Genomic DNA, 139,591 nt, shown 5'->3' with positions numbered 1-139,591 from the left:
ATAGTATTTACATAATATTACATATTATAAGTAATCTAGAGATGATTTAAAATATATAGGAGAATACCCCTAGGTCATTTGCAAATACTACACCATTTTATGTAAGGGACTTAAGCATCCTTTGATTTTTGTATCCTTGTGGGTCCTGGAACCAATTCCCCATGAATAGGAAGAGATGATTTTTTTGGCCCCGACGTTGCTGAGTCAAGTTGGATCAGGACAGAGACATCCCTACTGACTCTGGCCACTTGTCATTGGAGACTTTGATAAAACCAGATTTTATTTGTTTATTTAAAACAAAGATGGGGTCTCACTCCATTGCCCAGGCTGTTCTCAAACTCCTGGGCTCAAGCAGTCCTCCCATCTTGGCCTTCCAAAATGCTGGGATTACAGGCGTGAGCCACCCCGCCCAACCTGGCAAAACCAGATTCTGAAGGATTGAGAAAAATGTACAAAGGAAGGAATGGAGACAGGAGGTGTTTAAAACTTTTTGGCTGGGCGCAGTGGCTCACACCTGTAATTCCAGCACTTTGGGGAGGACGAGGTGGGTGGATCACCTGAGGTCAGGAATTCAAGACCAGCCTGGCCAACATGGTGAAACCTGGTCTCTACTAAAAATACAAAAACGAGCTGTGCGCAGTGGCACGTGCCTGTAATCCCAGCTACTCAGGAGGCTGAGGCAGAAGAATCACTTGAGCCTGGGAGGCGGAGGTTGCAGTGAGCCAATTGTGCCATTGCACTCCAGCCTGTGCAATAGAGTGAGACTGTCTCAAAAACAAAACAAAAACACAAACAACAACAACAAAAAGCTTTTCTAAGATTTTGGCTATGCTGTGAAGGAAAAATTAGGCAGATAGATGGGTGGTACAGTGAGAGTTATTTTAGAAAACACTCGCTACTTTAAAAAATTATTCATTTAAGATTAGTTTGTATAAAAAGTAATATGTCCATATGTTTTAATAATCAAATAATACAGAGGCAATTATTTGCTGCATTTCTTACCCCCAGCAATGAGCCATTTTAACTTTTTGGCTGATTCTTCTATATGACTAAATATGCTTATACTGCCATTCCTTTTTTTTTTTTTTTTTTTGAGATAGAGTCTCACTCTGCTGTTCAGGCTGGAGTGCAGTGGCATGATCTCGGCTCACTGCAACCTTGCTTTTCAGGCTCAAGCAATCCTCCCACCTCGGCCTCCCGAGTAGCTAGGACTATAGGCGCATGCCACCATGTTCAGCTAATTTTTAAATTTTTAAATTTTTTTGTAGAGATGAAGTCTTATTGTATTACCCAGGCTGGTCTTTAACTCCTGGGCTCAAGTGATTCTCCCGCCTTGGCCTCCCAAAGTGTTGGGATTACAGATGTGAGCCACCGCACCCGACCTGAGGACCTCATTTTTATGGGCACTAATTACACATCCTTTTTGAAACCAACTGCCACAGACGTGAAATACAGTGGTTCCTCCCAACAGGTCAGGTAACTGCTCAGCCAATCTCTTACTAGGGAACAGGTCAGGTTCAGATGCTGAAGCATCTCCCAAAGCTTTTAGTTATTGAGGATTTCTTTTTTTAAGACAGTATCACTCTATTATCCAGGCTGGAGTGCAGTGGCATGATCTTGGCTCACTGCAACCTCAGCCTCCTGAGCTCAAGTGATCCTGCACCTCAGCCTCCCAAGTTACCAGACTACAGGTGCGTGCCACCACTCCCAGCTAATTTGTGTGTGTGTGTGTGTGTGTGTGTTGCAGATTCGGGGTTTTGCCATGTTGCCCAGGCTGGTCTCAAACTGCTGAGCTCAAGTGATCCACCTGCCTCAGCCTCCCAGTGTTGGGATGACAGGCGTGAGCCACTGCACCTGGGTATTTCTTAATTAGCCATGTTGGACAAAGCTCCTGTGTATCCTTCTGGTCACTGAGGTTATTTTCTGTTATCAAGGAGTTATCTGGGAAAGGTGCCACTTGGCTTTGTAAGCCAGTCTCACTGTAGTCAGAGTCCATGTATTAGTTTTGTAGTGTTGCTCTAAGAAATCACCAAAAAACTTAGTGGTTTAAAATACTGATTTATTCTCTTACAGCTCTGGAGATCAGAAATCTAAAATCAAGGTGTTGGCAGGGCTGTTCCTTCTGGAGGCTTCAGGGGAGAATACATTTCCTTGCTTTTGCTAACTTCTAGAAGCCACCTGCATTCCTTGACTTGTGGCCCTTCTTCACATCACTCCAACCTCTTGCTTTTGTCATTACATCTCCTACTGTGGTCAGCTCTCCCTCTGCCTCCCTATTATAAGAACACTGATGATTGCACTTAGGGTCTATTCTGATCATCCAGGTTAATCTACCGATCTCAAGATCCTCAATCTCATTTGCAAAGCCCCTTTTGCTATCTAAGGTAACATTCACTGATTTCAGGGATTAGGTGGACATCTTGGGGAACCATTATTCATCCTACCATAGCGCCACGTATGTTTCTGTGCACTGCCTTGGTGGAGTGAGAGGAGAGAGCACCTAGCAGGGTTACAAGGTTTCAAAGTGTTCCTAAATTAAGATCTTGTGGGTAAACTCAGCTCTGTAACTACTGTGATAACTGAGACCATCATAAACTGGCCTCATTTCTATTAGCTCCATATCCCTCCCTGCCAACACTGCTTCCTTTAAAATGTTCTGTAGCACTGAGGCTGGACTCCTTATTACTTCATTATCCTGAAAAACAAGTTATTCGAGATAGTAAGATGCATGTTTTCTACAAGGTGAGATGTTTTTCTCATAAGCCTCTGGTCTAACAAGTGCAGTTGTGGTCTGCAGCATGCTCACACAGTGTAATAGCACCTTATTTTTCTTTATCACTCTATATTCTGCAAAATACCTTCACATCCTTAGGAAATTTGGGCATAGGAAAAGGAAAGTGGTGTTATTTCAGTTGTACAGATGAGTAAACTGTGGCTGTAAGGCAGAGAATGGATTGTAAGGTAGATGACTTTAATATAGGAACCCCCCACCAGGCACTGGACACATGGATGGAATGAAACGTACATGTAATTGATAGAATTTGCTGCTGGACTTTGTGAGCATTTAAATGTGGGGAATGTTAAGTGAGAAAATCAACTGAGGTTTCTAGCTTAAGCAATGAATACTGTAATGAGCTTGCTTTTGAGATATGTTGAATCTGATGTACCTAAGAACTAAGGGATATAATGACAAAACAGGAAAAATGCTAGTCTGGGACTGTGGATGTAGGGCTACCAATATATTTGGGGACCATAAGCATGCAGGTAGTTGTTAAAGTCACAGGGAAGAACTCATACCAGGAAAAATACATAGAGGAGGGCTGAATGGAACCATAAGCACTCAAAGTATGGTCTACCTCTGCTTGCCTCAGAATCATCTGGGGGAGCTGTTAAAAACAGATGCCTCATTGTTAATGTACTTAATGTCACAAAAATTGTATACTTTTTAAAAAATTATTTATCTTTTAATTTTTAATCCAGTTTTTGATGGGATTTCCACATGTTCTGAAAAACTATACTTAAAAACAGTTAAAATGGTAAATTTTATGTATATATTACTATAATAGAAAAATGCACAAACAAAAAACAGAAAATAGATTCTTTTTTTTTTTTTTTTTTTGAGACGGAGTCTCGCTCTGTCACCCAGGCTGGGGTGCGGTGGCCGGATCTCTGCTCACTACAAGCTCCGCCTCCCGGGTTTACGCCATTCTCCTGGCTCAGCCTCCCGAGTAGCTGGGACTACGGGCGCTCGCCACCTGCCCGGCTAGTTTTTTGTACATTTTAGTAGAGACGGGGTTTCACCGTGTTAGCCAGGATGGTCTCGATCTCCTGACCTCGTGATCCGCCCGTCTCGGCCTCCCAAAGTGCTGGGATTACAGGCTTGAGCCACCGCGCCCGGCAGAAAATAGATTCCTAAGCCACATTCCAAACCTGAATTACTAAGGTTTTGCCCAAAGTCAGGCCTAGCAAGTCCAGAAGCCTGAAGAAACCAGGTAAGATTCAGAGAGCCCAGGAACTGATATATTTTAAGACTAGCCTAGTTTTATCTTTATAAATAATCCCCCAAAGCAGCCCCCTCCATAACCCATAACTAGGACCACTTTTCCTAGGCCATCCCAATCCAGATACCCTAGCTCACCACTCCACAGATTCATTCTCCACAAGATTTGTTCCAAACAATGGGGAACAGATACCGATTCTTTGAATTATATGCCTTGGACATTTTACCAAAAGCTCCTGCCAGGTTTTGAGGCTGCCTGATTGTTAAGGAGTTAAGGAGAATGAACATAATTCTCAATATAAAACTCTTTCAGTATCTCTTTCTTGGTCTTCTTGCCCTCCCATCTCACTGCTTCTGGAATCATAATCTGTTCTTTTCTTTCCCTCTTTCTATCAGTGATTCAGGGATTGGATGAGTCTCTATGGTTTGTTTTGCCCTGAAGAACAGAAGGCTTCTGTCCCAACTGGTGTTGCCAAAGCAACATATTAATTCCATGCCATGATCCTGGGTCAAGATCTGCACAATCTGATTGGTCATATCACCTCGGATGGCAAGGGAGTGGAAGTGGTCAAAATCATGGAGTCCCAGCTTTCGGAGACGCCTTGCAGCTGCCCGGTAACACTTCCAGGGTTGGGGCTCCACAAGGAGGTAGTGGCAGAGGGAGGAAAGATGGGCCAGGAACTCCCACAGGCCATGGTCTCCGTGGTTCAGATGAATCCACATGGTTATTGACATACAGAAGCCAATGTCAAAAAGTGAACGTCCAAATTGGCTTAAGAAAGAGCTCAAGAGAACCTTCCTTTTCCTTTGATTCATGAAGTCCAGGGTAATAAAGGTCAAGGCATCAGGAAAAGGACATTCTTTTTCGGCTCGCTTCACCAGGACTGGATCTATGTCACAGCAGAGGAGCCGGAGTTCTCTTGAGGCATCTGAGCAGGTCTCCCCGTCAGGTAGGGAGAGGAAGTGTTTGTATAGAGCCACACTTAGATCCTAAAGGAATCCAAAAGAGCTTTGTCACTACAGTTCTCAACCAATGAACAGAAGAGAAATCTATATCATTCTCCCACTGAGAATGACACTTACCTCTGGCTGTACAGGATGTGAGGTTCCTAAACCATAACCTAAAGAGGTTGTGCAAAAAGTTTTCCACAGAATAGGCTCTCAGTGCCCTCCAGGGGTCACATGCTGTAATGCATCATCCCCATATTTTCCTGACACTGATGATAGATTGGGTTGTAGTTCAAAGTTATAGCCAAATGGATGCAGCAAAGGAGCCTACAGCAGTATTTCCCAGCTTAAGTAATATGCTGATAAACTCACTCTTTTTCTGGGTATCTCAAGACCCCAGGGAGGAGGAAAGGGGTCCAGAGGCATAACCAGTGTCTCTTATGAAGGAAGTGAGGAATACAGCAAACACCATCTTATAAAAACCTGCTTCTCAGACCTGTGGTGGGGGAAGTCTGGATTCCAAAGTCCTCATTTAGCCTTCACTACAGCTTCAATTTTACTGTCTTAGGATTCATCACCTCCTTCTGAGACATTCTGCTTCTATAACCATCATTGCTAAAAGTCACTGCTAACAACCTTCTAGACAAGTCTAATGATTTGTGATTTTTACCACATTAGCACCTTTTTACTCTTAAGTCACCATCTCCTTTCTCTAACTTTGAATTCCTTTTTTTTTTTTTGGAGACAAAGTCTGGTTCTGTCACCCAGGCTCGAGTGCAATGGCGTGATCTCGGTACACTGCAACCTCTGCCTCCCAGGTTCAAGCAATTCTCCTGCCTCAGCCTCCTAAGTAGCTGGGATTACAGGCACACATCACCACACCTGGCTAATTTTTGTTTTTAGTAGAGACCGGGTTTCGTCATGTTGGCCAGGCTGATCTTTAACTGACCTCAAGTGATCCACCTGCCTTGGCCTCCCAAAGTGCTGGGACTATAGGAATGAACCACTGCACCTGGCCTCTTTGATTTCTATAACCATTATAACTAACTCAAATTTGTGTTTTTCCACATAGTATTTTCCAGGCATTTTTCTGTTTACTACTTTATTTGCTTGGTGTAACAAGCATGTGAGGAAAATATTTATTTATGCCTTTTGTGCAGGTGAAGAAAATGCACAATGGAAGCCACCCAGATGTCCAATGATAGTGGCATAGTCAAATCAATGTGGTATAATCATGAAGATAGAATACTAAGTAGCAGTTAAAAATGAAGACACAGGCTGGGCGCGGTGGCTCACGCCTGTAATCCCAGCACTTTGGGAGGCCGAGGGGGATGGATCACGAGGTCAGGAGATCGAGACCATCCTGGCTAACACGGTGAAACTCTGTCTCTACTAAAAATACAAAAAATTAGCCGGGCGTGGTGGCGGGCGCCTGTAGTCCTAGCTACTCGGGAGGCTGAGGCAGGAGAATGGCGGGAACCCGGGAGGCGGAGCTTGCAGTGAGCCGAGATCGCGCCACTGCACTCCAGCCTGGGTGACAGAGCGAGACTCCATCTCAAAAAAAAAAAAAAAAAAAAATGAAGACACACAGCTTGGTGCACAGCATGGACGATTTTCACAAATACATAATGTTGAGAAGAAAAAGCAAGCCGTAATAGAAAATATATGACAAGCATCCACTTACATGAAGCTCAAAAATGGGTGAAATTAAACTACATCATTCAGGGAAGAAAAACAGTACACTATAAAGAAAAGCAAGGAAACAACAGAAGGTTAGTTGTTACCTCTGGGTAGAGAATAGAGGTTTATGAACAGGAAGAGGAACTTTTGGGGAACTTGTGGGGTGCTGACGTTTATTCTTTTTTTTTTTTTTTTTGAGACAGGGTCTTACTCTGTTTCCCAGGCTGGAGAGTGCAGTGGCGTGATCACTGCAGCCTTGACTTCCCAGGCTCTAGAGATCCTCCTACTTCAGCCTCATGAGTAGCTGGAACCACAGGTGCACACCACGATGCCCAGTTAATTTTTGTATTTTTGGTAGGGATGAGAGTTTGCCATGTTGCCCAGGCTGATCTCGAACTCCTGAGCTCAAGCAATCCACCAGCATCAGCCTCTGAAAATGTTGGGATTACAGGCGTCAGCCACTGCGCCCAGCAGTTTTTTGGGTTTTTTGTTGTTGTTCTATTTGAGACAGGGTCTCACTTTGTCACCCAGGCTGGGGTATGTAGCACAATCAAGGCCCACTGCAGCCTTGACCTCCTGGGTTCAAGCGATCCTCCTCCCTCAGCCTCCCTAAGTATCTGGGACTACAGACGCCCACCACCACACCTGGCTAACTTTTTTTAGAGATGGGGTTTTGCCATGTTGCCCAGGCTGGGGAAAGAGTTTTTTAAATTGAAAAAAAAAAAGCACCCATAAATTATGGTACATCTATCCAATGAAACATTAGGACGCTGCTAAAAAAAGAATGCGGTTATATAATCTCAGAATTAAAAGCTACTAATAGTGTGTTACCATTTATAAAACTAAAAGGGGGGTATTTATACATAAATGCTGGTATACACACAGGACTGTGTGGGGGAAAAGGAGGATTTAGGGTTGGGAGTAGAGACTTTTTACTATTTACCCCTTTGTAGTTTGAATTTTTTTGTTTTATCAAGCGCAAGCATTTTTTTTCCCTTTTCTGACTACAAAGATCCAGAAGAGAAAGCATTTTTTAAAAAGTGCAAAACAGAAAGCTCCATAAACGTACAGCCAGGTTTGGGAACCACTACCCTAGTTAGCTGCCAACTATGTCTTTACCTCTCATGTGTATACTACTTTTAATTTCAAAATCTCTGGTGGTTTCCTAATGCCTTTCGTGAAATCCCAAGCCTTAACCTCAGTCTCTCTTTTCCACCGTTTTCACCCTCTGACTTCCTGTATCATCACAGAGAAGAAATTTTGCAGGGGACACCGGACATCAACCCATCTCCTCATTCCAGTCTTTAAGACTGTATCCAAATGTCCTCCTCCTACTTATCAACTGAGTCCCACAAGGTCTGCAATCGTCCCCCAAAGTCTCTTCTGTGAAAGGACAGCAACACAACAAAACTGTCCCCTGCACTCCAGATGCTGGACTGGAGTGATGGAGGGAGCAGAGAGAGGGTACTAACTTTTGAAGCATTTGCCATGGTAAGTTCAGACTGCCTGCTAGTGTAGGATATCCCAGTGGCTACAAACAGGTGTGGGAGAGACATTTCCTTATTTTGCATGTGGTTTGATTATAATCATTATATGCCTAAGAATAGTTTGCAGCAAGAAGAGTGGCAGTGCCACCCTTCTCCATTCCCTCGGGCAAAATGCTCTATTTGCTTCTCGATCCTCTCCACTGTACTTTGTCAACTCACTGTTTTTGTTTTGCTTTGTTTTTGTGATGGAGTGTCGCTCTGTCGCCCAGGCTGGAGTGCAGTGGGACCATCTCGGCTCACTCCAGGCTCCGCCTCCTGGGTTCACACCTGCCTCAGCCTCCCGAGTAGCTGGGACTACAGGCGCCCGCCACCACGTCACCTAATTTTTTGTATTTTTAGTAGAGACGGGGTTTCACTGTGTTAGCCAGGATGGTCTCCATCTCCTGACCTTGTGATCCGCCCGCCTCGGCCTCCCAAAGTGCTGGGATTATAGACGTGAGCCACCGCCCCGGCCTACTCACATTTTTTGAAATAAACATGCAGGTCCTATGGTCTGTCCTGTACTGTATAGCACACGAGTCTCAATATCAGGCATGATTCTGTCACCCTTGGCTTTTCTCTCCCAGTAAACCAAACCTAACCCCATGTTCCCAAACGTGTGTCTCTGGAAGCCCCCTCTCCCCAGCCAAAGCGCCAGGCACGCTGGACGAGGCCACCCTAGATACAGGGACCGTCCCCACCTGGGGTCTGGCCCTTAAATAGAAGTGGGAACGTAGTCGACAAAGACTCCTCTCCAAGAGAGATTCCTAAGACAGATGGTGGAACCCTGGCGGGCAGGCATCAGCAGCACTGGCAAGGTCAACGCCACGCTTTATACTCGATTTGGGGAAGTTTTGATGGGTGTGAGCCCAGGCCAGAACCACAGTGGATGTGTAGGCAACCAACCGCTTGGTTCCGGATGCTCCAATCCCTCCCCTGTCACTCACCCCGGAGTTACACCCCACGTCGAGCCCCAGAATCGGCCCGTTCTCGGGACTCTGAGGAAAGAGCTGTCGAAGCAGCTCCGGGGGCAGGAGGCGGAGCCGTTGCTCCGGAGGGTGGAAGCGAGAATAATGAGGAAAATTTCCGAACGGGGCGGCGCCGGGTTCCAGAACTCGCGGTTCCTCTTCCGCTGCGGTCTCCTTAAGACTCCCTCCATCCAGTTCCGAGGGCACCGCCATTAGCCTCATCACCGCCTCTGGGCCCTGGCGGAACCGGAAGTCGGGAACCTGCGATCGGCGGGGGCGGGGCGGTGCCAGCGCGCGTGCGCTGAACGGCGAGGGCGGGTGGATCGAATTCTGCGGTGAATCAAAAAGGCTGTCCCGACTTCCTCGCGCTGTGTGCCTGTAGCCGGCGAGCGCGTGGGGCTTGCCTTGTATTATTAAACCCTCATCACAACACTGGGAGGGGATTAGCAATATCATCCACGTTTTACAGGGATGAAACAAGCTCTGAGGGCTAAGTGTCTTGGCCAAACTGACATAGTTTGAAACTTGGGCTGCTTGACCCAGAGCAAGGATAATAGTTTGTTGGGATCTTGGAAATCAATTTTAGTCCGATTTCCTTTCTTTATAAATGCAAAAAGTGAGACCCGGAGAGAACTTACTTGTCTGGGGCCATACAGTGAATCTGTGACTAAAGAACTTCCACCCGGTTCAGGAAAGGGTAGCCAGGAGCTGCAGGTCACTTGCGAAGCCGGCCGACTCAGTCCTGTCCCCCAGGGGGAACAGGACCGCGCCTTAAGAGCCAGCACTTAAAGAGTGCTTACGGAGCACCAGACACCCTTCTAAGCTTAGTCAATCCTCTCACTAACCCCATGATTAAATGACCGTATTATTATTCTTTTTATATAGATGAGGACACTGGAGTACAACAAAGTAACTTGTCCAAGATCCTACAGTTAGAAATGATGGTACTAGGATTCGAACCCAGGTAGTTTGGATCCAGAGGATGTACTTGCAATGCTGTGTTATTCTCAACCTTGAGTCTCCTGTACTTACCATGGGCCTGGCACAAAGAAGCTCAACAAATGTTGTTGAATGAAAACTCAATAGAGGATACAAGTAGGTGACTAAGGCCAGATCTGTTTGGGGAAAATTTAAATGGAAGGGAGAAAGGATGCAAACTGAAACAGACAGTGGAATGGAGTTGGGCAAGATGTGAGCTAGAGATTGGAAATAACAGAGCTGATAAGGAGAGGAACTGAAGGGTCAACCTAGGTAGCAGGTTCCAGTCAAAAGCCAGCATGGCCCAGAATATCCGTCAGGATCAACCAAGCATCAACAGAGTTGTGCAGGAACTCCCACCCCCACCCCTGCACCTGGCCCACCCATCTTAAAGAGGTCTCCTGCTCCATGAGGCTGGCAGTTTGGTAAACTTCTTACAAGGCACTGAAGCATGACTCCTGCAAACAGTGCCGTCAGGAGTTAAAATAAGCACTGTTTTCCTCTCAGTTTTTACTTTCTATTTTCTTTTTCTTTTTTCCTTTTTTTGAGACAGAGTCTCACACCGTTGCCCGGGCTGGAGTGCAATGGCACGATCTCGGCTCACTGCAACCTTTGCCTCCCAGGTTCAAGTCAGGTGATAGTTATATGGGTGTTTGCCATAAAATTATTTCAACTTGTCTATGTGTTTGGAAACTTTCATAACAAAATATTGGAAAAAAGGAACATTTAATGCACAAAAAACCCTCTTGAAAATTAACAATATAATAGCAGAAATGAAACACTCCATAGAACAGTTGGAAAATAAGCTAGAGGCAATCTTCCACAAAGTAGAGCAAAAAAAGATGGAAAATGGAAAATAGTAGACAAAAGACAAGGTCCAGCCTAGGAGGTCTCACATAAGAGTTCCAGAAAGGGAAAGCAGAGAGAACTATCTAATTATCCATCAAGGAACTACTATCAAGGAAGCAATTCAGTAAAATTTCCTAGAACTGAAGGGCCCATCAAGTGTCAAGTATAATGGATGAAAATAGTTTCACAAATGACAAAACATGGTGAGTTTTCACAACACTGAGGACAGAGAGGAAATCCTCCTACATGTTTTCAGAAAGATGAAAAACAAAAAGACAGATTTCATACAAAGGATCAGGAATCACGACAGCAGTGGCTCTCTCACCAGTCACAGTGACAGCTGGAAGGCAATGGAACAATGCCTTGAATGTTCTGAAGGAAAATGATTTCTAATTTTCCCTTCTATACACAGCCAAATGATTAATTTAGTGTGAAGACAGAATGAAGGCATTTCCAGACATGCAAGAAACCAAACGCATTGTCTTCTATGAGCTCTTTCTCAGGAAGCTACTGGAGAAAATCTTCCACCAAAATGAGGTAGAAAAACCAGAATTGAAAGTGTATGAGTGTATGGAACCTAGAAAGCAGGTTTTTAACAGAGGAGAGTTGAAGGAAATCCCCAGGATGGAGATGGAAGGTTATTGAACAGCAGCTGGGCAGCAGATCTTCAGAGTGACCAATGCAGGCTACAGCAGTCAGAAGATTCCAAGAGAGAAGATGGCATCAACAAGATGAAATTGATAAAACATTTAATGGGCTGGGTGCAGTGGCTCACACCTGTAATCCTAGCACTTTGGTAGGCTGAGACAGGAGGATCACTTGAGGCCAGGAATTTGAGACCAGCCTGGTCAACATGGCGAAACCCCATCTCCACTAAAAGCATAAAAATTACCTGGGCCATCGTGGCACGCACCTGTAATCCCAGCTACTCGGGAGGTTGAGGCACGAGAATTGCTTGAACCTTGGAGGCGGAGGTTGCAGTGAGCTGGGATTGCGCCACTGCACTCCAGCCTGGGGGACAGAGTAAGACCCTGTCTCAAAGAAAAAAACGAACAACAACAACAAACCATTTAATGTATCTGAATATATTCAGAGAATATTTACCCACTTAGGGAAGAGTTAAGAAGTTACTAATAGGCTGGGGGCAGTAGCTCAAGTCTGTAATCCCAGCACTTTGGGAGGCTGAGGCGGGCGGATCATCTGAGGTCAGGACCAGCCTGACCAACATGGAGAAACCCTGTCTCTACTAAAAATACAAAATCAGCCAGGCATGGTGGCACATGCCTGTAATCCCAGCTACTCGGGAGGTTGAGGCAGGAGAATCGCTTGAACCCGGGAGGCGGAGGTTGTGGTAAGCCAAGATCGTGCCATTTGCACTCCAGCCTGGGCAACAAGAGTGAAACTTCGTCTCAAAAAAAAAAAAAAAAAAAAAAAAAAGAAAGAAAGAAAGAAAGAAAGAAATTACTAATAAGGACATGAAAAAACTAATCAATTGAACATATAACAACAATGATCAGCTCCCAGAAAAGCAAAATGTTGTGCAAGGAAGGAGAAGTAATCATTGTATACTACATAGTTCAGTGGTCAACAGGTTTATAGTCTTGATAATGTAAACATTGAATATTGATCAATCTGCAATCTTAGTTATAACCAAATCAGAAGGACAGGGTAGGAGTGGCAGGAGGTGGGAAGAATGTGTGTGTGTGTGTGTGTGTGTGTGTGTGTGTATGTGTGTGTGTGCGTGCATGCCCTTGATTTCCTTCTCTTTGTTTTTAATCCCTTCTGATTTTTTCTCTGACTGACCTTTTGTTTTCTTGTTCAAACTAATGTATTTCCAGCTTTCTAATGCACATATATTAGTTTTATAGTCAGAAACCAATACAGGTTATTACCAAGAAAAGGTTAGGAACCACATCTCTGCATCCTGTTTCCCTTCTTAACTCACCATGGACTTACATCTGTGAATCTTTCTCTATGTTTTTTGAGCCTACTTATGTTTTCAGCATGTGCCACTGCTTGGGCATAATGAATTCCACAAGGTCACCCTGCTGTGCAAAGCATTTCATAGAATCATGGAATCTTACATTTTCATTTATCATTGTTCAAACCCAAGGGATTCCTTGCACTCAAGAATTATACCAGGTGTGTTCAGGGCAGTGAGGCTGAGTAAGTCTGTGAAGACAGGTAGTGGATGGAGGACTGGAGTGTTTGGGGTTAGTGGTGGCAGAGGGGCTGATGAAGAAACAGGGAAGGAGAGGACTGGGAAGAGGATATGAAGAACCAAACCCTGCTGCAGACACCAAGGAAGGTGGACCGAACAACTGTGTCCTGCCCCTGCTGAAAGCCCCCAAAGGCTCCCCAGTGCCCACACAATAAAGTTTGAAGGTGTTAAATCAGAGCAGAGCTTCTTGAACTTGAATGCACAAAAGAATCACCTGAACCTCTTATTAAAATGTAGATTCTGGTTTGTTGTTTTTGTTGTTTGAGACAGAGTTTCGCTCTTGTTGCCTAGGCTGGAGTGCAATGGCATGATCTTGGCTCACCACAACCTCTGCCTCCCGAGTTCAAGCAATTCTCTTGCCTCAGCCTCCCGAGTAGCTGGGATTACAGGCATGCACCACCACACCCGACTAATTTTAGTAGAGACAGGGTTTCTCCTTGTTGGTCAGGCTGATCTCAAACTCCTGACCGCAGGTGATTCACTTGCCTTGGCATTCCAAAGTGCTGGGATTACAGGCATGAGCCACTGCACCCGGCCTAAAATGTAGATTCTGGCTGGGCATGGAGGCTCATGCCTGTAATCCCAGCACTTTAGGAAGCTGAGGCAGGAGGACCCCTTGAATCCAAGAATTCAAGACCAGCCTGGGCAACATAGTGAGACCCTGTCTCCACAAAAAATTTTAAAAATTAGCCAAGCATGGAGGTGCATGCCTGTATTCCTAGCTACTCAGGAGGCTGAGGTGGGAGGATCACCTGGGCCATGATTACACCACTGCACTTCAGCCTGGGCAATAGAGTGAGACCCTGTCTCTAAATAACTAAATATGTGTAGATTCTGATTCAGAAGGCCTGTGGTGGGCCTGAGGGTCTGCATTTCTGACAAGCACACAGGTAATGCACTCTCTTTGAGCAGTGAGGCCTCAGAGGACTCAAAAACTCCTCTGAGACTGACTTCCTGTCTATTCCTTCATCTTCCCCTGCACTCCCCACCCCATCCCAACATCTCTGTTCCAGCCATACTGAACCACTCACAGTGCCCTGAGTGTGCTGGGTGGGAACTCCGTGTCCTCACATGTACTGTTCCCTGTGCCTGGAATCTACCCTCCATGCACAACTCCCACTTTCCTCAAGACCCAGCTTATGTGTGTCCTCTTTTGTGAAGACTTCACCAGCTACTCTCCTTCAAAGAGAGTGAATATTTTCCTTCCTCTATCTACATGAATGTCTGTTACTGCATTTGTCACACAATACTGCAATGTTTGATTTACTGTGAACTCATGGAAAAGAGTGACCACATCTAGCCTTTGTATCCCCAGCATCTGGCACGATGCCGGGCAGCTAAAGGAATGCTACCTTAATGGGTGGAGGCTCTTTACACATAAAGAAGGAACAGGTTCTCAGTAATGCACAGTTTTACTAAGGGAAGAAAAATAATTCTCAGGAAAGGACATCTGATGTCTCAAGTAGTTGATACATGGTGAGTATCACTAATTACCTGTATTCCTGCCATCATCCTTCCCTCCTTCTTTCTTCCTTCCCTCCTTTCCTTTATATCTGTTTATTTTTTGAGTTTCTCTTTACAGTATATTTTAATACCCAAGTTATAGAATTCTTTCAGTATAGAAAAATTAGTAAACCTAGATAAGCTACAAGAAAAGACCCATTCTTACCCAACCTCTGGAGATAATAATTAACCTTAAAATTTCAAAAAATTTGTAGGTACATAGTAGGTGAATGTATTTCTGGGGTACATGAGATATTTTGATACAGGCTATAATGATCACATCAGAGTAAATGGAGTATCCATCAATTTAAGCATTCATCCTTTGTATTTCAAACAATCCAATTTTAGTTATTTTTAAATGTACAATAAATTATTGTTTAAATTATTTGTAAGTGTACAATAAATTGTTGTCGACTACAGTCACCCTGTGGTGCTATCAAATACTAGACCTTGGTCATTCTAACTATATTTTTGTACTAATGAGTACCATCCCCATTTCCACATTCCCCACTACCCTTCCCAGCCTCTCATAATCATCCTTCTACTCTATATCTCTATGAGTTCAATTGTTTTAATTTTCAGCTCCCAGAAATAAGTGAGAACATGCAAAGTTTGTCTTTCTGTGCTTGGCTTATTTCCCTTAACATAATAACCTCCAGTTCCATCCATGTTGCTGCAAATGACAGGATCTCATTCTTTTTTACGGCTGAATGGTACTCCATTGTGTATATGTACCACATTTTCTTTATCCATTCATCTGTTGATGAACATTTACTTGGCTTCCAAATCTTTTTTTTTTTTTTAGACAGAGTCTTGCTTTGCTTTGTCGCCAGGTGGGAGTGCAGTGGTCCGATCTTGGCTCATTGCCTCCACCTCCTGAGTTCAAGCGATTCTCCTGGTTCAACCTCTCGAGTAGCTGGGACTACAGGCACGCATCACCATGCCTGGCTAATTTTTTGTATTTTAGTAGAGATGGGGTTTCACCATGTTGGTCAGGCTGGTCTGGAACTCCCGACCTCAGGTGATTAGCCTGCTTTGGCCTCCCAAAGTGCTGGGATTACAGGCGTGAGCCACTGCACCCGGCCCCAAATCTTGGCTATTGTGAAAAGTGCTGCAATAAACATGGGAGTGCAGATACCTCTTTGATATAATGATATCCTTTCTTTTGGGTATATACCTAGTAGTGGGATTGGTGAATCATATGGTACCTCTATTTTTAGTTTTTTGAGGACCCTCCAGACTGTTCTCCATAGTGGTTGTAGTAATTTACATTCCCATCCACAGAGTATGAGGGTTCCCTTTTCTCCACATCCTCGCCAGCATGTGTTATTGCCTATCTTTCGGATGAAAGCCATTTTAACTAGGATGAGATGATATCTCATTGTAGTTTTTGATTTGTGTGTCTCTGGTGATCAATGATGTTGAGCGCCTTTTCATATACCTGTTTGCCATTGTATGTTTTCTTTTGAGAAATGTCTATTCAGATCTTTTGTCCATTTTTAATTGGATTACTAGATTTTTTTCCTATTGAGTTATTTGAGCTCCTTATATATTCTGGTTATTAATCCCTTGTCAGATGGATAGTCTGCAACTATTTTTTTCTCCCATTCTGTGGGTTGTCTCTTCACTTTGGTCATTGTTCATTTGCTGTGCAGAAGCTTTTTAACTTGATGTGATCCCATTTTTCCCATTTTTGCTTTGGTTGCCTGTGCTTGTGGGGTATTACTCAAGAAATCTTTGCCCAGCCCAATGTGCTGGGGGGTTTCCCCAATGTTTTCTTTTAGTAGTTTCATAGTTTGAGTCTTAGATTTAAGACTTCAATCAATTTTGATTTGATTTTTGTATATGGTGAGAGATGGAGGCCATTTCATTGTTCTGCATATAGATATCCAGTTTCCCAGCACCATTTATTGAAGAGAATGTCCATTCCCTAATGTATGTTCTAGGCAACTTTGTTGAAAATGAGTTCACTGTAGATGTATGGATTTATTTCTGGGTTTTCTTTTCTGTTCCATTGGTCTATGTATCTGTTTTTATGCCAGTACCATGCTGTTTTGGTTACTATAGTGGCTCTGTAGTATAATTTGAAGTCAGATAATGTGATTCCTCCAGTTTTGTTTTTTGCTCAGGATAGCTTTGCCTAACTAACACTTTAATATATATCCATCTAGAGGTTTTCTCTATTCATAAATAAACATAAAATATGTGTGCATATATATATTTAGTCAACATTAAACTAATTAAGTAGTTTTAATATTACTCACTCAAATATTACAACTGTGAGGATAGCCTCCTTTGGAGGTGCCATCAGAAACCTACATTTCAGAACATTTTTGAGGAATACAGGCCATTTAGTTTGCCGAATATCCTTCAGTTTGGTTTTTTTTCTTGTTATTGGTTGTTTTTTTTTTGAGACAGAGTCTTGCTTTGTTGCCCAGTGGTGTGATCTCAGCTCACTGCAACCTCCGCCTCCCGGGTTCAAGCAATTCTCATGTTTCAACCTCCCAAGGAGCTGGGACTGCAGGTGCGCGCCACCATGCCCAGCTAATTTTTGTATTTTTAGTAGAGATGGGGTTTCACCATGTTGACCAGGCTGGTCTCGAGCTCCTGACCTCGAGCTCCTGACCTCAAGTGATCCACCGGTCTCAGCCTCCCAAAATGCTGGTATTACAGGTGTGAGCCACTGCACCCACCCTCAATTTGGTTTTGTCTAATATTTCTTCATGATAAGACTCAGGCTTTGCTGCTGCTTTTCTTTTCTTTCTTTCTTTCTTTTTTTTTTTTTCCTTTTTAGTCTCACTCTGTCACCCAGGCTGGAGTGCAGTGGCATAGACTTGGCTCACTGCAGCCTTCACTGCCTGGGCTCAAGCAATCCTCCTGCTTTGGCCTCCCAAAGTGCTAGGATTACAGATGTGAGACATCCTGCCAGCTGGCTTTGCATTTTTTTGGCAGAAGTGTTATAAAGTATATTTTTGTCCTTCTCAGCACATCATATGAGAAAACACATAGTGTCAATTTGTGTCATTATTTGTGATTTATGATTAAGTTGGAACCTAACAGTTTTCTCTACTGTAGTGTTACCATTTTTTCCTTTGTAACTTTTTTTTTAGACAGGGTCTCATTCTACCCAGGCTGGAGTGAAGTGGCACAATCTCGGCTCACTGCAACTTCTGCCTCCCAGGCTCCAATAATCCTCCCATCTCAGCCTCCCAAGTAGCTGGGACTACAGGCACGTGCTACTCAGCTAATTTTTGTATTTTTAATAGAGACAGGGTTTCGCCATGTTGCCTAGGCTGGTCTTGAATTCCTGGATTTCAGTCTTCCAAAGTGCTGGGATTACAGGTGTGAGCCACTGTGCCAGACCTCTCCTTTGTAATTTAAAAGTAACCTGTGAACAAAAAGCAATCTGTGCACATGAAAAGATACTAAACATCACTACTCATTAGGGAATGCAAACCCAAACCATAATGAGGTACCAATTCACATCCACAAATAGGGCTACAATTTAAAAGACAGACATCAACAAATTGGCAAGGATGTGGGGAAATTGGAACTCTCATCCATTGCTGATGGGATATAAAATGGTGCAGCACCTTCGAAAAACAACCTGGCAGTTCCTCAAAAAGTTAAACATAGGTACCTATGACACAGCAATGCTTCTCCTAGTATACACCCGAAAGAACTGAAAACACATCCCCACAAAAATCAGGAATGTTTATAGCAGTATTACTCATATAGACAAGTGAAAACAAATGTCCATCGATTGACGAATGGATACATAAAATGTCGTATATCCATACAATAGAATATTATTTGGCAATAAAAAGGAATAAAGTGGCCAGGCACAGTGGCTCACATCTGTAATCCCAGCACTTTGAGAGACGGAGGTGGGTGGATTGCTTGAGTCCAGGAGTTCGAGAACAGCCTGGGTAACATGGTGAAACCCCGACTCTACAAAAAAATAAAAATACAAAATACAAAAATTAGGCTGGTTGCAGTGGCAGATGCCTATAATCCCAGCACTCTGAGAGGCTGAGGCGGGCAGATCGCTTGAGTCCCGGAGTTCAAGACCAGCCCGAACAACATGGCAAAACTCTGTCTCTACAAAAAACACAAAAATTAGCTGGGCATGGTGGTGCATGCCTGTAGTCCCAGCTACCCAAGAGGCTGAAGCGGAAGAATGGCTTGAGCTCAGGAGGTGGAGGTTGCAGTGAGTGAAGATTGTGCCACTGCACTCCAGCCTGAGTGACAGAGCCAGACCCTGTCTCAAAACAAAAACAAAAACAAAAATTAGCTGGGCACGGTGGTGTGCACTTGTAGTCCCAGGTGCTCAGGAGGCTGAGGCAGGAGGATTGCTTGAGCCCAGGAGGTGGAGGTTGCAGTGAGCTGAGACTGCGCCACTGCACTCCAACCTGGGCGACAGAGTGAAACCTTATCTCCAAAAAGAAAACGGAATGAACTACTAATAAATGCTACAACTTAGAGAACACTGGAAAACATTATGCTAAGTGAAAGAAGCCAGTTACGGAAGACTTTATTGTATGATTCCATTTATGTGAAGTGTTCAAAATAGGTACATTTCTAGAAACAGAAAGTAGATTTGTGGTTGCCAGGGCATAGGGGAAGGAAGGGAATAGGGACTAATACTAATGGGAGAGAGAGACAAAAGCATTCTAAAATTAGATTGTGCTGATAGCTGCACAGCCCTTTGAATATACTAAGAAAACATTGAATTGCACATTTTAAATGGTAAGTTTGGATTATATCTCAATAAAGCTGTTTAAACACAAAGAAAGGCCGGGCATGGTGGCTCACACCTGTAATCCCAGCACTTTGGGAGGCCGAGGCAAGTGGATCACCTGAGGTCAGGAGTTTGATACCAGCCTAACCATCATCGTGAAATCTCATCTCTACTAAAAACACAAAAATTAACTGGGCTTGGTGGCGGATGCCTGTAGTCCCAGCTATTCGGGAGGTTGAGATGGGAGAATTGCTTGAACCCGGGAGGTGGAGGTTGCAGTGAGCCGAGGTCGTGCCAGGGCACTCCAGCCTGGGCAACAGAGCGAGACTGAGTCTCAAAAAAACAAAAATAATAACAAAAAACATTCACACAAAGAAAAAATTCTGTGTGGAGGTAAGTTTAAACTATATCAATATTCCGTTTCCTATCAAACTTGCACCTAAAAGTTTTAACATTCACTGATGATTCTTGACTGAATCATTACTGTATTGCAAAATGGTGATTTTTCTATCATTGCTTCTTCATTTACTAGTTGGCATTTTACTATAAGGAAGAGCCATCAAATATATTTTTAAAAATAAAAAATAGGATTATACTCAACATTAATGCTTCATAATTTGCTAATTTAATATTACTCAGTCCTGTGATTCTGTATGTAAATATTTACCAATGTCATCATTTTTAGTGGCTGCTAAGTTTTTTGTTTTTTGAGATAGGGTCTTGCTCTGTCACCCAGGCTGGAGTGCAATGGCGTGATCTCAGCTCACTGCAACCTCTGCCTCCTGGGTTCAAGCGATTCTCCTGCCTCAGCCTCCTGAGTAGCTGGGATTATGGGCATGTGCCACCAAGCCTGCATAATTTTTGTATTTTTTAGTAGAGACAGGGTCTCGCCATGTTGGCCAGGCTGGTCTCAAACTCCTGACCTCAGGTGATCCTCCTGTCTCAGCTTCTGAAAGTGCTGGGATTACAGGCGTGAGCCACTGCGCTCGGTCTCTATGAATCTTACTGGAGGATTATTCCTTTAGACAAAAATCACACTGATAAGTCTCTTTAAGATAAGGCCTTCTCTATCTTGGGTACCCCGTGAGGCTGTGGAGGAATAATATCCTTAAGATCCTTAGAAGATCTTTCTCTTCCTGCCATCTTGGATCCTGTGGAGGCCTGCTGGGAATAGGACTTCTAAAAGGAAATATGTCTGGAAGGCTGTGGTCCAAGGCCATTTTTGCTGGCTATAAGCAGAGTCTCTGGAACCAAAGGGAGCACACAGCAGTTCTTCTTAAAATTGAAGGTGGTTTATGCCTGAGATGAAACAGAATTCTATTTGGGCAAGAGATGTGCTTCTGTATACAAAGCAAAGGACACCACAGTGACTCCTGGTGGCAAACCAAACAAAACCAGAATAATCTGGGGAAAGGTAACTCCGGCCTACAGAAACAGTGGCAAGGTTCATGCCCAATTCCAAAGCAATCTTCCTCCCAAGCCCACTGGACACAGAATCTGAGTGATGCTGTACCCCTCAAGGGTTTAAACTGATGAAAAGTCAATAAATAAAAGTGGATTTGTGGGGGGAAAATATCCTTAGAAGTCCTACTGTTAACAGAGTAGGTCTGCAACAAATGCCTGTAGGATCCTTAGGACTACTTCTGCCTGTCTGAAGGATTCTGAGGCACCCGCTTAGGTCTTTCTGATGCTTAATGACTCTGCTTTTACAGTCACAGCTTTGGCTTCATGTTTACCCAGAGACGGTGTGTTCCTGACAGTGCTCTGGAGTTGATCTTTGCCCCGAGGCTTTTTTATTACTTTGACAATTCTTGCTTGGCTGGAAAGATTATCCTGGGCTTTTTATATCTCCTCCAAATTCTGCCTAAAAAACAGAATAATTCTTTCTTTAGCTTTTCTCTCACTATCTGTATCTTAGGATGCAAGGCTCGAAAAAGTCAAACATAACTTCCAACACTCTGCCTGAAAATCCTAGCCAGAGTCATCAGTTAATTAGACCTTTTTTATTTTTCACATTAGTACAGATGAAAGTTTCAGTCCACTGTCCACCACTACATCAGAGTCTCTGTTCCTCCAGATTCCAATAGTGTTTCCCTGAACTTTCCCTTGAGCCTTCGCCCGCAGTCTCCTCAAGGCCCTGCCGGCTTTCCCGCGCAGTCTCACTGAGGCTGTCAGGCGCCTCCCACACACGTTAGGTTCTGCTATGGCAGTGCCTCGCTTCCAGGTACCAAATCCTGTCCCAGGTGTCTGTTGCTGCACAGCAAATGACTTCAAGCTTAGTGGCATAAAACCACAACTATTGCCGGGCGCGGTGGCTCAAGCCTGTAATCCCAGCACTTTGGGAGGCCGAGGCGGGTGGATCACAAGGTCAGGAGATCGAGACCACAGTGAAACCCCGTCTCTACTAAAAAAAATACAAAAAAAAATTAGCCGGGCGCGGTGGCGGGCGCCTGTAGTCCCAGCTACTCAGGAGGCTGAGGCAGGAGAATGGCGGGAACCCGGGAGGCGGAGCTTGCAGTGAGCCGAGATCGCGCCACTGCACTCCAGCCTGGGCAACAGCGTGAGACTCCGTCTCAAAAAAAAAAAAATAAATAAATAAATAAATAAATAAATAAATAAAAACCACAACTATTTTATTATTCTCATGGATTCTGTGGATTAGGAATTCGGACAGGGCATGGAGGAGATGGATTTTCAATGCTCCATGAGGTCTTGGACCTCAACCAGGAAGACTCGGTGCACAGGAGCTGGAACAACTGAAGTTGGAGAATTCACTTCCAAGATGGTTCTTCCTGCCTATAGCTGCCAGCCTGGCGGGCGTGGCTGGGAGGCTGGCTCAGCTGGGTCTCTTGGCTGGAGCACTACACATGGCCTCTCTGGCATGGCGGCCTCGGGAAATTGGACTTCTTACATGGTGGCTCAGGAGAAAAAGAAGCCAACAGAGGGGTACAGCAGTGATGCAGGACAGGCAAGGCTGACTCCTTTTGGCAGGGTTTTCCCAGATAAAGCAAGCAGAGAGTGTGGAGAGGAGTGGAGGATGAGAAGCTGGGAAGAAAGCATCTTAGCCATCTATGCATGCGCACACACACACACATACACACACACACACACACACACACACACAAAATCTGTAAGGGCAAACAGGTTTGCTGGGAGTAGCCAGACTCGAGTAAAGACAGATGGTGTAAGTGAGCTGGATGAGGTTGCTCAGCTCTGGAACTTCTCCAGTCTCACTGGAGGCTGGGTATTGTATGTGAAGACTGTCCCATGAGTGGGGGATACATACAGAGGCCACCATGGGGCAGTAGCAGCCAGAAGAGAATGAATGGTGTAAAGGGTTGAATAGTGGCCCCCTCAAGAGAGATATGCCCAAGTTCTGAACCTGTGAATGTGACCTTTTTGGAAATAGGATCTTTTCCCAAATAAAGATCTTAAGAAGAGATCATCCTAGATTAATGGTGAGCCTTAAATCCAGAGACAGGTATCCTTCTAGGAGGAAGGAGAGGGAATTTCAAGACACAGAGACACAGAGGAGAGGGCCATGTGAAGATGGAGGCAAAGACTGGAGGTGCCACTGCCAAGCAACACTGCAGATCGCCTGCAGCTGCCAGAGACTTGGAGAGAGCTTGCCACAGGCCCTCCCTCAGAGCCTCCAGCAGGAACCCACCCTGCTGACACCTTGATTTCAGGCTTCCAGCCTCCACAACTGTGGTGGAATGAATCACTGTTGTTTTGAGCCACCCAGTTTGTTGCAATTTGTACGGCAGTCCTAGGAAAGCTAACAGGCAGTCCAGGTAGGAATGGGTGGTGAGGCAGAAGGGATCTGGAGGCAGGGGGTGTCAAGGGGGCCCAGCGTGTACCCCAACCTAGACCACCCAGCTCTTCCGTCACACCGGCCCCTGCCCCTCTATGTTTTGCACACTTTGAGGCCTGATCCAGGGATTTTCCCTTTCCCTGGTGCCACGGCTCAGCACTGCTTCCCCCTCGGGGCTGCATCTTCTCAGGACCCACGACTGCACGGTCTTGAGCCGCAGTGCCTGGTTTCTCTCTTGCACCACCGTTGGTATCTTCTCCCTCCCCTCTCTCTCACCGTCTGCGGAAGTGCTTTGTATACAGTGAGTGCTTAATAAAAGTCACTTTTCTCTCCTCAGAGTCCCCTAACTCTTGCCCCAGCCACTTTCCCTGCTCCAACTGAATCTGTGCCCTAACCTTGTCAGAGACAAGGATAACGTCCCCCATGGCTCCAGTGTGATGGCGTTCCCTCCCCTCCCACACAGCACCCCGGCCCCACGTTCCCCACAGGAGCTTGTGGGGTGATCATTAGCCCATGTGCCTCCTGACCCCACTCCCAGTCACTAATTTGTGTGTAAACTTGGACAAGTCGCTGCACCCTCTGCTCTTTAGTTTCCTCTCAGGTAAAATAAGAGGGTTGGAGGAGACACATTCACCCATGCATTCCTCCACTCGCTGTTGTTTACTAAGACTGTGAGCCATAACTCTGCCTTCAAGGAGCTCTGGTTCTATAGGGTTTTTGTTTTGTTTTGTTTCTTTGAGACGGAGTCTCACTCTGTCACCCAGGCTGGAGTGAAGTGGTGCGATCTCCGCTCACTGCAACCTCCGCCTCCCGGGTTCAAGCGATTCTCCTGCCTCAGCCTCCTGAGTAGCTGGGATTACAGGTGTGCGCCACCACGCCCGGCTAATTTTTGTGTTTTTAGTAGAGACGGGGTTTCACCATGTTGGCCAGGCTGGTCTCGAACTCCTGACCTCAGGTGATCCACCCACCTCAGCCTCCTAAAGTGCTGGGATTACAGGCGTGAGCCACTGTGCCCAGCCAAGGTTCTGAGGTTTTAAAGCTGCCACTTTGCAGAGTCTGTCCAGGTGCAACGCAGGCATTCCTTCCTTCTGTGTACCCTTTAGGAAGCAGATTTTGGCTCAGAATAAGAAAGACCCTTCTACCAGAAAGGCCCACAAATGGACAGGCTTCCACAGAAAGGGGTGAGCCCCCGGTCCGGAGGAGTCTCTGGGATTGCTTCCAACTCTGGGATCCTGAGATCCTCCGTAAAGGGTTTATTGAGCAGAAGAACCAATTTAACTCTGTTCCCATGAAAATAAACGTGGAGATTTACTTCAAACTCAGCAGCTCTGGTGAGAAGGCTCTCACACAGGTCCAGGTTAGACCCACACAGACTCCACGACCCTCTAAGGCAACTAGCATACAGCAGATGAAGGAAACGATTCAGGTGTCAGAATTGCTTTTATTTTTATCTCCAGTCAGTCACAGACCCCAGGAAGGTGAGGCCAGGGAAGGGAACAGGCACGGACACTGGTGAACTTACAGGAGCTGAGGCCAGTGGACAACAGGAGTGTCTGGGGTATGGCAGCCGGGCTGTGTCCCTGGAGCTGTCTGCCATCAGGGACTCAGGAGAACGGCTCAGGGAGGGCTCGGGAGGGGGTACACTGTGTCCAAGAGATGCAACCATCGTTCGGCAAAAGTGAACAGTGGCAGCTGATGAGCAGATAGGTCTGGGGAGGTCTGAGGAGAGCTGGGGGCCAGATCCTGCCCCCAACCTCCAGCCACATGGGCCCTCGGTGACTCTCCCAAACCAGGCTCTGTGTTTCCTCAAGCAGCCACCGGAGGGCAGCAAAGTGCTTGTGCAAAATTCCAACCCGCCCAGGAGAGCAGCCAGGACACCTGGGACTTGGCCTCAGGCGGGCCAGGGAGGGAGGCACGGAGCCTGTTGGAAAATGGGTGTCTGTCCCATCCTGACTCCCTCGGAAGGAGGAGTAGGGAATGGAAGAACTAAAATTCCGGAGCTTCCCCAGGTGATAACAGAAGGAGCCATGCGTGTGCCCAGGAATGAGTCCCAGACTCGCACCAGGGCCCCCATCTGCAGCTTCCAGGAGAGGACTTCAAGGGGAGACCCCTCACCTCGTATTCCAGACGATCAGATTCCTGGCTGCCTCCAGCTTTACAAAATCCAGCCCACCCTTTCCTGGGCCCAGCCCCACCCAGTCCAAAAATGTGAGTGGCCTTCAGGCTCCCTTCCTCCTTTACAGCTTGCAACACCTGCTCAGCTGCGGTTTCCTTAATCCTGCATTCCTGTTCCCCCACCCTTCCTCCTTCTGACGCCTCTCCTGGTGTTTCAGGGATCCTCACTGCCTGTATTGGAGATGGAACACATAGTCTTTGGCCCTGACCCTGCTGCCAACACTGTGGTACCCGGGACGCCCCGCTCAGGACCCAGAGTAGGAGGCTGCAGCATCTTCTGCCTGGCCTCCCCAGCTCTGCAAAGAAGCCATTTCTCAAATGGCTGTGATGCGTGTGTGATGTTGTTTATAGCTGAGGACCTGTCCCTCCTCCCCCAAGCTTTTGGCACTCAGCCCTGAATAAGCTTTTAAATCCCCAGTTTTTCTGCAATAACTTATCCCAGGGAGAGGAGAACTTGGACAAGTAGATTCTAGGAAGCATGACCAAGGCTGTCTGACAGTGGCAGGAGAGTGGGGTGCTGGGACTAACCCCTCTGGAACTGAGGCCAGAGATGAGGAGAGGAAACTGAGTGGCTTGGAGGAGAGGAGGTGGAGGAGGGTGGGAACCAGGTGAGGAAGTCAGTGGAGAGAAGTGTTCTGGTGCCTCTCCCACCCTATCCTGGCTATGAACTTCCACGTGGCAGATAGACAAACTGAATCCCAGACAGCAAGAAACCCTCCCCTAACACCAGGAGCCCGCTGGCGGTGAGGTTAGAACCAGAAACCAGAAATCTTGCCTCCCAGTTCATGTCCGGAGGATAGAAACCTCAGAGCACAAAACCTGGCGAGGGGTTTCAGGAGAGACGGGAGGCCGGGTGGCACTGAGGACAAGAAATCCCCAGGACATCAGGGCCTGACCACCCACCTCTCTGTGTTCTCATGTGGTCTCATTCCAGCCCCCATCCAGGCCCATGGGCAAGAGTGATACCCTGTTTGCGTGAGGCAGCCGTGGGTCTGAACCCCAGGCCCACCACTCGCTAGCCATATGACCTGGGACTCATTACTGAGCCTTTCTGAGCACCTCAGCTTTTCCCTCTGTGACGGACATGAGCGGAGTGCTGTCTCTGGAGGATCACTGCGATGGATTAATTTAGACCAGCACACAGTGGGCATCTCACCCGTGCCCCCAATGCCTTTGCTGCACACACACCACCCGCCAGTTCTTGGCTCCTTTTCTCTTCAAATATCCAAGATGGAACAAAACTTCAAATGCTTCTGCAATATTTCTTGAAAGCTGGGAGTAGGAAGGGTGGGGAGGGATGGGGTTGGGAAGGAACAGCACACCTCGTCACCCTTCCCAGGGCAGACGGAGCTCCCAGCGCAGGGGAGAGAGAAGAGGAGGAGGGTGAAGCCAAGGGAGGGTTCTGCTATCCACTCAGAGCTTTCCTGTCTCCACACAGTAACTTTCCACTGGCCTCGAGCTGGCCACTGCACATGCTGGCTGCACGCTCCCCCAGTGTGGCCTCCTGGTTCCCTCCCCACAGGCGCCCCCCTGGGGGTTGGAAGGCTGACGCACACCCTGCCTGAGATCCCAGCCGCCTGGAAGCTGATAAGCAGCCCTGGCCTCATTACATGGGACCAGCTGGAGGGACTGGCCCTGGCTGTTAGCATCAGCTGGATGGCTTCCAAATTGGAGAGATGCAGAGATAAGTGGGGGGGGGGTGGCGGGGGGGCACGTAGGGACTCTGGGCTGAGTGAGCGGCCAGTGAAGCTAGAAGAGATGTGGACTCTGCCAACTACGAAGGCCTCAGGAGGCCTGGCTGGGGACAAGCCAGCAAACAGCAGCTGACAGGAAGGGTTTAGGAAATAAGAGGTGCAGAAGGGACTCCCACACAGCCTCGGGTTAGGGCTGGGACAGAGCAGGGACTCCTTCCAGATGGGGCTGGCCTGGCAGCCAGAGTGATTGCCTCCTCCCCCAGAACATCCAGCCGGAGGGCCCAAGCACACCTCACTCAGCCTCAGGCCTGTGGCAGTAGCCTGGTGGGTGGAGAGAAGCGAGTGAGAGGATGTGGATCTCGATTCTGCAACCCCAAATGCCTCCCAGGTGGACGCGGGTCTGGGTGGATTGGCTCCCCGGCTCCCACTTCCCTGGGAGCCCCAGGACAGGCCCTCACTGAGGAGCAGGGCCCCCTGCTCTCACCTCCTGCCCCAACAGTGCTCTGTCATGACCTGGGAGGGCCGTTCACAGCGAGCAGCAGACAGCACAGGCTTCAAATCCCTAGAACAAGCTGCTGGTCCCAGAGCCAAGAGAAGATGGGCAGCCTGGGACAGCCATCCTGCCCACTCACTCCACCTGCCCAGCTACGTCCCCCACCCCCTTTCTTACAAAGTGTCAATGCCTGTCCTGCACGAGAAAGACAGGAGGACACAGACTGGACGCAGGACCCAAGGCCACATGGTTGTGCAGCCCTAGGAGGAATTGTGGTGGGGGGTCAGGGCTCCGCTGGGCTTCCTGGGTCTCACTCCCGCATTTGAAATCCTGCTAGGCTTCTCCCCGCTGTCCCTTAGGCCCTCAAACCCAGAGGAGCCTTCAGCCTTGACTGTCCCAGTTTGGAAGATGTAATGGGGGGAACAGGGCGGCACAGGGATTGACATGGCCTCGGTTCCTCAGGGTCCCCATGGCGTATGTACAAGCGGCAGAGGGCTGGGCTGGGCTGGGGTAGACAGTGGCCTGGCCACAGCCTGGGTTGGCAGCTAGTTTTATATCTGGTCTTGTAGGAGCGCAGGGGAGGGACAGGGAACCAAGAGGGGTGCATTCTCTGGAGGACGGTGGGGTGGGGAGGGCTCCTCATTCCCGGTTAGTGCCAAAAAGCTGCAGGAAGAAGGTGAAGATATAGATGATGTCTAGGTAAATGTTGAGGGCTCCAAAAATATACTCCTCAGGGCTCAGCGAGTGGCGTCGGTTACCCATCAGCAACTGGGTGTCAAGTGCCAGGAACTGGGAGAAGTGAGGAGAGAGAGAGGGGTCAGAGGCCCAGGCAGTGTGACACTCACTATGGCAGCCCTGGTGCCCCCCTCAGCCCCACCCCCAATTTTATTACCCTCACCTGCTGCCTGGCTGCCCAGTGGCCCTCCTGAGACACCTTCTATCCCTAATTCTGTTCAGCAGCTATTTACTGAGCCTCTGCTATGTGCCAGGCACAGGGATACAGCAGAGAACAAGACAGCCAGGGTCCCTGTCCTCACAGAGCTTCGAGTCTAGAGGAATTGTTAGGATGATGAGTATAACAAGGTTCCAGGCAGCGGTGGGGCTGATAACAAGGAGCCTCACCTATGTGAGTGTGGCAGGGAGTTAGGGAAGGCTTCCTGGGGGAGGGGACCTTCAAGCTGAGGCCTAGACTTCTTGGCCATTCCCTCAGGACCCTGCTCTCAGAGGAAGGCGAATGCTTCAGGTACAAGCAGGGCCCAAGCACTTGTGCTGTACTGACATCAGCCCATCATTGCTATACCGACATCCCCATCCAGTAAGAATCAGATTCTTCCTACAGGAAGTGAGGCCCAGAGACCTTAAATATTAGCCAAAGGTTACACAGCTGGAAAGTGGCAAAGCCAAGATTTGAACCCGAGCAGTCCAGCTCCAGAGCCCCAGGTGTAACCATTCTGCCCTGCTACTAACAGCACCTGGGGTTAATGCCTTTCCTCCCAGGAAGCAGGCTCTTCCCTGGGGACCTGCTTGGCCTAATGGACTAGGACCAGATTCCCTTTGAGACAGCACTGTGCCACCCCGCTGCCCCTGCCAGGCCTGCCCACTGTATACAGTGGCTCCTACCCCTCCCCACCTATCTTTCCTCTGGGCTCCAAGCCTAGGGAGCAGAACCCTTGAGAAGTAGAATATGAAATTTGGCAGGCGTGGTGCGCTTTTCTGGAGAAAGAGGCCAAAATGTCCACCAGAATCTCAAAGGTGATGAAGCACTGATCCACGTAGGATTGGAATTGGGTTTTTTTTTGTTTTTTGTTTTGTTTTGTTTTGTTTTTTTGAGACAGAGTTTCACTCTTGTTGCCCAGGCTGGAGTGCAATGGTGAGATCTTGGCTCACTGCAACCTCCGCCTCCTGGGTTCAAGCAATTCTCCTGCCTCAGCCTCCCGAGGAGCTAGGATTGCCGGCATGCACCACCACACCCAGCTAATTTTGTATTTTTAGTAGAGACGGGGTTTCTCCATGTTGGCCAGGCTGGTCCCGAACTCCCGACCTCAGGTAATCTGCCCGCCTCGGCCTCCCAAAGTGCTGGGATTATAGGCGTGAGCCACCATGCCCGGCCCGGGATTGGAATTATTTTACATTGATTCACATTCTTGTTAACTGGGCTCTTCGGTCACTTGTGTATGAAAGGCATGTTCCCTGGGTCCTCTGAAACTCATTCATTATACGATAAATATGTATGGGGCGACAGCTGCATGACAGGGACTTGCTGAGAGTGGAAGAGACAAGAAACACAAAGCCATGCCTGCCTTGGGGAAGCTCACAGCGTCATGGGGGACACTTACAGGTCATTACAAGAAAATCCACGAAATGCACAATTAGGACTGTGAAGGAAGGAGCTACTGATTGGGCCAGAGGAAGGTGACCCAGGAGAGGTGGCATTTCACCTGAGGCTTAAGTAGGAGTTTGCTAGCTAGGAAGGCCTAGGGAAGCCTGGGAGGCCTGACTGGTGTTGTGTGAAGAGCGGAGAACTCAGCCAGGCAGGAACTATGGGAGAAGTAGATAGAGGAGGAAGGGGTTGGGGCCTGCCCTTGCAGCTTGCATTCTGCTCGGTAGGCAGGGGTCATGCCCAGTTCCCTTTCCTTCACCCGCCATGGACTCCTTGACTCCTAAGACCCAGACTTTAGAGTTGCTATAGATGCAGCCCTGTAGAATCTTAGTTGAATCCCAGCTCCGGTGCAATGCGCCCCCATGCCCAAGAGGCCAGGGCTCCAACAGGGAGCAATTCCAGCACACAGGACATTGAGGCAGGGCCACCCTCAAAGTTGGGGAGGTGGGGGCAATTATGAGCACAGGCTTGAAAGTCAGATCCACTTGGACTGCAGGCTCTGCTCTACCACTCATTAGCTGTAGGACCTGGCTGGGCAGAGCATTTAATCTCTTTGGGCCTGTGAGTCCCTATGTGTAAAAAGGAGATGAGCGTGCCTGCCTCCTGAGGTTGTTGTGAGAATGAGATAATGCATGCAAGGGGCCTGGCACGGTGCCTGACACATGGTAAGCACTTAATGAATGCTTGCTATTATATTAATGTGGTTTTGTTGTTATTATCTGCAGAAGGAGAGGTGCCCTCTTGAGGACGTGCACACACTGCTGATGAGACTCAGGTGTCTCTTGCGTCTCATCAGGGAGGCAGCACTGTTCCTTGGGGAGCTCAGTGGCCTTAACAGAGCGAAAATGGGGAGCCATGGCCAGAGCTGAGAGGAGCCCTGTGTAGGATGTGTCAGGCTCCTGAGCTCAGTGGCGCTGAGGAAAGGGCACTCCAGACAGGAACAGGAGTTGAAATGCCTGGGTTTGAGACCCGGCTCCATTGCTCAGTAGCCAAGTCATCCACTTGACCTCAGTGTCCTCGTCTACAAAATGGGATAGTAGCAATGCCCACACCACGGTGTGGTTTTGAGGGTAGATTTATGACAGTGTATGTGGCATCCACTATTTGTATTTTTGAGTATGATTTCTCTCCATTCCGCTCTGCTCCTTCTGTGTTTGATTTGGATTCCCAAGCACATTTTCCTTCTGCAGAGAGAATGAGCAGGCAGAAGGCCCAGTGCAAAGGCTTTGGCCACTTGGCGGTCACAGCTGCCAGCATCAGTTCATAAACTGCTGACCTGCCTAATCCATCAGTAGCTTGCTTGGTTGATTTCTCAGAGCCTGGTCACTCCTAGGTGAGCTAATGAAATTGAGTCTCTTAACTTGGAAGGCTTGGATCTGTCCAGCTCTGGGGGTGGCCCTTCTGAGAAGCACCCATGCAGGAGACCCCCTAGAGCAGCCAGCTGGCTTTTCTCTTGGAGAGAGGAGGAATGAAATGATTTCAGCCCCAACCCTTGGTCCATGCACACAGATGCTTATCTATGTGGTGTTCTCTGGGATGGCCTGCTTCAAATTTCAACCCCACTGCCCAGTATGACCCATCACTGCCACCTCATGCCTGGGAGTCAACCAAAGTCTTTTCATTCATTTATTCCCAACAATACTTGCTGAGCACCTGCTATGTTCCAGAGAACTTGCCCTCATAGAACTGACAGTCTAACGAGGGCAAAAGACATGATCAGAGAGATTCTGCATGGCAGTGCATTCATTTACAGGGGAAGTCATCTGCTGCTATCTCCTTGGAGATGGAAAGCATTGTTAACTAATGTCTTGGTTGAGAGCAGTTATCTTGGTTATAGTTAACATCTTAGTGGGTAGCTGGGATCTTGGCTGAGAGCTAGCAACCGAGTTGACTGCAAACCCCTAAAAGGAGGGCAGGTACTTGAGTTAGTGGCCAGCTGAACAGGAGACTCTGCAGGAGGAGCACTTGGGATGGGGCAGGAGGCCCCCAGGGACAAGGATGCTATTAAGTTACATCTGAAGAGTCTTTCCCTAGACCAACACTTGATCTCTCATCTCCCTCTCCCCATTTGCCCTGGGAGGTGGATGTTCTCATGGTCTTACACATGAGGAAAGGAGTCTGAGAGCTGAGTGATTTGCTGATGGCTGCTTCTCAAGTGTCGTCTCCTACACTGGAGGAGATGGGGGAGGAGTGGGCTTGCAGGGAGGGAGGGAGCATGTGCAGGGGGCAAACTTCCCCGCCTCACCTTACTGGCCAGCGCTAAACCTCGCCGGGGCCCCCAGCCTCACATTTGGCCTGACCCTGCCGTATCTGGGGCCCAGGCTTATGTCTGTTGTCCTCCCTGAATGTGGCCCCAGAGGTGACACTGAGGGGCTCTGGGCAGTGCATGCCATGGAAAGGCCAGCTCAGAGCCACCCGCAGGCAGGCACTGAATACAAAAAGCTGGGGTTGCAATGTGTTGAATCAGCTTAAACAGTGACACGTGGACTGTGTCTGTCCTGCAGAAATGCCAGTGTGACGGCGCGTGGAGGCAACCCCCAGGCTGTTGTTTGCAGCATTGGTTCTAACAGTGAGACGCTGAAACAACCCAAACTCTACCAACACGGGGGTGGTTAAATAAACTCTGGGCAGCAGTGCTGAGGTGGAAACATCTGTGACAGACGCTACTGTGAGAAAAAAGCAAGTTGCGAAAAATCCATATCGTATGATCCCATAAAACTATACATGTCAGAGGAGCCAACATAGCAAATATCTATGAAATGCACAAAGAAAGGTCTGGAAGGAGAGATAATTCATGGTTCCTGCTGGGGAAAGAAGTGAGGGACACGATCAAAATGACATTTGCTTTTTTCTATATTTAAGATTTTCCAAAAGTGAAATATGTGAATAAATGTATTCACATATTATATAATTAGAAGTTTAAAATAGAAGGGTTAAAATAGCACAAAAGAAGAGTTCATGAACTCTTTCACTCAATTCTCACCATAAGCCTCTGCAGCAGGTGTCTCACTATCAGCTCCATCATTTGCTGAGGACACTGAGGCAGAGACAGTGTAAGTGACTTGCCCATGTCACACAGCCCAGGGACAGCTAGAGGGTGAGCTTGGGCTTTGGGGAGTCTTTGGAGAAGAGACCACCAGCCATATGTCCAGGTGCACCGGCTGGGCTGCAGGGGAGTGTGAGGGGGTGAGGGAGGGAAGAGAGACCATTGAGTGGAGATCTGGGGCCCATTTCTTGCCTGATACCAATAGAAGATATTTCTCTCCATTGACCTGGGTGTCAAAAATTTAGATGGCATAGACAACATTTGCACCCCCAGGAGGGCCACCAAAAGAACAGGGTCTGGCAGGCATTCAAATCAGAAAGCCTGGCCCAGGGTGAAAGGTGGGTAGTGTATGAAAGTGCATTAATGACACACGATTATCTATCAACTTTTTAAAAAGTAGGCCAGGTGCAGTGGTTCACGCCAGTAATCCCAGCACTCTGGGAGACCAAGGTGGGCAGATCGCCTGAGGGCAGGAGTTCGAGACTAGCCTGGCCAACATGAGGAAACCCTATCTCTACTAAAAATACAAAAATTAGCTGGGCGTGGTGGTGGGCACCTGTAATCCCAGCTACTTGGGAGGCTGAGGGAGGAGAATCGCTTGAACTCGGGGAGGTGGAGGTTGCAGTGAGCCAAGATCATGCCACTGCACTCCAGCCTGGGCAACAGAGTGAGACTCCGTCTCAAAAAGAAAAAAAAAAGAAAGAAAGGAACCAGGAGACAAGGTAGGCTTCAATAGCCTGTCGCAGTAAGTGGAATAAAATATTTTGCATGAAAGAACCATATGTGGTCATACGAGAAAGGGCATGAGTCCAGTATAATACAGTGCTTAAGATCATAGGCTGGGGAGTCCCACAAACCTGGGTTCAAATCTTGGCTCAGACCTTAGGTAACTTACTAACAGGTAAGAGTTACTGATCACTGACCACACACCAGGCACTAAGTGCTTTACATATATGAATGCATCCAAATCACAGCCACCTATGAGGGAGTTACTGTTCTTGTCCCCATTTTACAGCTAAAGAAACTGAGGTACAAAGACATTACGTAACTTGGTGAGTCCACACAGCTAGAATGTGGCAGAGAAGGGCTTTGAGACTTATAGTGAATGATAACCTTGTCATTTAGATCACCAGATTTTGAAGCCAGGCTAAATCTGGTGATCTAAATGATAAGGTTATCATTTACCATAAGAGTAAAAGCTGTCATCGATTGAGAATTGCCATGTTCCAAGTGTGAGGAGGCTGTTTTCCCTTCATTTGTTACCCTATTCATCCATTACAACAGCCTGCTGAGACAGGCGGGTGAGCCCTATTTTAAAGACGAGGCCGGTGAGGCAGAGCGGTCAAGTCGTTTTGCCCAAGGTCACAGAATGGTAGGAGGAGCAGCGAGGCCTTGAATGTGACTTGGTGGGGGGCACTGGCCAGCTGCAGAGCCCCCTCCCCACTCCACACACCTACTGGCCCTGCCAGTGCCTCTTCCTGGCTCTGCTCTGAAGAACCAGGTCCTGGATACGGAAGCAGAAGTTCCTTTCTGCCCCCAGGCAGGTGTGGAGCTGCCTCTGCCTCCCCTCCCTCAGTCCGCCACCCCAGGGCTTCTCCACCTCCTCCTGTCAGGTTTGAGCAGAGTGTGGGCTGGGGTATGAGTGCCTCAGGAGTGAGACAGGCAGGCCTCAGGAGGGGCCTGCACATTCTCCCCTGAAGGAGCAATCACTGATCAGTCCGCCCACCTCAGGAGGAACCCACGCCACTTCCAGGTTGTCTGGGTGAGGCGTGGGGAGGGGGTGCGAGGAGGCCTCAGGGTAGGCATTGGGACTGTTTCAGCGGCAGAGGGTGGGTGACCTAACAGAGAAGGTTCTCACTGGCTCCTTCAGCTTCACGTAATGCATTGAGGGAAAAGGGCCTCTAGGCTCTGAATGGAACGAAGATAAGTCTAAAAGTCATGCCTCAGCCTTGGATTTGTGTGGCCATTTTAACTTTTCGAAGTGTTTTCCTAATTGTGAGGAAGGTAGAGCATATATTGCCGTCCCACTAGAAAAGCAGGGTGAGGGGTTGGGGTAGACGGGCGTATTTTTCTTAAATCCCTTCGACACTGTGGGTCTGGCCCAGACTGGTCATGGTGTGTGTATGTGTGCACATGCGTGTGGGTATGTGTGTGCCTGTGTATATACTTGTGTATGTGTGTATGTATGTATATGTGTGCGTATGTGTATATATGTGTGTGTGAGTGTGAGTGTGCACGTGTGTGTGTGTATGTGTGTGCATGTGTGTGAGTGTATATATATAAGTGTATGTGGGTATATGTGTGTGTATATGTGTGCATGTGAGTGTATGCATGTGCATGTGTGTATATGTGCGTGTGTGTATGTGTATATGTGTATGTCTACGTGCATGTGAGTGAATGTGTGTGCATGTGTATATGTGCATGTGTGCATGTGTATGAGTGTATATATGTGCATGTGTATATGCGCATGTGTGTGCATGTGAGCACGTGTGTGCATGTGTATATGTATATGTGTGCATATGAGTGTGTATGAGTGTATGTATGTTCATGTGTATATATGTGCATATGTGCATGTGTGCATATGTGTGTGTGCATGTGAGTGCATATGTGCGCATGTGTATGTGTGCATGTGTATGTGTGCATGTGTGCATGTGAGTGCATATGTGTGCATGTGTGTATATGTGTATGTTTGTGTATATGTGTGCATGTGAGTGTGTACGAGTGTATGTGCATGCGTATATATGTGCATATGTGTGCATATGTGTACATACGAATGTGTGTGTGCATGTTTGTATGTGTGCGTGTGTTTGTGTGTATATGTGTGCATGAGTGTGCATGTGTATATGTGTGCAGGTGAGTGTATGTGTGTATATGTGTATGTGCATGTGTGTGTATATGTGCATGTATGTATGTGTGCATGTGAGTGTATGTGTGTGCATGTGTGTGTATAGGTGAGTGTATGTGCATGTGTGTATAGGTGCGTGTATTTGTGTGCATGTGTGTGCGTGTATATGTGTATGTGTGCATGAGTGCATGTGTGTGTATGTGTATATGTATGTGTGTATATGTGTGCATGTGTGCACATGTGTGTATGTGCATGTGTATATGTATGTGTGCGCATGTGTGCATGTATGTACGTGTGTGTATGTACATGTGTGCATGTGCATATATGCGCGTGTATATGTGTGCAAGTGTGTGTATGAGTGTATGTGCATGTGTGTATATGTGTGCATGAGTGTATGTGTGTATATGTGTGCATGTGAGTGTATGTGTGTACGTGCATGTGTCTGTGCACATGTGTGTGAATGTGTGTGTATGTGCATGTGTGTGCATGAGTGCATGTGTATATGTGTATGTGTATATGTGTGCATGTATGTATGTGCATGTGTGCATGTGTGTCTGTGCATGTGTGTATGTGCATGTGTGCATATGTGTGCATGTGACTGTGTATATGTGTGTGTGTATGTGTGCATATATGTGAATGTGTATATGCGCATGTGTATGTGTGTCTATGTGTGCATGTGAATGTATGTGCATGCATGCGTGTCTGTGTGCCTGTGAGCACATGTGCGTGTGTATATGTGCATGTGTATGTCTGTTTGCCTGTGAGTGCATGTGTGTGTGCATGTGTATGTGCATGTATGTATATATGCATGTGTATGTGTGTATGTGCATGTGCGTATATGTGTATGTGTGTATAAGTATCCATGTGACTGTGTGTATGTGCATGTGGGTAGATGTGTGTATATGAGTGTGTATGTATGTGTGCATGTGGGTATGTGCGTGTGTATATGTGAGTTTATGTGAGAATGTGTATGTGCATGTGTGTATATGCGTGAATGTGAGTGTGTGTCTCTCTCTCTGGAAGTGCTGTCTTGGCTTCAGCGCATGCTCAGCTTCAGCAGCAGGTGCCTCAGGCAGTTCCCTGTCAGCTCTGAGGTCTCAGCCCTGCTTTCCTTCCAGAGACTGAGGACAGATAGCTCTATGTCTCTCCATAGTGGTCAACATCAGAACTGGAGGTCCAGCACCCCTACTGAGCATCTTCCTATCCCAGCTCTGTTCATCCAAATGCCATTAGGCTTGCAGCATTCAGTACTGACCATGCACAGTCTCCCTGCCCCCACCCACCCCAGCTCTGGGACACTGCAGTGACCTCCTAAATGGTCTCCCAGCCTCTGGTCTGTCCACTCAGCTTCTCACTAATCTTCCTCAAAGCACGACAACTGTGATGTTTCTTAGCAACTGTCAGTGGTTCCCAAGGTCCTCAAATCGGCCAGGCTGGGCAGGGAGTGAAGAGGTCTATTCCCACTGGGCCCATCACCTAATTTCTACTGTCCTATGCCTCATTCCTTCCCGAGGACTCTGGGACTTGGGCTCTCGATTTAGGGGGCTCAGAGACCTTAGCTTCCCCAAGGAAGGACCAACTCTGAGATGCGGCAACCTGTCTCAAGTCCCGTGGGCCCTGGAGTCTCAGCTGCGGCTAGAAGCCAGCTGTAGGCATGTGCCCCCACCTCATTCCCTGCCCCATCACGCCAGCCCGGCCTGACCCTCATGCTCCCTGTGTGACTTTCCATGAGTTTCTACAGAAAAGCACCCAAAGAGAGGGCACTAGGGGGAATGGGAGGATTCGGCCACTCTGAGGTCAGGGCTGTTCAGCTGGCTCACCCACTTCTACTGGCATATTTGGGTTCTGGCATCCAGTGAGGGGTCTGGGGTAGGGGTGAGGCCAAAAACCCAAGGCTCCCTGAGAATGTACTAAGGCTGACATGGGTGAGGCCTAGGAGGGGCCTGTTCCTCAAAGCTGGACCAGAGCCCTGAGAAACCTTGCCTCCCATCCCCTCAGGTGCTGCCCCCTCCACTGGGCGGCCCTGCCCTCAAAGATGGCAGAATCTCAAGGGAGGTGCTGATGTTTCTGGGAGAGAAACTGGATTCTCGAAGCTGGATTCTCACAGCGCTTCCAAAGCTCAGGTTGGTGGGAGTTGAGGGGCGGGTCTCCCTCGGGGTCTGGGGCCTCCTCCTCCACTTCTTTTCACCCCACTCTTGCACAGTCTCCTCAAGGCGGCACACGTGGCAGGGACGCCTGCATGCAGTGTGTAGTGTGCAGCTCTGCTCGGCTGTAGGGCTGGGAGTGGCCCCCACTGTGCTGAGAATTCCCCAAAGGGTATGGTGGGAGATGGCAGGATGGGCAGATGAGAGACTAGGGGGTGCTGGGTGCTGGTTATGGGACACACTGGAGCTAGGGGACCACAGAGTCTGCAGTCCTGAGGGTCAGGACGAGGTCAGCATGTTCCTGAGTTCGAGTTAATGGGAGGGTAAAGGGATTTAGCTATGGGGCTGGGCCTCTGAGGGCCTTCATCTACCTGAAACTGAGAGGAGGGAAAGGGAATGAGTCTCAAAGCCCCTCTCATCAACATTCCCCTGCCCATGGGCCCCAGGGGAGCTGCAGATGAACATGGGCAGGGGATGGAGCCAGGGGAACTGGCCCTGTGCTCTCCATTGTTGTTTCTATAACCTGCAGGATGATCCCGACCAGGGACCTTTGAAGTGTTGATCTCCTAATAAGATAATTGGCACTGCAGTTCCCCCTCTCCTGTGACTCACAGAAGACTGATGGGCAGTGCTGAATTCAACCACACAGCCTGTGGGTTCTCTGCCTTGCTCTGATTGTACCTCTGTGGGCCTGGCCCTGGCCCCTGCCACACCTCTTGGGGATCCGTTCATGCCACAAACATCTCCTGGGCACGTACTATGTACCAGTCCCTGTTCTGGGCATGGGGGCTGCAGTGATGAACAAGCCAGACTACAATCCCTGCCCTTAAGGAACTTAGATTCTGCTGGAGGGAGACAGACAATGAGCAATACATCAAGAAAAACAGACAGTGTGTCAGAATGAGATGCACTACAGAGAGAGGGAAATAGAGTAGGGAGGAAGAGGGAGGGACAGAGCTGCACACACTTGAAGGATGGGAGAGAGGACTATGAGCAGTCCCTAAGAACAGACAGAGGCAGGTGCAGAGGCCCTGGGTTTGGAGAGAGCCTGCCATGATCACGCAGCACGAGGCCAGTGTGGCTACAGCAGAGGAGAGTGGGGAGGTCAGAGAGGGCCTGCAGGCTGTGGGAAGCGATTGCGGGATGCTCAACAGAGGAACAAGGGTACCTAACACTCCAGCTGCTGTGCCCCGCATAGACACAGGGCATAGCGGCAGCCTGCAGGAGGCCATGGCAACAATCAACCCAGGCTGGAGGCTATGGGGGCTGGGACAGGGAGTAGCCATGAGGGTAGAGATAAGTTGTCAGATTCTGGATAGGATTAGGGGCCACAGCATTGATCTGGGGTGTGATGTGGGGGATGAGGAGAGGGGAGGAGTGGAAGGTGTCACCAAAGCATTTGTTCTGAGTTACAGGAAGATGGGGAAGGCTTTGGGAAAAGCAGGCATCCCGGGGAAGGGGCAGGAGCTTGGTTTTATACATGTGAAGTCCGAGGTGCCTATGAGCCTTCCTCATGCAGACCCTCATTAGGCAACCGGAAATTCTAGTCTGGAATTCAAGAGAGAGATCCAGGCTAGAGATGTAAATGTTAGAGTAATCATCATAAAATATCGCATTCAAAGCTTTGAGGCTGCCTGAGGCCCTGAGAGAGCAGGGTAGAAAGAGAAGAGTTGGCCCTTTGCAGGATCAAGAGGGCTGTAGAAAAGCCTGGGCGATTGGTGGCCTGGACACCAAGGGACGAAGATGCTTTGGGGAGGGTGGTGGAGGGAAGGAACGGTTGTATCCAATATTTCTGGGAGTCCATCAATATTAGGATTGAGTTTGGGTCCCTGGATTTAGCTACACGGAGGTCCCTGAAACCTGGATGAGAGTGTGTTTAAGAGGATCAAGAGAGAATGGTCGGGCACCGTGGTTCACGCCTGTTATCCCAGCACTTTGGGAGGCTGAGGAGGGTGGATCACGAGGTCAGGAGATCAAGACCATCCTGGCTAACACGGTGAAACCCCGTCTCTACTAAAAATACAAAAAATTAGCTGGGCGTGGTGGTGGGTGCCTGTAGTCCCAGTTACTCGGGAGGCTGAGGCAGGAGAATCGCATGAACCCGGGAGGTAGAGCTTCAGTGAGCTGAGATCGCGCCGCTGCACTCCAGCCTGGGCGACAGAGCAAGACTCCATTAAAAAAAAAAAAAAAAAAAAAAAAAAGACTCTGTGCCAGCCCCTTAACACCTAGGGCTTCAGATGTGGAAAGTGAGTCTTACAGCACCAGGGCTGCCTGCCCCCACTCCCTGGCCAGATTGTGGTGGAGATGCAGGGAGGTAACAGGTGCGAAAGTGCTTTGTAAAACATAAAGGGTAGAACAGAGGGTGGGGACTATTGCTATTATTTTAATAGCACTAGGGCTTATCAAACAAATTTAAGGGATTACTATTCACCCAGCCTTACTTGCATGCATGACTCCCTCGGGTGGTTCACACACTCACTGTGACCTGATCCACGGGAAGCCAAGTAAACTACCTGGCCAGCCCCCATGGGTGCTCCCTGCCTCCAACATCACCAGCCTGTCTGCCCTGGCTTGACCCCTCTTCTGTCCCCTGCAAATGCCTCCCTCTAGGGCCTCCAGGTGCTGTTGCCCAGACTAGCTCTCCCGAATGTGGCCCTCCTCTTTCTCTCCTAATCCAATTCCCCACCACATCCTTTGAAATCTCTCTTTAGGAAGTATTGCCTGGAGGGAAGAGCATGGTGCGGGGTCTGAGAAAAGTTAGTCTCTTCAGGTGACCAGGCTCCCAGTTTACCCAGGATTTAAGGGCTCCTCAAGAAGTGGGGCTTTCAGTGCTGAAACTGGGGAAGTCCTAGGTAGCCTGGAATAAGCTGACACTTTAGTCTTGATCAAGGCCACATCGACCCATTATCTTGCCGGGAAACCACGGACAAATAATTCCATTTCTCTGGAGTTCAGTTTTCTCATCTGTAAGAAGAGGGCTGGGAGTTTCACTAGATCCCAGCCCTCCAGTTCCAAGCCTGGAGGTCATTTATTCATTCTACAATACTGGCTGAGTGCTACTCTGCACCATGCACTGCACTCTCCCTGCTGACCAGGCATCTGGGCAGCCACGCTGCACATCACACACAGTATGTGCTCTATAAAGACCTGTGGAAAGGACACATGAATGAACCTGCCACACCCCCCGCTCAGGCTTGATCCCTATCCAAATCCCCCAAAACCCCTGCTCACTGCTCTCTCCCCATCCCGTCCCCCATTTCAGCCCCCCAGCCTGTCGCCCACAAGCCTCCGGAATCTGGACTAAGCTGCAACTCTGGCCACTTGTATTGAGCTGAACGTTCCAGCTAGGGAGGGGAGAGTCTGGTCACTGCTTCCATTGTCAATAAATGTTGACCTTGAATGCCTTCCCAAGAGGATGTCACCAGTACAAGCTTGCCCACCTGGGTGGGTCCTGGAACACGATCACATTCGGGTGCGTGGAGCCCACCTGAGCAGAAGGCAAGTGTTGGGCAGCTCCAGGCAGGCGTCTGTCCCTGGTCATCTCATCTCCTGGGCATCTGCTTCCAGCCACTCCCCACTTAGCCTCAGACCCCAAGGGGGACTCACACCAGACTGTCCAGGTTCCCAGATTGGCCCCGTCACTTCCTAGGATGCTGTGTGACCTTGGGCATGTTATTTGATATCTCTGAGCTTCAGTTTCCCCATCTTAATTAATTAATTAATTAATTAATTTTGAGACAGAGTCTTGCTCTCTCACCCAGGCTGGAGTGCAGTGGTGCGATCTCAGCTCACCGCAAGCTCTGCCTCCTGGGTTCACGCCATTCTCCTGCCTCAGCCTCCTGAGTAGCTGGGACTACAGGCACCCGCCACCATGCCTGGTTACTTTTTTCGTATTTTTAGTAGAGACGGGGTTTCACTGTGTTAGCCAGGATGGTCTTGATCTCCTGACCTTGTGATCCGCCCTCCTCAGCCTCCCAAAGTGCAGGGATTACAGGCGTGAGCCACCATGACCAGCCTCCCCATCTTAATTTATTAACAGTAGAACCTATCTTATAGACTTAAGACGACGATTAAATGCATATGGAGAGCTGGCTGGGGGGAAGCAAGTGTTCAATAAATATTAGCTGTTACTGTTATCCCAACCATAATCATCATCATCAACATTTTCAGTTTCGTGAGAAGAGCAAAGAACATGCTCAATCTAACAGTGTCTCTCTCTCAGGGTGCTTAGAATCCCCCTCGCTCCAAGAAGTCTTCCCCAGTTGCCCCTAGGAGGGTAACTACTAACTTGGTCCACATGGCCAGGATGCACCCACTCTCCCGCTCCCGCAAGCACTGCTGCCCCTCCCCTGAAGGAAGGGGTGCCTCTTCCCAGCTCTGCCTTTGTCTACAGCTTCCAACCTGCTGTTACAATCTTCCCTCCTGCCCAGGTCAGCTGGTCTGTCCTGGAAACCAGGTTGAATTCCCCGAACAAACAAACAAACGCAGCGCTGGACCTAGCCCTACCCGCAGGTGCTCCCAAGGATCCAGGGAGGAGGGCCGTGGGGAAGATGGGAGCAGAAGGGGACTGGGGTGATGGTCAGGATGCTGGGAAGGCGGCTGCCAAGGAGCCAGACCACACTCACCAATGTAAACACACCCGCTCCCAGTGCTGCATAGACTGCGTGGAGCCAGGGCACCTGCGGCAGAGGAAAAACGGACTTAGGGATGACAAGAAGGGGCAGCAGTCAGAGGGGCAGGGAGGAGGGCTCAGTCTAGAGAATGGAGGACGTGGGGTAGCCCCGCCCAGCGCTCCCTAAGGAGCCCCAGGACTGACAGTGGACCCTGATTCTCTGGGTGCCCAGGGTGGGTGAAGTGCGGCATGGGATAAGAGTGATCCTGGTGGGAACGGTGGGAGAACTCCCCGCCAGCCTGGTCCTTCTTCCCGCAGCACACAGCCCCGGGCTCAGGGCTGATGAAGATGACTCTCGGTGGGCCCTCCCTCTGGCCTGGGACTGCTTGAGGCTGCTCCCACCTCCCAGGGTGCGTTCATCCCTGTCCAGCATAGGATCTGTCTGTTCTTGTGTCAGGGCGCTCCTGGGCTGTGCCTTGGAGGCAAAGAACTCAGGAAGAAGGGGATAAAGACTTGACCTCAGGGGTGTGTGGGGGGGGCATCTGGAGTCTCTGCCAGCTGTGATGGTGGGCTTGCCTGCACAGGCTGGAACAGCACCTCCCTACCCTCTGCCCCCTGAGTCTCCCTCCAGGTCTGGAGCAGCCAACTGTGGGGAAAACTCTGCTGGAGGCACCGTGCTAGGGCCCTCCATGGGGCCCTCCTCCAGAAGACTCGGAAACAAAGGCATCCCATCAACCAGACCAGGATCAATAAAGGGTTCTTTGAAGTTCTGTGGCCCCTTCCTGTAACACTCCTCCCCATCCTAGACACACAGAGGGCCCCCAGGCCAGCTCTGGCCCCTCCCTTTGTCAACAGGATCCTGGGAAGAACCAAGGAAATGCCAGCACCAATCCTGACATCCTGGAATGGACGCCAAGTGCCCAGAGGCTGGGGTTGGGCAGGATGGAGGTGGGGAGGGGGAAGTGAGGACTACTGCTCACAGCCCTGCTAGAAAAGGGCAGTGGGGGACCATGCACCATGTGTGGCTATAGGGGTGAGGGGTATAAGCACTGGGCCCCTAGCAGCAGTCCAACAGCTCATCATCTCTTGGGTTCCCAGGATTCAGATCTCAGGGCCTTTCTGCGATGCCCCCAATCTGCCCCTTCTCCACATGCAGGGGCCTGGGTGCCTGCAGAGTCTCAGTTTAATTCCCCAGGGCAGGCTGGACACCTCTAAAAGAGCCGAGATTTGGCCACCAGCTGGTGGACGCTCTAAGGATGTGGGTATGCCCCACGGCCCCACCTCCCGCCTGCCTGGCCAGCTAGATTCTACCTCTTTGGACTTGGCTGATCCCACAGGAGCCCCCAGAAGACCCTTCCTCAGGCCCCTCTGGGTCTGGTGGGCCTCATGGAGCCCCAGTACTCCCTTCCCTGCCCAGGGTTTAAATGCTCCACACCCTACCCTCACACCACAGAGGAGGATGGGAAAAGTGAAGCCGGATGTGGCTTGTGGAGCCCGGCAGGTACCCAGGCCTGACAAGAAAAGCCTCCTTGTTTGCTTACACTGCCAGCACGCCTGTGTCAGGTGCCAGGAGGGGCCGCACAGGATGGCAGGCTGTGGGGCTTGGCTCCTGGACTTCCCTGGTGGGCAGGGGAGGGAACGGCACCTTGGGCCAGTGGGGCCCCTCCCTCCCTGTGGGGCCTGCCGGGGGACCCAGAGACTCACATATTGGAAGGGTAGGAGGATGGCCAGGATGAGTCCGCTGAAGAAAAGAGTCATGAGAAGCACGAAGAGCACGCCCTGGCAGGAGGTGAAGTCGAACTGCGGGGACAGGATGGGGTCAGCTGCCAGAGCGGCCTGACCTTCCTGGGACCCCAACTACAGCCAAGCCTGTATGGGCCAAGCCTGTATGGGCATACAGGCATACAGGCATACAAGCATACAGCAGGCCACAGTCTTGTGCTCACTCCAAGAACCTGGCATTCCTTCCCCTCCTCGCCCTCACCAGGTTGTCTCCCTCTCCCCAGACCCAACTCACCCCTTTACTTCTCTCCCCAGCCCTGGGTCCCAGCTCTGAGGCCTCCCACCCTATCTGCCTTCCCCTGCTCAGCCTCAGGCCGGGGGTCCCTGCCTGCAAGCCCCAAAGCTGACCTTGGTCTGGAAGCTGAAGACGGTGACTGAGAGGCAGACAAGGGCTGTGATGCCCAGGCACAGCAGCACGGAGGTGGTGTTGTAGTAGCTGAGGACCGTCAGGCCGAGGGGTCAGCTCCCAGGCAGGGCGTCTGGTCTCCCCCACCCTCCTAGCAGGGCCCCCTCTTCTGCCAGGACCTGGTCTTGGGATCCCTGGCCCTAATCTGGTGCCCTTTCCCCAGATCCCTCTGTCTGCCTCCCCAGCCTTTCTGCTGGGCCCTGCCCCTCCCAACAGGCTTAGACTCAAAATCAAATTAGAAGGATCTTGAGGAGGTGGGAGTGGGAGTGGGGAGGGGTTTGTGCCGGACCCAGAGGTGGTTTACAAGTAACTGCAGGTCATGAGTCTGGGGGCTTGTAAGCTACAGTTTGGGAGGAGCCACCTTGCTCCCCTCCCCCTATCCACCAGGCCAGGTCTTGGGGTTGCTGTCCAGCTGAGTGCTCAAGGAGAGGACCCTAGGCCAAAGCCTCCTGCATTCCTGAGCCCCAGCCCCATCTACATGCTCCCAGGAAGTATGGCGTGTGGGGCAGCGCCCCTTGGGTGTGGCCAGTGCCTGGCTCCAAGCCTGGCCTACGGTCCTCCTCTCCTTCCACCTGCTCCCTTTACCTGGACAACATCCCAGTGAGGTAGGCCATGGACAGGGTCTGAAATGAGAAGCAAGGTAAAGGAATGCTCCAAACTCAGACTGCGGGGGCCCAGGCACCCTCAAGGTCCAGCCCAGGTCCCCGTCCCTTGCAGGTACCCCTCAACTCTTTGTCTCTGTCACCCCCACACATACTGACTTTCAGGAGTCAGGCCTGGCTAAGGAGTGTCCCCACTGCCAGCTTCAGGCTCTGTGCCAGCTGTGCCTTTCTTCTGCAGCCCTGCTCTCTGCTTCTAAGACCCTCCACTCTTCTTCATTACCATAGCTCTAGAATGCCCCAGGCAAACCCCTTAAAAAAATTCACAATGAAAAAAGACAGTGGAAGGGGAGTGGGGCGAGATTAAGCCCATTTGGAAAGAGAAGATGGAATGTGTTTGTGGAAGAAGTGGGGTGAAAACACCCCTGCCCCGTGCCAGGGACCTCACATTGGACATCCCCAGCCCAGTCTTCCTGGTCCTCAGTCTACCCTGCTTCCCTTCTTTCTCCATCTCCACTCAGCATCTGTCCTCAGCACACCCCAGATCACTTACAAAGACGGTCAGGAGAATCAGGTTCCAGGGGAAATGCCTCCTGCAAGGCAAGCCACAGAGTTCAGGGGAGAGTGGGGGGTGGGGGCTGTGTCACTGCTGCAGTGAGGGGGTCTCTGACCAACCCCCTCCACACTCCTCAGAGCCTCTTCCTTCAGCCACATCCCCATTTGCTCCCTTCTCCATCCCCCTTCTCCCTACCTCAGAGGCACGAAGTAAAGGAGGGAGGGGCTGCCTGCTCGACAGAGGCCCAGAGAGGGATGAGGCCCTCTCAGGGGTGCACAGCTCACTGGTGGCAGGCAGGGCTGGGGCCAGAACTTTCATGATCCTGCTCATATTCCCACAAATTCTTCCTCAAGCCATTAGCATACCTGGGTCCAGAACAGCAAGCCAGGGTCAGGTAGGTTGCAAAGAACACAGCACTGTGAGAGACAGACGGATGGGTGAATCAGCCAGCCTCTCTTGGGCTCTCCCCGAGACCCCTTGTTTATGCCACTCTCTGCCACCCTCACCCACAGGGCAGCCAGGCGGGATGGGATGGGGAGGCCACGGTCATCCTAGAACCTAACAGTGGGCAGGGTGGTGGTCCAGTTCCAAAAGAGAGCAAAAGGATGGGACAAGCCTGCTTCTAGAAACAGGGAATCTTGGGTCACATGAGACAGCTGTTCCTGACCACTCAATCCAAAGTGGCCTCCTCAGACACTCTTGTTATTTTAAAAGCCCATATACAGCATTTTCCACGTGCTAGGCAGTTTAAAGTGTTTTATGAGTATCAATGAATGTAATCCTCACATCTTTACTTTACAGCTGAGGCACGGGGAGGTCAGGCAACTTGTCCAAGGCCATCCAGCTACCATGCTGCAGAAGCAAGATGAGAACCCAGACACTCTGGCTCCAGAGTCCCTGCTCATAACCACTGCCCCACATAGGCCCTTCTCAGCCCTTATCATTACCTGGAGAGATCTTGTTAGTTATTTTACTGTTGGTCTAGCCTATTAAATTGTAAACTCAGCAAGGGTAAGGCCCTCGTCTGTCCTGCCAGCACCTGGTACAATCAGGAAGTGGCACCTGTCGGATGAATTTTTATATCAGGTGGCCACGTCCAGTGAGAGGCTGGCAGGCAGCTTGAGGGCAATCCAGAGATAGGGATGGAGGACTGAGATTTTCTGAGTAGTGGAAGCAGAGGCCAGTCCAGGAGGTGGGAGATGATGGCTGGGGACCCAAGGGTGGAGCTTTCCCCTGCCTACCTAGGTTAGCGGTGCCACCAATGCGTAGTTTCCAACCCCCAATGGGCCTTGAACATGGCACTGCCATCCTTTCCCCATATCCTTCCTCAGTTCTCTCACCCACAATTTCAAGCTTCCTCCTCCATCCACAAACCTCCCAGGCCCCCTCACTCTTCCTGCACAGTCTGCCTCTGGTGTTCCAGAAAGACTGGAAATGAGGTGAGCTCCCTTGGCTCCCTGCCTGCCACCTGCAAATATCATGTGGTGCTACTTGCCCTCCTGTCCCTCCTGTCTCTCCTCCCATCCCAGGCCAATCCTCCCATCCCTTTAATTGCCTGGGGATCTCCATTACTTAAATCTTTCCACTGGTACCTCTCCTCCCACACAAGCCTCCTCAGCTGTTTTCCATCTTTAACCAACACCTTCCCCGGCTCCAGCTACTGCCACTTCATCCTCTCTTGCAGCCAGGCTTCTTGAAAAAGTGGTCTCCACTCACCATGCCCCCTCCTCCATCTTCCCAACCCAACAAACACAGTTTCAGCACTACTCAACAGGAGCTGGCTTTGCCACATCACTAGGACCTTATTGAGTGCAGTGGATACTTGTCAGTCCTTATCTTGCCTGGCTTCTCAACATCTGGTCACTATGATTGTTTCCCTAGTTCCTCATGACCCCTGGGTCCCTCCTACCTCCCTCACACTCCTCAGTTCCTCCAGGGTCTCTCTCAGTCTGCGTGGTTACCTCGATGTGGGGTCCTCTCCAGCTCTTCTTCCCCCATGCTCTCCCTAGGTGGGCTCACTCAACCACATGACTTGCTCACCCATATTTCTGATCTATATTTTCCTTTTCAACCCTAGTCTCTAATTTTCAACTACCAACTGGGCAGACATGACTATTCAGACACAAGTAATGCTCAACAGGTTAGAGGGGAACTCCCTCTCTCCCCTTCTTTGTCTCCTGCATTCCCTCCTGCAGAGAATGTCATGCATCCTCTAAGTCACCCAATCGGAGACCTCAGCATCATCCTTAACTCTCACTCTGCTACGCCCAATTAACCACCTGGACTTGTTGATTTTTCTACCCAGGCAGTTATCAAAGCTGCCCTCTTCCCTCCACCCACTACCACCCTTTGTGGTCAGGGCACCTCTCTCTCTCTCTCTGGCTTGGAGTATTGCAGGAGCCCCCCTGCCTTCCACCCTCCATGCTGCAGGCAGATCCAATTATGTGACTTCCCTGTATAAAATTCCCAAAGACCTGGCAATGCCCTGTCTGAGCAATCAGGCAATGCATTCCCACCCACCCCTCCAGCCCTTCTCTCATTGCACTCCGCCCCTCCACTACACCCCTCTCATCACAACCTGCTCTGCTGCCTGGAAACGTGCCTGCCACACTCTACTCCTGCTGGAAGGGACTGACTGGCAAGGACACCTGAGGCCTTGGTTAGGGGGGCATCTTCTGTGCACCACAGGCATACCTCAACCAAAGCCTGAGCCGCCGCACCCTTCGGGCCAGCTCCTGTGACTTCTCACCCAGGTATAGCATCTGGGGGCCAGCCTGCAACTTATCAATGTTCTATTCCCACCATCTTACCCAGAGCTTGGTGCCTGGTAGATGCTCTTCAAATATTTCTGGATGAAATGCAAAACAAAACAAAACAAAACAAAAAACCCAAAAAACAAGAGATGCAGGAGTTGAGACAAGCATATTGGATTTGGTGAGTAGGACCCCTTCAATTTAACCCTTTCCTGGTCTTCAGTGGTTTTCAAATAAGGAGGAACTGTTGTCACAGTGACTGGAGGGCTCTTCTGGTGCCAGGGGTTGCTGAACATCCTGCTCCGTGCAGAATGGCAAAGCTATCCTGCCCAACTTAGGAAACACTCGGAACCTGCCCTCTTTCAGTCTCACTTGAGTCATTGGTCAGCCACCTCAGCAATAATGCTAATAATAATACCCTTGTCCATGTGGGTGTGGGTTCTATCTCCCCAGCCAGAGTGGAAGCTTCCTGAGGGCAAGAGCCCAGTCTCCTTTTCTCTCTGGTTCATAGCTCTCTAACTTTCAAGACAAGGGGTCCAGAGAAAGGGCAGAGGGGCCAAAGACCCTGTGATTGTGGTACAGCTTGGGAGCCTGACACCCTGAATTCACATCCCAGCTCTGCCACTACTGTTGTGTGACCTTGGACGATAGCCAAGACCCAGCTTCCACTTTAGCAAAACAGAAATACTGGTACCAACTCACTGGACTGTTGGGAGGACTGATGAGACAACACAGTTCAAGCGCTTCGCGTGGGCCTGGCACAGGGGTGGGACTCCCCACTAGAGTTATGATAATTAGAAGCTGGCTGATGGACAGCTTCCTGGAAAGGCTCTGACCCACCTCCACCCAGCTCTGGTCTCACACTTGTCCTCCTCTGCCTGGATTTCTCCTGGCCCACCAGCTTTCCACCACCGCAGACACGGTGGCTCAGTGGGCGCAATCAGACAGTAAGGTGAGAATCGATGGAGGGAGGCGACAAGGGCCTTGAGAAAGCTGGGCTGTGGGTCGGGGAGGGGGAGGCTGGCAGCCCAGGGGGCAGGGAATGAGTCACTTAAGAAGTCAGAGAGAGAGAGCCAATGATTTATGTATCAGAGCCCCAGCCCCAGGGCCTGGGCAGGAACCACAGTCTGTTTACAGAATGTCAGGACAGGGAAGTAAGGCTCAGGTGCAGGCCAGCATCCAAACCCAATGCCTTCCCCCAGCTTGTCCTGCTCTAAGACAAAGGAGGAAGCAGAGCACAGAGGGCAAGTACATGGGTTTCACCATCAGAAAGACCTGGATTTCTACCCTGGTTATGTTACTCTGAGCCTCACTTTCCTCATCTGTAAAATGAGGATAATAGTAGTGTCTGCCTGGCAGGGCTATTGAAAGATCAAGTGAAAAATACATGTAAAGTGCTTAGCATGGTGCCCTCCATACAGAAAAAGAGCTGTCTGCTTCTCAGTGCTCCTATTGTTTTTCTAAAAGGAAGAGACCCGGATGGAGTCCTCAGGGAGCACAGGATGTGTTGCAGGAGGTGAGACCCACCAGGACTCAGACACGAGGCCGACTTAGGGGGCAGGATGGAGAGAGTTGAGGGGTGTGAGGGGGCAGGGCAGGGCAGGACCCCAGGCAGGGTTTCTGGAGGAAAAGGGCAGCATCCCAGTGGTGAAACTTCCAAGCACCTTTCACACTTTGGGACACCCTATGAAAAGCGCCCAGTTCACGCCCACCTCACCTCCCACTTTCGCCAGCACCCACCCTGGTAGAAGCCAGAGAAAGCATCTCTGTTTTCTGCCCAGAGACGTTGAGGAGGAGGGACTCCAAATCTCACCATTCAGAGGTCAGATTCTCATACTCCACCCTCCCAATCCCCCCATCCCACCCAATGGAGTGCACTCTGCCCCCACTTCCTGGGCCTACTCACTCCTGGACTGTCTTCCTGCCACCACCTTCTCAGAGCATGGAATCCCACAGACCCTCCCCCAGAAGGCTCAGAGAGGGGCCTAAGAATCTCTTCCCAAGTTCTCAGGGGCCCAAAGCTGCCAGGACATGCTGACGTGCCAGAAGCCATGCCAACCTGCCACATGGGCTGGCCCAGGTGGTAGACTCTGGGGCCTCATTAGTTTTACCGTACAGTGCCTCCCAGGCCCCCAAGACACATGCCTCCCCACCTGCCTGCAGACAGGCCCTCTGCCCTCTGCTCTAGGAAAGACTCTGGAACCCCCAGAGGCCAGGCTAGGGTCCTTACCGTCAGCCTCTGGTGGGCCTCTGTGAACTCTAGGCCCATCTCTGAGGCTACTCTGGGCTCGACGTGGTCCACGGGGCTCTGGGCTGAGCCCACCTCCCCACCAGAGCCCTATCCAGGAACAGACTTGGGACTGCCACAGTGTGTAGGCTCCTTGGCCAGGCAGTCAGAGCCTTGACCCCACAAGGCCCCACTGCTCTCCAAGATGCCCGGAATTCCCCTGCATGGAGCCTTCCACCTCTCTGCCAGAGAAGTCCCAGTTTAGAAAATGCACCATGTGCATTCTCGCCCGATGCTTTTGCTTAAGCCACTTCTCTCCTGGGAACGCTGTCTCCAGTCTTCATGGCCCATCCTTTGGGGGGCGCCCCTGATGTGGGCTGCATGCGCTGGTGTACAGGCTCACTCCTTCCCTCCTCCCCTCTCCGAATGCTGCATCCGTTCATGCTACTTTGGGCCACCAATAACTTTCCCTGCAGAGGCCTCCTCTCCTGCAGCCCCTGTACAGGGCTGGGCTCACAGTGAGTGCAAGAGCAGTTCTGCTCTGAGCCCCAGGATGGTTCTGGTGTGGAGAGATCCAGGATGACTCCTTAATTACCCAGAAAGGAGGATCAGAATCATCTACACCTTCAAACCTCCTCTCCCAAGTTACCGGCTGGTTTCCTCAAAGAATATAGGACAAGCAGGAGCCAAGTGGCTCGAGGGCTGCAGGGAGCCTGCCAAGTAGACCGATTAAGAGCACAAGCCTTAACCGGAATTCTGGGTTTGAATCCCAGTTCTACCACTGACTAGCTGTGTGACCTTGGGCAAATTCCTCATTTCTCTGAACCTTAATTTTCTGAAGTAGTCATACCCAGTAGATGTGAGGACCGAATGCAATACTGTACATCAAGCACACAGAACAATGCCCAGCCCTTATTAAGCACTCTTTAAGTGGTAGCAATTATGATTAATATTTCATAAGCATTACTAACAACATTAATAAGAGTAGCAACATTATTATTAGTGTGGGCCAAAGTGTTCCAGCCTCACTGCCTCTTAGGACCGAGGTCTGGGTCTCTCCAGCTACAGCCCTGGCCCAACCCTTCCCAATTTGTGCAGGCAGCAGAACCTACCCCCATCTCTTTTGTGCTCCACCAGATTTAACACCCCAGATAGGTCCTTCTGGCCATGCTCTGAAGCCGGCAGAATGGGGCAGGGCTGGAAGGGATCTGTGAGAACAGTCCCTATGAGGCTGGGGGAAGCTATGGGCTCAGATTAGGTCAAGAAAGACAGAGATTCCCTCTTCTGGCCACTAAGCCTTCTCTGGAAGGGGACTGGGATATACTCACTAGGATGCCCAGTACCAGGCTGGGTTGGCCTGGACATAGTCTTTGACAGGGTCACTGCAGAGAAGAGAGAGGGGAAGAGAGAGTCAGAATGTACCCTAGGTCTCCATTCCTGGTTCAACATCTGCATCTGTCCCACACAGTTCACAGGACTTGAGAGGAAGCCGAAGGAATGCAGCCCCTGGAGGCTCGGGGAGTCCCAGCCCACAGTCCCTAGCTGGGACCTGCAAGTGCCCGCACATGCAGTTAGTGGTTCGGATCAGAAGGACTGCCACACAGACACCCAGAAGGCACCCCGGGTCCACCCCACGCTGGACAGACGACCCCTCGCCTGGTGCACTCTCTAAGGCTGTGTCCCAGCAGGAGGAGGCCCACTGCCCCACAGGCATCTCTCCAGGCAGCATTCCAGCAGGAGTCTGATCATGGGTTCCCCAGCTCCAGGCCTGGCCATAGCCACCCCTGGAAGGTGCTGGTCCATGCTGCCAACTCACCAGAAAGTAAAGAGAGCCACGACAGCCAAGGTCACCAGTAGCTGAATCAGCAGGATGGTGTAGACCTGGGGGTGGGAGGAGGTTCTACTCAGCTTGGGGAGCCCTGTTAGGGACCTGTCAGCCCCTCAGCGACTCGTTCACCTCTCCAGGTCCCCATCCTGTGCTCTCCACCCTCCTTCTTGGGGGTCATTGGAGTGAACCCAGGACAAGGTGAAAGGAAAGCAAAGATGCTGCAGAGCCAAGCGCACCCCCTAGCATTGGGAGAAAAGAGGGGACAGTGTGTTCAGGTGTAGCAGGGGGCACTGGAGTGACACCTAAGGAAGAAATTCCTAGTGGGTGCCGTCAGCTGGGATCACAAGAGAAGCGGGTAGGGATGGCTTCTGCAGGCAGAGGGTTGGGCCAGGGGCCTCTACAGGGGCTCCCCCACTGAGCTTCCCAGTCCCAGAGGGCTAGAGAGGGGCATTACCTTTCTGATGAAGACTCGACGAACTTTCTGGTCGTCCCAGCTGAAAGTGGTGAAGAGCTCATGGTCTCCGGTGGGGAAACCGCTGTCATAACTGGAGCTGCTGCCTGTGTGGCATGTGGAGGAGGAGGACATGAGGGTTCCCCCTACATGGAATTACTGTCCCCAACAGCCCCCATCTCAAAGCTGCCTCTTTGTCAGCCTGGCTCTCTGGACCCTGAAGTCTTTCTCTGCATCCCCATTATCAAACACCCAGCCTTGGCCCAGCCCAGCCCCACCCCAACCCCCAGATCTCTCTCCCTGGTCAATTCTCCCTTTTCCTGCTCTGAGTCCTGGGAAGAAACTGTCATCCCCTACTTCTCCCTCCACCCCGGCTGGGGCTCCCCAGGGACCAAGCTATGCCATACGAATGTGAACCTCCCATCTTCTTCACCCCACCCTCCTCCTTGGATATTCTGGCTCCCTTGCAGTCAAGGATCACAGAGGGCCAGCCACTCTCTCTGGGCCACCCAGCAGCAAAGATCCTGACCCTGGCTCATTCTTTTTGTTTCTGTTTTGTTTTGTTTTGTTTTTTTGAGATTGGGTCTCACTCCTGTCACTCAGGCTAGAGTGCAGTGGCATGAAACGGCTCACTGCAGCCTAGACTTCCCCTGGCTCAGGCAATCCTCCCACCTCAGCCTCCCGAGTAGCTGGGACTACAGGTGCACACCACCATGCTTGGCTAATTTTTCATATTTTTAGTAGGGATGGGGTTTCACTATGTTGCCCAGGCTGGTCTCGAACTCCTGGGCTCAAGCAATCCACCTGCCTCGGCCTCCAAAAGTGCTGGGATTACAGGTATGAGCCACCGTGCCCAGCTCTGACTCTGGCTTGTGCTGAGGCCCTTGGGCTGGGAGCTGGGGACTGGTTGGCTGTGGTGGACTGCTGGTGCTCCAGCTGGAAATCAGGGCTTCAGCGGGGTGAGGGGATGGAGGGGAAATAAAGCCAGGACACGGGCAAGAAGTGGGAGTGAGGATGACCATTCCAGGCCTAGTCCCAGAACTGAGGCTTTCGGAAGAGCATGGACTCCACAGTCAAACAGACCCAGGGGTGGATCCCTCGCCTAGAACGTACTAGATGTGTGACCCTGATAAAGTTACTGGCCTTCCTGAGCCTCTTCTGATACTGGTTAGTGATACTCACCTCCTGGGGCCCAAATGAGATAAACATGAAAACCTCCAGGTCTGTGAAATGAAAGCCTTTGCTCTCTGGTGGGAACTACACTGCCCCCCTCCTTGTGTCCCTCATCATGGCCATTTCCAAGTCCTCCAATGTGTTCATTCTGTCCCTCCACTGTCACCACTAGGTGTCCATGATCTCCTTTGCCCCCAGCAGTAGCCTCTGACTTGGTCTTTCAAAGTTGACCACGGCATTGCCCTGCTTTGAGCTCTTCAATGGCTCCCCACTGCCCTTCACTCAAGTTCAAGTTTCTTAAGAAAGCCTCCACGGCCTCCCTGAGCAGCGCCCTCCAGCTCCACTACACATTCCTCCCCCGACCCTGTTCTCAACCTGAGTATATATTTTCCACCACGTATTCTCTTGCCTGTGGGCCCCTGCACATTCTATTCTTTCAGCCTTAAACACTCATTTTCTTGCCTTTTCACCAGGCTAACTCATGCCTATCGTTTGGGACTCAGTGTGGATACCCCTCCTTCCAGGAAGCCTTCCCTGACTGTCAGGTGGGTTAGGTAAGGTGCCCAGGCACCTGTCACTGTGTTTGTGTCACTGTGTGGTAGTTGTCCAATCACTTGTCTATACAGTCAGCTCTCCGAGGACAGAGATCCCAGCAGGTCTTGCAAATCAGTGCATCCTCCGAAACAAACCCAGACACAGACCCTGTGCCCTGGCACACACTTAGTAAATGTCTGTCACAGCTGCCTTCCTGCCTCGACAGTTCCTTAGAAAACATACCTTAAAGCAGCAGTCCTAGCAGCCAGGATATGGGAAATGAGGAAGGGGGAGAGAGGTAGACCCACTGCAAACCTAAGGACCGGAGACCCTTGCCCTCTTGACCTTCACTTCTCCCTCGTGTCCTGTCTACATCCTCTGCCAAAGCCCACGTGGCCAGGCCACAGAGAGAAGGGAAAAAGAGAGGGAAAGTGGGCCAGCGGGTGTGTAGAGAGGGGAGGAGGACGCCCACAAACACCAGACCTTCATTGACCCTCCAGTAGGTCACGGTGGGGTGAGTCTTCAGGGGTCTGCGCCCAGGGGATTTGTAGTGGGAGGTGTAGACCATGGTGGCTACTCCCTGTGAGCAGAGGCTCTGTCTGGGGCATTGTCTCTGGGATCTCTTCTAGAATCCTGCTGGGGGTGGGGTGATAAAGTGGGGGAGGGGAAGGGGCTGCTGAGGGCAGCCGAAGGGGCTGAGGAGGATTTCCTCAGAGCTTTTGGGAAGCTGTACGTTCCTGGCCCCAAGGTAAAGCTCCCACAGGCTGCTCGACCCAACAGAGCAGCTCCTACCCACTGAGATTCTCGGTCTGCAGGAATCTGGCATCCACCTGGGGGAGTGTGCCTGGCTGTGGGGGACACTGACGCTGGCAACCACACTCCCTCGCCGTGTCATGCCCCCCTGCCCCAGCACGGGCCTGGGGAAGGGAACACAGATGAGGAGAGTGATTGGTGAGGTGGATTCCCAGACCCCTATCCCCCAACAGCCCTGGGCCTCCATGGGGACCTGTCCCCACTGAGCCAGGCCCAGTGAAGGCTATGGCCAGTGGCAGTTTCATACGCCCCCTCCTTCTCTGTATCTCTTTCTTCTAGGAGGTCTTTCTTCACTAGCCCTTAGCTTTTCTCCCTCATCTGTCCCCTCCATTTACTCTAGCATGGTGACTTGAAAAAAAAAACGCCCTCTTCCCTATTGAGAGCACCCTGATGCAGACATTGTGTCTCTTTCCGTTTTCATGGAGTTGTCTCTGACCTACCCTCAGAACAGTTCTCCAAATCCTAAGCATCTAACAAGATAGCTTCATACAACCACACAGTGTACCTCTTTCTGGACAACTTCCTCCTACTCAGGTTTTCCCTCCGGGTCGACCCCCACCCCATGATGCTCCATTTTCCAGGAGCTGAAAGACTTACTGGGGTCCACATAAGCCCAGCTTGGGTGGAGAGGCACCGCCGTGGGGGCTGGGGAGAAGACCCCTGCCTTCATCCCCTCCCCAGATGTGGCTTCCTCATAGGAGGGTGGGGCTGAGGGCACTGCTGGAGTCTCCTTCTTCTCGTGCACCTGCTGCTGCCCCTCGGTCCCAGGGGCCTTGTTAGCCACGGAGAGCTGTGGAGTAGAGGCAGAGGGAGAGACAGTCGCCAGGGAAAGGGAGCCTTCCAAATCCTCCTCACCAACTCCTCAATTCCTGGAACTTTCACGGATCCTTCCTTATCTGCACTCGGAAGCCAGGAGTGCAGACAAGAATGTCTCTATTTTATAGACAAGAGAACTAAGCTCCAGAGGGGTCAGTGCTAGCTGGGGCACACGGTGGAGCTGGGGTAGGAACAGAGGAAAAAGAAAATTCTTAGGAGTGCCCACCACTGGTTGTCACTGTCACTGTCCCTGGGGTAGGGGCAGGGCCTCTATGGTTCCAGAAAAGGGCCTGGCACGTAGTAGACTGTTACAAATAAAAGGTCCTGTCATTTAATCTTCCTGAGACTTGCTAGTTGTATTTTGACCCCTGCTGTAAAATGAGAATGAGGATCAGAGAGGAAGAGCGATTCATCCTAGGTCACAGAGCTGCATGTGGGCCCACTGAGAGGCAGGGCCTAGGCACTATCCACTGGGATTGGTCTCCTTCTGTTGGGCTGGAAGTGATGCAAGGAGGATGGAGATTAGGGAGAGAAGGGCAACAGAAAGGGAAGAGGAGAGGGAGGAAACAGAAAAGAGGAAGGGCCTTCAGGATGGAGGAAGAGCAAGAGGATCCTGGCTAAAGGTCTGTTCTGGCCTCATCCTGTAAGAATCTCAGCCTCTCCCCTAAACCAGAACAGACTCACAGAGTGACCCAGTGGAAGGGGCCTCAGAAGACATCCAGTTGAGTCTCTTCCTTCACTGAACAGATGAGGAAACTGAGGCTCAAAGGGAAATGTCCCCATGGCAGTTTGGAAACGCGAGTCCATTTACACTCAGATGTGTCCCCTGCCCCCCCACCCGTGGACATGTTTAGCTTTGGTGGGAGGATTTGAGCTGGGAAGTGAATGAGGCAGCCAGAGAAGATTGGGGTGGAGGGGGTGGTGTGAAATTGAAACAGCAACAAAAGGTCCGGTTCTCAGAAAATGGGATTTAGGTGTGGTTCCCAGAAGATTGTGTTAGACCCAAAGGGCCACTGAGGAAGACTGCGGACTTCCTTCTTTGCAGGGGGTGTCTGGCTGAGGCAGCCTGGTGATGGGCACGCCAGAAGACTCCTGGTTCCATCCAGGCCCAAGGACCACGGAACTGGAGCGGTCTCCTCCGTCACCCAGCAAGCCTGTGAGTGAGCTGGGGACAAGGGGCAGAGGAGGCAGAGGTCCCCCTCACGCCAGGAAGGGAACAGCGCCACTAAAGGGCCTGGTGGAGGGGGGGTGGGGGTGGAAGGAGATTCAGCAGAAGTGGGGGGGTTCTCCATGTTTACCAAACTGAACACTCCCCAGGCCTCCCACTCCCTCCCACTCCCCAGCCCCCGTCATCACCCGGATCTGAAGGATCATGCCCACCAAAATCGAGTTCAGCCCCCACCCTGCCACTCCGCCCCTCAGAGCCTCCTGAACCCTAATGCCCAGCGCCCCCTACACACATACGGCACTCCCAAGTGAGGTGTGATCAATGGCAGGAGGTGGTATCATCCAATGACATCATTTGAGGCCCAAAGAGCTTGCACACAGGGAGAGGAGGGTCTGAGGGTCCAGGGAAGAATGCCATTGGCTCTGAAGCTCCTCTCAAAGAGAAGAAGGGGGAGTGTAGGGTAGGCCCTTGCCCTGTTTTCTCTGCCCAATCCTTAGCAACCCAAACAGAGGGCCAGAGGACCCTCCCCCTTAGCCCCAGGCCCTAGTGGTTGTATAATTCCACAGGCTATTGATGTTACATAAGCCTACTAGGCCAGCCAAGTCTCTGCCCCAGCCCCTCCCCTACAATTCAGGCCTAAAACTGGAGAAGAAGAGATGCTTCATCCGGACCCATCCATGCCTGGCCAGAACCAAAACAATTACAGCAACCCGATGCAGGGTTGTCATAGCAAGCCCCAAGCACAGGGATGGAGCCAAGATGCCCAGATGTGGAATAATGGCAGGGAGCGGGGTGGGGGTTGTTTCTGTGGAGGGTGGAAAAGATAAGCATAAAGTGGTTGGGTCTGGGATTGGAGGGCTGGGCCAGAGGGGGTTGCCCTATAGGCACTGCCCCTCAGGACTCACCCTGGCACACACATACCCATGTACACACATACAGTCACACCGGACGCCCGGGCTGACTCCTCACAGGGGGCCTGGGTATCCGGGAGGAGCCTTGTGATGCCAAAGCAGGGGTGGGAGGGAGACAGGGGAGGAGAGGCGCGCCTGCGGGCTGGAAGAGGCCCGGTCCATTCCTTGACACTGGCCTTTCGGTCCTCTGACTTCAGCAAGGACCACTGAGGACCTTCAACCTAGGGCCAGGGGAGGACGATTTCGTGGTCCAGAGGGTTTGCTGAGGATGACAGGGATCCGGGAGCCGGAGGATGGAGGATGGTGCAGGCGGGGGAGATGATGGTACCTTTCCCTGGGTCATGGTGCCGTCTCTCGGGGAAGGGGTCTCTGAGGCCGGGGCGGCCGCTTGGGTAGCCGCAGCCTGCCTGCGTCTCTTCCTTCCTCCGCGTGGGTTCTAGCAACATCCACTGCAGCCGGGCCGGGCCGGCGCGTACCATCGGCGCGGGGGGAGGAGGGGGCCGGGCCTGGGAAGATGCTGCGGAGGACGCTGCGGATTTGCGAGCCCTGGAGGCGGCGATCGTGCACCGCCCCCTCCCGCCGCTCTCCCCACTGCGCCCCCCACCGCCGCCCTTAGCCCTCCCCCGGGATAAGAGAGCGTCGCGCTGCGGAGCAACCTCAGTGGATGGATCCGCGGGGGCTGAGCGGGCGGGGGACGCGGGAACTCCGTGACACCGACCAGCTGACACTGCCCGCGTGAAACCAGAGCCAGGCGTCAGGGCCTCATCTCTCCACCGTATCTGCACCTCTCTGCAGCGCCAGCTGCGCCTCTGCCTTTTCCCCCTCCCTCTGTGGATGCGGCCCTGATTTCTGTCTCCATCTCCACCTCTCCTCTCATCATCTATTTCATCATCCGCGGTGGAGGGGAAGGTCTGGAAGTCTCGCTTGGGCTACCCGCTGCTAACAGGGCCCCTGGGCCCTGCGCTTCTGTGGGTCTGGGGCAAGCCAATAGCCACCTCTCCTTGCTCCTTTTTCTCGCCTGTGAAATGCACACAGTAGGTCCCTCCCTGCCTTGGTTCACAGAAACATGGGGTGGGAGGACACCTCTTCTGTTTCCTTCAACCCTGCTGGGACATTTCATGGGGTCTTTCTGGAGACACCGCTAGTTCTGTCTCAAAGCCTCTACAACCCCTGCCAGAGCTCTCTTCCTGCCTCCACGCTTAGCTTCCATCACCCCGTCTCCATCTTCCCCACGTTCCATTCCTCTCATGCCAGAGCTCATTCTCCTCGCTTCCCCAGACGTGTCCTTGTGACCCAGCCATCATTAGGCCCCGTTTTCTGTAGCTGCCGCAGTGTCACTGTGGGGTTTGCAATCTCAAGAGCTGGGATCAAGTCCCAGTTTAGTCACCCACTGGCCGCGTGGCCTTGGCAAGGCCCTTAACCTCTCTGAGCTGCAGCATCTCCTGAAAAAGGCTTAGAATAGCTCTGTCCATCCTAGACTGACTGTCAGACGCACAGGTTATGGCAGTAAAAGCACATAAAAGACCATGAAGTGCTGGAAGTATATGAGGTATTATTAACTGAGGAGTCTCCTACCAGAATGTCTTGGGTTGCCCCAGAGCGAGGACCCACAGATCTGCCTAAAAGAAGGATCTGAACCTGCTATGATGGGATGAGGAACTAAGACTTGGGACAGGTGGGGGTGGCCACTTACCTTCTGCTTCCCTCTCACTGCCCAGGGACCCACCTAAAGACTTTGAGAAAGCAGGGCCCGGTGGACAGACAAATTATAAGCCTTTTTTTTTTTTTTTTTGAGACAGAGTCTTGCTCTGTTGCTCAGGCTGGAGTGCAGCGGCATAATCTCGGCTCACTACCACCTCTGTCTTCTGGGTTCAAGTGATTCTCCTGCCTCAGCCTCCTGAGTAGCTGGGATTACAGGCATGCACCACCACGCCCGGCTAATTTTTGTATTTTTAGTAGAGACAGGGTTTTACCATGTGAAATGCACTGGACCAGGCTGGTCTCCAACTCCTGACCTCAAGTGATCCGCCCACCTCAGCCTCCCAAAGGGCTGGGATTACAGACATGAACTACTACGCCTGGCCTAATTATCAAAGTCTTTATCCCATCCTTTTTTGCCCTTTGTCCCCCACTCCATAACCACCAATTTTGTACAAACACACTTAAGCCTGGGCCTCCGTGTCCAGAGGCTCTCTCAACTCTGCAAACCTGAGCTCTTCTTCCAGCAAGCTATGCCCTGGTCCCCAGCACTGCTCCTGGAGCTCTGGCCAGCTGGTCCAGGTTCTGGCCTTCCCTCCCTCTCTGCATCTGCATCCTGGAAGTGTTTTCCTTCTCCTGCTTGACAGCTTGAATGCCACCTCCTCCAGGAAGCCTCCTTCCCCGCGTTGGAGTTAGATGCTCCTCTTCTTAGTTCCCTAGCCTGTCACGTGGCGCTGTGAAGTTTCTTTGACTGACTCCCTGTTACACTCTAAGCTCCTGTAGCAGTTTTGGTGTGAGTTGGACTGAATACAGTGCCAGGTGTGTGGAATGCACTCCATCAGTTGTAGTTATTAATATTTCCCAGACGTGGCACTACGCAGAGCCTGACTTTCATCAGCCTCAGCACTTTCATGTTTGTGAATCCCTCCTATTCCTTCTCTCGCATTCACTCTGCTCCAGCCACACAGGCCTCTCGGCCATTCCTTAGATGGGGCTAAGCATGCCCTTAGCTGAGGGCCTTTGCACTGGCTGTGTCTTGTTTGGAAATTCTGCAGATCACTGCATGGTTCCCTCCCTCACTAACTTCACTACTCTGCTCAGACATTGTCTCAGGGGTGGTCTTCCTGATCTTTAACAAAGTAGGAATGCCACCCACGTACCCCCATCCAGTACATTGGACAGTCCCTTTTTTCTGATTAAGCTTTATGTTTTCTGTGTCAATTGTCACCTCTGACATGTTTTTTGTTTGTTGGTTTGTTTGTTTAGTTCTCTCTCTCTCTCCCATGAGAATGTCAGCTACAGAAGAGGAGGAGTTTTGGGGTGTTGTGTCATTGCCCTACACCTGTGGGTTAAAATAGTGCCTGACATGGATGTAGTGGGTTGATAAGTATTTGGTTGAGTAAAGTACAGCATTATACAAAATCCTTATATTCCTCAGACATGTTGACATTGTCAGTGCTATGATGTTTCTCAGATGTTGGACTCCATTACCTTGACATTGCTTATATGTCCCCCCAACTTTTTTTTTGGAGACAGGGTCTCTCTCTGTTGCCTAAGCTGGAGTGCAGTGGTATGATCATGATTTATTACAGTCTGAATTTCTGGGCTCAAGCGTCTTCCTGCCTCAGCCTCCCAAGTAACTAGGGTATATGTTCCCATGAGGTGGTCTTTGGACATTGGACATTACTAAAAAAAAAAATTTGTTTTGAGGTGTAGTTTTGCTCTTGTTGCCCAGGCTGGAGTGCAGTGGCACAATCTCAGCTCACTGCAACCTCCGCCTCCCAGGTTCAAGCGATTCTCCTGCCTCAGCTTCCTGAGTAGCTGGGACTACAGGCGCACGCCACCACTCCTGGCTACTTTTTGTATTTTTGGTAGAGACAGAGTTTCACCACGTTGGCCAGTCTGGTCTTGAACTCCTGAACTCAGGTGATCTGCCCGCCTCAGCCTCCCAAAGTGCTGGGATTATAAGCCTGAGCCACCGTGCCCAGCCAACATTACTCAAATATTAAACATTCATGTAACATTCCTCTGGGATCTGGTAATGGTTAGGTGTGGTAGTTGAAAGCCCAGGCTACAGAGTCAAGCCGCTGTGCTCCAGATCCCAGCTCCTCTATCTAAAAGCTGTATGAGAGATTGTGAGAGATGAGTTGTGAGAGTGGTGAGAATGACGAGAGGTAGGATTTTCAAGGCACTTAGAACAGAGCCAGGCATCTAACACATGCTCTATGCATGTTTGATAACCATAAGCACACAGTAAGCTCTTGGTGTTAGCTATTAGTGTTAGCCTTAAGTGTTCCACAAATATTGTTTAATGAAGTAATTTCCACCACATAAGGCAGCTCAGTTCCACAGTTACTCATTTGTTCATTCATGTGTCATGTCTGTCATCTCTGTCCCTGTTGACACATTTGGTAGAAGCCATTCTTCAAGGATGAGGTCCCTTCAGACTCACCCCAGGGCAAGAGGGGACGGGCAGTTCTGGGGTGGCTGAGGGCTGGGGGAAGAGTGCCTCAGGGGAATCAGAAACAGTAAGGGGCTCCCCAGGGGAGCTGGGGGACTTATTGGGGTAACATCCTCAAATCTCCAGCCCTATGATAGGCTTTATTCTGTTTGTACAAGGCGGGGTAGTAATGGGGAGTTTCAAGCTTTATTTTATTTTATTATTTATTTAATTTTTGACACAGAATCTCACTCTATCGCCCAGGCTGGAATTCAGTGGCATGATCATGGCTCACTTCAGCCTCAACCTCCCAGGCTCAAGCAATCCTCCCATCTCACCCTCCCAAGTAGCTGGGACTACAGGCCTGCACCACCATGCCTGGTTAATTTTATTTTTGGTAGAGACGGGATCTCACTATGTTGCCCAGGCTGGTCTCGAACTCCTGGGCTCAACTGATCCTTTTACCTCGCCCTCCCAATGGCTGGGATTATAGGAGTAAGCCACTGTGCCTGGCCTCAAGGTTTTATTGAACAAGGAAATGACATATTTAAAGTCATGATTCAGAAAGACCAACCAGGCCAGGCGTAGTGGCTCATGCTTGTAATCCCAGCATTTTGGGAAGCCGAGGTGGATGGATCACCTAAGGTCAGGAGTTCGAGACCAGCCTGATCAACATGGTGAAACCCCGTTTCTACTAAAAATTAAAAAAAAATTAGCTGGATGTGGTGGCACATGCCTGTAATCCCAGCTATTTGGGAGGCTGAGGCAGGAGAATCACTTGAACCTGGGAGGCAGAGGTTGCAGTGAGCCAAGATTGAGCCACAGCACTCCAGCCTGGGCAACAAGAGGGAAACTCAGTCTCAAAAAAAAAAAAAGAAAAACCAACCTCTGTACTAATTTTTGCTATTATATTGTTTTCTATTTTTTCTTTTCTTTCTTTTTTTTTTTTTTTTTTTTTTTTTTTGAGGTGAACTCTCACTCTGTTACCCAGACTGGAGTGCAGTGGTACGATCTCCGCTGACTGCAATCTCTGTCTCCTGGGTTCAAGCGGTTCTCCTGTCTCAGCCTCCCAAGTTGCTGAGATTACAGGCACCCACCACCACGCCCAGCTAATTTTTGTATTTTTAGTAGAGACGGGGTTTCACCATGTTTGCCAGGCTGGTCTCAAACTCCTGACCTCAGGTGATCCACCTGCCTCGCTCGGCCTCCCAAAGTGCTGGGATTACAGGCGTGAGCCACCGCACCCGGTCTGATTTTTCTATTGTTAATAGACACAAGGTTTTGCCTTGTTTGCCATGCTGGTCATTATATTGTTTTCTTAAATCAGAAAAGAAGAAGATTTCATCTGTGAACATGTGGGAGGGATGGAGAGAGGAAGAGATTGAAGGTGCAGGGGTAAGTGGAACTTCAGTGATGGCTTTTGTGGAGGGTCAGAGCCCAGCTCTAGAGCAGGCTGCTTGGGTCCCAATCCTGGCCCTGCACAAGATGCTTGACTTCTCTGTGCCTCAGTTTCCTCATCTGTAAACTGAAGGTTGCGAGAATGAGGAGAGCTAGGATTTATAAGGCACTAGGAACAGAGCCAGCCATCTAACTCATGCTCTATGCATGTTTGATCACTAGAAAATAAGACAAGTGATCCAGGGGCAGAAAAGATGGAGAAAAGGGACAGCATGGGACAGGACCGACGGAACTTGGGAAGAGAGTAGAGGTGAGAGAAAGGCAGAAGGGACATCAGAAAGGGCAAAGGTGTGAAGACTGAGTCCCTGGGAGAATGGTCCCATTATGAAAAGGGAAAGGAGCTGAGGTGCTCGGGGGTCAGGTTGAGTTTGAGGGCCTGTAGGACATCCAGGTGGAGATGTCCTGTAGGCAGTCGGCCAGAGGTTCCTGGTGCCCAGGAGAGAGGTCTGGGCAAGGCCTCCTCCCTGTGCAGCCCCAGGAGGCACCATGTGCTGTGTTTAGAGGGAGGACCACATCCCTTCCCACCCTGGTGCTCAGCCCTGGGGCCCATGGAGTTGAACACTGGGCTGGTGGTGGAGGTTTGGGACTCCTTAGCTCATTAGCAGGTGGACAGTGGCTGAACCCTGGAGTGAGTGAGCCCCCCGCTGCAGAGTGAGGCCAAGGAGAGAAGAAGGGGATGAGTGGATCCCAGGCAGCAGCTGGGGCGGGAGAAGATGGAAGAAAGTTCTGTCCTCCCTGTAGAATCCCCCTGCCATCGTCATCACGAGGCTGCTGTGAGCGTGGAGAGGCAAAGACCAGCCGGGAATATTTTCAGGGCTGCTCCGGCGGGGAGCGAAGATCTGGCTGCAGGCTTTGCCTCTCTCCTCCTTCCAGGCCCATGCTATGGCAGGCCCTCCCACTCCACACTCTGCTCTTGTTGCCAGCTCTGTCTGGGGCAATTGTGGGTTGGCGGCGGGAAGGGGCAAATGTGTGGACGGAGGCGACTTCTCATTTTACAGACATGGAAGCACAAGGCCAAAGAGGTTGAGTGACTAACACAAGGTTACATGACACGTTGGGACCAACGCCGGTGAGAAGAATGCATTTGACCCCGTGTAGGCACGATCAGCTCGAGGGTTTCAGCGACAACACTGAGGGTGGAAGTTGGGGAGGAGCTGGGAGGGCCTCAGATCTCTTAGGTGGGTAGAATCAGAGCTATCCAGGCACCTCTCCCCAGATCCTCACCAATACCCCCTGACACACAGACCCACACACCCAGGCTGCACCACTGTCTGCCTCCCCAGAGTGTAGGTAAAGAGAGAACCTGTGCTTTTGAGGCCAGTGATGGGGGTGCAGAGGCAGGGGCTAGACAGGGCCCAGCTCACCCACAGCAAGAAGGTTCTCAGGGTGGGCTACAAGAGGCGAATAGGCCAGGCCAGCTCAGGCATCAGGCTGCTTGCTCCCTTCTGGGTATAGCTGGGCCTCAGCTGCGTCAGCTCTCCACACACTTCAAAGCCTGCCATCACCCTGCAGGCCCCTGGCTCCTACCCTTCTCACTGTTCTTCGCAGGGGTTCTTCCTGCCTGTCTCATCCCCAGCAGCCCCACAGCAAAGAACCTGACACTCCTGTGCTCACCAGCCAGAGGCTGGTGGCAAAACCCCTCTCTGCTGCGGTCCCACTCCTGCCTCCCGATGCCCCTCGCACTGTGCCTCTCCAGATACAGTCTCCAAAATGCAGGACGTGAAGCCCAAGCCTCTGGCAGGCATTGACATCCTGAGTCGCTGTGCTTTCCAGCGGCAGGAATTGCTGGGCCAGGTGTGAAACCACATTTCTGTCCCTCCTCGTCTCTGTCTCGCCTCCCCTGCTCCCCACACCTGGGCTTTGCTGAGAGTTGGGGCTGAGGCTGGAGCAATCCTCACTGAGCGCAAAAGAGCCAGGCTCCAGGCTTGTCATCCCAGCCTCACATTCCAAAACTCTCAGCCACATCAGCTCACTCCTCAGTAGGCCTGGTACAGGCCCTCTGCACATTAGAATAACACACAAAAAAATCAAGTTTTCAGGAAACTAGTGTTCTAGGCCAGGCTTAGCCCCTCTCTTGCAGCAGGCCCTTGAAAAGTCATTTCTTTCCCCAGGGTCTCACAGGTTCTGTTGCCATCGCATGTGCCGCTGTGCGTACATTTCCGTTTCTCTACCAGATGGAAAGTGCCTTAAATATATGGATTGTGTATCTTAGGCCTTCCTACTCCATCTCTTGACCTGGTAGAGTTCAGTACTGAAGAATACAGGGTTTGGGGTCAGATCAATCTGGGTGCCAATTCTGACTCTCCCGGTTACTAGATGATACACCTTAGGTAAATCTGAGCCTCAGTTTCCTCATCTATACAATGGATACTCATTAACTGATTTACTTATTCACACAATATTTATGAGGGCCAGCTCCATGTCAAGCACTGATATGTGTACAACACTGATCACAACAGACACAAATCCCGGCCCTGTGGGGTTACTTCTTAGTGGAGACTATTGGTGCCTGACCCAGAGAGTGACTGAAAACTCAGTGAGATGGCATTTGGACAGGGCTCGGCACGGTGCCTGGCGTACGACAGGCGTGACAAGTTAAAGCCATTATTGTGAACATCCATTCTGAACCAGGGAACCATTTGCTGAGAATTTACCGTGTGCCGGCACCATGCTAGGTGCTAGGGAGACAAAGATGTGGAACTCTCCTCCACACCCTCGAGGAACTTACAGTCGAATGCACCTACTGAATGTCAAATGGCACCATCCTTATCATTGTTCAGAAGCTTATAACCAGCACCAACTTGTATTACATGCAACAAAGAACCATAACATTCTAGAATGTCAGGTACAACAGAGACAGCTTTTGTCCCCCAATATCCTTCAGACAAAGCCATACATGATTGATGGTTATCAGCACTGTGCTTTCGGAGGATTCAGAAGAAGGAGAAGTTATATCTGATTGGGAGATCCAAAAGGATTGGCCTAAAGGAGAGGTGGCTTTTGAACTGCATCTTAAAGAAAAGGGTAGCCTTCGACAGACAAGAGACAGTGGTGTTGGGGGAGGAGAAGGAGGCCCTACAGGGGACCAGAACGGCATGCAAATGAAGGCATGGAGGAAGAAAAACGTGAGGTGCCAACTTGGAGTTGAATCCTAGGAGGAAGGTGGCCTAGCCCAGAGGGAGGTTGGAGGCTGATCTAGGCAAAGCAGCTGTATTCACAGGGACAGGAGGCAACTGCCCAAGAGGTGAGGTTTGAGGGACCCCCTTCCCAGCTGTCTACCCTTGGCCGAGACTATAACAGGCTCAATATTCCACCACTAAAAGTTCATTTCCTTGGGTAAGCCTCTGGTAGGATACAGACCATCCCCAGAGGAATAACATGAAAGGATGGGTCTGGGCCAAGGAGAGAGTGATGGGGAAAAGACACTTGGCAACAGTGGAGAGCCAGGTGGGGCCAGGGGCCAGAGCCCTTGACATGCCAGGCCTCTTGCTTGACCCCAGCTGTCCAGGCTATCCATACTGACGGAGCACTGCTCGGCTGTGGGAGGCAGGACTGGGTCACTGGGAAGGGGTGGGCAGGTGTCGGTGCTGTGTCCATGAACTCCCCTTGCCTGGCCAGGGCTCCTCAGCCCTTCCTGCTGTGCCTGTTGGAGGTGGGCAGGGCCACGTCCACACAGCAATGCCATTTTTCAGTGCAGTTTGGCCCAGCAGCAGTGTGGGTCACTCTTTGTGTGCTTGGGTGGGGACCAGAATTCATTTATTCCACAAAGTGTTTCCAGCCCAGCCTGAGCATCATGCAGTGAGCTAGGAGAGCAGAAGCAAGCAAGAGATCCCCTCCCCACCCTCCAGGAGCTCACGTTCTAGAGGGGGAAGCAGGTCTTAAGTAAATAGCCACATGCTGGAATGCAGAATCCCACATGGTGAGTCCCTCAAAGCAAAAGCCTAAGCTGCCTTGTGGAAGAATAACAGAGCAGTAATGTAGATGGGTGGAGAAGCACGTCCGGGGGAGGCCTCCAGGAGCCCTGAATGATGAGGTGGGGTTGGTGAGGGGATGAGTGTTGTAAACAAAGGGAACCCCTGTGCAAAGGCTGTGAGATGGGGAAGTACGTGGGGCATCAGGCAGATCATGCCAGCCTTGTGGACAGGGGAGAGCTTTGGGAAGCCACAGAATAAGGGAGGTTGAAAGGGTGGGCACCCACTCCCATTGGCCATTTAATTAATTTATTTATTTTTATTTATTTATTTTGAGACAGCCTCACTCTGTCGCCCATGCTGGAGCTGGAGTGCAGTGGTACGATCTCAGCTCCGTGCAACCTCTGCCTCCTGGGTTCAAGTGATTCTTGTGCCTCATGCTCCTGAGTACCTAGGATTACAGGCATTCACCACCATGCCCAGCTAATTTTTGTATTTTTAGTAAAGACAGAGTTTCACCATGTTGCCCAGGCTGGTCTTGAACTCCTGACCTTAAGTGATCCACCTGCCTCAGCCTCCCAAAGTGCTGAGATTACAGGTGTGAGCCACCATGTCCAGCCCAGATTGGCCATTTTAGAATCCCCCCTGGCTGCAGGACAGAGAAGAGACATGAGGAAGCTATCGCTGCCATTGTGGGAGAGGTGACGGTGGCCTGGGCTTACGCTGGGCAGTGAAGGTGGAGAAAATTCACAGATTCAGGGGCTATTTAAGGGGGGATCTGGTGAAGGGCTGTGTGGCGGTAGAAGGTGAGAGAGAGGAAGAGGTTTCCAGATTGAGTGGACATGAGGAAGACAGAGGAGGGTCCAGCCCATTCCTGGAGGGTTGCCACTGCTAGTGAGTGGCCTTGGCTCCTTCCCAAGCCCTCTCACTCTTGTTTGACTGGGCTGATAATGATAAGAATTGCTGACATTTATGGAGCATTTAACATGTGCTAGGTCCCAAGCTAAGAATGCTACATGGATTGTTTTGTTTAATCCTCCCAACAGTGGCAGGTCCTCTTTCTCATCTCCATTTTATAGACAGGAAACTGGGACTTAGAGAGGTTAAGTAACTTGCCCAAGGTTGCCCACAACTGGCAGGTGATGGGGCCAGCTGCCCAGCCCTGCAGTCAGCCCCCAGAGCCCAGCTCTCAGCCTCTATGCCGTCCGGCTTCAGGGACTTGGGGTCTCAGCCTGCCAGTGAGGTTAGATGAGGTTAATGGCAGCTCCTTCACTGAGCCGGGAGGCTCCCTGCACGGTGTGAGGTGTGACACGTCCAGGTACTTAACAAGCGCCACATTTTTTCCCTTTCTCCCCAGCCAAAGCTGTTTCACAAGCCAGCAGCCTCGTAAATATTTCAGCGGTGTCTGTGTAGTCGAGGCTGTGAAGCCTGTCCTCTGCAGCACTTGTGACAGCGAGATCTGGGAGATGTCTCAGCGCCTGTTGCAAGTGTTTGATCAGTTGCATTTTCAAAAAGATCTTTCCCTGAGCAGCTGACAGTCTCTGGGGTGAGAGAGATTTGCAGACTTTTTCTGGAGAGAGGCCAGAGCATGAGCCGGCCCAGGGGCCCAGTTGGAGCCTTTTGGCTGTAGCTGGCCTCAGTCATTCAGTCCACAACACAGAGAGAGCCCCTACTGGGTGGCTGACACTGTGCCGGGCCCCACCCTCAAGACACTGGAGAAGAGATAGGACAGGCCCAGGTTAAACTCAGTACCAGGCAGGCTGTGGAGTAAAGAAGGACCACAGCAGAGTAAAGCAATGCAGACCGAGGGGGAGTTGGCATTTTAACTGGTCTTTGAAGACCACGTAAGGCTTTTAAAAATATGTATTAAACAAATTAATTTTTCCAATTATATATGGGCTGAGGCTGGGCCAAGGGTGTGGCCCATTAACCAATCAGAGGGCTAAGAGGTGGGGGGTCTGGGAAGCTCAAGGGTCCCGCCTGAGCTTCGTCCAGAAGTGAGTTCCCTCACTTCTGATTTGGGTTGGTAAAGAGCTTGTAGACACCACACCCTTGCTCTGCTGTCTCCTCCATTCTGAATGCCTTTCCTCCCCTTTCTTCAACTGCATCTGCCAAAATGTTATCCTTCAAAATGCTTAACCTGGCCGGGCGCGGTGGCTCAAGCCTGTAATCCCAGCACTTTGGGAGGCCGAGACGGGCGAATCACTAGGTCAGGAGATCGAGATCATCCTGGCTAACATGGTGAAACCCCGTCTCTACTAAAAAATACAAAAAACTAGCCGGGCGAGGTGGTGGGCGCTTGTAGTCCCAGCTACTCGGGAGGCTGAGGCAGGAGAATGGCGTAAACCCGGGAGGCGGAGCTTGCAGTGAGCTGAGATCCGGCCACTACACTCCAGCCCGGGCGACAGAGCCAGACTCCGTCTCAAAAAAAAAAAAAAATGGTTAAGCTACAAAATTTAGTGAACAAAGAAAGAAGTGTAACGCAGAGAAAAGACCAGAAGAAAACACCTATGTTTTCGCAATGGTTTTCTCTGGGTTTTGGAACTAGGTAGCTATTTTTTTTTTTACTTTTTCTTTTCCTTCCTTCCTTCCTTCCTTCCTTCTTTTCTTTTCTTTTCATGTAGTTAAGACATGTTCATATATATATATATATATTTTTTGACAGTGTTGCTCTGTCACCCAGGCTGGAGTGCAGTGGCTCAATCTCGACTCAGTGCAAGCTCCGCCTTGTGGGTTCACGCCATTCTCCTGCCTCCACCTCCGGAGTAGCTGGGACTACAGGCGCCCACCACCATGCCCGGCTAATTTTTTGTATTTTTAGTAGAGATGGGGTTTCACCGTGTTAGCCAGGATGGTCTCGATCTCCTGACCTCATGATCTGCCCACCTCGGCCTCCCAAAGTGCTGGGATTACAGGCGTGAGCAACCATGCTCGGCTGACATGTTCATAATTTTAAAAAATTTAAAGAAACCTGGGCGCAGTGGCTCACACCTGTAATCCCAACACTTTGGGAGGCTGAGGTGGGCAGATCACGAGGTCAGGAGTTCGAGACCAGCCTGGTCAACATACTGAAACCCCATCTCTACTAAAAATACAAAAATTAGCTGGGTGTGGTGGCGTGCACCTGTAATCCCAGCTACTTGGGAGGCTGAGGCAGGAGAATCATTTGAACCCAGGAGGCAGAGGTTGTGATGAGCCAAGATCACGCCACTGCACTCCAGCCTGGGCAAGAGAACAAGACTCTGTCTCAAAAAAAACTTTTTTTTTTTAAGAAAATGTAGAAAAGTAAAAAGAAGAGGGACTGGGCACAGTGGCTTAAGCCTGTAATCCCAGCACTTTGGGAGGCCAGGACAGGAGGATCACTGGAGCCCAGGAGTTTGAGACCAGCCTAGACAACACAGATAGATCCCTGTCTGTACAAAAAATAAAACAAAAAATTAGCTAGGTGTGGTGGTACACGCCTGTAGTCCTAGTTACTCAGGAGGCTGAGGTGGGAAGATTGCTTGAGCCCAGGAGGTCGAGGCAGCAGTGAGCTATTATTGTGCCACTGCACTCCAGCCTGGGTGACAGAGGGAGATCCTTTCTCCAAAAAAAAAAAAAAAAAAAAGAAAGAAAGAAAAGAAAAAGAAAAGAAAAGAAAGAAGGAAGGAAGGAAAAGAAAAAGTAAAAAGAAAATAGTCATCTAGTTCCAAAACCCGGAGAAAACCATGGCGAAAACGTAGGTGTTTTCTTCTGGTCTTTTCTCTGTGTTACACTTCTTTCTTTGTTCACTAAATTTTGTAGCTTAAGCATTTTGAAGGATAACATTTTGGCAGATGCAGTTGAAGAAAGGGGAGGAAAGGCATTCAGAATGGAGGAGACAGCAGAGCAAGGGTGTGGGGTCTATAAGCTCTTTATGTACCCAAATCAGAAGTGACGGAACTCACTTCTGGACGAAGTTCAGGTGGGACCCTTGAGTTTCCCAGACCCCCCACCTCTTAGCTCTCTGATTGGTAAATGGGCCACACCCTTGGCCCAGCCTCAGCCCATTTTCCTGCCTAGCACCCCAGGCTGGAGTTATGGGCAGGGACACAAAGCCGCAGCCTCCCTTCCTCCTGGCAAATTCTCCCAGGGAGGTGGAGCCTGTTGCTTGGATAATGGAGTTGCGTTTCCAGCTCCGAAACTAGGTAAAGAGGACCAGATCCCAGAATTGATAATCCAGATCTGTTCTGTCCAATGTGGTAGCCACTAGCCAGGTGTGGTTAGTTAGCACTTAATATTCAGCTAGTCCAAGTTGAGATGTGCTATCAATGTGAAATGCACACTGGATTTCAAAGACAGTATGAAAAGCAGACACGAAATATCTTATTTATAATTTTTATATTGATTACATGTTGAAGTGATCACATTTTAGGTATATCGGGTTAAATAAAATGTTATTAAAATTAACTTTACCTGTTCTTTATGTATTTTCTTATGTGACACTTAAAATTATTTGTTTATTTATTTATGGAGATGGCCTTGCTCTGTCACCTACGCTGGAGTGCACTGGCACGGTCACGGCTCACTGCAGCCTTGACCTCTCTGGCTCCAGTGATCCTCCTACTACAGTCTCCCGAGTGAGTAGTTGGGACTACAGGCATATGCCACCACGTCCAGCTAATTTTTTTTTTTTTTTTTTTGTATTTTTTGTAGAAGCAGGATCTCTCCATGTTGCCCAGGCTGGTCTCGAACTCCTGGGCTCAAGTGACCTGCCCACCTCAGCCTCCCAAATTACTAGGATTACAGGCCTCAGCCACCACGCCCAGCCCAGAACAATTTAAATTATGTGTGTAACTCACATTTATGTCTCATGTTATTTTTCTTTCTGTTGAACTATGCTGATCTAGACTGAACCATTCCCCACTCTCCAGAGGGCAAACCCACAGGAAGATGTTATGGGGAGACTCAGATGGGGAGGGATTGTGACATGTGGGAGAAGGATCGATCCAGACCAGGCTGCAGACAGAAGGAATGTGAGGGGGCTGCACAACTAAGCCTGACCAGGCTCCTGGGAAGAGGGGCGCGTGAAGCAGATATTTTCTCCTTCACCCTCATATTTCCCTGTTAATCCACTGTGAGCAACGTGAGGAAAATGAGACTGTGCTTTATTCATTGCCACGCCCTCAGGGCCAAGCGCAGGGCCTGCCATAGAGCGAGTGCTTGCGAACATGCACTGAATTAATGAGTGAGTGAGGGATAGAAAGGGGACAGAATCCAGACAGCAAAGAACTGCTGAGATGGTGCCAGGCCTGCCTGGATGGTTCCAGGGCGCAGGGGGTTTGGAGACTTTTTGTTGCTGTTGTTGAGACAGAGTCTGGCTCTGTCACCCAGGCTGGAGTGCAGTGGCACGATCTCGGCTCACTGCAAGCTCCACCTCCCATTCTCGTGCCTCAGCCTCCCAAGTAGCTGGGACTACAGGCGCCTGCCACCATACTCGGCTAATTTTTTGTATTTTTTTTTTTTTTAGTAGAGATGGGGTTTCACCGTGTTAGCCAGGAAGGTCTCGATCTCCTGACCTGTGATCTGCCCGCCTTGGCCTCCCAAAGTGCTGGGATTACAGGCATAAGCCACCACGCCCAGCTGGAGATTTTAATCCTTAAATCCTTTAGGCTATAATCTCCCAGAGAGCAGAGTGGCCACACTCTTTACCCACATGTGCACTTCCCAGTAGCTAGAGACAGCTGGGAACAGGCAGTGAGGACACCTGGGGTCATCACATCCAGGCTCCTGCCCCTCTGAGCCCCTTCAAAGGAGCAGATTCTTCTCCCTCCTACAAGCAGCCTTGGAGCTTCAGCCTGCTCCTTCCCCAGCACACACACACCCCCCCGAGGAGAAAGTTCAGTGGGTCTCTCCATACTCGGGCCAGGATGGTAAAGGCTGCCCAGGCAGCCCCGGGAAGGAGGTAAAACATGCAGCTGCCTCCACCTGGCCCGGTTCTGCCCGCACGTCAAGCTGGGGCCCTACCCTTGCCTAAGTCATGGGTCAGCAACTCTCAGGAAACCTTCCTCACACACGTTGACTCAAGGTGAGGTACTACAAGCAAGCTCCCACAGTCCTCACCCTTAGCAAGCCTCTTCTGGCCCAGCAGTGGGCAAGGTAGGGATGTGGCAGGAGGGAGAGGACCTGTGAATGCAAAAAAGACACCACAGTGGCTCATATGGATGCACGGTTAGCTCTGCACTCCAAGAGGCAGCCTATTGTACAACATAAGCACCAGGGCTCTGGAGTTCCTCCACCTGCTATGTGTGACCCTGGGCAAGTTAATCAGCTTCTTTTTTTTTTTTTTTAAAGAGATGGGGTCTTGCTTTGTTGCCCAGGCTGGAATGCAGTGGCATGATCATGACTCACTGCAGTCTTGACCAACCGGCCTCAAACAATCCTCCCACCTCAGCTTCCCAAGTAGCTGGGACCACAGTATGCACCACTACACCTGGCTAGTTATTTTTATTTTAATTTTTTGTAAAGAGCAGGTCTCTCTACATGGGCCAGGCTGGTCTCAAACTCATGGGTTCAAGGGATCTTCCCACCTGGGCCTCCCAAAGTGCTAGGATTACAGGTGTGAGCCACCACACCCAGCCCGCCACTAACTTCTTTAGACCTTGGTTTCCTCAAAAATGGGCACAATACAAGTCTCCTGCCCATAGTGTGGTTCAGAGATTGACTGGAAGCAAATCAAGTTCTTGAAACAGTGCCTGGCACCCAGTGAGCATTGGGCATTGGCGATCACCATGAGACAGTTTAGTTCCCTTTGCAGTTGGGGAAACGAGGCTCCAAGAGGATCAATTCCTAGAAGCAGTTATAAAGACAAAACGGCTTTACATCATTCAGATTTTTCTTTAACTTTTTATTATGGAAGTTTTCCAACATATACAAAAGTGGAGAGAGTAATATAATAACCCCATGCGCTCATCACCCCACTTCAATGATTACCAACTCACGGCCAGTTGAGCTTCATCTCTAGCCCAGTCATACCCCCGGGTTCTTTTGAAGCAAATCTCAGACATCACACCATCTCATCTGTAACTATTTCAGATGTGTCTCTAAGAGAAGAGGACTTTAACAAATAGCTACACTACTATTATTATGCCTAAAAAACTAACAATAATTTAATATTAAATACTTAGTCACTGTTCCAATTGTCCAGTTTTCTCATTTAAAAAATTGTTCAAATTAGGATCCAGATAAAGTCCATACACTGTATTGCAAATGATTAATGTTTCTTCAGTGTCTCTCTCTCTCTCTTTTATTTCTTTTCATGCCTAGCTAAATTTTTAAATTTTTTATAGAGACGAGGTCTTGCTATGTTGCCCAGGCTGATCTCAAACCCCTGGCCTCAAGCGATCCTCCCACCTTGGCCTCCCAAAGCACTGGGATTACAGGCACGAGCCACTGTGCCTTAAGTCTTATTTATTTATTTATTTATTTATTTATTTATTTATTTTTAAGATAGGATCTCACTCTGTCACCTAGGCTGGAGTGCAGTGGCGTAATCTTGGCTCACTGCAACCTCTGCCTCCCAGGTTCAAGCAATTCTTGCGCCTCAGCCTCCTGAGTAGCTGGGATCACAGATGCGCACCACCAAGTCCAGCTAATTTTTGTATTTTTAGTAGAGACGGGGTTTCATCATGTTTGCCATGTTGGTCTCAAACTCCTGACATCATGTGATCTGCCTGCCTCAGGCTCCCAAAGTGCTGGGATCACAGGCGTGAGCCACCACGCATGGCCTTAAGTCTCTTTTAAATTATAGGTCTCCCTTTTTCTCTTTTTCCATCCTTACAATTTATTTGTTGAGGAAACCAGGTCATTTCTGCTGTAGAATTTCCCACAGTCTGGAGTTTGATTGCATCCCTAGATCTAGAGGCTTGAAAATCCTGTAGTTTTCAAAATAATGAGCGAGTTCCCTAGCATCTCTGAAAGTGATCATTAATTTTTATCATGAACTCATGGATTTACATATATTTGAAATGTTTCAACCCATTGCCATTATAGTTAGGGTATTTTGTTTTTCTTTTTTCTCTAGATGGTGTCTTGCTCTGTCATCCAGGCTGGATGGCGATGGTATGATCTTGGCTCACTGCAACCTCCGCCTCCTGGGTTCAAGCGATTCTCCTGCCTCAGCCTCCTGAGTAGCTGAGATTACAGGCGCCTGCCACCATGCCCGGCTAACTTTTTGTATTTTTAGTAAAGACGGGGTTTCACCATGTTGCCCAGGCTAGTCTCGAACTCCTGACCTCATACTCTGTCCGCCTCGGCCTGCTGGAGTGCTGGGATTACAGGTGTGAGCCACTGCGCCCAGCCAGTTAGGGCATTTTTTAAAAATTGCTTTTCCAGCTTAAATTTAGGGAGTGAGGGTGATTTCAAGGGACAACATAGAAAAATGGACAGAACTCTGACTTTGGAGGCAAACAAGCCATGGGTGGAATCCTGGCTCCACCACTTACAAGCTGGATGGCTTTGGTCAAGTTACTTAACTTCTGTTTCCTTCTATTTCCCCACCCCCCAAATAGGGAAATGATTAATAATAGCTAACATTTCCTGAGTGCTTATTATCTTCCAGGCATTGTGCTCAGCGTCTTAAAGACATGATGGCAATTTAATCCTCCTATCAGTTCAGTGAAGCGGGAGTTGTTATTATTGTCCCCACTTTAGAGATGAGGAAGAAACTGAAGCACAGGCGGTTGAGCAATTTGTCCAAGGTCACACACCTAGAAAGGGGCGCGGCAGGGACCTGAACCAGGGGCGTCTGACTCCGCAGCCCACTGTCCTCTAGTGGTTGTTGTGGAGAAGAGAGAGGGCGATGATGATGCCCTCCTGCAGGCCCTGACAGATGGGAAGACCATGCCAGAAGGCGAGCAGGGCCCTCCCTGGCACCTCCTCTCAGGAATGGAGTACAGTCAAGCCTCGCGTGTGGAGGGTGCAACCCCTACTGCAGCTGCAGTCTCTCCCCTTCCCCAGACTCCCCCCTCACCTGCTGTGACCCACACCCTTGCATAAGAACACAGCTGTTCTTGGTGAGTTCTGTTTCCGTTGCCATTATGGTTCTCCTCCTAATTGTTTCATTAATCAGAAAGGGCTGATTGATGCTGGGAGGCCAAGGTGGGAGGATCGCTTGAGGCCAGGAGTTCAGCCTGGGCAACATAGTGAGACACCTCACTCCTCTCCCTGCCTCTACAAAAAATTAAATAAATACAATTAGCTGGGCATGGTGGCACGTGCCTATGGTTCCAGCTACCCAGGATGCTGAGGCGGGAGGATTGTTTGAGCCCAGGAGGTCAGAGCTGCAGTGAGCTGTATTCACACCACTGCACTCCAGCCTGGGTGACAGAGCAAAATCCTGTTGTAGTTGGGGGTGGGGGCGTGGGGGCAGGATGCAGGGAAAGAGAGAGAGAAGGAAGGAAGGAAGGAAGGAAGGAAGGAAGGAAGGAAGGAAGGAAGGAAGGAAGGAAGGAAGGAAGGAAGGAAGGAAGGAAGGATGGATGGAAGGAAGGAAAGAAGGGAGGGAGGGAGGGGGCGAAAGAGAGAGAGAAAGGGCTGACTGCAGGAAAGCTCCCCATCCCCATGCTTCTGCAGAATCAGCTAGCCTGGGTGGTCTTTGGGTCATCTTAGAGGGCAGAGATCCTGAGTGCAGCTGGGCAGAGTGAGGTACTGATAGGAACAGGGCAGCACTAACAGTTATCATTTATACCTCGTGTGTGCCAGGAAGGGGCCAGGTCCCACATGATCTCAGTTCATCCTTACAACGTCCTGAAGGATGGTCTTGTTATCTTCTCCATTTTGCAGATGAGGAAACTGAGGCTAAGAGGGTAGAGAACTTTGCCTGAGGTCACTCAGCAGGTAGGTGGTGGAGCCAGGGGTGTAACCCAGGCTGCGGGCCTCCACATCAGATACAGACAGACCAGGAAGAAGGTGTTGCAGAGGTTGGTGATGCTGTATTCTCTGGGTAGCAAAGGGAGGGGACATTCCCAGCAGAAGGAACGGTTTGTGTAAAGGTGTGGAGGTGTGATACGGTGTGGCCTGTTCAGGGTGGTGACTAACTGTGGCCGGAGTGAAGGGTGTGTAGAGAGGAGTGGCAGCAGATGAGGCAAGGGGCTGGGGACTGGGGCCAAGGTGAAAGAACTTCAGGTTCCAGGCCAAGGAAATGAACTTTGTCCTTGGGTGGGGAGTGGGGATGCCACAGGAGGCATTGACCAAGAGTGCAACCTTGGGTTTGTATGATGAGCCTCCAGCAATACCTTAGCAGGTGGGATCCTCATGTCCACCCCGGGTGCCAGCCCCATTTTACAGGCTGGGAAACAGAATGGTTATGAGACCGGCTCAGGCCACACAGCAATAGACAACTGGCCCCAAGCCAGTTCTCTCACTGTCACAGGACCTTGCTTCAAAACTCAGGTCATAGTGAGAGAGGCAGGGGCATCCTTCCATTCCTCACTTCTCCAGCCCTGTGCCTACTCAGCTCACTGGAGAACGTGAGATGAAGATCAACTGGACTGAGGCCCAAGCATATCTGCTCACCAAGAGTAAGACAGAAAACAATAAAAGCAAACATTCCAGGAGCTGCAGCTATGTGCTAGGCACTGGGCTGGGAGAAAACTAGACACAGAACAATAGCACCAGGCACTCTCTCTGACAATGAGTGTTCTGGACTGAGGGTCCCCCAGACTGGCCTAGGAGGTGCTGTCCAATCCGCCTGAAGAGCTGGAATGGGCTCCAAGTGGAGAGAACTGTGGGATTGCTGGCTCAGCCCCCAACTACGCAGTGGCCTTGGAGAGAACGGGCCCTCTGGGAGCCTCGGCAAGCCAGTTGCTAAGAGGGGAGACTGCACCAGAGAAGGGATCTTTAATATCTGAAACCTTGGGGAGCTCCTCAAGCTGACTTGGGAGGTCTGGGGTAGGAACTCTGGTTGGGGTGTTTTGAGAAGTTCCACCGGCAGCTCGGAAAGCACACCTGGTTAGAAATAACTAGATGATCAAGGTCCTTCCAGATTCAGTTCAACAAATTTAACACAACACATGTTTACTGAGCACCCACCATCCAGGTGCCATTCTGCAGTGTCAGGATACATCGGTGAGCAAAATAACAAATAACTTCTAGAAGTTAGAGATGCTATGGACAGGGGAAAGCAGTGCTAGGCAAGGGGGTGAGGAGGGCAGGGATGGGGCAGTTCCAGGACTCAGCAGGATGTCTTTGTTGAGACAGGGCTCAACAAAGCAGGACTGGCTTTGTTGAGAAGGGGACTGGAAAGAGCAAGGGAGCCAACTGAGTGACATCTGGGGGAAAAGCGTTCCAAGCAGTTAACGGCAAGAGCAAAGGCCCTGATGGGGAGCACGCAGACAAGGTGGCCAGTGTGGCTGGAGTGGAGTGGCCAAGGGCTGGGGTGGGGTGAGGGACAGGGGCCAGCTGTGGAATGCTGCTCCTACGTGCTAGTGTTCTAAGACTCATTCAGTACTGCCCTGAGTATCTTGACTCTGAACCTGTCCCTGCCCTGACCCCTTCCCCAATCAACTTTAATTTTAGGGATCCACCCATCACAGTAAATGCCAGCACTGCTGATGCCAAAACCATGTTATTTGTGTAGGTATGCGTTTTGTATTTTACCGCCTTAATCCTGTCTTCAACCTCTCCTCTTCTGTCCCACCCAAGTATCTGCCCTTCCCTTCTTGACTCCTTCCAGAGGCCCTTGGCATTTGTGACCTGAAGGAAGAAGAGCAGGGCTGTGGAAAATATGTAACCAGTGTCACGCCCCTGTTCCCAAGGAAGTAGTGGCTTAGTAAAGATGGGACCCCCGTCAGTAACTCCTTGTGATTACTGGGCACCCACTCTGAGCTCCTCAGTGGAATCCAAAGGTTAATAAGACTGTCTCTAGCCATTGGGGCTCCCAGCCTGGAGTGAGGTGAGAGGAGTGGAGCCAACTGCAGAGGGAGACGAACACATACACAGAAGATTCAGACACACCTGCAATGTATTGTTGGGGATTCTCCAGCATTGGCATGATGGAGAGGGCAGAGAAGCATTTGACTGCCTCCCCCTAGGATTGCAGAGTTGGGCTGGCCACCATCCACCAGCCAGGGGACTCTGGGCACATCAGTTAACTTCTCCTCTCAGACCTTGAAAAGCACCAGTCTTAGTACATGTTTGTTAAATGAATGCACTTCAGTTTTTTTGCTTGTTGAATGCAGGTAATAATAATGATATTGCTGTAAGAGCTCCCATCCACTCCCAGTGAGCCCGCTGCCCCCCGCCCTCCTCAGCAGCGCCTGCTGTCCCCTCGCCACAATGTCATGTGCCACCTCTTCAAAGGAGGGATGTACCAGCTGGTGAATGTAACCTTGACTGCAAAGGGCGGCATGCAGCTGATGTAATGGTCGCTTAAGTGTTCACAAATGTAAGTCGCTACTATTATAAGTAGTGGATGATGGAGTGGCTGGGGTGCCATCTTTAGCAAATAAAAATACAGGACACACAGTTAAATTTGAATTTCAGATAAGAATTTCTTAGTATAAGTATGCCCTATGCAATATTTGGGACACATTTTATACTAAAAAAATCATTTGATATTTATCTGAAATTCAAATGTAACTGTGTGTCCTAGATTTTATCTGGCGGCCTTATTGATGGCGGCTTATCGACTGGCTGGGAATGACAGGGGTGTAGGCCAGGAAATGGCTCTGTGAAGGCTGCCTAGAACTGAATTGAACATGAGGATGAGTCAGTGTCAAGGCTCCCAGTGAGGCCGTCGGATCATTACTGCGTGATCGTCTTAAGCCTTTATTTGTTAGTGAATCCCTCAGACTCAGGCCTTCCTCCCTCCAGGCCTGAACACCCTGTCCTACCTGATCCTGCCTGGATGCTGGCCTCATCATTTGAAAATGAACCTAGCAGCAGTATTTACACCACTTATTGTGTGCCCACTGTGGGCCCGGCACCATGCCGATTGCTCTATGGATGTGAGCTAATGAAGCTGCATGGGTGGGATTCGAATGCAGGGTGGTCTGACCCCAAAGCCAAGATCTCTTTCTATTGGACCATGCTATGGCCTGATCAAAGACGTAAGCATCTAAGACATAGAAAGAGGGAGCAGAAGTGGACGTGGGGTATCCTGAAGTGGCCTCCTACTGTGTCCCAGGCACTGTTAGGATTCATTGAGTTGTCACAAAAATCCTGCGAAGTTCATTCGCAAGGACGCTCTGGAAGTTAAATACCTTGCCAGAGTCACACAGATTAAGTGGTGGAGCAGGGATTTGAACTGAGGTCTGTCTCACCGCAAAGCCTAAGTAATTTTGCCCCCCTTTGTGTGTATGCATCCTGGGATGATGTGTGCATGCGTGTGTGTGTGTGTGTATGCATGTGTCCGTGTGTGTTTGTGTGCATGTATGCATGCATGTGTGTGCATGTGCGTGTATGCATGCGTGTGTGTATGCGTGCATGTGTGTGTATGCATGCGTGTGTGTGTGTGCATGTGTGCATGCATGTGTATGTTCCTACAGTCACATCCCACCTTGAGAGTGGCGCTTTCTGGTCCTACCCAGCCCTTCCTCTCTTGGGATGGGTCTAGGGCCTTGGAGGTGGTTAGACCCTAGTGGTGCTGGTATAGCGCTGGCTTTCTCAGCCTTTTTCAGGGGCCTGTGTCCTCTGCCTGCTGTCCCCCAATCAGTAGCTTCTCTTAGGTCTTGCCCTCCCCTGCCAGGGCTAAGGTCTGGTTGGTTCCCAGGCCCCTGGGCCTTGGACAGGGGAGCTGGGGGGTGAGGGGTGGTGGATGGTGGGAGAGGGTAGGACCGGCAAAGAAGAGACTGACAAATACCATGGATGCCTCGATTTTCAGTTCCTGCTCTCTCACTCCCACACACTTGCTCTCTGCAATCTCTAGAATCAAACAGTATTCAAACTGGAAGAGGCCTTAGAAAACAACCAGTCTTCTCTCCTCATTCTACAGAGAGAGAAACAGAGGCCTAGGAAGCAGAAATGATGTGTTAAGATCACTCATCAAGCTGATGGTACAGAAGGGTTGGAGCCTCTGCTCCCTGCTCTACCTCTTTCCCTTACTCCACATCCATGCCTGTCTCTTCCCATGGGTCGGCATCCATCCTGACACATTATAGCCAAAAGGAACCTTAAGCTAGGGAAAGTGCTCCGGAACTTTAGTGAAAGATTCAAACATGTCCATTCAACTCAATGGAGAAAATAGAATATTCAATCGATGGTGTTGGGATGCCTGGATTATTGTTGGAGAGGAATCATAAAAATGGAACCAAAACAATTCCATTTGGATCAAAGATTTAAGTGTCATAAAGTCTTGTAAATTCTATGAGGAAATATGGGTAAATTGATTTACATTTTGGAATAGGAAAGCCTTTCTTTTTTCCCAACTTTTACTTTAGATTTGGGGGGGTATATGTGCACATTTGTTATAAGGATATATTGCAGGATGCTGAGGTTTGGGGTACTATCAAACCCATCACCCACATAGCATAGTGGGAAGGCTTTTCTAATCAGAATGGAAAACCCAGAGTCATACAGGAAAAGACTGATACATTCAACCACATAAAAAAATTTTAAACTTCTGTATGGAAAACCACCATAGAAATGTTTTTCCAATAACTGAGAAAAATATGACATGGGGATATTTCCTTAATTTACAAAGAAACTCATACTAATGAATACAAAAAAAATTGTTTTAATTGCTAATACTTAATGATCATTTACTATGTGCTAGACACTATTTTAAGTATATAGATTATTTCATTTAATTCTTACAGTAGGTAACCCTATAAGGTAGGTGCTATTATTACCATCTCCATTTTATAGATGAGGACACCTAAGCAGTTTTTTAAAAAATAGCTGCCGGGCGCGGTGGCATGCATCTGTAGTCCCAGAACTTTGGGAGGCCAAGGCAGGAGGATCACTTGAGGCCAGGAGTTCAAGACCAGCATGGCCAACATGGTAAAACCCCATCCCTACTAAAAATACAAAAATTAGCTGGGCATGGTGGCACACACCTGTAATGCCAACTACTCAGGAGGCTGAGGCAGGAGAATTGCTTGAACCCAGAGGCGGAGGTTGCAGTGAGTCAGGAGCATGCTACTGCACTCCAGCCTGAGCAACAGAGCAAGACTCCATCTCAGGGGGGAAAAAGATACAAAAATTAGCCAGGCATGGTAGTGGACACCTGTAATCCCAGCTACTTGAGGGGCTGAGGCAGAAGAATCGCTTGAACCTGGGAGGCATAGGTTGCAGTGAGCCAAGATTGCAATTGCACCACTGCACTCCAGCCTGAGTGACAGAGCAAGACTTCACTCCCCTCAAAAAAAAAAGTCAAAGAATATATATTAGGTTGGTGCAAAAGTGTTTTTGCCAATACAAGTAGTTTACAAAAAGAGAAATATCGGCCGGGCGCGGTGGCTCAAGCCTGTAATCCCAGCACTTTGGGAGGCCGAGATGGGCGGATCACGAGGTCAGGAGATCGAGACCATCCTGGCTAACATGGTGAAACCCCGTCTCTACTAAAAAATACAAAAACCTAGCTGGGCGAGGTGGCGGGCGCCTGTAGTCCCAGCTACTCGGGAGGCTGAGGCAGGAGAATGGCGGGAACCCGGGAGGCGGAGCTTGCAATGAGCTGAGATCCGGCCACCACACTCCAGCCTGGGCGACAGAGCGAGACTCCGTCTCAAAAAAAAAAAAAAAAAAAAGAGAAATATCAATGGCCCATAAACATATAGAAAGATGTTTAATACCACTCATAATTCAAGAAATGCAAAATAAAACTAAAATTAAACATTACTTTTCACCTTTCTGCTTGGCAAAAATGAAAACATTTGCCAATACTCAGGGATGGTGATGGTGTGAGAAAAACTACTTATATAACTGTTCCTCTGTAGATTCTGAGTTCTATCCTAGTAACAGTTCATGTCACTAAAAAACTACACATTAGAACCACCTTAGCTTAGCTGCCCAGGAAAAATGCCTTCAGCCAGGTTTCATTTTAATGTTATATGCTTGGCATCTCTTGATGGTTGGCAGAAGAAATGACCCCATGAAAACCTGCATTTTTTTGTCCTGGATAAACCACCACTAAAAGCATTATAATCTACATTAAATATATAAGGAAGGGCCCACACAGTAAATTATCTTCAGTGTTTACTACCAGGAAAGATTTATTTTCTCCTGAAGACCTGATGTTTTATTTTGCCATACGATGGTAATCATATAAACCCTCTGTTTCTCTTTTCTCCTTGGCTGCCAAGAAGCTCAAAAATCACACCTAATGATCCACTATAGTGACAACGTAGCCAGGGCGGTTGGCATCTGACTTCTCAACCCAACCTGACCTCATATTAGCTTTTTTCTTTTGTCTCCTCTCCCCTTCCATTGGTATCTCTTCTTCCACTTGCTGTTTAGTTTTCTAATTCTAGTTTAACAAAATTATTATAAATGTGTGTTTTTGGAAGCTGTTTCAAAATCTTTTGGAAGTAGATAGGATATGTTACAAATAGTCAAACTCCCTTAGTTTATAGATGAGAAAACTCAAGTTCTTTGGAAGTTAAATGACTTATTCCAGTGTTAATCAGTTCGTATCTGTGTGCACACGTGACTCTCACTTTACTGTAAGTGTCTTAGAATTATATTTATCTCTGAGACTCTGGTGGCCAGCTTTGAGCCAAGTACATGGTAAATTGTCAATGCATATACACTGGTTGAAAAAATTGTAAGTGCTGTGAGGAAAGGGACATTTTTGCAGGGAATAAGGTCGTAGTAGGTGCTCATGAGAACTCACAACAGGGCATGGCCTGAGCCTCTGACCTCACCCCACCACACCCTAGTATATCCACCACCCAGGACTCTCAGGGCTGGGCCTTGTGCAACCCATCTGCCCTGCACCCTTACCTCTGCCTTTGCCTCCACTATTCCACCTTGGCCCTCTTGCCTTGTCCAGTGAGTTTCCAAATATTTCTCTTTCCTTTTCTTTTCTTTTCTTTTTTTTTTTTTTTTGAGACGGAGTCTTGCTCTGTCGCCCAGGCTGGAGTACAGTGGCGCGATCTCGGCTCACTGCAAGCTCCGCCTCCCGGATTCACGCCATTCTCCTGCCTCAGCCTCCTGAGTAGCTAGGACTACAGGCACCCGCCACCACGCCCGGCTAATTTTTTTGGTATTTTTAGTAGAGAGGGGGGTTTCACCGTGTTAACCAGGATGGTCTCGATCTCCTGATCTCATGATCTGCCCGCCTCAGCCTCTGAAAGTGCTGGGATTAGAGGTGTGAGCCACCGTGCCCAGCTGAGTTTCCAAATATTTCTGATTTCACCCGGGTGAAGACCAGCAGGCACCTATATCCTTGAGGTATCCTGCCATGAGATGCTTGCAGAGTGGAGAATGGCATCACCTTTCTAACCCTGTGCAGCACCCAGTGTGAGCTGATCAGTGGGAACTGGAGAGGAAGAACCGGAAAAGGAGGACCCATGGCGATGGCTCTTTCTGTCCTTATAACCCTCAACTGATGTATGTCCCATACTCCTGGTTGGGCAGAGGGGAAAGCAGAGGTTGACAGGTCACATTTCCCTCAGTTTTCCATCCTTCCTTCTGTGCTGGGAGAGAAAAGCATATGACATAGACAGGGAGGTCAAGCTCCACCACACAGATGAGGTGCAGGGGACTGGGCTTCCTCTGCCACATCTCCTTCTGCAAAGGCGACCCTGCGCCGCCTTCCTATTGGCTGCCACCCTGCATCCTCTACCCACGGCTCTCTAGGTTGCTCTTCACCTGAGCAGCCTCTAGAAAGACAACTGAGGTCTGGGCAAAGCCTGCTGACAGGTTTTCTTGGGCAGAGGAGTTGGGGCAGGGGATGAATGGTGGGAGGGAGAAGGACCAGATATCCTGGCCTGACAGGCAGCCTGTGCTGAGAAACCATGACTGGGCAAGTCGAGCTTTGTTGGCCGAACCTGCCAAGCCACAGGGTGCCTCAGGCTTGGAGCATCCCGGAGCCAGTTACAACCCTAGACTTCAGCCCTCTGGAAGGTGTTGGGTCAGCCACCCTGAAGGACAATCCTGCCCAAGTGACTCGCCTTGCTCTTCCTTCTCATCCAGGACTTCACATTCACCCTTGCAATCCATGTGGGGACACTGTTGGATAGGAGGCGTGGTCCCAGTGTGGTCTCCCTATCTGGGCCTCTGCATATGCCAAATGTTTGCCTTACGCTGCACACTCAAGAGGTTCCATGTATATAGATGGGAATTCCAGAGCTACAGAAAAGGCAGCAAGCACCATGATTCTAGCTAATCAGTGTGGATCCACACCTTCTTATCTCTTTCTCAGTGGCAGAACTACCAGCTAGAGTAAGAAGTGGTTGATCCAGGATCTGAACATTCTGGAAACTCTTGCCCACTTCTGGGAGAAATGACCCGATCCATAGTAGTAGGCACACCTTAACTTTCATAGGACCCAGGCAGGTTGTCATACCATGTGACTAAATATTGAAAAATTATCCACTGGGCTAATAAAGAGTTAAATAAAATATGCCCTGACTGTACTTTGACAACATACTTTCATAATGACAAAACTTAAAAATGTGTAAAGCTATGGTTTTTATATAGCTGAAAATTGACAAAACATCAGAAGACTAAATTTAGTTATTTTGCACATGATGGGCGGGCTATGTTTGGTTGAGTAATACATATATACATACTTCATAAATTTGTACATGTTTATTTAACCAAATTTATTTTTCTTGCCTTTGTCATAGGAAAGCCACCAATTATGCAGTTATAAACACAATTTTATATAATTTGTGTTCTGCTGAGAGTCATACTGAATTAGATAACTTTTCTTGAGTCATTATCGTTTTTAGTTTTTTATCAATTTCACACTGGAAAAATTGTGAATTACACTCTTCTAAGGCTGGAAATTATCAATATAATTCTCAAAGCAATACTTGGATACAGAACTAAACCATGGATTTTATATGCCACGTACAAACTAAATAATGGGATGATGTATGTTAAATTATCACTGTCACAACAAAATTACAAAAACGTTTTTATTTCATCTTATAAAGTGCTATCCTGTACATCATGAAAATTTCTTAAAGCAATATCAAGCAAGTCTCGAATTTTCTGAGGTTGGAACTCCTTTATGCTCTTAAAAGTAATTGAGGACCCCAAAGACCCTGTTGAGGACCCCTTTTGTTTATATAAATTATAATTATCAATTTTTGCCAAATTAGAAATTAAAACTGATAACTTTTAAAACCCAGCACACAAGCACACATCCCATTAGTCATCAGAGTGACGATGACATCACACACTGAGTAGCTTCTGGAAAACTCCACTGTATACTCATGAAAGAATTAGCCCGAAAAGGGCAAATGATATCTTAGCATTACAGATTAAGTATCCCTTATCCAAAATGCTTGGGACCAGAAATGTTTTGGTTTTCAGATTTTTAAAAAATATTTGCATATATATCACGAGATATCTTGGGATGGGACCCAAGTCTAAACACAGAATTCACTTAGGCTTCTTATACACCTAATACACATGGCCCAAAGGTAATTTTATAAAATATTTTTGATAATTTTGAGCATGAAACAGTTTTGTCTGGATTGTGACTATGACCTGTCACAGGGGGTCCTGTGTAGAATTTTCTACTTGTAGGGTCATGTTGAGTCTCAAACAGTTTCAGAATTTGGAGCATTTCAGATTTTGGATTCTCCGGTGAGGGCTGCACAACCTGTATTAGGAAAATGATTTTGACCCCCACAGACTCCTTAGAAGAGCTCAAGAACTCCCAGGAATCCTTAGACCATACTTTGAGCACGGCTGCTATAGAGTGATGGAAAGAATTGGTAGCATGCTGCTACATGTTATGTCTAGACCTATAAATGTGCAAATATATAAGAGTTATGAGAATCAGTCTTACAAAGCATTCCTCAAATGCCACATGTAAGTTTTGTGAATACTGCAACTAACTCATGAGTATGTCCAGGACCATGAATTGGAACAGGAAGACATACAAGAATAGGGACACTCAGCATTTCTGGGAAAGGATACTTTGTTAGGTAGGAGTCTATTACATTCATTGGATTTGAGAAGAAAGCTTGGATGAGCTAATCCTGAATGCTTCCTGTGCCCTGCCCTGAAAGCAGAGTTGTCTCCCATGTGGCAGTTGTACAACCTACAAACCTCCCCAGCATTAGGGTTCCAGAACTTTTGGCTTCGAGAACATGAGGTAAAAGGTGTGAAGAAGCATTTCCCTGGGGCCTGACTGGTGTCGGTCATGAGAGTGGATGTTTGGGTTCCAGGCAGTGCTGTGTCCTGAGAGTCACTGGTCCTTCAGATGTCTCTGCTGTGGATATACGTGATATGGCAGAACCCTCTAAAGCACTGGGCCAGAGCAGGAGCCCCCTGGCCTGCTTCTGAGTGCAGTGCTCCTGCATAGACTTTAGGACACAGAATCACAAAATCTCAGTCTCCGAAGGGACCTCGGTGGCCAGCCAGCAGCCCGCCACGCAGGTAGCAAATCTTCCACATGTGGTAGCAGAAGTGGTCTTGCCACGGAGGTAAGAAAGCTTAAGCTTCAGGGCCGGGCTTGTATGGGCTCTTCTAGGACTTTGGAACAGGCCCTAGCCATGCATTCATATGGCTATATATTTTTGTATATTTTATAATTTTTATTTTTCTTAAAGAGCTTGCCACAAGTTGTGTAAGCTTCAGGAACCACACAACCCGAACTCACCTCTGCATAGCCAGGCTCTTCCTTGCTGGGCACTTCTCTTGAAGGAACATTGAGTTTTGAACCAGAAGAGCTGGATTTGAGCCACAGCTTTGTACAGACTAACTGTGTGACTTTGGAAATAATAACAACAGCTGACATTTATCAAGCTTTACTACATGTCAGGCACTGTGCTAAGCTTTTGCATGCTTCATTGCGTGTAAAATTCAGAAATGCCTCTCAACCTCTCAAAGTGTCAGTTTTCTCTTTTGTGCAATGAAAAGAACAGCATCCATGTGTATTTCCCACCTCAGTTCTGTGCATGACCTGAGGGTGGGCCCTGCCTTAGTCACCACTGTGTCCCCATCGCCCAGCCCAGCGTCTGGCCCACAACTAAGTGATGTCGAGGAGGTATGCAAGTGCCTCATGGCCGTGCTGACAAAGGCAGTCATTATGTGCACTTTGGAGGCTGGCAGCTTAGTAGTATGAGCTCGAAGGTCTTTTCTTCTGGGGTCAGAATCTCTACCATTTCCAAATCTAGAAACCTGGGTAAGTTGCTAACATGTATAAGGGAGTAATAATGCTGGTAACTACCTCCTAAGACTGTTCGGAGGATGCAATAGGTAAACTACCTAAAGCACCTAACACATGACAGATAGAAAGTATTTAACACATGATAACTATTACTTACTAGGCAGGCAACTTCACTTTTGGACAGACAGATTTATTATAAATCACCTCCTCCTAACTTGGCCATGGCAAGGGCAATGGCAAGGGCAAGGACTGTCTTGCCCTAACTTCGTTTTTTTTTTTTTTGAAACACAGTCCTGCTCTGTTGTCCAGGCTGGAGTACAGTGGCACTATCTTGGCTCCCTGCAACTTCTGCCCCCCGAGCTCAAGTGATCCTCCAGCCTCAGCCTCCTGAGTAGCTGGGACTATCGGCCCACACCACCTTGCCCAGCTAATTTTTCTAATTTTTTTTTGTTTGGTAGAGACAGGGCTTTCGCCATGTTGCCCAGGATGGTCTTGAACTCCTGAGTTCGAGTGTACCAGCTGCCTCAGCCTCCCAAAGTGCTGCAATTACAGGTGTGAGCCACCGCGCCCAGCCAAATTCTCTTCTTTTTAAAAATGTTTGTTTCCAAATTTACCATGGTAACCATGAATTACTATTTTATTGACTGTCTTAGTCCATTTTGTGTTGCTATAAACGAATACCTGAGGCTGGGTAATTTATAAAGAAAAGAGGTTAATCTGGCTCATGGTTCTGCAGGTGTAACAAGAATCATGACGCCAGCATCTACTTCTGGTGAGGGCCTCAGCCTGCTTCCAGTCATGCGGGAAGGCAAACGGGAGCTGGTGTATCTGGAGATCGCATGGGGAGAGAGCAACTGAGAGGAGAGAACCAGGCCCTTTTTAACAAGCAGCTCTAGGAGGAACTGATAGAGGAAGAACTCCCCGCTTTACCGCACCAAGCCATTCATGAGGGATCTGCCACCATGACTCAAACATCTCCCATTAGGCCTCACCTCCAACACTGGAGATCAAATTTCTTTAAAAAAAAAAAAATTTTTTTTTCTTTTTAGTATCTTTTCTTCAGACCAGAGGGGATCGAATTTCAGCATGAGATTTGGAAGGGTCAAATATCCAAACCATCGCACTGGGACAAGATTCATATAATGTAAAATTTACTCCTTTTTCTTTTTTTTTTTTGAGACAGTCTTACTCTTGTCACCCAGGCTGAAGTGCAGTGGCACGATCTTGGCTCACTGCAACCTCCGCCTCCTGGGTTCAAGTGATTTTCCTGCCTCAGCCTCCTAAGTAGCTGGGATTTACAGGTGTGTGTCACCATGCCTGGCTAATTTTTGTATTTTTGATAGGGACGGGGTTTCACCGTGTTGGCCAGGCTGGTCTCGAACTCCTGACCTCAGGTGATCCACCCACCTCAGTCTCCCAAAGTGCTGGGATTACAAGCATGAGCCACCACGCCCGACCACAAATGTACCCTTTTAAAATGTAATTCAGTGGTCTTTAGTATATTCACAAAATTGTGCAACCATCACCACTACCTAATTCCAGAATATTTTCATCACCTCCAAAACAAACCCCACACCCATTAGCAATTATTTCCTGTTGTTCCTCTCCCTGGCCCCTGCAACCATAACTCTACTTACTATCTCTGTGTATTTGCCTTACTCAGGATATTTCATATAAATGGAAACATGAAATATGTGACCTTTTGTGATTGGCTTATTTCACTTAGCATAATGTCTTCAAGGTTCTTCTACGTTATAACATGTGTCAGAATTTCCTCCTTCTTAAAGCTAAATAATATTCCATTGTATGGACATACCACAGTGTTTATCCATTTTTCTGTTGGTGGACACTTGAGTTGTTTCTCCCGTTTGGCCACTGTGAATAGTGCTGCTATGAAAACTGGCATACAGTGATCTGCTTGGGCATCTGTTTTCAGTTCTTTGGGGTGCGTACCCTAGTACTGGAAGTGCAGTACAGCAATTCTATATTTAGCTTTTTGAGAAAATACCACATTGCTTTCCACAGCAGCTGCACAATTTTACATCTCCACCAGCAATATATGAGGGTTGCGATTTCTTCACATCCCTGTCAACATTTGTTAGTGTCTGTTTTTGTTATAGCCATGATAGTGGGTGTGAAGTAGTATCCTATTGTGGTTCTTATTTGCATTTTCCTAATGACTAATGATGTTGAACATATTTTTACATGCTTCTTATTATTAGCTATTTGTATCTATATTTTGGAAAAATGTCTATTCACATCTTTTGCCCATTTTTAAATTGAGTTGCCTTTTATTTTTGAGTTGTATGAGTTCCTTAGATATTTTGGAAACTAGATCTTTATCAGACATATGATTTGCTAATATTATCTCCCATTCTATCAGTTGTTTTTTCATTTTCTTGATGGTGTCTTCTGAAGCACAAAAGTTTTAAATTTTGACGAAGTCCAATTTATCTTTTTTAACTTGTGCTTTGGATGTCTGAATTGCCTAATTTGCCTAATTAAAGGTAAAATAGACTTACCTCTATGTTTTCTGAGAGTTTTATTATTTTTATTTATTTAATTTTTGTAGAGATGGCGTCTCACTATGTTGCCCAGGTTGGTCCTGAACTCCTGGCCTCAAGTGATCCTCCTGCCTCAGCCTCCCAAAGCGTAGGGATTACAGGCCTGAGTCAGCAAGTTTGGCTGTGTTTTCAGAGAGTTTTAAGTTTTGCCTCTTACATTTAGGTCTTTGATCATTTTTAGTTAATTTTTGTTTAGGGGTCCAGATTCACTGTCATGTAGATATGCAGTTTTCCAGGATCATTTGTTGAAAAGACTACTATTTCTCTTTTCTCCCATTGCCCTGGCACCTTTGTTGAAAATCAATTGCCCATAAATATATGGGTTTATTTCTAGACTATCAATTCTATTCCATTGATCTATGATATCTATCCTTATGCCAGTTACACACAGTCTTGATGCTTGATACAGAGTACGAATGTAGCTTTGTAGTAAGTTTTAAAATCAGGAGCCGGTGTAGTGGTGCACATCTCTAATCTCAGCTACTTAGGAGGCTGAGGTGGGAGGATCTCTTGAGCCCAGGAGTTTGAGACCAGCCTGAGCAACATAGCAAGACCCTGTCTCAAAAAAATTAAATTAAAAATAAAAATAAATTCACATAGTTGGAAAGTGGCAGAACCAGGTGTGACCCCAGGACCCTGCTATAAAAAAAGTTTTAAAATCAAAAAGTGTGATTCCTACAACTTCATTCTCCTTTTTCAAGATTGCTTTGGCCATTCTAAAGCATGAATTCCTTTCATAGAAGGGAAAAAATATGTTGCTGTTAACAAAATCCTGCATATTCAAGTCATTCCAAGCCAATTGCTATGTCCTCTAGGGAACTTTCCCCAGGCTCACCATTTGGAATATGCCTTCCTCTGAACATTTTGTTAGTATTCCTCTTATAGTGTCTTGTATTCAAATGAGGCTGCTGGGATCTCCAATCTTATTGGAAAGTAAGTTCGTTGAGGGCAGGGGTCTTGTTCACTTGAAAGTATTCCCCAGGCCAGGTGCGGTGGCTCACACCTGTAACCCCAGCACTTTGGGAGGCTGAAGTGGGCGGATCACCTGAGGTCAGGGGTTCGAGACTAGCCTGGCCAACATGGTGAAACCCCATCTCTACTAAAAATACAAAATTAGCCAGGCATGGTGGTGCATACCTGTAGTCCCAGCTACTCAGGAGGCTGAGGCAGGAGAATCACCTGAACCCGGGAGGTGGAGGTTGCAGTGAGCCAAGATCACACCATTGCACTCTACTCTGGGGGACAGCCTGAGCGACAAGAGCGAAACTCCACCAAAGAAAGGAAGGAAGGAAGGAAGGAAGGAAGGAAGGAAGGAAGGAAGGAAGGAAGGAAGGGAGGGAGGGAGGGAGGGAGGGAGGGAGGGAGGGAGGGAGAAGAAAGAAAGAAAGAAAGAAAAGAAAGAAAGAAAAGAAAGAGAGAGAGAGAGAAAGAAAGAGAGAAAGAAAGAAAGAAAGAAAGAAAGAAAGAAAGAAAGAAAGAAAGAAAGAAAGAAAGAAAGAAGAAAGAAAGAAAGAAGAAAGAAAGAAAGAAAAAGAAAGAAAGAAAGAATTTCCTATGGCCCCTGGCATGGAGCCTAGGACTATGGTGGGGCTGAGGATTTGGTAAATGAATGAATGAGTGGATAACTAAATGAATGCTATCGCGTCATTCACACCATTTCTATTCTGGTCAGAACCTAGGCAAACATCTTTAACAAAGAAGCACTTGGGAAATGCATTCATTAAACTAATGGTGGCCGGGCGCGGTGGCTCAAGCCTGTAATCCCAGCACTTTGGGAGGCCGAGACGGGCGGATCACAAGGTCAGGAGATCGAGACCATCCTGGCTAACACAGTGAAACCCCGTCTCTACTAAAAAATACAAAAAACTAGCCGGGCGAGGTGGCGGGCGCCTGTAGTCCCAGCTACTCGGGAAGGCTGAGGCAGGAGAATGGCGTGAACCCGGGAGACGGAGCTTGCAGTGAGCCGAGATCCGGCCACTGCACTCCAGCCTGGGTGACAGAGCGAGACTCCGTCTCCAGAAAAAATAAATAAATAAATAAATAAATAAATAAATAAAAATAAACTAATGGTTACACCTTTATTGACAAGCATAGTCATGTGTTGTTTCACCGGAGGTTTCTTTGGTTTATTATAGTCATTATAATGCTCGTCAATAAGAGAAAAATGTGCCCAAATCACTTGAGGAATTATGTGTGAATTGCATACTCAGGCATTCCACAGCCAAGGCTCAGCCTCAATCAATACTGTAACCCAGTAACAGGTCTTATCAAACATTGGATCCTGCTTAAGTTAAAAGATATTTAGCCTTTGAATTAGCACTCTGAACAGGACTCTTAATTAATCTGCTAATGATTTTCTTTGTTTAGAGGGATAGTCCTAATTGATTCTAATATATGCTCCCAGAGATATATGCACTTATATATTCCCTTAAACAAGCCCGACAAGAGAGCTGGAGTGTCATAACCCCTGTCCTCAGGGACGGCACAGTCCAGAATTGGAGGCAGCACACCCTACTATTCTGATTGGTGGGGCGAGTGCTAGGTCATATGGTGGGTCCAGAGAAGGAGTAAAGGATTCATTCTGCCTGGGAGGCAAGGAGGTGTCAGGCCTCAGGCCACATCACACATTTGAACTGAGCCTTGAAGCATGCCTAGGATTTGACCAGGTAGAGACAAGGCTGGAGGGTTTCAGGCAGTTGGATAAAGTGTTCCAGGCAGAAGGAACAGCTAGAATGAAGGCATGTTCACAGGCACATATACCAATACACACTCATACACTCAGCTGCATTCTTCACCCAAGAACTGGGCCAGGACGAAACTGTCTGAAAGATGTCATTGTGTCCACCTGAGTCAGCTCACAGTTCCAAGGTCCACCAGGCCCTGGGTTGCAGCTGTCCTTTGCCCAGGAGGGCATTTAATATCTGCTGTCTCTTGCCTTACTACCAGTGCAGGCCTTCTCCCTGTCACCAGGTTGGACATTCCCCTCAGGGTCCTTACTCACTGCAACTGCGGCTCAAATCCCAGGAGGCTCCGTGTGACTGGGCCAGAGATTACTGGTCCTGATAAGGCTTGGGTATTGCAAGATGCAGAATTTTCCACCTCCCTGTGCTGGGGCCTTTGACTGACCGGCCAAGCTGCAGCTGTGGGGAGGGAGGGCCTCCACGGCACTGTGGATGGCTGATGGTGGTGTAATTCTGTCCAATAGTCAACACATTGCTTAGAAACAGGCCCAAGCTGCTGTCTTCCATCATTTAAGATGTGTATTTATTGATCATTTAAATTTAACTTTTTAAAAATTTTAATTGAAGTATACAAACGTACTTTAAAATGCACATGTCATTAGTGTGCAACCTGATGCATTTCCACCCACTGAACACATCTGTGTAACCAGAACCTGGTCCAGAAACAGAGCATGGCCAACACCCACACTCTCCTTCCCCCTCCCGGTGCCACCTTCTCCAAGGGTGACCACTGTCCTGGCTTGTAACAGCACAGATCAATTTCTTCTGGTTTTGTACTTTATACAAATGGAATCATATAGTATGGACTCTTTTGGCACTTACTCTTGAACAAACAGGTGGTCAAAGACTCTGGAGAGAGAAGGCAAGGGGATATTGAAAGACCGCTCTCATGAGGAATAGGAAACTACAAATGTAGAATGGAGTAAATCACATGTATGAGGGTCTCTGTGGTCCCTGGGAGAGTGGGGAAGGCAGGTGGCCTGGTAGAAAGTGCTCTGGTCCAGGAGTCAGGGACTTGTGCTCACATTTGATATGTATCCATGGTTTGCTGTGCAGCCTTGGGAAAACCTCTTTCCCTCTCTGGACCCCGGCTACATCCCCTGCAGGGTTGGGGTGAATCAGTTCCTACCTTTTCACCAGAAGAGACACTGTCTTTTATCTATCCCCACCTCCATTGCTGCTGTGGATGTCATGCTTTGAAAAATGTTTCTAGGCCAGGCACGGTGGCTCACGCCTGTAACCCCAGCACTTTGGGAGGCCAAGATGGGCAGATCATGAGGTCAGTAGTTCGAGACCAGCCTGGCCAACATGGTGAAACCCTGTCTCTACTAAAACTACAAAACTCAGCCAGGCATGGTGGTGCATGCCTGTAATCCCAGCTACTCAGGAGACTGAGGCAGGAGAATCGTTTTAACCTGGGAGGCAGAGGTTGTGGTGAACCAAGATTTCAAAAAAAAAAAAGAAAGAAAGAGAAAGAAAAGAAAGAAGAAAGAAGAAAGAAAGAGAGAGAGAGAAAGGAAGGAAGGAAAGAAAGAAAGAAAGAGAGAGAGAGAGAGAAAGAAAGAAAGAAAGAAAGAGAAAGAAAGAAAGAAAGAAAGAAAGAAAGAAAGAAAGAAAGAAAGAAAGAAAGAAAGAAAGAAAGAAAGAAAGAAAAGTTTCTGATGGAGCAAAGTGAAGATTAATTTGTTTCCCCATTTCTTATTAACTAGGAGAAGGACTCATGGAGCAGACTCAGATTTGCAGCAGATAGCAAGCGGTGCCCCTGGGTGGACAGAATTCCAGTCAAAAGCAGAGGCTCTTTCTGGCTGAGTTACTTGACTGTAGCCTCATATCAGGGAAGTATTCAGAGCCTAGTGTACCCAGTGAAATATAGCAAATAGTTTGAGAACACTTAAACTATTGTGCAGCCCTGGGCCCTGGGCCCAGGAACCACTGAAAAGACAGACAATCACTAACTTTCTTTCCAGTTCTGATAAGTCAAAGGTCTGGGGTAACCCAGCTCTCTTTGAAATTGACTGCAGAGTTGTGGGGTGTGAAACCCCTCCCTTAATCTAGACCCTCAACCCCATCCTATGCCCTTCACCCCAGCAGGCCCCCAGCCCAGCCCATTGCTGGAGTCCCAGAGGACCCAGGGCTGTCTCGTGTTGCTCCGGGGGACTATTGGGAAACTGCTGATGGAACTTGAGTCAGTAGAACACTTGACCACTGCTCCCTACAGCTCCATGAAGCTCCCTCTAGTCCAGGGAGAGAACCTCGGGGGGCTCTATAGGAATGTGACCTGGCCCCCAGGGACTCCTCCTCCTGCAGTCCTGGCTGCCCAGAGTTCAGGCTCCAGGGCCTCACTCCCCTCTGTGCACCCCCGAGAGTTCTCTGCTTTCTAGTCCTGTTTCCACTTCTGTCCATGATCCTAGGATAGGGTGAAGTCTGCTTGAGGACGTTAAATCCCCTGATTGGGAGCCAGAACCACACCCAGAATAAGTCAGAATCTGACTAGAGCTGAGAACAGGGAGGGAGAAAGCTTAGGGGGAAAGGACTTGGTCAAGGAGAGCTTCTCAGCCAGGCGCGGTGGCTCACACTTGTAATCCCAGCATTTTGGGAGGCCGAGGCAGGCAGATCACCTAAGGTCAGGAGTTCGAGACCTGCTTGGCCAACATGGCGAAACCCCATCTCTACTAAAAATACAAAAATTAGCCGGGCATGGTGGCATGCGTCTGTAATCCCAGCTACTCAGGAGGCTGAGGCAGGAGAATCACTTGAACCCAGGAGGCAGAGGTTGCAGTGAGCTGAGATCACCCCACTGTACTCCAACCTGGACGACAGAGCGAGACTCTATCTCAAAAAAAAAAAAAAAGATTTCTTCTTGGAGAAGGGAACTCATGGATGGATGCAGAGGAAGGGGCCAGAGCTCTATGGAATGAGGGTGTCCCAGGCAGGGATGTCGCAGCTGGGACAGTCTCCATGCAGCATTCTGGGCAGTATGAGGGTGTGCAGGGGACCCAAGAGGTCACCTCTGGAGGAATGAAGTAGCCAGAAATTCCCTAGAGTGATGAGGTGGGCAGGGGGGGCATGCAATGAGTCTGCTGAGAATTTGGAACTTGATATCAAGACACCTAGAAGCCTCAGTTGGATATTTAGACATGCCGGGGGCAGATAACTGAATGTCCAAAGATGAACAGCCCATCAATCCAGCATCTGATCCATTTTCACTGTCTTCAAGGCAGGTGGTGGGTCTTTGCACAGTGAGATGTAAAGTGGATTGAGGGGTGAGGCCAGTGGTGTCACCTTGGGAGGAAGAAATTTTTGCCCGCTAGTCCATCTGGGTAGGCTTCTTGAAAGAGCAACAAATTTGGAACAATGTGACAGGTGCGACAGAGGGTTTGGTTAAAGGAAACGGTTATTGAGCATGTGCTCTGGGCTGGTGGAGCTCTAGAAAATAAGGGTGAAGAGTGGTGACCCCTACCCTGATCATACCATTGCACTCCAGCCTGGGCAACAAGAGCGAAACTCCGTCTCAAAAAAACCACAAAAAACAAAAAAAACCCCATATAATGTTTTTCAGGTTCATTCGTGTTATAGCAAGCATCAGTATTTCCTTCCTTTTTATGAACGAATAATATTTCACGGTGTGGCTATAGTACAATTTGTTTATCCATTTATGTATTGATGGACATTTAAATCATTTCTACATTTTGGCTATTGTGAATAATGTTGCTACGAACATGTGTGTACAAGTTACTGTTTGAACACCTGATTTTGATTCTAGGAGTGGGATTGTGGGATCACATGTTAACTCTGTGTTTAACTTTTTAAGTAATAGCCCATACTTCTAATTGCATTTCTTAAATTCAAGCAGCGGTGGTAAGACAGGGGTAAAGATGACGTCTGAGAGTTCACACTGTTATTTTTCAATATTTACAATTTCTTTTCATCTTTTTTTCTTCAGGTTCTTTAAAGTGGAGGAGAACAAGCTGAGACGGGCCATCATCCAGTAAACTGCCCCATAGACTGAATAAACTCCTTTGTACTGTAAGCCCCACCAGGCCAGGGATCTTTGTCAGTTTCAATTCCTGACATATTTCGACTTTAGAACAGTGAATGGCATATGGTTGGCAGTCAGCACATGGCTGGTGCTCAATAAATATTTGTTGCATGAATAAATAAATACAATGAACTGCCTCAAGTGTGCTAAAATCTCAAGAAAACAGACATCCATCAAGTAGAACCAGAGGAGAATGGGCCGATTTTGTAGCCAGAGGTGCATGGTTAGACATGGTAAAGGACTTCCCAGAGCTATGGGGCCCTCAGCCCTTGGGGAAGCCTCAACCCCTATTCTTTTAACACCTGCCATGTGCAGGTAATTTTACATATGTTTATACGGAAGCTCTGAGAGCCTGGATGGCTGTGGATTCCACAGCCAGGCAGCCTAGACAGTGGAACCTGAATCCACCCGCAGGCTGCTGGTCACGCAGGCCTTGCTCCCGCCGTGGGGATGGTGGTCCCTCCATCCCAAGGCCAACGCCCAGCCTTGAGAAGGCCTGGGGGTGAGGTCAGCTCAAGGGTACCCAAGAGGCCTTCAGAAGAGCCGTGGAAAATACACAGTGCAGCCAGAGGAGGAAGGAAGGATGGCAGCAGAGCGTGCAAATTGGAGGCTGATATTGAATTGCAGCAAAATGAGCAGAGGATTAGATGCCCCACCTGGACCCACCCCAGAGAATACCAAGGCCTGGGCTGGCCCTTGTGAGAAGCTGGCAGGCCCATTCCCAGGTGGAAGCCTGGCCCCTGGCCCAATGAGCAGGGACGATGAGGCAGGGTGGGTGATCCCAGGCAGGAAGACACCACTGGTTTGGCTGAGGCCCTCCTTCCTGGGCCCTCCACCCTCAGCCCAGGCATCCCACACTCATAGAGCTCCTCCTGGTTCTGGGGGCGGAGCAGGATCAGAGCCAAGCTGAGACCCTATCCCAAGTTTCTGCCTTCAGAGAGTGCAGGGGAGAGGGGGATAGGAACACATCCAAATGCCCAGGATTCTGAGGGGGTTGGGGGAAGGGAAAGCTGCCTTGACTGAGTAAGTCAGAGAAGGCTTCCTGGAGGAGGGTGAAGGGTGTGGGGCTGAGATACAGGAAGATCTGGGTTTGAATTATAGCTTGGCTGCTTCCTAGCTGTTTGATCTTGGACAAACCTTTCGTTCATTTTACATTTTTTGGAGTGTCTACTCCATGCCAATCATGTGTGAAATGTTGGGACAACAAAGGCGAATTCGATCTGGCTCTCGTCCTCGGAGCTTCAGCAAATCATCTGGGGTGGCGTGACCCGTGCTACGATGGAGGTGAAATACGGGGCTGCAGGGCGGGGCCACAGGACTTGGTGGGCAGCTTAACCTCGTTAAGACTCCCTATCCCTAATTCACGTGATGGGGTTTGTAACCACTTCTCACATCGTTGAGAGAAAAAGGTGAGCCTGACTCAGAGCTGTGGCAAAGGAAGGGCAGGGCAGGCTTTAAGGAGAGGCACAGGGCTGTCAGAGGCTGAGGTTAGGGAGGGGCAGGAGGGGGTGTGAGGCAGGGTGGGAGAGAGCACGGCCCTGTGCAGATGCTGAGCCAGGTCCTGCAGGTCACCCAGTCACTTGAGTCCCTGAATGCTGGAGGCAGGCACTGGAGAGCCAGGGCGGCTCAGCCGCAGGTCCTCTGAGCAGGGAGTCAAACAGGTTTGGGTGACCCTTGTGAGCAAGGTCCCGGGGCATCACTAATTTCCACCCCCTTCTCTGGTAATGACCCCAGTGCAGCCTGGCCCTGGCAGTCACAGCTCCTCCCTCTCCCTATAGGGCTGAAACAGACATCGGCTCTCCAGGACCAGCTGGTAAGAGCTTCTCCACTGCCCCCCAGCCCTGAGAGAAGGAGTCCCACAGTGTGCATGGAAGCCCAGGGAGCTGGGAGGCTACAGAGGCACCATTGCTCTGGGGCCTGCAGCCCAGAGAGCCCCCTCCAGATGTAATGGGGGAGGAAGCCAGGGACTGGGAGGAATTCAGCGGTCAGAGGAGGAGCAGTGTCAGGAGATATGCCCTCCTGCAACTCCTCCTCCCAGCTGCTCTCCCCTCCTGCTAGTGCCCACAGTGGCTCCCAGCTGCCTCCTATAAGGAAGCTTTATTAGCCTGCAGCCTGTACTCTTCCACACAGCAGAGCTGACAGGGCCCCCATTAGTCAGCTTATTCAACCCTTCCCCTGGTGCACAAACCCTTGCCAAGCTTTTCTGGCATTTTGCTCAGCCTGCTTGGACCCTCCAAGCAGGTAGGAATTCACTATTTCACAAAGCAGTGTAATTAGAAAGGCTTCCCTGACCCTAGCCGCCCACATCTAATCTTTGTCAAATGTGGGCAGACTTGCTCCTGGCCCCTTATCCCACCGATTCACACATGCACACGCTCCCTCTCTCCATCCAAGCTCCAAGAATCAACCTCTCCCCTGAACCAGGTCCCTGAGGACCACCACGTGGCTGCAACACAGCAGGTGTGGGGCAGGGTGCAAGTGGGCTTAGGGGGGCATAAGGGCTGGCAGTTTGCTCATTGATTCACTTGACAAACATATACTGAGCACCTCTAAAGGGCCAGGGCCTGTGCTAGGCACTGCGGTGCCATAGTGAGCAAATCCAGAAATGGACCCTGCCCTCTAGGAGTTCACAGTCCAGAGGAGAAGCCCGACGCTGAGCAGAGGGTCACATCTGTGAGCAACACAAAAGGCAAACCCTGGGCAGACGCCCCCGGGACTGTGTGTTACGGGCTACAGGAAGCCTCTCCCAATGGAAAAGCAAGTTTTCAGCCAGAACCTCCACCAGCGTCTTTCAAACTGTGAGTGGCAACCCATTCGTGGGTCTTACAATCAGTTTAGTAGTTGTGACCTGAATTACTTGTTAGTGAAATAGAGAGGAATTTACAATATCACATTTAGGAAATACTGTTTTGTGAAATGTTAGTTTCAGTTATCTAACTATCTGTCTGTCTGAGAGATCATGTTTATTAGTTAGGATATTAAATGTATTTCTCACTGCAGGTCTCAATCACAAAGGTCTGAAAGCCACTGGCCTAGAGTTTGAGGAAGAGTTAGCCATGAGAAATGGTGGTGACACGGATTCCAAAGAGAAGAAACAATAGGTATCAGGCTCAGAGATGAAAGGGCTAGAAGGAGGACATGCCAAGTTCAAGGTCTGGCTTTGTCTCGAGGGCAATGGGTAGCCATGGGAGGTTAGCAAGATCCCATCTTCTTCATCCCTGGGTCTCACCCCATGGGCAGGAGGGAAATGGCAGGAAGCTGTCTTTGTGTCTCCCCAGGAGCCTGGACCTGTGACCTTCCCTGCCTCCCCCTGGGCCTCAACCGTCACGACCACCTGGGCTTTGAGGTAGGGTTTGGAGGAGGAAGTCAGCCTATTGTCAAGAAAAGGCTTGAATTTCTATATTCATAGCTTGTTTCTGTCACGTACTAGCCTTGTGATGATGGGCAACTTGTCTCATCTCTTTGTTCCTCAGTTTCCTCCTGTGTAAAATAGGTCTCATAGAACTGATTCCCAAAAGTCCTTGTGAAGATTTAGTTTGTAACCCAGATGTCTGCAGACCTCCAGTGAAAGAATATGTTTTTAGTATTAGTATGTATGTCCCAAACATCGCTTGGAATATGCTTATACTAACAAAATCATTTGTTTTTTATCTGAAATTCAAATTTACCTGGATGTCCTGTATTTTATCTGGAAACCCTACACAGAAATCAAACGGCTCACGCTGTGTCTCAGAGCTGCAAGGATCCAATGCCCTCCATCCTTCGGAGGCTGTCTGAGGCCCCAGCCACGACTCCCACCCTCCTCTCCTGCCAGCCGCAGCCAGGGGCTGCTCTCTTCACTCCATCCCGCTTTGTCCCGACTGTGGATCTACCCGTTCCCTTCTCCCTCAGTCCCCAAAGCACCAGACTCACAGGCCTGCTGTGTGACCCACTTTTACCGACCTTTCAGGGAGAGTAGAGGGCATTTGTGACTCAGAGCAGGAAACACACCTAATGTCAACTGTCAGACAGCGCTGCTCCGAATTCCATCACAGTGCTCCAGCAGGGGGCGTCCTCACCGGCCACAGCCACAGCCACGGCTCAACCAGGCCCAGCTCCCAGACACCCTCCTTCCACCTCCTCTTTTCCACCGGCCCCGTCTCCTCTTTCAAGCCACCAGCAAACAACACCCTAATCCGTGTCTTTATTATTCAAAGTTTCCCACCGCGTTCCCATCTTGATTATTTCAGGGAGTGACTTAGGGACTCACCTTTACAATCAAAAAAGTTCTCTCAAAGCCAGGTTACTGGAGTTCTAATTCTGCCTTCCCACTTACTAGCTGTGAAATCTCAGGAAAGTTACTTGACCTCTCTCTGCCTCTTTTCCTCATCTTTAAAAAACAGGATGACAATATTTAGCTCCTAAGATGGTTGTGAGGGTTTAAGTGAGCTGATATATCCAAGAATGTCTAGAACAATGCATGGCAGAATGGGCATTGCATATGGGTTTAATCTTGTAACTGCCATGTTTCACCAATTCTAAGGTGTATCTCGTTTCTCATCATAAGAGCTCTTCTGCTCGTGTGGCAGCTGGGAGTGGCCGTCATTGCTTGCGCATACCTAAACTTGGTCAGGTGAGTTCGGCGCCTTCAGCTTAATTGCTGTTTAAAATGTCTTCAAAAAGGTTACACTGTGGTTTAGCATTTAAACACAGTTATTGTGTATGCAGAAAGGCGGGCAAACAGAAGAGTGTAGCAAGAATTTGATATTAGTGAAGCAGTTATCATTGCAGAATGACCACAATTTCATATTTTCTTTCAAAACAGCAGCCAAGTGTTTTATGAGACCTAAGAAAGGAAGAGCCCCGTAAATAAATGGAACTGTTGTGTTGTTTTATTACTGAGAAAAGGGCAAAATGATTGCTAGTCACACATGAAGCTAGAAAATACCAGCAATAAAGCTTGCAGAATGAGTAGCTGAAGCTTGAAAATAAATGCTGGAAACAATAGTGGACAATCTTTTAAAGAATGGCACATTGCCAATGCTCCTGATGGCACAGAAGGTGATACCATGCAGAAAATCAAGGACTCTGAGTCAAAGAGGGTTTCAGGAAAATTGGACTCTGAATGTGAAGAAATTTGGAGACTATTTTAGCCCAATTTGTTTTACCTATAATTTCCTTTTATGCATGCAAAAGAGCAATTTTGACTTTAAAGACTGATATCTAAATAAATCTAAAGTATCTTTTTTGTTTGTTTGTTTTTTGTTTTTTGTGATACAGTGTCTCACCCTTGCGCCCAGGCTGGAGTGCAGTGGCGCAATCTCAGCTCACTGCAATTTCTGCCTCCCAGGCTCAAGCAATCCTCCCACCTCAGCCGGGACTACAGGTGCACACCACCATGTCTAGCTAACTTTTTGTGAGTATTTTTTTGTAAAGACAGAGTTTCACCACGTTGCCAGGCTGGTCTCAAACTCCTGGGCTCAAGCGATCTGCCCACCTTGGCCTTCCAAAGTGCTGGGATTACAGGCATGAGCCACCAAGCCCAGCCTATAAAATACGCATAACATAAAATTTACCATCTTAACCTTTTTTTTTTTGACACTAATTTTCACTCTTGTTGCCCAGGCTGGAGTGCAATGGCACGACCTCGGATCACTGCAACTCCTGCCTCCTGGGTTCAAGTGATTCTCCTGCCTCAGCCTCCTGAGTAGCTGGGATTACAGGCATGTGCCACCACACCCGGCTAATTTTGTATTTTTAGTAGAGACGGGGTTTCTCCATGTTAGTCAGGCTGGTCTCAAACTTCCGACCTCAGGTGATCTGCCCACCTCAGCCTCCCAAAGTGCTGGGATTATAGGCATGAGCCACTGCGCCTGGCCCTCATCTTAACCATTTTTAAGTGCACAGTTCAGTGGCATTAAGCACATTCACATTGCTGTGAATTCATCAGCAATTTTTGTCATGTTCTAATTAATAGTGCATGATAGATGAATAGATTTCCTAAGACACAGCATAGTGGCCATTTTAGAAAAAATGCAGCCATCCCTTCAGGGGAGCAGAGCTGCCAGCCAGAAGCACAGCCAAGCCCCACCAGCTTTGATGGGAACACCTTCTTCCTCCCTGGCATGAAGGGCAAATGCAAACACAGGCACGAGCTGGGTCACTGTTGGCCCCTTCCTGTCCTCCCAGACTAGGGGCCAGATCAGAATGTGAGTCCTGACTACTATTGTAAGCTGTGCGGCAGGTCACACTCTCTCTGGAATTCATGTTCTTATCACGGCAACTAAAATCCATGGGCAAGATGATCTCCAAGATCCCATCAGGTTCTAAATGTATGATTGTGTGGCTAAACAACCACACAACACACACACCACAAACATATGCAAATTCAGATTGGGACTTTGTGGGCTCCAAGGAGAAGCTGTCATACCTATCCTGGTGTATTGGGAAGCAAGAGATTTTCACCCAACCGGGTTAGCGGCGGTTCTTCCCAGAATCAAGGGTCAGTGGGCCACTCCTCAAGATCGTGAATACCTTGACAAAAGAAGGAGAGACCAGAAAGGGTGTGCGGCCCATCCCAGAGCACACAGCAACTAAATGGTTGGGTGTGGATTTAGAAGCCACTGTCACAGCTTCAGTTCACATGAGGCCCAAAGAGGTTTTCCAGGGACCCTGAGACTCAGTCCTGAACTTGGCCAGTTGGGGTGGACAGTATGTCCGAAGGTCAGGAGAAGTGATACATGAAGCCACAAAAGAAAGGAGTAGGCCAGGTGCAGTGGCTCATGCCTGTAATCCCAGCACTTTGGGAGGTCGAGGCGGGTGGATCCCAAGGTCAGGAGTTGGAGACCAGCCTGGCCAATATGGTGAAACCCCATCTCTACCAAAAGAAATATAAAAATTAGCCGGGCATAGTGGCGTGTGCCGGTAATCCCAGCTACTCAGGAGGCTGAGGCAAGAGAATTGGTTGAAACTGGGAGGTGGAGATTGTAGCAGCAGTGGGGAAGGAATATTCCCTGGGTGGGGGCAGAGGCACACCCAAGCCAGACCCCTCTGAGTCCTTGTCTCTTCCCATGTGCAGAGTCTGGAGGTGGGTCCCAGATGCCCTTTATATGACAGGGATAGGGGTCCCCCTCTCCCTCAATCTTCTCCCAGAGGACCCAGAATGCCTGAAGTTGGGAGGGATGGCTGAGGGAAGAGTGCTAGGGTGCCAGGTGTCTATGTGTCAGGCCAGGCGCTAGGCACTGGAAATACACTGGAGAACAAACCCCACAGGAATCCCTGCTCTTTTGGAGCATCCCTTCTGTATGGGTAATTTTTATTCTTTCTTCCTCCCCTTCCTCTTCGCCTTTCTCCTCCTCCTCCTTCACAATAGCAGGAGTCATGAGTCCCCATATATATGTGTATGATACATTCTCAGTTGCAAAATACTTTCCCGTTCATTATCTTACTGCATTCTCAAAACAACTTTATGGGGTAGGCATCTACACTCCCATTGTCCAGACAAGGCAACTGAGGCACAGAGTGTGGCTTGGTAGTGTGGGGTGTGGCAGAAAGCTCCAGACCAGGCTCAGTCCCAGCTCAGCCACTAACCTGCTGGAGCACCCTAGATGAGTCACTCCCCTCCCCGGGCCTACACTCACCCCACATCCCCATGATACAACATAAAGCGGTCCACTCCAGTCTCCAATCTCTCCCAGATTTCTGTTGCTGGGACTGTGACTTGCCCAGGGACCTGCTGGACAGGAGCTAGGGCAGGGTGCAGAAGCCCATCCTTCTGCCCCCACTCTGAGCCCAACCCTGCTGTGAATCCCCAGGAGGGGGAGTGAGGCTGGAGGGATTAGGGAAGGGCCAGTGAGTGGGGCTGGGGAAACTTCTAGAGTTGAACACTTCCAGGACCCCAGTAGCCACAGCGGCATTGATAGCAGGAGGCAGCACTGCCCAGATGCTGGGCTGAGTGGGCACCAAGGCCAGAGAGCTGCTTATCAGCCATCATAGCCGCCCCGAGCCTGCACAGCTCACTGCCCCACAGAAATGTCTTTCTCCTGTGGCCAGAGTGGCCCTAAGCTCCTCGGGGTTCCTAGGACCTGTCACAGCTTCTGGGACCCCAACACATGAGTGTGCAAAGACCTGTTCTCCTCAAAGTGTAAATAATACTGTAAGGAAGGGCTGATATTCATTGACCACCTACTGTGGACCAGGCGCTGCTCTGAGCACTTGACATACATTGTTTCATTCAATCCAAACCCCAATCCACTAGGTCAGTTTTATTCTTCCCATTTTACAGAGAAAGGCAAGAAAGGTTAAGTCACATAGATGGAACAGGCTGATGCCAGAATGGACACCCTCAGCCTCCTCAGCCGCCCCCAGGTTGACTCCATCACCGAGGGCCAGGGTCCCAGTGCCCCCAGGCTCTAGGAGCTGCTATTTGGCTGGGGCTCCTAGGAGAAGGTGAAGCTTAATGATTTATGGGTGATTAGCTGCAAGAATGCAAACACAGAAGACACAAACCTTTATGCCCTGGAAATCTGTCACAAGCCAACCAGTTGTTTTCCATCCCTGTGAAGCAGGAGTAATTGGAGGTCTGACAGAAGAACTTCCCAGTTACCAGAAGGAGCAGCACTCACACACTCTTAGTTTTGTGTGAGGTATTGCCCCTGCCTTGGTCAACAGTTCGAGTCAGAGAGAGGGGCACTGGGCACAATCCCCACCAGAGGTTCCCATTCACAAGACCCCGTGGGGGCTGGGAGAGGCCCTGGGGCAGCAGCCCTGGGGTAACCAAGGGAACAAACACGGAAAACCAGGGACGTCAGTCCTTATCTGGAGCTCATTAAATGGGGAACATCAGTCAGCTGTGAAGGCTAAGATAGGGTGATAGGCACGTGGGTGGGCTGGGATGGGGCATGGGGGCAGAGGCCGCCATGGAGAAGAGGTATTGGCCTCAACGACTCCACCTCCCCACCACATGCCCAGATCCGGGATGGAAGTACCCTATAAATGCCCACAACCCAGCCTCCCCAGAGGCCTTGAGAAAGAGAGTGGTAGAGAGCGAAAGAGAGTGCCCAGAGCCTCCTGGCCCTGAGACGGCCGGGCCAGCCACGCAGGACTCCGCAGCATGTGGGAGCTCCGCTCCATAGCCTTCTCCAGGGCTGTGTTTGCAGAGTTCCTGGCCACACTCCTCTTCGTCTTCTTTGGCCTCGGCTCGGCCCTCAACTGGCCACAGGCCCTGCCCTCTGTGCTACAGATCGCCATGGCATTTGGCTTGGGTATTGGCACCCTGGTACAGGCTCTGGGCCACATAAGCGGGGCCCACATCAATCCAGCCGTGACTGTGGCCTGCCTGGTGGGCTGCCATGTCTCCTTTCTCCGAGCCACCTTCTACGTGGCTGCCCAGCTGCTGGGGGCTGTGGCCGGAGCCGCTCTGCTCCATGAGATCACGCCAGCAGACATCCGCGGGGACCTGGCTGTCAATGCTGTAAGTAGCCACAACTTTGCCATCCACAAGGGTCAGATCCTGGGGAATCCCTTGTAAGGGATGAGATGGGAGGGATGGGCTCTGGGTGAGGTGGGGAGAGAGATGGAGACAGAGGCAGAGAGACAGAGAGAGACAGAGCCTGGAGTCAGGAACATAGCCACCATAGGAGGGTCAGGATGAAAGGAGCAATGGTACCAGAGCAAAGGCAGGATGCAGACAGACTGCAGGCTTCTTCCACCCTGACCGTCGTGCAGGAAAAGCCTCATCTGGGTTTCTGTTGGACTCAATGCCTCCGTTATAGTGAGGACCAGGCTGTAACTCAGCAGGGGTTAGTGTCCCAAGCAGACATGCTTTCCAAGCTGTGGGGAGCCTTGGAGTGCTCATGACAGGGTCCTCAAGAGAGAAGAGGGGCCCAGCCTTTCTTCTGCTTTGAGGGTTTGCAGGCCCTATGGCAGGTGCTCCTTACAGGTCAGGCTCAGACACACCATAGCCCTACAAGCAGCAATGGGCATACTTCCTTCTCCAAACCCTGATGAGGTCCCCGGAGCCCATAAGCTGGCTGCTGATTACATGATACAGGTGCTAACTGGGCCCCGTGGGCCCTTCGGGAGCTGAGGGTGGTGCCACAGTCCCTTCCCCCATGTCCCACCCCCTTCCCCTCTCAGGTCTGTGTGGGCCCTGTGAATCCAAGAGACATGAGTGTGGAGGAACGACCTGTGCTCCCAACAGACCAACTCTCACTCTGTACCCCCATCCTAAGCCAGGACAGCAAGTGCCTCTTTTGTGCCTCAGTCTCCAGTATTTCCTGGCCTGTTCCATCCCTGGGCCACTGGACAAGAGTCCTGATGTCTCTGACAAGTCCTGCACAATCTCTGTGGCCACCCGCGTCTCTGCACAGGTAGCCCTTCCTCATTTGTGGGACAGGGGTATCCCAGTTAGGGAACTTCTCTGTTTTGTTTTGTTTTTGAGATGGAGTCTCATTCTGTTGCCCAGGCTGGAGTACAATGGTACAATCTCAGCTCACTGCAACCTCCACCTCAAGTCATTCGCTTGCCTCAGCCTCCCGAGTAGCTGGGATTACAGGCATGTGCCACCATACCCAGCTAATTTTTGTATTTTTAGTAGAGACAGGGTTCACCATGTTGGTAAGGCTGGTTTCGAACTCCTAACCTCAAGTGATCCACCCGTCTCCACCTCCCAAAGTGCTAGGATTACAGGTATGAGCCACCACACCAAGGCTCTGTTCTTTAAAGATGAAATTGTGACAAGGTTGGGGGCCAGGGGCCAAGGACAGGCTAGGTGGGCAAGCAGAGGAGTGGGCTCTTTTCCTCTGAGAACAAAATTAGTTCAGTTTACAGCAAGAAGAAGTCCAGTTAGACTGAAAAAGGAACTTCCTGAGAGCATGACCAGGAAGTTCTTCTGTAATAGCAGGGCACTGGGAGTGAGAGGCCATGGGAAACTTGCAGTCCTCCTCCTCCATCATTTCACAACTGACTGGGGCCCTCAGAAGAGAAAGGTCTGGGAGGACTCCTCCATGCCACTTCTCAGCATTTACTACCTTGAGGACCTGGGGAGAACCCTGCCTGGATGTAATGGGGCAGTGGTGGGACCAACTTGCCCTGAGGCTAAAGAGAGCCAGATGATCCTCAAGACCATCCCATGTGTCCTTTGAGGACACTAACAGCTAGCCTGGCCACCAGGAATTTAATCATTGACATGCACCTGCCCTGTGCCAGGCCAGCTATCATCTCATCATTGGTACAATGCTATAAGGGAAATTCTGTGGTTCCCCCCTATTGTGAGTGGCAAATTGAGGCTCAATAGTGAATTGATCCAAGTCACAGAACCAATAAGTCATTTCCAGTCCTCCCACCATCCTCCAGAATCCATTTTGTTATCCCATTTCGCAGAAGGAGAAACTGAGGCCAAATTAAATAGTCTCATGGCAAGTCAGAGGCCTCTAAAGTGTCTGCTTCCAAAGCTCTTTTCACTGTCCTCTAGAGACTCTGCATTGGACAACAACAGGAGGGATTGAGGTTAGACCCTAGAGAGACCCAAGGGTTCTGACCTGATGTCTCGGACCCAGGGGTGGGGGTTCAGGGCCTGGAGAAAGAGCGTGGGAGCTGAGAGCTGTCACTGTTCCACCCAGCATGGTGCCCAGTCCCAGAAGGCAGGGCGTAGGGCACAGGGTGACAAAACCCAAGGAGAAATCCAGTGCTGGGTGTGGCCCAGTTATGAAATCACCTCTTTACTCAGCCCCGAGTTCTCTCCTTACCCAAGGCAGGGTCTGCTGAGACCATGGGCAACCTACATGGGTGTGGAGGCATTGTCCGACACAGCTCCGGGGCCCTCACCCCAACCTCCATAGGATGTGCAGGGAGCAAACCAACAGGGCAAAGCTGAGGCCTGAAAGGCAGTGGAGAATAGACAAGGGTTAAGGAAAAAGGTATATGGCGGACTCATAGCAGAAAGGGGCACACTAGGACCATCCCCTAGACCCAAGTCCTGTCCCTGGGAGCCATTTGACCTCAGGAAGACAGACCACGGGCCTCTCATTGCACCAGGGTCTGATGGTCTAGAGAGAGGGGAAGGTCTTCCTGCTAACCAGTCCAAAGCTTCCTGAGGCCATTGAAACCTCTTCCGTTCTTGTTCTTCAGGAAACAGAAATTCTGGATCTCAGCATCCTTTTTCTCTCACACTGAAGGATCCCAACCTCACCCCCGAATCTAATGGGCTACAGAGTCAGTTTTCCTACCTCTGGCAGGGAAACCACGGGCATCCTGGGGGATCATGGGCTGCCTTTGGGCCAGGGCCCAAGAAGAAGGGATCAGTTGTTCCAGCTAAGGTGTCTGGCAAGCCCAGGTGTTCTGGTTCCCAGCCCAGAGGCCCCCCTGGTGCCTTGACTGCAGGTGGACAGGAAGATGGAGCCAGAGAGGAGAGTGTGCTCAGTGTTCCCCTACCTGCCTCTTTGTCCCCAGCTCAGCAACAGCACGACAGCTGGCCAGGCGGTGACTGTGGAGCTCTTCCTGACGCTGCAGCTGGTGCTCTGCATCTTTGCCTCCACCGATGAGCGCCGTGGAGAGAACCCGGGCACCCCTGCTCTCTCCATAGGCTTCTCCGTGGCCCTGGGCCACCTCCTGGGGGTAGGTCATGGCCATAGGTTCCAGCCTCCCTGGAGGAACAGACACACAGACCACTCCAGAGACAGACACAGAGACCCCAAGAGGGACACATACACAGAACTCTCAAGAGGAACAGACACCCCAGAGGTTTGACTCCCAGATACCCCAGAGGGACAGATATCACTCCAGCCCCCAAAGAATACAGAGCTCTTTAAATAAAACGTGAAGTTAATTGTCCATCATGTGGGTTCCCTTTAGGCTGAGGTCAAGCACTGCAGTGCGGGACAAGGACTTTCTGCCCTGTCCTCACCTGCCTTCTCTCTGTGATACCCTCCTCCAACTGCAGATCCACTACACCGGCTGCTCTATGAATCCCGCCCGCTCCCTGGCTCCAGCTGTCGTCACTGGCAAATTTGATGACCACTGGGTAATGGCTGAAACCCACTGCCCTCCCCTTCCCTAAAAACCCATTTTAGAGGGAGAACAAGAGCTGGAATAGCATGGGATTGGGGCTCAGCAGCGGTACCTCAAACCCTCCACACTCCTCCTGGTCCTGGGGAGCCTTGGGTTCCACCCCTCAGATCTGATGCCAAAGACTCAGTTTCCACAACTGTGAATGAGGATGACAACAGCTTACTTCACTGGCTTCTTGGGAACAGTAACTGAGGCTACCGGTGTAACCCAGATAATGCAGTGTCTGGCACTTAGAACTCTACAAGTGGTAGTATTTAGCACTTATCTAGTGCTTAGAATGTGGTGAGCCTTGTTCTGAGTGCCTTGCAAACATTAACTCATTCAGTTTTCACAACCACCCTAGGAGATAGGCATTCTTATAGTGAAAGGCACAGAGATGGTAAGTAACTTGTTGAAGTGCACACAGCATCTAAGTGGTGGAATCAGGATTCACACACAGGCAGTGGCTTCAAAATTCGCACCCTTAACCTCGCACTGATAAGGCTTCCCCAGCAGCTGGCGTTGTCGTTGCTAATTACATAAATAAGCATTTCACTAGATTAATGGCGGAGAGGAGGGGTGCGGCCGCAGAGTGTGCCACCGGGGCCTGCGGGCTCCGCGTGCCAGTGTAGGCTCGGGTGCCAAGCCACTCTCTCCGCTCGCCCCCAGGTCTTCTGGATCGGACCCCTGGTGGGCGCCATCCTGGGCTCCCTCCTCTACAACTACGTGCTGTTCCCGCCAGCCAAGAGCCTGTCGGAGCGCCTGGCAGTGCTGAAGGGCCTGGAGCCGGACACCGACTGGGAGGAGCGCGAGGTGCGGCGGCGGCAGTCGGTGGAGCTGCACTCGCCGCAGAGCCTCCCACGGGGCACCAAGGCCTGAGGGCCGTCAGCGGCCTCTACGGCCCCGATGGACGCGTGTGAGGCCCGAAGCAGAAGGGCCCACCCCGTCCCTCCTCTCCCCCAGGTCTGAAGTTGGCCCCCCAGCGCAGAGTAGCTGCTTCCTGTACGTGCGCGCCGAGGCCAGTGCTGTGAGCAAGCGTAGAGGAGGCTGCCGGAGGGAGCCCTGAGCCTGGCAGGCCCCCTGCCCCGAGGCTGTGAGCAGCCAGTAGTGGATCCTCCAGCCTTTTGCAGGGAACTGGGAACTTGGGGGACTGAGCTGCGGAGGGAGGCAGGTGGGTGGTAAGAGCGAAACTCTTGAGAGCCTGCACCCAGGTACCGGGTGGGGAGTGTACAGACCCCTGCCTTGGGGGTTCTGGAAAGAGTGCAACTGGTTTTATTAGTGTGCAAGTGTGTTCATCCCCGAGTTCTCCTTTGTCCTCACATGCAGGGTTGTGCATGCCCCTGAGTGTGAACAGGTTTGCCTACGTTGGTGCAAGTGTGCACGGCTGGGGAATTCTCACTTCCCCTTGCACCCCTTCCTCCCCAACCTGCCATAAATCCACTTCTGCAGTGGATAAGTGTGGGTGCCAGTCATCCTCAGGGAAAGGGAAGGAGGCCACTTTGAGAGGGCTGAAGGGAGGGCCTTGATTTCCAGCTGCAATCTGGCTTCTCCTGGAAAATGCCCCCTACCTGCAGCGCTGGGCCCCAGCGCTTTGGTGACCAAAGATTTCCTTTCTGTGGTGAGGGAGAACCTCTCCAAAGAGGAAGCAGGCATATGAGTGTGCACACCTTCACGTGTGTGTATGCTGTGTGTGCCCAGGACCCCCGTCTCCAGGGGTGCCCCAGACCCAGAGATTAGCCTCCCACTTCGGCAGAGAAAACAAAAGCCCTTTGTGGGACCCGGGCCTTTGTCTTGGGAGAGGGGGAGATTTGCAACTAGACACTTCTTGAAAGGAGACACTCAGTTTCCCAAGTCAGCCCTCTTGCCCAGCACACACCTATGGCTGGCTGGGCAAGGCACTCAGGCATGCAACCATGGGCACCAGGCAACACCCCTTCATCACCCATCTCATTCTCCCCAGTCCTCGGGCAGCAGCTCCTCCGCCCCAGGAACCTCTGTTCCTTCTCTCTCTGCCTCTCCACAGCCTGGGATTCCCTGCTTCTGGCTCCTACCACTGAACAGTCATTGTGGATAGAGCAGCCTGTTGCGCTCAGGACCAGGGAAAGGAAATGACTTCTCCAGGCAGAGGCAGATCTGAGTTTAGAACCCAGGCTTCTAAATTTCTAGGCCAGTATGACTGTTCTCAAATGAGATTAACCGGGATTAAGTGAGATGACGCATGTAAAGATGCTGTGTAAACTGTAATTCTTAATACCATTAACACGCATTACTAGAATCATTTTCATTATTTCTGCTTCCTGGGGGAAGGATGCAGAAGGAGTTTGATGCTCAACATCCCTTACCTCCTTTCACTGATGGCCAAAGCAAAGGAGAGTCCTGGGAGCCTGCAAGATCCAGGCAGAAGGAGATGGGTTTGGGGCTGGCCCCATCCTGGTCCAGCCTCTTAACCTCTCCTTACCCTGCATGTTTGCCCTATCTTTTCTCCCACCTCCTTCCTCCCACCACCCAGCCCCATCCATTCTCTCCTTCCCTCTCTAGCCTGCTGTATAAGTAATATGTGGGTCATACCTTGAACCCCCCACCCTCATGCTTTCTGTGGCCTCCATGCCTTCAAGACTTCTGTCTATATCTAGCTCACACTGCACCAAGCACCCACTGTGCACCAGGCACTGAGTCTCTAGCCTCTTTCTCCCTTCTGCTTCCATCCAAGAAAGACAGTGTATAAGGAACATCTCTATAATTGTGTCCCCTCTGATCTATGCTCTTTACTGTCTTCCTTGACCAAAGCTCTCTTTGAGGTCCAAAAAAGGCTGCCCCAGGCCATAGGTGCTATGGAGAGGACTCTCCCAAACCCCCGATAGCTAGTGACAGCCACTTGGCCTCACTACCAGAAGAGTGGGGGGGTCAGAAACCGAAGTGACCTCCACAGCTGTCCTCCTGGCACCTGAGTGTCCTTGCTCTAGAGGTTCAAAGGCAGCAAGGCAGTAAGCTATGAGCCCATCATGGATGTGTCTCAGGCACCTCGTCCCCACCCCACCTACCCCAACAAACTCCTCTAGAAGAAGCCAAGAATTTATCTCTATGTCTGTTTCACTTCTTGGATTGCATCTCCCCCAAAACTAAATATGAAATCCCTACCACTTCCAGCTTCTATTGCCCATTGGGGTCAGAGGTCAAAAAAGGATTCCAAGTGATGGAACTCCAGGAGTGAAGGGAAATTGGCAGTTCCTGGCATCTCTTGTGTACCAGCTGCTGTGCTGGGTGCCTTGCATGCAAGGGTTCATCTAATCTTCCTCAAACTTCTGATAGGTTAGGGAAGGACAAAGGCCCCCAGCCATAAAGGGTTTTGCTATTTCCAAAGCTTCCCCTTATCGTCCCCTGTGATTATCTCCCAACCCTGTGACAAAGGTAGAGCAAATATTGTTCTTCCCATTTTACAGGTTCAGAAACCAAGGCTAAGAGACTGGTCTAAAGTCTCACAGGTAGTGTATAGTGGAGCCAAGACTTGAACTCAGAGCTTTTTATGCAAAATCCCATGATTTTTCCACTGAGGCAAATCCTAGGCTCCTCCTGGGAGGCCCTTGCAGAAGCCAGAACACATGGCTGGACCTTTCCAGCCCAACCCACTGTCTTGCAGTGGACAGAGAACCTTGGCGAGGGCAGCAAGGTAGACAGGACAAAGAACGTGGGGCTGGTTTCTGCCCTTGAAGAGCACCTGGTTAGTCAGAGAACAGAGATCACTCACACCAAACCATACAGGCAGGGCAGCGTGGAGACAGGTGGACAGACCTCCAGGTCCCCAAGCTGGGCACAGAGAAGGTTGTGAGCTGTCCCACACTCCCACTTTGTGCCAAATGACGTTGCACCTGCAAATGGTGCTTCAATGTTGTTTTGTATCTTTAAGCTGTGATGTTGTATATATACGATGCCTCCTAGCTAGACTGTAAGCCCTTTGGGGACAGGGCTGCTTTCAGTTCTTAGATGGCATTCTCCTATCTACCTTCCTTCAACTGCTCTGCATATAATAAGCACTCAATAAATGCTCATTTGCCAATAAGTAGTGTTCTTCCACAACGTGGCAGTGGTCAATACAAATACAGTCCAAGGTACCAGAAGACAGGCAGAACTCCCTACCATTTCTACCCCAGCCCTCAAGTTCTCCCAGGGAACTCAGAGGTCCCCATATCAGGAGAGGAGGGGAAGGGCTCTCCCTGAGACATTCAAATTCCCCCTGCCACCAATGGGGAGACCCATCTCTCAACTAAGAAAGGTCCCGGGCATTCCTCTGGAGGTGGCAGGGCAGGGCCTGAGTGCTTGAGCAAAGATAATTCCAAGCCATAATAGGAGTTTATTGTGATGACTTGGGGACAGAGGGACTCTAGTGGTTAGAGAGATGGAGGGGCCTCAGACGCAGGCCTGGGAAACAGAATCAGCTGCCCAATGTGAGTAACCTTGACAGATGAAGTCTCCTTCTTTGGCCTCACCAGGCCCACTTCTGGTGACCAAGTCTGCATGGCGACCTGTAGTTCCTATCTCAGGTCACTGTGTGACCCTAGGCAAGTGACCTCTGAGTCTGGGTTTCTTCATGGGTAGCTTGGAATGAAATCACACAGTGGAGGCCAATTATAATCTCTAACTTTGTAGATCATATTCTGAATCTCTAAAATGGCAAGAACAAGGTCTTGGCCTTTACAGTCCTTCATTAGCTCAAATCTTCAGGTTGGAGCTTCCCCTGGTAACCTAGCCTCTTGTGAGCACTTGAGAGATGAGAAAGCAAGTGGGAGGGTGCAAACTGGAGGCAAGTTCAGCAGCGAAGGAGCCTGGCCCCCAATGATCTCTGGGGTCATCAGGGCCATTGTCCAGCCCAACCCCCAGACCCAGAAGAAAATCCTGCATACAACTGGCATGATTGGCTGGGGACAGAGCGCTGGGACTCATGGAAGAAAGGACAAACGGACCTCTGGCCTTAAGAGGAGAGACTTGGGGGAGGAGCTGCTCCAGCAGGAAATGCCAGAACTGGGCAGGAACAATAGCGGGGTTTCTTTGGCCCTTGTTTTCTTTGGCATCTTAGCTGCCACGGAGCCCAGAGCCCACTCTTCCAAGTCCTTAGCATTCCTGCAGGCTCCTCCCCTCAGCCCTGCCTGACTGACAGGGGAGGCACCTGTTCTCTACTCCCTCTGTACCCTCCCACTGGACCCTTCCCCCAAGCTTAGCACCACACTAAACCCTCAAGGGGCTTTTAAAATTAACAGTCACAATGTAAGGAGACTTTACTAAGCCTTATTCTGTGCCAAGCACTGTGCTAAGGGCTTCTCTAACACACATGGGGATGGAGGTCTTTAATGCAGCTCCTCTCCCGGGATCCTAGGGGTCTTCCCCCTCCTCTAAGCCCTGGAGAGCCCTCCAGCCTCATTCCCACATGCCCGACCTGGAGTGGGTGGGAAGAGGGAGGGGGTGGTATGGAAGGAGGTAGCAGGTCACAGAGGGGCTATCAGCTCAGAGGGAAGGGAGATGGGAACTGGAAGAAAGTGTCACCCAGACCAGGGGTAGAAAAACTTGACTTTGGGGAAACTGAAAAAGACCACATGTAAGACAGAGACATGGAAAATGAGGTAGAAACAGACAGAAACAAAAAAAGGCACAGAAACTAAGAGGCAGAGGAAAGGTGAAAATAGCCAGGAGACAGAAACTGCAGGATGAGATAAATGAATAGAGAGAAAGAGACAGAGACACTAAGACAGCAAAAGGCAGGAAGGAAAAACAGAAAATGAGAAGGTGTGAGAGAGACAGAGAGAGGGAGAGGTGGAAAACAGAGAGACTGAAATGAGAAAGAGACCTACGGAGAGAGACCGAGAGGAAGAGGCTGGCAGAGGTAGAGGAACAGAGACTAAAGACAGAGACAAAAAGAGAAACAGGATTTTGCAAAGACTGACTGGCAGAAACAGATTTCGAGGGGAGAGAGACCAAGACCAAGTGAGGGTTTGAAGGAGGCCGAGGCGAGGTGGAGGAAGAGAAGGAGAGTCTTAGATCCGGGGTGAGGGGCTTCTAGCAGGAAGAGGGGAGACGCCAAGACCGCGCTTGGGAGGTCAGTGGTGCGCCTCTACCCTCCCTGCTCTCCCACTCCCATAGTCTCAAGGCCTCGCCTCACACCCCCCTCCCGTCAAGACGACAAGGGGAACCCGGCCTGGGAGAGGGCGCCTCCAGGGGTCAATTGCCTAGTGCAGGTACTGCCCAGCTACCGGGCGTCGAGGATTGCAAAGCATCGGGGCAGGCTGGCACGGTGCCCACTTTTCCCAAAACGCCAGCCTTCCAAGCCCAGAAGCTCGCCCGGCCCAGGCCGGGAGCGGCCCACGACGGCCGGCCGGACCGCCCTGCAGGACCCAGCCCGGCCGCCCGCCCCCGCCGCCGGCAGTGAGGGAGGTGAGCGGCGCCGACCTGCGGGACGAGCATCACTCCGACCCAGCCGGGGGTGAGGCGGGTCAGGATGCTCCGGTCGCAGGAGGAAAAGGAGGAGCTGGACCAAAAGCCCGAAGAGAAGAAAAGGGGAAGACCGCGCGCGGAGCGCGGTAAAGGCCGGCGGAGCTAGACGCCCTGAGGTAGGAGCTAAGCGCCGGGACCGAGCCCCGTCTCCCAGGGAGTCCGGGGCGCACGGCACCGAGGAGCGCGGGAGCCAACCTGGGCGCATCATGCGCGGGGTCCGGGACACGGGGCCCGTCTACACCGCCGCCTGGGTCACGTGGCCCGGACGGGCAGGCGGCTGCCCGGCCCGGGGGGCGGGGGTCGCGCCGAGGTTGCGCTGGGCGGCGGGGAGCGGCGGGCCCGCGGCGGCCGGGAGCCTCCCAACCCGTGCGCTGCGCTGGCCCCTGAGCGTGGGAGCCGCCCCCTCCCCCCCCGCGCCGGCCCCGCGCCCGGCCCCCCGCCCCCTATATAGCGCGCCCCAGCAGGGCCCGCGCCAGGCCGCCAGCCTCGCAGTGGGTGCGGGACAGAGCGCGGCGCCACCCAGCCAGGCCCCGGTCCCCGCCGCCTCCACCTCGTCAGCCGCCTGCGAACCAACGGGCGCCCCCCGCCGCGGCCGCCGCCGCCGGGCCCCCGCGGCCACCATGAAGAAGGAGGTGTGCTCCGTGGCCTTCCTCAAGGCTGTGTTCGCCGAGTTCTTGGCCACCCTCATCTTCGTCTTCTTCGGCCTGGGCTCGGCCCTCAAGTGGCCGTCGGCGCTGCCCACCATCCTGCAGATCGCGCTGGCCTTTGGCCTGGCCATAGGCACGCTGGCCCAGGCCCTGGGACCCGTGAGCGGCGGCCACATCAACCCTGCCATCACCCTGGCCCTCTTGGTGGGCAACCAGATCTCGCTGCTCCGGGCTTTCTTCTACGTGGCGGCCCAGCTGGTGGGCGCCATTGCCGGGGCCGGCATTCTCTACGGTGTGGCACCGCTCAATGCCCGGGGCAATCTGGCCGTCAACGCGGTGAGTGCCCTGGGGGGATGGGAGTCGCGACCCTGGGATGGGCTCAGGACCAGGCCTCTTACCTCACCTGGAAAAAGGGGTGTCATAGAGTGGTCCAGCCCACACCCTTCACCAGGAAGGCAAGAGCCTCCAGAGGCCAGGAAGGCGAGACTCCAGGCTGATGTGCGCCCCCTTCCTGCCCACCTCCTCTGCCCCTCACCACATGCTGGCCCACCCTGGTCTCTCTCCAATGCCTGCTGCCCCTCCTTTCCTGCCAGAAACTTCTGCCGCCTCCTGTCTCACCTTTGAGCCCCACCTTCCTCCTGGGCCCCTCACCTCTCCCATCTCCTCAGGGGAGCGTTTGAGTAGAACCACCAGAGAGAAGCGGGCTGTCATCCCGGCTTTGGGTGACCCTGGCCTGTCTGTGCTTCATTGTTCTCAGCCCCTCCATGGGGATGGTAGTGCCTGCCACAGCAGGTGTCAAGGGGCTCACATTTAGAAACCATAGATAGGAACCCCCTAACGTGGTGCCAGTGCAGAGCAGTCTCCGTTGAGTATTGGTTTCCGCTTTCCCCAACCTGTGCTCCTCCCCGCAACCCCACATCCCTGCCTCCCTCCCATCTCCTGCAGCCCCAGAGTCAGCCCCCAACCCCATGCAAACTGGGTTCATTAATCAAACACAGAGAAGGATTTGCTTGGCCATTGTCAAGCCGTGAGTCAGCCACACTGGAGAGACGGGTTTAAGGTTGGCACTGGCATGGGGCCAGACACGGGCAGGAGGCGGGGATGGGGTGTGAAGCAGGCAAACTGGGCAGCTGCCCACAGGATGGAGGGTAAATGCCAGCTTATGGGGGCTGGGGGTTGGGCAGAGCCATTGATAGGACCATGTCCAGGAAAAGCTCCCCTGACACTCTGCCCTTTGGCTACAGGCCTGAGCTTCAAGCCTGTGCAAACTGTGAAATGTAGTGTCTTTAACAAATGATTTCGCTGGGGTGATGTCCACGGGGCTTGGCTTCCAGGTGTCAAGCTGCTCTAAGTGTCCCTGAATGCCAAAAGCCCTGCTCCCAGAGCCCCTGGCTATACTGCCAGAAGGTGGCCAGGGTCCTAACCCACCATCCCCTTGCAGCTCAACAACAACACAACGCAGGGCCAGGCCATGGTGGTGGAGCTGATTCTGACCTTCCAGCTGGCACTCTGCATCTTCGCCTCCACTGACTCCCGTCGCACCAGCCCTGTGGGCTCCCCAGCCCTGTCCATTGGCCTGTCTGTCACCCTGGGCCACCTTGTCGGGGTGAGCAGTACTGACACTGGGCTGTGGTGAGGGTGGGGCAGGCACTCAAGGCAAATAATGGAGCCCCAGAGCTGAGCCCACTTCAGATTGATGAGTCCAGCAGAGTTTAAGACCTGGATTTAGGGCTGCTGGACTCTGGCCCTACTGGGCCCCAGAACTGATCCCCCCAGAACCTCTGGGCTGAGGAAAGATGGGAGTAAGTAGGAGGTGGGATGGGACAGGAATCAAACCCAACCTCAGAGCAGAGAAGAGAAGAGGGCAGAGTTAAGGGTCCATGGTTAACCGGGCAGCTGGGATCCTTGGAGGGAGGGGTTGCCAGCCCAGCAATCAGGAGACCTGAGTTTGAGACCTGGCTGAGCCCCTGGACTGCAGTGTAACCTTGGGAGAGTCCAGGTTCTGTGGGAGTGGACTGGGATGTTGCCTTTCTCTCCACCGCCCTGTCTCTATCCAGATCTACTTCACTGGCTGCTCCATGAACCCAGCACGTTCTTTTGGCCCTGCAGTGGTCATGAATCGGTTCAGCCCCGCTCACTGGGTGAGTCTGTCCCCTCCCCTGGCTCCCTGGAGATGAGGGCCTGGAGACCCAGCAGTGGCAGCTCAGAGCTCACCACAGAATCTTCTGGATTCTATGGGCCCAGAGCTTGGGGGTGGGCCAGGGAGCGGTGGCTGAGAGAGAAAGGGGATGGGATTCAGCCACAGGGGCAGAGATGGCTTTGTATGGCCTGAACCCCTGGGGACAGGGAGTATAAGTATCTGTCCCCTTAGGGAAGAGGCTGGAGGTGCAGGGGGGCTCTGTGTCAATTCCTTTGAGGATTTGGTGTCTGTCGCTCTGGGTGTCTGTGTGCTGGTCCTCTCTGATGTTTTATTTATCTGTCCCTGTTGAGGGGGTTGGGAGAGTCTTCCTGTGGGTCTGTCCCTGTGGACAGTCTGTCTGCCCCCTCCTTTGAGAGCTCATGGTCACTCTCTCCAGGGTCTGTTTCTATCCCTATGTGGAGGGGAGAGGTGCTCTGTTCATCTCTCTCTCTGAGGACCCACGTGTCCCCTCTGAAGGTTTATTTGTTTCTCTTTCGGGTGTGGTTGGAGGGGGCCTGTCCCTCTGGGAATCTGTTTGCCTTCTTTGAGGGTCTGGGTGTCTGTGGTCCATGCCTCTTTCCCTGGGAGTGGTGTGTCAGTATATCCGTCCCCGTGGTGGGAGGAAGTCTTTCTTCCCGAAGGTCTGAAAGTCTGTGTGTCTGTCCCCTCTCAGGGTCCATGGGTCTGTCCTCTGTGGGGTGGGGGGCATCTGGTCTTCGAGGTCTGGGGCTCAACGCCCTGACTCCTGCCCTGTCTCCACCAGGTCTTCTGGGTAGGGCCCATCGTGGGGGCGGTCCTCGCTGCCATCCTCTACTTCTACCTGCTCTTCCCCAACTCCCTGAGCCTGAGTGAGCGTGTGGACATCATCAAAGGCACGTATGAGCCTGACGAGGACTGGGAGGAGCAGCGGGAGGAGCGGAAGAAGACCATGGAGCTGACTGCCCGCTGACCAGTGTCAGGCAGGGGCCAGCTCCTCAGCCCCTGAGCCAAGGGGGAAAAAAGAAAAAGTACCTAACACAAGCTTCCTTTTTGCACAACCGGTCCTCTTGGCTGAGGAGGAGGTGCCGGTCCCCCTGGCTACACAGTTAGAGAGGGGAGAAGGAACCTATGGTGGAACTCCTGGGGTAGAGGCCAGGGGCTAGAGTCTGCTGGGGATGGGTCTCTCTGGGACAGACTTCAGAGATTGTGAACACAGTGCCAAACTCACAGGCTGCAAGGGCCAAGCTAGAAAAGAGTGAGCCTGCAGCCTGCATCCCCCACCCCCGCTCAAGAGCCGAAGGGATCCCAGCCCCTAGGTGGGCAGCGGCAGACCCTCCCCAGAGCTCCTTAGGAAGAAGACAGACTGGTTCATTGAATGCTGCCTTATTTATTTCTAGTGAGGATGCATGCGTGGGGCTGCTGGTGTTTGGAGTGGGGGCTACCCAATAAATCTCTGATACTCAAGTTCCGCCTCTGTCTGTCCCCAGAGTGCCTTGAGACACTCTGGCCCATTGCTTCTCCTCTTTGTCATCCCACATCCTCCACCACGATCTCCATGGGGTACCAGGGGACCCCAGGACAAGTGCTCTGTGGGAAGAAAGGGAGGCTGAGGCCATGGGAGGCCCAGAGAATCAGAGAGATGGGAACAGAGCAGGGAGAGACCGAGAGAGAGAAGACTGAATATCAAAATAGAGCTAGAGGCCAGGAAGGAGGGGTCCTCACTGCAGTCACCCTCCACCGCTCCCCCTCAGCCATGTCAAGTCCCTGCCACTTGAGGAGGGTTTGGCTGGCACTTGAGGGGAGTGCCAGGGTGTGACAGGCAGGGTGGAGGAGGAGTGAGCCAACCGCAGCCCCTCGAGATGGCAAGGGGGTGACCAGCCAGGTTCCATCACAGCCCTGGGCTCCTTTCTCTGCACCTTGATGTTTCAAAAAGGTGCCCTCCTGGGAGCCTGTGCCCAGAGGAAGCAGCTCCCCGATCCCCCCAAAAGCCACATGTGGCCCAGCCCCCTTTTCCAGGGCTTCTCTCTCATGCCTCGGCCCACCAGTGTCCCCACCGTCCTCTCCTCTGGGCCTGAGCTCTGCCCTAGCCTGCTGTTGTCCCACTGTCACTGACACTCCTTGGGTAATCTCCTTAAACTCTCAGAGCCTCCATCTCTTCATCTGTAAAATGGGGATAAAATATCACTTTCCTCACAAGATAGTTGTGGGGACTGGATGAGGGCATGAGATGCCCGGGACCGGTCAGCTTTCTGTGAGGAAAAGGTGGAGGTCATTCAGTGAACAGCTCCGCACAGAGCCCAGCCCGGAGTCAGTAACTACCCGAATTCCAATCTGGCCGCGGAACTTGGGGCAAAATAAGCTCTCTGAGCTTTAAGGACCTTCTCTGCAAAACAGGGGTGCTTTTCCCGACCTCACGTGCTGTCGTGAGGAGAAAATGAGAATGAGACCATGCCTGGAGGTAAAACGCTTGTACAAACGGTCAGGCGCCTTGGAGTGAGTGCTCAGTAAAGTGGTGTGAATAGACACCCACACGTACCTGCCTAGTCTGGGGCCCCAGCCACATACTTCTGCCCTCCTGGGGGTGTCTGGACCTAAGCACCTGTCCAGCGGGGCCAGAAGATGGACTGAGAAGGGATGGGGGAAACCGTAGATCTTGGCCATTGAGAGGCAGTCCCAGGCGCTGGGGTGAGGAGCGGCAGACACCCAGCCTCCTCCACACTTAAAGTCTAAGCATCTACAAGTGAGAGGTCAGCCACTCATGCCCGCCCCATAGGCTTACAGTAAACACCACGTGGTAGTGCATGAGAACCCCGAGAGCCCAGGGAAGGAGCAGCCCCCACCCACCGTGTCCCTTCCCACTTCTTCCAACCTGCCCCAGGCTGGGGGAGCCGGGCTGCAAGAGCCAGCTCTGGCCAGTAGGGGGAGACGTCGTCCACCGAATCCACAGGGTGGCGCTTCCTCGTCCACAAGTCCTGGGTCTGGGTTCTAGCCAGATGGGGGTGGGGTGGAGGACACAGGGAGTCCCTCATGCTTGAGTCCCCTGGAGCCACCTTGAGGCAGCCTATCCCAATGCACCCCCGCCCCACTATCCGGGTGAGGCGCAGAAGAGAGGGGGGCCCTTCCCCGCTCAGTCTTCAGGAGACTCAGGTACAGACACAGCCATGACCAGGAGGCTGGGCTCTTCCACCAGCCCAATGGGGACCACGGCAGGGTGGACAGTGGACCCTTGGGAGACAGACCCGCGGGGGTGGGTGAGGCACCCAGTCAGAGGGGGCTACCGGCCCTGAGCTTCCTGCAGGTTGCCTCGCCTGGCCCTCGAGCAAGTGTCCAGCTAGGGGCTTGGGGCTGACAAGTGCCGTGGTTGGGGCAGTGTGGCCAGCAGGGGTCGCTGTGTCTGCGTGTCGGATCTTGCAGGCGCGACAGGTCTGCCGGCTCACAAAGTCCCGTGCACACGCGCGCACGCACACACCCCACACAGACCGGGGCTCGCGGCCACACACTGACCTTCAGTCGTGCCTGAGGGCTGCATCTTCTGGGTGTGTGCATCTCCTTCCCTCTGCACGCTCACTCGAGTGTGCAAAGCCACATCAGCCCTCCTCCAGCATTCGCTCACAGGGCCACCGCAGGCCCACACCTATGAGCCTGGCTCCACCAGTTCTCAGAGGCACACCTGCGCGCCGTCCAACACAAGCACACACAGGCCCCGTCACCTCTGCTGCACCTAAAGACGGAACCTGGGGAGAGTCTGGATTCTCCTGTGGGAGGCTCCCTTCCCTTTTCTCCCCCTATTCCTCTCCCCAGGGGCTAGCAGTTCTCACCAGCTGGGAGGTGAACAAGGTGATATGGGGAGAGATGGAAGAGGACCCGGAGGAGAGGTGGAGAGCGGACAGAGGGGGCTGGTTGTTGAGATGGGTGGACAGGAGAAAGGACGGCTGGGAGGATCAGGTCTCTCCGCTCCTCTTGGCCTCAGCTTCCTCCTCCGTCACGTGTGAATGAGGACATCAGACCTCCTGACCTTTCCAGGTTTTGTGGGGATCAGTGAGATGAGGCACGGGAAGCCACCTTGAATTCCCTCCCCATCAGTTTGTGTTCTCCCTCCTTTTCTCTCCCAGTACCTTCTTCCTTCCCCTCCCCTTCACCCCCCTTACTTTCCCCAATCTCTGGTAGGACCTCAGTCAGAGCTGCATTGACAGGCAGCCCTAGGCAGCCAGATATGGAACCTCGGCAAAAGGTTTTTGAGCATGAGTGAGCTTAAAGCTTGGCACTAGAGCCCAGTGCTGGCTGGGTCTGGGCAGGTGCTGTCTAGGACAGGAAGCCAGGCCTGGAGCGAGCCCTGGTCAATGCCCACCTGGCCTCAGGAGGTAAAGGACCTTGTCCCAGGCCCGGCAGAGGTCATGAGACTCAGCCCCGGGCTAGCTGGGGACAAGGGCTGCTGCTGCACTTAGCGCTTTCAGGCTCCAGGGCCCAGGGCAGGTGCTGAGGTGCCTGTCTTGGAGCGGCCTTGCAGCCCCATCCCCACAGCTATCTCACAGCAGGGAGCGGGGAAGTTACAATCCTAATCATTCACATTTTCTGACTCAGAGGCCCTCTCCTAGGTATCAGCACATTTACTCCTAACTACACACAGGGAGGAGGGCATTATTAGCATCATCCCCATTGTATAAATTAGGATCTTGAGGTTAAGCAACTGCTTAGGGTGCAATAAACATGGCAGTGTTCACAGTCCTTTCACTGGCCTCATCAGCAGCTCTCAGGTCAGCGTTACTGCCACTTGGCGCCCATTTAACAAGGGCAGAAACTGAGGCTAGGTCAGATGAAAGGACTGGTAAGTGCCTGTCCACCAAGCCCTCTACTGGCCCTGCTTGAGGTGAGGGAAGCAGACAAGTGCCCTTGAACTACCCTGGGACAGCCCCCAGCCAGGGAACCTTCCGTGCCAGGGAGGAACAGTGCCCACGCTGCCCCCACAGCCATGCCCTGTCATCCCCTGAACGTTTATTGAATGACTCCTCTATGCCAGCCAGGGATGGAAGTCTGCTGGAACAGTGGAGGCATTGAGGAGGCAGAGGCTACAACAGCCCCTGGCTTTGCTCAAGTCCTGCTTCTCTAAGAAGCTTGCCCTGATTCTGCTGGAGAGGGAAATCAGGGCAGGCTTCACAGAAGAACTGTACTTGAGCAAAGTCTTGAGAGACAAAAAGGAGAGGCATCCAAACTCCATAGCAAAGGGCTCGTTCTGGGGAACTATGTCTGGTCTGTTTGGAGTAAAGGGTGCAGGGTGGGCAGTGGGAGGGGAGGCTTCCTTGCATGTTAAACATGGGTATTCAGACCTGATTCTGAGGCAATGGGGAGCCATTGAAAGCTTTTGAGCAGAGGAGTAATGTGATGAGCTTTGCATTTTGGAAGGATCTCTCTGACAGTGAGTGGAAAGGAGAGTGGTGTGGAAGGGCACAGATATGTAGTGTAGTCTGAGAGCTCAGGAAGGAGGTTAATGCAGTCATCCTGGAGAGATGATAAGGGCTGCACTGGGCCAGTGGCAAGTGGGGATGGAAAGAGGTGTCAAATGTGAGAAAGAGCTACCAGGAACCTGGTACCAGGAACCTGTTTGCTGCGGGCTGGGGGAAGGGGAAGCATCGGATGATTCCTGTGTTCTGGCCTGGGCAACTGAGTGACAGTGGGGTGAGCAGAAGCAGGCCGGAGGGTCCAGTGAGAGGTGAGTGGGTCTGGAGTTCAGGAGAAAGATCTGAGCCAGAGGCAGTGTTGAGAGTCGACAGTATCTGCAGGGTGTGGAAGTCACAGGTGGGAACAGGGCTGCCCAGGCACATTCATCAGGAGTGAGGGGCCATTGGCCAGGAGTAGACAAGGCCTGGGCCTAAGGATCAGCAGAAGAGGAGCCAGCCATGGAGGCAGAGATGCCCTCACACAGGTGGGAGGACAGCCAGGAGATGTGCCTCAAAGGCAGGGAAAAAGGCGTCAGGAAGGAGATGGATGGCAGCCACAGTGGGCTGGAGAGGAAATCATGCTGGCCTTTGCCAGAGCGGTTTCAGTAGCCGGGGGCTGGGAGCTATTGTGCAGTTGATATGTGACTGGAACCTTGACTCCAAACCATGACCTTCCACTGCTCCGCGACTACGCAGGCACATTTGTAGGGAAGAAGTCAAGAGAAGGGGAAGCCTGAAAGCCACAGGTGAGACTGGGAATGGCCAAGAGAGGGTCCCAGTCACTCAAAGGGAGCCAGAAGTCCAAGGAGGGTCCCCTGACCCCAAATTGTACACCAGAGAAGGGCTGCCTCTACTTCAAGGCCACAGGGCAGCTGGCAAGGACACGGGGTGGCTGCAGGTGAGTTTGACTGGGAGGGAGGATGGGAAGAAGTCTGGCCTGGTAGCTTGGCTTTCTAGGTAGGGTGGGAGGCAAGGGTGGGTGCTCTGCTGAGAGAAAGCCAGAGTGAGCCGAGTACTTGAAGAGAGTAGGGGAGGTTTAAAGAATGGGGGGAGAGCTGTGGAAGGATTGCTGAGCAGAGCTGCAATCCCTACTGGGGCCAGAGACCATGAACTTGTCATGGCAGCAGTCCGCACGGCTGGGCGAGTTTCTCCAGCAGTGCTCAGCAGCGCAGATGGAGGACAGAAAGGCATGGAAGAGGGTGAGAACAGAGACACGCAGCAGGGACGGGGTGGAGAGGACAGGGAGCCAGGACCATGGGGTGCTGGCAAGAGCCTGCTCAGGGTGAGATGCCCAGGAGTTCCCTGGAGAGGACAGGGTGAAGTCGAGACAGCAGGGAGAACAGAAGGGAATGGGTGAGGGATGTTACTGGGACTCAGACAGGGATTGGGGAGGAATAGAGCCTGTGGTCCAGAGTTGAGATATTTCTCTGGACGATATCAGAGGGATCAGTCCCCGGTGGGGGAAGGTATGAGTATGAGGCTGAAATGGAGCAGACATAGTCATCTGCCCTGGGAAGTCAAGAAGTTTTGTTCATTCATTTATTCATTCATTCAACAAATATTTCTTGGGCATTTACTATGCCAATCTCTGTGCAAGACACTACATGCAGGGGTGAACAAAACTTGGTTCCTGCCCCGCAAAGGCCTTCCTGCCTTGCCTCACTGGGGAGACACATTCACACCATGACAGCACCCTGTGGTGACTGCAGTGTAGGAGAATGCTTAGGTGTGGTGGGAGCACGCAGAAGGGTCCCCACCCAGGAAAGGAGCAAGCGATGTCAAAGCTAAACCTTTGGGATGGGAGTTACCCAAGCAAAGGGAGTGCAAGGGATCTCCAAGAAGAGGAGAGAGCTTTCTCCAATCAGAGGCCAGCAAGAGTGTGCATTTGGTGAAACCAGAGGGTAACGGAATGGGGAGAGGTGAGGTAGAGCTGCAGGGTCCCTGAAGGCAGGCACAGAGCTTCCAAAGGGATGGGAGGCTTGGAAAGGATTTTAGCAGGGGAGCAGCATGATCAGATTTGCATTTTAGCACTTGGGCTGCAGTATGGAAAATTGATTGGAACGGAGCAAGGGAGCAGCCAGAGAGACTGGTTAAAGGCTGCAGGGCGGCAGGAGTGGCAAAAAGAGGGCACAGTCAGGAGATATTTAGGATTCAAAATCAACAGGACTTGATGCTTTTCCTGGATGGGGGAAGGAGGGAGAAAAGGGTCAAGGATGCTTCCCAGATGCCACCAGCTGAGCTGGAGAAAACAAGAGGAGAACATGGGGGTTGAGGGTGGGGGTGCCAGGAGACAGGAAGATCACATCTGAAGACAGGCTGCATTTGAGGAGCCTGAGAACAACCAGGGTACATCTGTGGGCATGTAGATATGCCAGGCATGAGGTCAGGACACCCAGCTGTGGTTAAGAGGGGAAGACTGTTATTTCAGTAGCTTGGCAGACTCTTCTTAGGGAAGAACACTTTTGTTTGAGAAAATACCTTGCTATCTGCTAGGGTTAAAAGGGGAAAGCCTAGGGCATGGGTGACCGTAGGGCCAGTGTAGCCACAAAAAAATGGTTAAGCTGCCTTGTGTGAGAAAGGAGTAAAATCTGTTTGGCTCCTGAGAGGAGGAGAGCAGAGAGGGAGGGGCTGAGAAGGGAGGGGAGCGCCGGGGAGGACAGGGAGGCAGGAGGAAGTGAGTGAAGGGCCAGTGGAAATTCCCACCGGTGGACAGCAGAGGTGCCCATGGCCTTGTGATCTGATGTGGTTTGAGTCGCTGTGGAATAAACCCCTTCTCCACTTGCCCCTCTGCAACCCCACAGGCCGCAGTGTCCACAGTGTCCTTGGTAAAGTGGACTCTATTCACATTTGCATTCTGTGAGTGCGGGTATAGGTGGGAGTGGAGGAGAGGATTTACTTTCTGGGTTTACAGGCATGGTGTGGTGTCAGCCTATTTGGAAGCAAAGCCTAGATATGGAGGGGGCCAGATGAACAGGACCTGGGAATGCACAGGACCCCCTGAAGCAGGCCGGGGATCTGAGTGATCTTGCTGTATCTAAGCTGGCATTGGAACATAAACAGTCTGAAATCCCATGACCCCCGCTGCCCTGAACCTGCGACCCTCAGGCCAGACCCTGGACTGTCTACAACACGAGTCAGGCCCAACCTGCCCTGGAAATCGTCCTAGGAGGTTCTAGCTCAGTGCCCAGAGACAGCCCCCACATCCCACGCCATCAGGTAAGCACAGGCTGGAGCAGGCATATGAGCAACACCCCTCATTCCACCCCTCTACACATGCATAACCCCATCCACCTGCTCCCTGCCAGTCTGACCAGCCCATTCCTGGGGACAAGAGCGTGGTGGAGGAGCTGCAGGTGGGGGTCACAGAAGCCTCCACAGAGAGCAAAAGCCAAGGTCAGCCAGAGACAGAAGACCAGAAGAGACAAAGGAGATCAGAGACCAGAGGAAGAGACAAGAGGCCTCAGAGCAAAGCAAGGAACAGCCAAGGCACCAGGACATGGATGCAGTGGATCCAGGGGGATGTGGCTGGGCCAACGTGTTGGCATGCAGGCTTTGGAAAGCCATCAGCAGGGCGCTGTTTGCAGAGTTCCTGGCCACAGGGCTGTATGTATTCTTTGGTGTGGGGTCCGTCATGCGCTGGCCCACAGCACTTCCCTCCGTGCTGCAGATTGCCATCACCTTCAACCTGGTCACCGCCATGGCTGTGCAGGTCACCTGGAAGGCCAGCGGGGCCCACGCCAACCCCGCCGTGACGCTGGCCTTCCTCGTAGGCTCCCACATCTCTCTGCCCCGTGCTGTGGCCTATGTGGCTGCCCAGCTGGTGGGGGCCACGGTGGGGGCTGCTCTGCTTTATGGAGTCATGCCGGGAGACATCCGAGAGACCCTTGGGATCAACGTGGTAGGTGCAGGGAGGGGCACCTGGAGGGCCAGGAGGTGGGAATGTGCACAGGTGGTGCAGGCGGAGGCAGGACAGAGGCGAGGGAGCAGAGGAGGAAACAAGTCAGCTGCAGGCTCCACATCCCCCCAGGCTGGGCCCCAGGACCCAGAGGACTGAGACTTTGACCTCAGTCTAGGCAGAATAGAAATGGGATAGTGGCACGAAGAACAGGTGGAGAAGGAAGAAGCCACATAAAGGAGAAGGAATAGAAGGACCAGGCATTTAAGGGTAGACGCGGCCAAGGGAGTTTGGGGACTGTGGGCAGAGAGAAAGCCTGAGAGAAAGCAAAATAAGCTTTCTGCATCTTCGCCTTGACTTTGGGGAGGACTTTCGGGGGGAGAGAGGACTTCATTTTTCTCCCAGACTCCACCCACGTCCTCTGCTCTCCAATTGCTCCCAAGTTCTTCCCTCCACCTCAAGGCCTGCCTCACTCCCCCCTTCCCCATTTCCTAACCATCTGTGTTCCACCTTCTTCCCTCAAATCTCCTTCCACACCTGCTGCCAGTCTGCTCTCAAGCAAGCCTCCTGAACCACTGGCCCCAACCAACCCACTGGTGGGGTGGGAGGAGTGCCACTCACTTCTACGGGGAGCAAGGGTCCACAGCAGATACGGACTCCTCTGCACAGGCCTCCTGAAGTCCTGAAGCTGGGCAGCAGTGAGGTGTCACCCACTTCCAGCTGAGGAGACCAGGCCCAGTGGCAGGGGTTTCTCTGCCTGTCCGTGGGCAGAGCCCACGTCTGGTCCAGAGTAACTCCCTCTGCCCAGGTCCGGAACAGTGTTTCAACTGGCCAAGCGGTGGCAGTGGAGCTGCTTCTGACCCTGCAGCTGGTGCTCTGTGTCTTCGCTTCCACTGACAGCCGTCAGACATCGGGCTCCCCGGCCACCATGATTGGGATCTCTGTGGCACTGGGCCACCTCATTGGGGTAAGGAGCAGAGGGGACACTGTGCACATGCACATACCGGGTCCGTCCCTGGGGAAACTGTGGAGCCCTGAAGGCTAGGCAGTGTCCCTCCCTGAGCCCCTCGTGCCTTGGAGCCAAAGTGGTACCCCCTGCACTCTAGGCCCAGGATGTGGCACTACAGAGGCTGTGGCTGCGGCTAAGGCTCTGAACCAGGACTGAGAAATGGTCCCCTCTCAGGCCTGCCTTAAACCTTCTCCCACCCTGACCCTGTACTTGCTCCCCAGATCCACTTCACTGGCTGCTCCATGAACCCGGCCCGCTCCTTCGGCCCTGCTGTCATCATTGGGAAGTTCACAGTCCACTGGGTGAGCCCCTCTGCCAGCAGCCCTGGGGAAGGGAGAGAGCCTGAGCTGGCGATAGATGGTGGGTTTCACTCGCAGCAGGTCCACACAGACGGGGTGATGGGGGCCCCAGACCTTTCTGAGCCTGAAGTGCAGCCTTCCCTAAGCTCAGAAGGCCAGGGTGAGTGTCCTGGCTGGGACTTCCATTCTTTTCAGCTTCAGTCGCCCGGGATACCCAGTAGACTGGCAAGAAATGGGCCAGGGCAGGAGCTGCAGCCTTGGCCCAGACTTTTAAGTCCTGGCTGTTTCCTTATTCACTTTCTCCAGCTGGACCAATTTTCAAACTTGGATAAAGATAAAGACAAACAGAAATAGACACACACCAGCAGAGACAGAAACAGCAATAGCCAGGACTCATGGCTAAAATGGGGGAAGCGAGAGGAAAGAGGTGGGGGTGGGTAAGGAGACTGGCCCCAGGCCCCAGCCATGGCTGCAGAGCCTGGGCTCAGCCCCAGGGAGGGCAGGGAGAGCAAGGGGCAAGGTCCCCTTACGTTGTGGGCTTGGGAAGCATGACTTGTGGTTCTCAAATTTAGCACCTTACAGACAGTTGAGGGAGACCTGGGAGATCAAGTTGGCACTAGGGAAGCAGGCAGCGGTCCCAGAGCCACCCTGTGGTCCTGATAGTTCCTGGGTGGGGTGACGACATCCTTCTCCTCAGGTCTTCTGGGTGGGGCCCCTGATGGGAGCCCTCCTGGCCTCACTAATCTACAACTTCATCCTGTTCCCCGACACCAAGACCCTGGCCCAGCGGCTGGCTATCCTCACAGGCACTGCAGAGGTGGGGACAGGGACAGGGACAGGGGCAGGGGCGGAACCCCCGAAGAAGGAATCCCAACCCAGTTCGGGAGCCGTGGAGATGGAGAGTGTGTGAAACAGCCGAGGCCTGGCTGCGCCCTTGGGCTTCCTGCCTTGCAGGGCCTGCATGGAGGTTCTCCCTGGGGGTGGTGGGAGGGGGAGGCTTGACCTCTTGTCCTGACCAGGTGGGCCGGAGGGGACAAGCCCTGTCCCTGGCATTACATTTCTAGGTAGAATCTGGGAGTGAATTTGTCCCATTCCCTCTCCGTAGGGCTTCCGTGCCTCTCAGTGGGACAGAACAGAGGAAGGCAGGGGACTTAGGACCGCCCTTCCCTCCTCTCACCCATTGGACCCTGTGGGAGTCCTGAACCCCCAGATGCTCGAGTCTTGGGGGAGAAAGGAATGGGAGCCCAGACAGCCACTCTGCTTAGACATTGGAGCTATAGGGACCTCAGGGAACCCCAACTTCGTACCCACCCAGGAAACCCTTGGTCCTGAGGGGACAGGCTCTTCTGGAGGAATCAGGCCCTGGGACAGCCTCTGAGCTTCTGGGGGGATTTCTCTGCCCTCGGGTGTGATTTTGGGGGCTATATTTCCTCCTTCAGACTGGGGGCTTCCTGAGGACAGAGACTGCTCTACCAATAGATCTTTATTTGTTTGTTTTGAGACAGAATCTTGATCTGTTGCCCAGGCTGGAGTACAGTGGTGTGATCTCGGCTCACTGCAACCTCTACCTCCCGGGTTCAAGGGATTCTCCTGCCTCAGCCTCCCAAGTAGCTGGGATTACAGGCGCCTGCCACCACGCCCAGCTAATTTTTTGTATTTTTAGTAGACATGGGGTTTCGCCATGTTGGCAGGCTGGTCTTGAACTCCTGACCTCAGGCGATCTGCCCACCTCGGCCTCCCGAAGTGCTGGGATTACAGGCGTGAGCCATCGCGCCTGTCTTCTCCCAATAGGTGTTTATTCCTCACTCCTCCAAATGCTCTGGAGAGGGCCCCACCCTTGAGAACAGCTGACACAGAGAACATTTTCTCAGGCTGGTAGAGGGGTGGGATAGAGGAAGGGAGGTTTGAGCCAGGCAGGCCTTTCCCAGGGAAGCCTCCTCCCAGGTTCTTGCCCCAGCTCCCACCCCACAGCCCACTCTCAGGCAGGAACAATCCTTAGAGGGAAGTGCCCATCTAGCCATTGACTCATGACCTGGGTCAAAGAAGCCATCTCCAGCCTCTCTGTCAGCATTACAGGATCCCCAAAAAGCTGTTGAATAAGCCCTAAGGGTGGTAGGAATCCAGGAGGGACCCAGGAAACTGAGATTTGAGATTCAGTGCCTCTGAAAGACTACCAAAGTCTCAATTGGTTTAATATTTAAAGGCTGCTATAGATTTATTCTGCCCACAACTTGGGGGTCCTATCTGGATCTCGACTTCTCCAGCTGTAAAGTGGACACAATCCTCCTCCAGGGACTGCTGTGAAATCAAGAAATTGGAAAATACTTTTTGGAAGTTAAAATGCTAGAAAAACAACCCCAATAAATGATGATGATTGTTACTGTTACTGTAATTATTGGGTTTGAAGACAATTGCTGTTGGTAATGAGAGGGAGGAGGGGAAAAGACAGTAAGATGACTGAGAGGGAAGAGAGACTGGGTTTTCTCTCACATCATTGGATCTACTTAACCAAGGACCTGTCTCCTCTTCTCTGGGTCTGCTGACCTTGGTTGGGTCTTTGTGGGTGTGAGGGGCTGTGGGAGGGCCCTGGAATGAAGAGGCGAGCCAATAAAATCAGTTCTTATCTCTATGACGCCCATCACCACAGTACTCTAAGATGCAGCAGCCAAATTCATATAGAAGATGGGGGCCTGGTGGCCAGGCACGGTGGCTCACTCCTGTAATCCCAGCACTTTGGGAGGCTGGGGGGTGAGATCACGAGGTCAGGAGATAGAGACCATCCTGGCCAACATGGTGAAACCCTGTCCCTACTAAAATATAAAAAATTAGCCAGGCATGGTGGCACGTGACTGTAGTCCCAGCTACTTGGGAGGCTGAGGCAGGGGAATCACTTGAACCCAGAAGGCAGAGGTTTCAGTGAGCCGAGATCATGCCGCTGCACTCCAGCCTGGTGACAGAACAAGACTGTCTCACAAAAAAAAAAAAAAAAAAAAAAAAAAGATGGGTCCTGGCCTGGTGCAGTGGCTCCCACCTGTAATCCTAACACTTTGGGAGGCCAAAGTGGGAGGATTGCTTGAGGTCAGGAGTTCGAGACCAGCCTAGACAACATGGCAAAACCCTGCCTCTACAAAAAATTAAAAACAGCCAGGTGTGGTGGCTCACACCTGTAATCACCAACACGTTGGGTGGCCCAAGCAGGAGGATTGCTTAAAGCCAGGAGTTTGAGACCATCCTGGGCGGCATAGCGAAATTCCATCTCTATTATTTAAAATGAAAAATTAAACTATAATACAAACAAAAGATAGATCCTTTTTAATGATATCTCCTGAGGGACTGGGGATGGGGAAAAGGCTGCCTAAGTCTTCCAAGGGCAGCGTGACAGGCCCAGCCTGTGACCAGTGCAGTAGCTGAATCCCTGGTGCTCATGGCCCCCGTAGCTGTGCTCAGCATTCTGTAATATCAATGCAGATGCTACTCATATCTCTCCAAGCTGGGCCCCACTCATCCGTGTTCACAATCTCTCAGAGCCCAAGGCTGCCTATGTCCTTTTATGAGCAGGGCGAGCTGGGCGTCTGTATGTATGCATGTATGAGAGCGTATGTGTACACGGAGGACATGATTGACTTGCTCAAGGTCAGCCAGTTCAGGAGCACAAACACTTAAGGTCTCCCCACTCCCAGTTTAGAATCTTCCAAAACAGAGCTCCTGGGGGGCTCATATAAGCTGCAGCCCCAGGAAGGAAGGAAACAGGAACTGGAGGGTTGAAGGGGATGGGGGTGTGGAGCTCCTACTGTAGGCTCTTAAGCTCCTTGACAAATGATCACTGCTTTTTGTCCCCAGAGCCAAGCACACACTGGGTGCTCAATATAAGTTTGATGAACGAATAAGGCTGGGCAGTTGGGGAGGAGGGGAGGCAGTAATAGATCAAGAGGAGAAAATTTCAGGAGTTACAGTTCCAGATAAGCCAGTATGACAGCAGCTGAGAAGCCTATGCTTCCAGGTTTGGGCTGGGGAGAGGGTGCATCGCCAGATATTTGCTGTTCCACCCACAATTTCAGAGCAGGTTTCACAACGTCTGTCCCAGGAACTTACAGGTCAAAATATGAGGGGTTGCCTGAAGAGAAAGTCAAGGGGCTATTTTCACTAACAGTTCTTCAAAGCAGTTCTCTGTCAGGACAGAGCAGGAGGAAACAAGGTTCCTGAGAAGTGGGGAATTAGGTTAGCCTCTGAAGAGCATCCAAGGTTAGATGTGGAAATAAGTAACCAAAGGTTCGCTTCCCCTTCTCTGGAGCCCTTTAATAGGACAGCAGGCCATCTGTTTGAATGAGGGAAGGGCTGGCCTTTGGAGAGCTGAATCTCAGTGGCTCCAGCTGGGGGAAGCAGGCTTCATTGGCATAGCCTCTGGGCCTGGGTGGGGGCAGGGGACGTGGGGAGGACAGAGACCCAACCAGGCCAGCCCTTGGTGTGCATTCCCTTCCTCCTGTTTGTCACGGAAGTTTTTAATTAATGGTGTGTAATCTGATCTGACCCTTCTCCCTGCTGAGCACTGCCTTCAATCAGTGGAGCCATCTGCAATTGCAATTCATAATTCTCCCAAAAGGGAGGGGGACTCAGGCCGGGTGCCTTGGTGATTAATACAATTAGCCTTTTATGTTGATGATTGTCTTAGCAGGAGCAGATGATGCTGCGCTGGGAGTCTGGGCGGTCGCGTCCCGATTGGCTGGCGGGAAGCCCCTCTCCACTTCCCACCCCCACTGCTCATCTTCAACCTACTACCTCCAGATATAAAGAGGACAGGCCTCATCTGGGGCCATACTGTGCAAGGGGGAAAAGGCCAGGAAGGGGTCAGGCTCTGAGCCACATTTGGTCTCCTAGGACTGAAGGAATAGCAGAGTCACACCATGATCTGGGCGCTTTTACATTGAAAGAAAATAACTTTCACCTAAAGGATTGTGCAGACCAAAGTTAAAAAAAAAAACAAAACTGCATAAACGTAGACTAGGGGTTAACAGAGTTTAAATATAGGCTCAGGCACTTAGCAGCTGTGTGAACTTGGGCAAGTTACTTAAGGATCCTGAGCCTCACTTTCCTCATCTGGAGGATGGAGTACAGTCAAAAGGGAGCTGGAAGAACTACATGAGATATGTGTGTGTTTCGCACCATGCCTGACGTGCAGTCAGATCTCAATCAGTGGTAGCTATTTTTACCACCATCATCATCGTGGTAGATTGCATTCTGTCTTCCATAAGTTCAGCTACTTCCCCTGCAGTTTCTAATGAAGCCTGGGCTATTACTAAAGAAGGGATCACATCCTTCCCATAACCCAGGCTTAGCGTGAGCTGAGGGGGGACAAGAGGAGAGAGTGTATGTGTGTATTTGGAGGAAAGGGGGAATGACAGAAGAAGGGTCAATAATTAAAACATCAGAATTAAACACAAGAAAGAGGCCGGGCTCTGTGGTTCACAACTGTAATCCCAGCACTTTGGGAGGCCAAGGTAGGTGGATCACTTGAGGTCAGGAGTTTGAGACCAGCCTGACCAACAAGGTGAAACCCCATCTCTACTAAAAATACAAAAATGAACCGGGCGTGGTGGCACACGCCTGTAATCCCAGCTACTTGGGAGGCTGAGGCAGGAGAATTGCCTGAACCTTGGAGGCAGAGGTTGCAGTGAGTTGAGATCATACCACTGCACTCCAGCCTGGGCGACAGAGCAAGACTCAGTCTCAAAAAAAAAAAAAAAAAAAAAAAGGAGGAGAGTGAGAAATAAGGGCCTATCATAACGGAGAAGTGGAGCACTGAAGTGATCACACTGGGAGAGTTGGGAGACTCCGGGAATGGGGGTAAGAAGTCTGGCTGGAGTGGAAAAAAGGTGAAAAGAAGCAGAGCTTTGAAGATTTGGAATTTCACATGAAAGCTAAGTAAACAAAAAGGGAGCTGACATCAGAGCTGAGAGTTAAATGGGTAACACAGACCAAAATCACTGTGATCGATAATGAGGTCAAGTGATCTGAAATAAGCAGATCTGGGTTTTGATGGGAGACTCTACCAGGTCAGGGAAGGGGATCAACTCAGTCCCTCTGGCCCCACAGTGCTGTTTTCTGTGACCCGGAGCAACACCTGGGAGTGCAGGAAACAGACCCAAGGAGAAGAGAGCTCAATGCTTTATACTGAGAGGGATTTTAACCTACAGCTTAGTGCAGGCCCTCTCAATGTCAGAGAGGAAGATGGGGAGGGAAGAAGGGAGGGAAGAAGTTAAGGGCTAATCAAGATGAAGCATCCGGCCAAGCTGTGACCTCTCTGGGCAGCTGTGGCAGGGGGTCAGCTCAGCCAAGATCTGTAATCACTTCTCAGGGAGAGGCAGCTACACTACAGCGCAGTCACGTATTTAGCAAAAGCTGGGGAGGCAAAGCATGGTTAGTGAATGGGGTTTATGGGAGTGGGGAGTCCAATAGCACTAATTAATAGGCTGCAGTTAATTAGCGGAAAAGGGGGAAATGAAAAACAATGTTTCAGAGCTCTGATTAAAACCCATAAAGCGGCAGCTATTGCCAGAGCTGCAGGTGGAGGAGGCCAGAGACAGACGCAGGGACAAATAACTCCCGCTCCACCCCCATGGACAGATGAAACAAGCTCCAGCCAGGCCAGGGTGTGGCAGGCCAGGTCTCACTAACGCAGGCCTCCATAACAACTGTTTCGGTACTCACTGAGTGGTTAAATATTAAAAGCTAAGAGAGGCAGTGCCCTTATACAAAGGCTGGAATATAACAAAAGGCCGCCAAGAGTTTTGCCTAGGTTGCTGGGAGTGGTGCCTCACGCCTGTAATCCCAACACTTTGGGAGCCCGAGGCGGGCGGATCACGAGGTCAGGAGATCGAGACCATCCTGGCTAACATGGTGAAACCCCATCTCTACTAAAAATACAAAAAATTAGCCAGGCATGGTGGCAAGCGCCTGTAATCCCAGTTACTTGGGAGGCTGAGGCAGGAGACTCGTTTGAACCCGGGAGGCAGAGGTTTCGGTTAGCTGAGATCGCACCACTGCACTCCAGGCTGGGCAACAAGAGCGAAACCCCGTCTCAAAAAGAAAAAAAAAGAGTTTTGCCTAGGCCTTTCCTAGGCCTTAAAGCATGACAAAATAATGAAGGAATTCTTAACAGGACCTGTTTAGGATTAAACAAGTTCATTGGGGGTCTGAAGGAACTCCCCAAACCTCCATGATTTAGCAGGAGAGAAGGGTAATCACCCCATCACCTGGACCCATTTAGATTAAGTAAATTTACTGAGGTTCCGGAAGAAGGTCTTCAGGACTCAGATCCCAGTTGTAGATTAAAAGAAGTTATGTCTTTAGATGAATGCACACTTACAGACAGACATCTAGCTTAGAAGGTATATAAGTTGTGGAAAATTTTGTAATTTTGAGTCGGTATGGTGACAATTTCCAGGCCTTCTCCCCGTAACCGGTTACAGAAAACTCCCTTCTCTCCCAGTTCACCTGTGTCTCATTATTGGGCCATGAAAATAAGCATCCCAACCCTGGGTTTGATCCGGGAACAAGGGCCCAGCCTGTAGTGAGGGAAGAGGCCAGGATGGCAGTTAGGAGCGTTTGGTTCTGAAGCAGCAGGCTGGAGGGGCTTTCTCTGTCTGGAAATACGCTCTGTCCCTCCCTAGCTGCCTGGCACAGCCCAAGTCCTAGCTCTCATGTCAGGACCTTAAAGCTCTGTGAGCTCCCCCAGCACTCTGCACCACCTCTATCCCGGCACTGAACACTTGACTTCATAGTTATTCGAACATCTGCCTCTAACAGGAATATCTCCTTAAACAAAATGATATGTTTAGTCTACTTCTAATTTCAGGGCAATATATTCCTTATCTTTACTATCTGTCCTATGAGACAGGCTTCCTTTTTCC

The 139,591-nt window shown here is 50.7% G+C and overlaps 5 protein-coding genes, 2 long non-coding RNA genes and 1 pseudogene across 15 annotated transcripts; 5 read left to right on the top strand and 3 right to left on the bottom strand.

The window, feature by feature from the left end:
• Positions 1 to 2,042: 2,042 nt before the first annotated feature.
• Positions 2,043 to 9,357, bottom strand: LOC105492864 (BCDIN3 domain containing RNA methyltransferase). Its single transcript, XM_011760164.3, has 2 exons — positions 9,102 to 9,357; positions 2,043 to 4,990 (listed from the first exon to the last, which is right to left on the bottom strand). The coding sequence occupies exons 1-2, from the start codon at positions 9,342 to 9,344 to the stop codon at positions 4,361 to 4,363; spliced, it is 873 nt and encodes a 290-aa protein (XP_011758466.1). The 5' UTR covers positions 9,345 to 9,357; the 3' UTR covers positions 2,043 to 4,360.
• An 11,248-nt stretch (positions 9,358 to 20,605) lies between these two features.
• Positions 20,606 to 20,942, top strand: LOC139356763 (large ribosomal subunit protein eL33 pseudogene; annotated as a pseudogene).
• A 7,181-nt stretch (positions 20,943 to 28,123) lies between these two features.
• On the bottom strand, positions 28,124 to 59,146 carry LOC105492863 (Fas apoptotic inhibitory molecule 2). Of its 2 annotated transcripts, none has more exons than XM_011760163.2 (12): positions 58,963 to 59,146; positions 56,337 to 56,529; positions 53,223 to 53,326; positions 52,757 to 52,821; positions 52,269 to 52,322; positions 46,326 to 46,376; positions 45,958 to 45,997; positions 45,391 to 45,428; positions 44,748 to 44,835; positions 44,322 to 44,417; positions 42,631 to 42,684; positions 28,124 to 28,379 (listed from the first exon to the last, which is right to left on the bottom strand). In XM_011760163.2, the coding sequence occupies exons 1-12, from the start codon at positions 58,975 to 58,977 to the stop codon at positions 28,230 to 28,232; spliced, it is 948 nt and encodes a 315-aa protein (XP_011758465.1). In that variant the 5' UTR covers positions 58,978 to 59,146; the 3' UTR covers positions 28,124 to 28,229. The 2 variants fall into 2 exon arrangements, with proteins under 2 accessions (XP_011758465.1, XP_011758464.1); XM_011760162.3 differs by lacking the exon at positions 58,963 to 59,146 and adding an exon at positions 58,020 to 58,209.
• LOC139356764 (uncharacterized) lies at positions 55,598 to 98,949 on the top strand. The gene is made up of 3 exons (XR_011609159.1): positions 55,598 to 55,674; positions 57,601 to 57,711; positions 98,640 to 98,949. It is a non-coding gene; the product is annotated as an uncharacterized lncRNA (long non-coding RNA).
• On the bottom strand, positions 64,062 to 67,174 carry LOC139356765 (uncharacterized). The gene is made up of 2 exons (XR_011609160.1): positions 66,975 to 67,174; positions 64,062 to 64,297 (listed from the first exon to the last, which is right to left on the bottom strand). It is a non-coding gene; the product is annotated as an uncharacterized lncRNA (long non-coding RNA).
• An 8,766-nt stretch (positions 98,950 to 107,715) lies between the features above and the next one.
• On the top strand, positions 107,716 to 115,818 carry LOC105492861 (aquaporin 2). Of its 4 annotated transcripts, none has more exons than XM_011760158.3 (5): positions 107,716 to 108,186; positions 108,947 to 109,084; positions 111,165 to 111,455; positions 111,655 to 111,735; positions 112,431 to 115,818. In XM_011760158.3, exons 1-5 carry the CDS (start codon positions 107,827 to 107,829, stop codon positions 112,638 to 112,640), a joined length of 1,080 nt encoding a protein of 359 aa, XP_011758460.2. In that variant the 5' UTR covers positions 107,716 to 107,826; the 3' UTR covers positions 112,641 to 115,818. The 4 variants fall into 4 exon arrangements, with proteins under 4 accessions (XP_011758460.2, XP_011758461.1, XP_011758462.2 ...); XM_011760159.3 differs by having other exon boundaries at positions 107,718 to 108,186; positions 111,165 to 111,329; XM_011760160.3 differs by lacking the exon at positions 108,947 to 109,084 and having other exon boundaries at positions 107,720 to 108,186.
• Positions 115,819 to 118,714: 2,896 nt separating this feature from the next.
• LOC105492860 (aquaporin 5) lies at positions 118,715 to 122,510 on the top strand. The gene is made up of 4 exons (XM_011760157.2): positions 118,715 to 119,224; positions 120,330 to 120,494; positions 120,946 to 121,029; positions 121,831 to 122,510. Exons 1-4 carry the CDS (start codon positions 118,862 to 118,864, stop codon positions 122,014 to 122,016), a joined length of 798 nt encoding a protein of 265 aa, XP_011758459.2. The 5' UTR covers positions 118,715 to 118,861; the 3' UTR covers positions 122,017 to 122,510.
• A 6,675-nt stretch (positions 122,511 to 129,185) lies between these two features.
• On the top strand, positions 129,186 to 134,064 carry LOC105492859 (aquaporin 6). Of its 5 annotated transcripts, none has more exons than XM_024796333.2 (6): positions 129,186 to 129,697; positions 129,787 to 130,379; positions 131,185 to 131,343; positions 131,607 to 131,687; positions 131,763 to 131,844; positions 132,382 to 134,064. In XM_024796333.2, exons 2-6 carry the CDS (start codon positions 129,978 to 129,980, stop codon positions 132,684 to 132,686), a joined length of 1,029 nt encoding a protein of 342 aa, XP_024652101.1. In that variant the 5' UTR covers positions 129,186 to 129,697; positions 129,787 to 129,977; the 3' UTR covers positions 132,687 to 134,064. The 5 variants fall into 5 exon arrangements, with proteins under 5 accessions (XP_024652101.1, XP_011758452.1, XP_011758456.1 ...); XM_011760151.3 differs by having other exon boundaries at positions 129,192 to 129,306; positions 129,393 to 129,697; positions 131,607 to 131,844; XM_011760150.3 differs by having other exon boundaries at positions 131,607 to 131,844.
• Positions 134,065 to 139,591: the final 5,527 nt, after the last annotated feature.

This window comes from Macaca nemestrina, chromosome 10 (assembly GCF_043159975.1).
Source record: "Macaca nemestrina isolate mMacNem1 chromosome 10, mMacNem.hap1, whole genome shotgun sequence".
Lineage (NCBI taxonomy): Eukaryota > Metazoa > Chordata > Mammalia > Primates > Cercopithecidae > Macaca > Macaca nemestrina.
Note: the sequence above shows the minus strand (reverse complement) of the source record. Positions and strands in the feature narration are given on the sequence as shown.

Excerpts from the sequence above, each read along its gene's own strand:
- LOC105492864 (XM_011760164.3), bottom strand. The coding sequence starts at position 9,344 with ATGAGGCTAATGGCGGTGCCCTCGGAACTGGATGGAGGGAGTCTTAAG. Across the intron at positions 4,991-9,101 it reads ACGTGGGGTGTAACTCCGGG|GATCTAAGTGTGGCTCTATA; the intron begins GTGAGTGACAGG and ends GGATTCCTTTAG.
- LOC105492863 (XM_011760162.3), bottom strand. The coding sequence starts at position 58,064 with ATGATACCACCTCCTGCCATTGATCACACCTCACTTGGGAGTGCC. Across the intron at positions 56,530-58,019 it reads ACACCTCACTTGGGAGTGCC|CTCTCCGTGGCTAACAAGGC; the intron begins GTATGTGTGTAG and ends TCTACTCCACAG. Across the intron at positions 42,685-44,321 it reads TCCTCCTACCCTTCCAATAT|GTGCCCTGGCTCCACGCAGT; the intron begins GTGAGTCTCTGG and ends CCTCTGCCGCAG.
- LOC105492861 (XM_011760158.3), top strand. The coding sequence starts at position 107,827 with ATGTGGGAGCTCCGCTCCATAGCCTTCTCCAGGGCTGTGTTTGCAGAG. Across the intron at positions 111,456-111,654 it reads GAGGAACAGACACCCCAGAG|ATCCACTACACCGGCTGCTC; the intron begins GTTTGACTCCCA and ends CTCCAACTGCAG. Across the intron at positions 111,736-112,430 it reads GCAAATTTGATGACCACTGG|GTCTTCTGGATCGGACCCCT; the intron begins GTAATGGCTGAA and ends GCTCGCCCCCAG.
- LOC105492860 (XM_011760157.2), top strand. The coding sequence starts at position 118,862 with ATGAAGAAGGAGGTGTGCTCCGTGGCCTTCCTCAAGGCTGTGTTCGCC. Across the intron at positions 119,225-120,329 it reads GCAATCTGGCCGTCAACGCG|CTCAACAACAACACAACGCA; the intron begins GTGAGTGCCCTG and ends ATCCCCTTGCAG. Across the intron at positions 121,030-121,830 it reads GGTTCAGCCCCGCTCACTGG|GTCTTCTGGGTAGGGCCCAT; the intron begins GTGAGTCTGTCC and ends TGTCTCCACCAG.
- LOC105492859 (XM_011760150.3), top strand. The coding sequence starts at position 129,978 with ATGGATGCAGTGGATCCAGGGGGATGTGGCTGGGCCAACGTGTTGGCA. Across the intron at positions 131,344-131,606 it reads CACTGGGCCACCTCATTGGG|ATCCACTTCACTGGCTGCTC; the intron begins GTAAGGAGCAGA and ends CTTGCTCCCCAG. Across the intron at positions 131,845-132,381 it reads CCTAAGCTCAGAAGGCCAGG|GTCTTCTGGGTGGGGCCCCT; the intron begins GTGAGTGTCCTG and ends CCTTCTCCTCAG.